Source organism: Mustela erminea, chromosome 9, assembly GCF_009829155.1.
Source record: "Mustela erminea isolate mMusErm1 chromosome 9, mMusErm1.Pri, whole genome shotgun sequence".
Classification (NCBI taxonomy): domain Eukaryota; kingdom Metazoa; phylum Chordata; class Mammalia; order Carnivora; family Mustelidae; genus Mustela; species Mustela erminea.
Window position 1 is genome coordinate 10,857,065 of NC_045622.1, and position 144,179 is coordinate 11,001,243.

The window sequence follows — 144,179 nt, forward strand, 5'->3', positions numbered from 1 at the left end:
GCTGATCTTTTCTTTCTCCTAAGGTCAGTTTCGAAGCACCTTTCAATAACAAGTATAAGATAGGCGAAACACAACCTTCCTAAGGTCCTGCATTTTAAAGTATCAGAAGAAAATCTCGGAAGTTTTTAAGAAAAAAAAAAAAAGGAAATATCACTGTTGCTGACTAGGAATGCCATTCGGTGTATAGAAGGATTTTCTGAAGTCAGAACGTTGCTGGTGTCACGGGAAATGATCCAGGTTATGGTCGAAGCTCTAGATAGCCACAAAGTGACCTTGATCAGTTTGTCTGGAGTTGATCAGTCTCCCAAGAAGCTGACCGGTTAGAGTCAAACCACCAACACTGCTTAGGACAGTCTTCTAGGACCCTCCTTCCTCTGACCTATTGGATCTCTCATTCTCCCCATCCATGAAGGCACGACTTAACTAGTGAACCATTCCTGCTCTGCCTGGCCTAAGCAGACGCCACTCTCCATGACTCAGCCAGCTTCTGCAGTCTGAGACGGATGCACTGGGAAAGGAACCATATTCCTCCTAGGGCCACCACCAGCGCCATTGTCTGAAGTGTTGCAGAGAGCTTTATCCAAAAAGTGGTCCTGGGAACCTGAAACTAGCTTAAGAATATTCCACGGTGCATCACAGGCATTGACTGGGACAGCCCAGGGACGTCACAAAACTACCTTGCTGGGCAGAGCGTGTTGGAGAATGTTCTGCCCGACTTGGATCTGTTAGTGGGAAAAGCACACTCCTACTCCATGCCTCCAGCAACCAACAAAGCTCAGTTGTAAACATGTCAATGCATTTTATAGCAACGGCCCAGGCCTCTTGTCGCCTTTTTCCAACTTGTTGCTCTTCCTGTCCCCTCAATAGCGATGGCTCAGACTCCACCCCAGACATGCCCATTCTAAAGCTCTTCAGGCAGAACTTCACTCTCCAGTGGTCCCTTGCGATGCGACCCACACAACCAGAAGCCGCAGGTGTCTTCCCAGAAGAGTCCCGGGGAGGGCAGATAGTTACTCCCCAGATCAGTTCTAGAGCCACACCTACATGGAGGCATGAAAGATTTAGTCCCCGAACCTGCAAAGCGGGGTGCAGGAGAGAAAGCCAGGTCTGTGCGCAGGTGACCACCTTCAGCAGGTAAGGAAGCAGAGCAAGGATGCTCGGAGCATCTGTACCTATATGTTCTGCTCCTGACGTCATCTGTAGAAGCTTCGGGACCATCTTGACTCCCCATGTATTTTAAGATAATTTAAAACAATTTCTTCTCTTCCAAACAGCTACAAATCATGACTATTTATAGCCAAGACCTATGATTCTGGGGGAAAGTGAAGAAATAGGTCATGTTATGTTTGAGATGTACCCCTGCGGGTGGGTTACTTAGGACTCCTGGCCTTCATCCGGTCCAAGAGCCCCATGAAGGAGAGGGGAGTTCACGTGTCAGCCGGTGCTCGCTCAGGGATGGGTTCAGGTAACCAGAGCCACCAGATCACCTGCAGAGAGCACCCTGACAGAGATACAGGGGGGTTCTGAGATTTGGGGGAATAGAAAACCGTGAGCGTGACAGCTCCCTTCTTAACGGGCACCACAGGCTTTCTCTGGCCCTCTTCCCAGAAACGGAGAGTTCGGCATCACAGAATGAAGTTAGATACCACTCTGTGGGGGTGACTACCCCAGGTTTGATGTCATCTATACGTGGATTACACTTGTGGAAAAGAAATACACTGTTTTGGTGATGGCCACTAATATCTGACATTACTATAGCATTTTCTAGTTAAACATTTTGCTTTGGCAACAAACAGCAATTAAAAAACAAGCCATTATCAATAACATATAAATAAATGTGACAGAATTCATGACCAGGCTGGTTTTGTTGTTTCATTTTTGTTTTTTGTTGCTGTTGTTTTTATTATCTTTTTTTTTTTAGTGACAGGTGGGAAACACAGTATTTAATTTCAAAGGGATACTCTGAATTTTTTAAAACATTTTTTTAAAAGATTTTATGTGTTTATTTGACAGAGAGAGATCACAAGTAAGCAGAGAGGCAGGCAGAGAGAGGGGGGGGAAGCAGGCTCCCTGCCGAGCAGAAATCCTGATGCGGGACTCGATCCCAGGACCCTGAGATCATGATCTGAGCCGAAGGCAGCGATGTAACCCACTGAGCCACCCAGGTGCCCGATACTCTGAATTTTTAAATGCAATTTGACAGTGTTTGGAGATTCTTCTCCAAAAAATGCTTATTTTTTTTTAAAGATTTTATTTATTTGACAAAGAGAGAGTAGGCAGAGAGGCGGGCAGACAGAGAGAGGGAAGCAGGCTCCCTGCTGAGCAGAGAGCCTGATGCGGGACTGGATCCCAGGACCCTGAGATCATGACCTGAGCCGAAGGCACAGGCTTTAACCTGCTGAGCCACCCAGGTGCCCCTAAAAATGCTTATTCTTGAAATAACCACACATCTTTCTGGATGTACTTTATGAACATGAAAAAAAAATAATGATCCCATAATTTCATGCAGAACCCAGTAAGTTTTCCTTCAGTACTTGAGTGCTATTCACTTCTGTGAACACGTGCATTCCCTCTGTAATGATATCATTTCTGCATCCTGCCTGTGGCAGCCACTGTTGGTTCCCTACTCAACCACATTGCCTTTGTTCTTCCTTGCTAACAGAATCATTCCTTTCCTTGGGTGGTTCCTTCTGAGCCTAGGAGATGAATCATGATTAGCCTATGATCTCATCTTCCTTGCCAGTGATTGGTTTAGGCGGCGTGAACATTTGGTGTGATCTGGCCAATGAGAGATGAGGAGAAATTTACATGGAGACTTCTGAGAAGGATTTCTGGGCTCTCAAAAGAAAGGGAAAGGGTGACAGCAATTTCTTTTATAACTTTGAATGTGATGCTATGAAAATGGGATGCTTGACGTTTCCATCTTGCAGCCAGTGGAGGACAGACCTGAGGACAAAAAAATAAAGACCATATGGAGGATGGCACAGGATAACCATGTCCTTTGACCATGGCTTGAACCATCTTGGAATCACTCTGATTTTGAGTTGGAGATAGTAAAGTCCTTATAATTTAAGCCAGCTGTTCCAAAATGGAAGAAAGAAGATAATAGAACGTTGATTTCAACTTAACACACAGAATTTTAGAAGTATATTTAAAATACAAATTGAAATCAGTGGCTTTACTCAGTTCATCATTTGTCAGACAGCTGTGTCTCCCAGTGGGACCCTGGAGACGGGATTGGGAGTTCTAGAAACCAGAATGGTGCTTCCCTCCATGTTTTTGTTTGCCTTCCGCACATTGTAACAGATGACAATTAACACATACCCAGTTAAGTAGATTCAAGCATTATACTATCGTAAAAGAATTTTGTCAAAACTTTGAGAGTGTATTTTTAAAATAGATGTTTGAAATGTTTTCATTGTTATTTTGTTGCTAAAAATTATGTCAGTGTGTCATCACCCATATGAACATAGAATATAAAGTTACACAACTTTTTTTTTTAAGATTTGTTTATTTATCTTAGAGGGAGAGAGAATGTGGGTATGTGAGTAGAGGGAGCAGCAGCAGGAGAGAATAAGCAGACTCCCTGCTGGGAATGTATTTACAAATTATACAGGCTATATTGATACAACACTATATATACTTTATATATGAATAAATATATTATGTAAATTGTTGAGTGCATTCTCAAACATCCTTACTAGTAGGCATGTACAGTGCAAAAATCTGTAAAGCCACTGGTTTAAGCTACTTTTACTGAGTCCTTTGTTACTTGCAATCAAAATATCCTCCAGTAGTGCTTTACTTAGAAATGGCTTTCACATATACTTTTTTTTTAAATCAATGGACTATTTTTTTTTAAGATTTTATTTATTTGACAGAGATCACCAGTAGGCAGAGGGGCAGGCAGAGAGAGGAGGAAGCAGGCTCCCTGCTGAGCAGAAAGCCCAATGTGGGGCTCGATCCCAGGACCCTGAGATCATGACCTGAGCTGAAGGCAGAGGCTTTAACCCACTGAGCCATCCAGGCGCCCAGGCGCCCCTCAATGGACTATTTTTGAGAGCAGTTTTAGGTTTACAGAAAATTGAACTGAAAGCAGGGAGTTCCTGTATGCCCCCCGCCCCTACCGCCTTCGTATCCCCCATCCCCACCACCACAGTTTTCCCTGTTACCACACCTTCCACAGTGTGGTATATTTGTTACACTTAATGATCCAATATTGATACATTATTGTTAAACTAAAGGCCAGAGTTTACATGACATCTACTCTTTGCGCAGTGCATTTGTAATGGAAAAACGCACTCTTCTGTTCCTCTTCCCACATGCCTGCTTTACTCCTTTACATAGGACCCTTCATTACTGACGTTTCTGGTCACCAAATGGGTTGGAGTTTCTCCCTGCACCAAGCGATTCTCCATGATACCAGCTGGATATCCTACAATTTCACTCAGTTCTGATGCTTATCTTCCTGGAGACTGCATCAGATCCCCGGGGTCAAGGGCTCAGTTCCACAAAATGCACTGCTTCAGATGCCCCCACCTGCAAGCAGTAGGTCCCCAGGTTATTCAAAACTTCTGTCTGACTTGGCTGCAAATTGGAGGTTCCCATGACTCCTTTCTTTCTTTCCTTTTTTTTTTTTTTTAAGATTTTATTTATTTATTTGACAGAGATCACAAGTAGGCAGAGAGGCAGGCAGAGAGAGAGGAGGAAGCAGGCTCCCCGCTGAGCAGAGAGCCCAATGCAGGACTCGATCCCAGGACCCAAGGATCTTGACCTGAGCCGAAGGCATCGGCTCAACCCACTGAGCCACCCAGGCGCCCCACCATGACCCCGTTCTTATATGCAATGATTTCCTAGAGCAGCCCACAGAACTCAGGGAAACACTTAAGTTTACCAGTTTATTCAAGGATATGATAAAGGATACAGATAGACAGTCAGATGAAGGGGCAAGGTCTGGGAGGGTCTTGAGCACAGGAGTTTCTGTCTCTGTGGAGCTGGGGTGCCTCACCCTCCTGGGGTATGGACGGTTCACCCACCTGGAATTTCCTCGAATCCAGCATTGCGATTTATATGGAAGCTTCCTCATAGAGTCAAGATCAATAGCAACTTCATTTTGCAGCTCCTGTCCCCTCTCTGGAGGGTGGGGGTAGAGGTGGGGCTGGAAGCTCCAAGCTTCTAATCATGGCTTGGTCTTTCTGAAGATATGCCACCATCCAGGAGCCATCCAGGAGCCCACTCAGAGTTGTCTCAATAGGACAAAAGATGTTTCTAGGGCTCTAGAAAGGTTTGGGGAGTTCTATGTCAGGAACAGGCAGCAGAGACCAAGATGTATTTTTCTATTATGTCATACTAGTCTATGGATTTTGACAAATATATAATCACATATATCCACCATTATAGTATCATACACAATAGTTTCACTGGCCTAAACATCCCCTGTGCCCTACCTATAAATCTCTCTCTTCCTCCTAATTACTGACGACCACTGATCTTTTTACTTTCCTTTTGGCCTTTTCCAGAATGCCATATAGTTGGAATTAAAAAGTGTGCAACCTTTTCAGACTAGCGTCTTCCACTTAGCAAAGTGCATGTAGGTTTCTCCATGTCTTTTCATAGCTTGATAGCTCATTTTTTAAAAAAAAACTAATTTCTTTTCATCACTGAATAATATTCCATTATCTGGACATACCACAGTTTGCTTATCCACCCACCTAATGGAAGACACTTTAGTTGCTTTCCAGTTTGATAATTATAAATAAAGCTGCTTTAAACATTTAGCTGTAAGTTTTGGAGTGGACATCTATTGTCAACTTTGTTGAAGGAGCATGATTGCTGGGTCGTATGATAGGAATATGTTGAGTTTTGTAAGAAGCTGCCAAAATGTCTTCCAGGATGGCGGCGCCATTTTGCCTTCCCGCCAGCAGTGAACAAGAGTTTCTGTTGCTCCACATCCTCACCAGCATTTGCTGTTTTCAGTGTTTTGGATTTTGGCCATTCTAATAAGTATGATGTGGTATCTCCTTGTTGTTTTAATTTGCACTTAATGAAACATGATGTTGAGCACCTTTTCATATGCTCATGGCCATTTCCTGCATCTTCCTTGGTGAGGTGTCTGTTTAGATCTTTTGTCCTTTTTAAAATTGTGTTGATTGTTTTGTTATTATTGAGTTTCAGCCGTTCTTTGTACATTTTTTTTTAAAGATTTTATTTATTTATTTGACAGAGAGAGATCACAAGTAGGCAGAGAGGCAGGCAGAGAGAGAGGAGGAAGCAGGCTCCCTGCTGAGCAGAGAGCCCGATGTGGGACTTGATCCCAGGACCTGAGATCATGACCTGAGCTGAAGGCAGCGGCTTAACCCACTGAGCCACCCAGGCGCCCCTTTCTTCGTACATTTTAGATTAGATTATGGTCCTTCATCAGATTTGTGTTTTGCAAATACTTTCTCCCAGCCTGAAGCTTGTTCTTTCGTTTTCTTGGCAGTTTTAAATTTTCACAGAGCAGAAGTTTTAAATTTTAATGATGTATAACTTATCAATTTATTTTCATGGGGTTTGCTTTTGTTGTCGTATGTAAAAAGTCATTGCCAAACCCAAGATCACCTAGATTTTCTCCTAAGGTATCTTCTAGGAGCTTTATGGTTTCGCATTTTGTATTGACATTTATGATCCATTCTGAGTTAAGTTTTGTGAAAGACATGAGGTCTGGGTTAGGATTCTTTTCCTGCACGTGGATGTCCAGTGGTTCCAGCACCATTTGTTGAAAATACTGTCCTTTTTTCTCCATTTATAACCTTTGTTCTTTGTCAAAGAACAGTTGACTATATTGTATGGATCTCTATCCTGTTCCATTGATTTGTCTGTTCTCTTGCCAATATGACCCTGTCTTGATCACTTAGTTTTATAGTAAGCCTTGAACTCCTCCAACTGTGTTCTTCTCTTTCAATATTGTGTTGACTATTCTGAGTTTTGTTGCTGTTGTTGTTGTTGTTTTGCTTTTGCGTTTCTTTATAAAATTTGGAGTTTATTGATTACACACATACACTTTTTGACATTCACAATAGTTCTGATGCACAGGTATGGAAACGCCATTTACCCATTCACTGATGAAACTGAGTGAGCTTGGGCAGTTCGAGAGTTGCCCGGTGTCATGCAAAGACATGAATCCAAGGCTTCTCTGGCCAAGAATCCCCCCTGTGTTTTTCTCACTACTCTGTGTCTGGATAGCAGGATCCATTCTGTATATTTGCTGGTTTCAAAATGAGTCAATTGTCTAGTGCCTACTTGGCCCATGTGCAAATCAGTACCCAGCATTCATCAGGGACACGGGTCTGCCGCACAGCAGCCTGCTCACAAAGCTACCAACACTGGGGCATGGCTGGGAACCTGACAGCTCGTGGTGTCCAGAGGACCGGAAGTGAGGAAGCCGGCAGCCTGGTGTGCCAGAAATGAGAGTGGTGAAGCCGTTAGGATGTGGCTGCCCAAACCTGCCTTCAAGAGCCAAACTCGGCTCATGGGAACTACCACCAAAATACTAAGAGACCAGGTAAATTGTCTGTGGTGAGACACAGTTTTCCTTTGATTTAAATCCCTGGCTATTTCGCAAGAACACCTCTAAAGCTGAGTGGAAAACCATTCTCTTGTATCCTATATGATATGTGACACACTTCCCAAACCAAGTCTTAAAAACTCTATTTTTCTATATTTGTTCTGATTAGAAAATAACATAGGTGTTAAAGAATTCAAAATTGCCTATGTTCTTCTCACCCTGAGATCATCCTATTGACAGTTTAGTAACTTTCCTCCAGCGATTATTCTGTGCATTTATTAATTTTTTAAACATTTAATTACTAGAGAGCACACATGAGAGAGAGAGAGAGACCACAAGCAGGGGGAAGGGCAGATGGAGAAGCAGACCCCCTCCCCCCATCCCTCCGAGCAGGAAGCCCCAATGTGGGACTCAATCCCAGAACCCTGGGATCATGACCTGAGCCAAAGGCAGATGTTCAACCAACAGCCACCCAGGCGTCTGTTCTGTGCATTTATCTAGGATCTGAAGTTTGTTCTCTTTCAACACTTTTAATTAATTGTTTTACAGTGAGCCCACCATAATCAAGGGTGTGTGTGTCTGCGTGTTTTGATTACATCTTACCATGGGTGTTTCCTATGATAGGTACCTTATAGGACCACCTATACCTGTAGGACCTTCAGTGGTTGCCTGGTATCCCATCACACGGCTCTGTGCCTGTGCAAAATTCTGCTGCAGGTGGGCAATCTCCAAATATAATTATACTCTCAAAGCATGGCCTTGTGTGTATGTATTCCTCCATAACTTTGATTTAAAAATTGTCCTTCCTAAGTAAGGACAAGGATGCTTTTTGTCATATAAGGCAGCCCTCAGCAAAGGTTTTGTGTCAGTTTTGTCAAAATGTGTCTGTTTTTTTAAATACATTACTGCCATATTCTTCCCCCTGTGTGCACATCTGAAAACAATGTGAGACACTTAACTTGTCTCTTTTCCATTTGTTAGTTTTTATCCTTCCGGTAGTTCAAGCAGATGTAAGTATTCATCCCCAGCTAAAAAAGCAGTGTGGGATAGTGACTTCTAAAAGGGTGTCCTCAAATGAAAACGAATCCAAGGAACTGTCAAAAAACAAAACAAAACAAAACAAAAACAAAAACCCAAAACAAAACAAAAAAACCCCCAAACTCCATCCAAACTTGTCATTAGTAAGGACCTGCCAGCCAGAATTTGCCAATAGTTTTGATGCTTCTCGGTGTAAGGACTAAAAAAGATGACCCAAACACTTACTTTCTCTTATAAACTGGATTTCCTCATTTTGAAATTTACAAATCTAAATGCAAGAAAATAATAATGAAATGGGGGGGGAACCCCAAGCCTCCCTCATCTGTATATATATATATATATATATAATATATATATATTTAAATATGTAGGTGGGTGAATCCTTTCTTTTGTCAATTTAGTGACATTTTTACACCCAGTTTATCAAATCTGTGCAGTCAGTTGCACTGAGTCATTGAAATAACCTAAGACACTGCACCAGCTATATTTTTATGGCAATGTTTAAACAAACACACATATAAATCTTGTCTTTGAACAGAGCAGGTGATTGATCTCGTAGTATAATTTCAGAGTCACCAAAAAGCATGCCATACTCAATATACTTCCTCACAGGCCCAGTCACTCCCATATTACTGATTCATAAAAACATAGCCCTTACTATAAGACAACTATAGACTAAAATTCTTCATACATAAATGCAAAGGTGTTTAAAAAAATTAACACACCAAATCCAGCAATATAAATAAAAAATACTATATAATGACGAAGTGGGGTTTATTCTAGGAATACAGGTTAGTTTACCATTTGAAATCAGTCACTGTGCTCCATCATGCTAACAGAATAAAAGAGAAACACAAATGTTTTCTCAGGAGATGAGGAAAAAGCAGTTAGCAAAATTCAACATCATCTGTGATGAAAAATTCCCCCAAAACTGGGAATAGAAAGGAACTTCATCAATCTGATGACTAGTGTCTTTGAAAAACCTACACCTAACATCAAAGCAGCTGAACTCTGAACACTTTGTCACTAAGGTGGAACAAGGCAAGGACGTCTGCTCCTGCTCCTTGAATTCAGCATTGTACCAGAGGTCCTAACCAGAGCAAAAAAGACAAGAAGAAAGAAAAGACACAATCGCCAGAAAAGGACAAGTAAAACATTCTCTGTTTGTAGGCAACGTAATTGTTTATGGAGAAAACCTTAAGGAATGAAAATAAACAAAAAAACCCTGCTAGAGCTAAAACACAAGTTTAGCAAAGTCTCAATATACAAGGTCAACATGGTAAAAAAAAATAAATAAATTCTATTTCTATATGCTAGCAGCAAATAATTGGGAAGATTTTCAATCTGTTTATAATCATGTCAAAAATAAATAAAATACTCCGGAATAAATGGAATAAAAGATGTTCAGAATTTCCACACTGAGAGTTCTAAAACATGACTTGGAGAAGTTAAAGAAATCCTAAACGATGGAGAGATATATCATGTTCATGGAGCAGAAATTCAATAGCAGTAAGATGTCATTTCTTCCCATACTGATTTATAGAACCAGTGCAGACTCAGTGATAATACCAGCAGGTTGTTTTTTAAAAACAGAAAATGATAGGTCCACTCTAGAATTTATGGGAGAATGCAAGAGATCTGGAGTGCTAAAATAATCTTAGAAAAGAACAAATCTAGACTTGTACTACCCGACTTCAAGACGTATAAAGCCACACTAATCACAACCAAGCACAGACAAAGAGATCAGTGGGGCATGGTCCACAAAGAGACCTGTGTTTACATATTCAGTTGATTTTAAACAAAGATGCCAAATAAATTTAGCCGAAAAAGGAAAGTTTGTTCAGCAAATGGTGCTGAAACAATTGGATACCTATATAGAAGAAAGACGAACTTTGAATTATGCCTGATGCTCTACACAAAAATGAAATTGAGTTTGGTTGTAAATCTAAGTGTAAGAACTAAAACAATGATACTTTTAATAAGAAACACAGGATAACATCTTCATGACCAGGAAGTAAGTATGTAGACAGGACATAGACAGCAATAAGCATTAAAGAAAAAATACCGGTGACTAAGACTTCATCAAACTGAAACAATTATGTTCATCAAAAGGTTAAGAAAACAAAAAGGCAAGCTACAGACTGGGGAATATGTTTTCAAAGGACTTCTATCATGTACCTACAGTGGAATAAAAAAGTGTCAAACAAGAAAGACAAAGACTGGGTAATGTCCCTAAAACAAAAACAAAAACAAAAGTCAAACATCAAAATCAGAAAAAGGGGGTGCCTGGGTGGCTCAGTTGGTTGGACGACTGCCTTCGGCTCAGGTCATGATCCCGGAGTCCCGGGATCGAGTCCCGCATCAGGCTCCCAGCTCCATGGGGAGTCTGCTTCTCCCTCTGACCTTCTCCTCGCTCATGTTCTCTCTCACTGTCTCTCTCTCTCAAATAAATAAATAAAATCTTTAAAAAAAATCAGAAAAAGGTCAGATTTGTGGCTACTGGAGGCAGAGGGTAGGGAGGAAGGGGAATTGGAGGAAGGTGGACCAAAGGCACAAACTTCCAGTTATGCGGATAATAGAAGACAAGTAAATCCTGGGGATGGAATTACAGGATTTCTGTAGTTCACTACTGCTGTATGGCATATTTGAAAGTTGCTAAGAGAGTACGTCCTAAGAGTTCTCATCACAAGTAAAAACCTTTTTTTTTTCTGTTTTCTTTTTAATCTGTGTAAGGTGGTGGGTGCTGACTAAACTTATTGTGGTCATCATTTCACAGTTATCTAAGCAAAGTCACGATGGTGTCCACTTTAAACTTAGACCGTGGTGTATGCCGATTGTATCTCAATAAAACTGGGCAGGGGAGGAGCAAGCGACCCAATTTTTGAAACGGACCAAAGAGTAAGACAAACACTTGGCAAAGAAAGACATATGGACCAATAAACACATGAAGAATTACCTAACATCATGTGTCATGTGGGATTAAAACCATAATTAGATAAGCCTACATACCTGTTAGAAGGCTATGTAAGAGAATGACAATACCAAATGTGGGGGAGAAATGGCCTTGTCACACATGGCTATGGGAATGGACAATGGTACAACTACTTTGGAAAAGTGTTGATATATATAAATATAAATATATATTATTTTTAAAAATATGTATATATATGTATGCAAACTTAAATATACATCTTCACCCAGCATTCCTTCTCCTATTTATTCAAGAGAAATGAAATATGTGTGTTCAAATTGCGTAGTTCATAGCAACCTAATTTACAGTAGTCAGTCAGTGGAAACAACCCAGATGCCCACCAGCAGTGAATGGATAAACAAGTTGGGCTATCTTCTACAATGGAGTCCCATTTAGTAATAAAATGGGGTGAGCTGATAAGCACAACTGTGTGGATAAATCTCATGGACACTAAGCTGAGTGAAAGACACCAGTCACAAAAGAGGCCATATTGTAGGACTCCATTTATAGAATATTCTAGAACAGGCAAAATAAATTGGGCTAAGGAGAAAAAAAAAACATGGTAGTGGTTCTCTGGAGGACAGTGAGTGCCTCAGGAGGGACACAAGTAGAACTGGAGAGACAGAGATCATGATAGAGATGTGGATTACAGATGTGTATCCTCCTGTCAAAATGACAGACTTAAGATCTGTCCATTTCAAGGTATGTAAATTTTTCTAAAAAAAAACAACAACAACAACTATAGGGGCGCATGGGTAGCTCAGTGGGTTAAGCGTCTAACTCTTCATTTCGGCTCAGGTCATGATCTCAGGGTCCTGAGATTAAACCCTGAGTCAGGCTCCAAGCTCAGTGAGAAGTCTGTTTGAGAGTTTCTCCTTTTGCCTCTGCCCTTCCCTGTGCTTGCTCTCTCTCTCTCAAAATAAATAAATAAAATCTTAGGAAGAACTGTAAAATAATCATTATTTAACTGGGAATGGGGAATATTTGGCAATATATATACAATAAGAGTGGCAAACTGTTAGTAGTTGCTGAGTCTGGGTGATGGGCATATCACTCTTACACTCCTTTGTTTAGAATGGCTGTGTTTTATACTTCCCATAATTAAAAAAAATTAAAAGTTGTAGCCCTTGCTTTCCCAGACTATGGTAATGTAATGAGGCTAGCCAAAGAAATTGAATTATTGGAATAGTTTTTGTCCAGAGCTACCTGTGCCCATGTAGGCAAGTCCGTCTACTTCTGGAATTCAGTTTTTGGAGCTCCACTCCCCCCAGATAAAACGCACATTCGTCAAATGTCAACTTCATCGGCAGTAAAGGTGGTCATTGGCTCTTCATCTTCCTCCCTCTTCTTTTTTTCCAGTTGGTTCAGAAATTCACTGAGAGGAAAGAATGCAGTCTATTGGACCTGTTTGGTTTTTCCTTTTTAAAAGATTTTACTTATTTATTTGATAGAGATCACAAGCAGGCAGAGAGGTAGACAGAGAGAGAGGGAAGCCAGCTCCCTGCTGAGCAGACAGCCTGATGTGGGGCTCAACCCCAGGACCCTGGGATCATGACCGGAGCCGAAGGCAGAAGCTTTAACCCACCGAGCCACCCAGGTGCCCCTGGACCTGTTTGGTTCTGTAATAATCCTATGTCTTTTGCCTTGAGGTTTGGCCTTGGTGTTGCAGGGCAGGGCCTTGCCTTGTCAATATCAGCCTCTGGAGGAGGGGGAGGGCTGTCTTCTTGGGGTGTGGCTTTATGTAGGAGGCTTCCCTAGAGAGTAGCTTTGTTTTCCCATTTTCCTGCAGCTCACTCCCTCAAGAAACTGATCAAAGGACTTCTGTGAGAAGCTACACAGCTTCACATTCAAAAAGCATCTTTCTCCCTGGCCCATCAACCATCCAGAGTCCCCGGGCCTTACCTTACCTTGATAAACCCTGACCTGCAGCATAGGTTCTCGCTCTCCTGGGCCCTCTTTAGAGGCAGACATTTTGGTGTCTAATCCAGGTGTCCTAAGACGTATCTGTCTCTGGGTAACCTTGATAACTTCTGCCAAGGGACTACAGTGGGTCCTTATCCAAAGAGGCCTCCAAGCAGCCCATCCTGCAATGTCAGCCTTTCTTAACAAACTATGTAGATAAGGCTTCCCCAGGACAGAATCACAGATCTGGAAGAAAGAGAGCCAACAGACTTTGCAAGACAGGTTGGACTTGTAAGAATCTCCAACAGGAAAGGAGCTCGCCAGAATTAGGATTTGGACATCCTAACCCCCCTTCAGAATCAACCGGCTTATCTACAAAGACGTTTGATTAAAAGGCTTATCTGTGTATTGTTTAATTGATTAAAAGGCTTATCTGTGTATTGTTTAAAAGACCGGAAAGAAACCCAACGCAAAGTAGTTTAAACCCCGAATGGCATTTCTTGGAAGGCTACTGAGTAGGAATCAAGGAAAGATCTCTGGAATCAAGCTGATTCCTGGAATCAACCACAGGGACTGGCGCTCTGGGCTCAAATACCCTTGACAGGCTATGTCTCTTCTCTCATTTCTCCCCTTTTCTTTCAGGGATCAGTCCCCAGAAATTCAATGCTAGTTATGAAGTTCTTGAGATGGCAGATGTGTTTGAAAACTAGAGGGGGTGGGACTCCTGGGTGGCTCAGTGGGTTAAGCAGCTGCCTTTGGCTCAGGTTATGATCCCAGTGTCCTGGGATCGAGTCCCACATCAGGCTCCTTGCTCAGCGGGGAGCCTGCTTCTCCCTCTGCCTCTGCCTACCATTCTGTCTGCCCCTCTCTCTCTCTGATAAATAAATAAAATCTTTTAAAAAAAAAAACTAGAGGGGGTTTACAGTTATTCTTATAAACTCATCAGGATTCTTTATATTTTAGTGCACAGATGTTTTTCCTTATGAGTATGATCATTGGAAAATTGGCTACTAGAAACCATCATTAAAGGCCACTTCTTGATAATCGTCCATCTTTCCTGATAGCAGTGATGGCACTGATCTCGATCTGCCTTGCATTGATTTATTTATTAGATGACTGCATGAGACGGTCTCTCTCCCAGCTTTGGACAGACCAGCACCCTTGAGCGTCACTGCATTTTGTTTATGTCCTCACCAGCTAAGGAGCTTAAATTGATTTTCACTTTCTGTCGTTCGTACTAGGAACACAACAGGTCATTTTTCACATATATCCCCCTCCAGCAACCTAGCGCTCCGCCGTGTGGGGGATGTTGGGAAGGCAGCCACACACAGCTTTCCTGACCCTTGCTGGCTGTGGAAGGATGCTGGGACCTGGAACATTCCCTTACATGGAGATAAGGAGACTGCCCAGACTCTTCTGGGCTTACTATCTTGTTTGGGAGACTCTTATCCTCTTCTGGGGCTGGATGTGTACTCCTTTGTTCCATGTAACTGTGTGCACTGCACGGCAGCGTGCCAAGCCCGCGGCTCACATCTATTCCTGGGGGGAAAAAACGAGGTCCTCTGCTTGCAGCACAGGAAAGGTGTGTGAACATCATCTCCCTGCGTTGGCTTTCTGATGAGACTCGGGTAGGGGGACCCGTGATCACGACTGAACCTCATCTTGGTCTGTTGTCTGCGTAGGCAACTGCTGAAAACAATTACATATTTAATGTCATCTGTGTAAACCCCGGTGTGAGTCACATCTTCCTTGGTGTCCCCAAAAGCTGCAAACCATGCAGTGGGCTGCCATCAGGACTGCTGTTCCTGGTGGCAGGCATCGTGATACTCTTTGCTCTGCTCTGCTCAGTGGGACACCTCCCCTAACAGGTGTCACTTGTTCAGTAGGGTTGCATGTTGGCAGTGTGTGGGATATGACATCCCTCCCTTTAGAGAAGCATTATCTTAAGAACACACTTACTGTTTTCATGCTTTGCCAGCCCTGGCCCGTTACAGACGCTCATGCCTGTTTGTCGAACTGAATTGGCCCTTAATGAACACGACCTCTGAGGTCCTGCTGTGCAAGACTGAAGGGTGGCAGCTGCCCTCCTGGAGGGGTTTCCATGGTACCTTCTGTAGGGACAGAGGAGGTTTATCTCCAACCACAGCCCTGCATCCCCAGGAGCATGGGTGTCACCTTGTTCCTAGCCCATAACCTGACCACCACTGAGGCTCCTGGAGATGGAGCCACTGACCTACAGAGGACAAGAGCTGAGGCTCCCCAACCCCTCACTTCCACTGCATTTTCCATGACAAATGCGACTGGATTTTGTTCCGTTCTAACCAAGCTCCAATCTAGCAGCCCATCCAGAAACTGGGCACAATGGGGCCTCTGTAATTCAGATGATAACGAAATCGATCAACGACCAGCTTTTCAGCACAATTCTTGCTTGCTTGTCCAGTACATTAAAATGAGAGGGGCTGAAACACCTGGGGACAGACTGGAGCCCACATTCTTTGAGAGTTCCAGACTGTCTCGTGCATGGAGTGTCGCACAGAGAGAAGGCATCTGACTTCCCCTTCTTAACTCCTTAGTTTTTGTTACAGAGGCAGCTACGTCTCTGCCCATATACCCCCATTTCTAGCTCCAAGGTGTCTTCCTCCTCCCTAGCACACACACATGACTTACTCGCTAGAACAGATCACGGAGTCCATACATAAAGACACTGCTAGAAGTTTCCACAGGAAGACCCAAAAAGCTGTTTTCCCTGCTCGGTGCCGGTGTCAGTCAGCACCCAAGCATCCGGAGGATGTGGTGGGAATTGCATATACACAGAAGTATGCTGTTAGCCTATTAGCTGGGGTGACCCATTCCGTGAGGCTATTCAGAAAAAGAACTGTTGTTTGCAGTGGTTTCAGTCAAATGCTCCCTCTATCATTTTGTGTCATTAGGGACAGCCATTTTCTTGAGGGTGACAAAACATGCAGAGACTTGGGCCGTCCTCCCCCGGCCATTGCCTGTCCCCCTATAGAGCGGCTCCATTTCCGTAGCCCTCGGAACGTTAATGGTCTTTGGGCAGAGTCGGGCACCAAAGCAGAAGCGGCAGTGGGCTGTGAGGGTACCCAAGCGGAGAGACAGACACAGATGACAGTTGCAATCAGCTCCATGGACGGAGGGAAGATGAGTGACAGAGCTGTTTGCTGAACGTCCTACCTGTCCATCACCTGGTACCAGATGCCCCGTGGATATCTGGCCTCTTCTTTTTTTCAACACGAGAACAGAGGCCCTAATGACCTGAAAGCTTATGTATTTTGACATGTCAGAGGAGAAAGTGATAAAATAAAATTTTCCTGCCCCATGGGGTGAAGGGATTCTTAAATATGTAATTGTTTTCAGCAGTTGCCTTGTTCTAGCACTACCCTTTCATCTCCTGCTCCTGGAAATGACTTCATTTAGCCGACTCTCCCCCCCCCCCAACCCTCCGCACCCCACCACAGGCTTCTTCAAAGCAGGAGCCACATGGCTTCGCTTCATTAGCATCTTTGTCTGTGCAGAGCATCGCTGATGGTATCCGTTATAGCTCTGGGAGTTCAGTTTGTTCATACATTAACCATCATTAGGAACAAACAGCAAACAGCTTTTCTCAGGAGCGAAGCCCATTTCTGCACTGAGAGAGCCTAAGAAATGGAACTCCTTCTAGGTACCCAACCCCTGGCCTTTCTCTTACACTAGCTCTGGTACATTCTCCTGAGCTGAGACGGCGAATCCCTACACCAGTGGACAAAGGTTGTTTATAAGATTCACAAGCAGTATCCTTCTCACTCCCAGGACCTAGGGAGTCCCAGAGTTGTCTTTTGTGAATCTGAGCTCTATCAGGTTGTTGTTAGCCTCATCTGTGGCATTCTGAGGCTATGTGAAGTCTTGCTTTCAATTTATATAGTTAATTTTTTAAAGTATATTTGGAGAAAACTCTGTAGTAGAGCTGCAGTCTAATCCATCAAGGATGGATTTTGACCATAAAGATCAAACTGGGGTGGGGGACGCCTCGGGGGCTCAGTCAGTTCAGAGTCTGCCTTCGGCTCAGGGCATGATCTCAAGGTCCTGGGATGGAGCCCACGTCCAGCCCTGGGTTGGGCTCTGTGTTCAGTGGGGTGCCTGCTTGTCCCTCCCCGCCCCCCACTGCCCACACTCATAAAAATAAAATCTCAAAAGAAAATGATCAAACCGCGCTACTGCTAACATTTGAGGGATGTCATTGGGAACAGTTCCAAGTAGTGGTTACTTTCTCCAGTACATTTCCTGTGGTTTGATTTGAAAGAGCAACTTCCAAGGAGCAGGCTGTAGATACAGCATCGCTGAGTGAAGTCCAGCAACTCCTCCATTTCCCAGTCACCTAAGTGTCACATGGCCAAGCCATCCATCGATGACCTAACTGCCAATCCCTTCTTACCAGCTAACTCATATTTGCTTTGTGTTTGATTGGTTTCTCAGGCTAACTAAGATCATTAAGAAACCAAAAATGGCTCTAAAACAGTGGCTTCCATAAAACACCCAGAGACACGGCCAAACAACTACCCCCGTCCTTCCAGTTTATCTTGGATCACCTGTAAACGGTGATGGAACACTTGATCTGTGATCTGCATTGTCCTATTCATAAGTGGCCCAAAGGACTGGCCATGTTTTTCTAGTCTGATGCCTCCCACACTATGAAAATGACAGGTACAAGTCTTCCTTTGGCCAACGGACCACATCTGTTTTGAACCCTTCCTTGTACGTGGTTCAAGCACGTCACCCCCACTGTGACTGAAAGCTTTCAGGCCAAATGTGAAAGCATTCCTTGGGGAGGAGCCACATTTCCAGCCCCAGGAGAGAGCCTGGTGCAGTGCAGAGCTCTCCTAGGCAATTTACCAGTTGCCGGAGTAGCTCTCCTCCCCGTGGAGAAGCTGGTGCCTGGGGACAAACGATGTTTGTGTTCTCTGCCACAGTATCACAGCTTAACCTCTGGTGGGTGTAATGTCTGCCACAAATTTGCAGATTTGTCCTGGCAAGGCTTGATTTTCCGAGGCTATCTGATGCACCCTTAGATTTGAGGTCTGCAATTCAGCTAAGTAACCAACAAGCAGAAGTGGTCCAGGCAAGCACTTACCTAACTAGTTCTGCAAAGAGGGTTAGTAAATATGTTCAGCTTTGTGAGCTGTATGGTTTCCGTTGCAACTACTGAGTTCTGCCACTGTAGAGAAAGGTGTCTATAATTAAGGAGCATGGCTGTGTTGCTTAATTTTATGTATTAAAATAGGCATCGGGCTGAATTTAGCCCATGGGATATATTGTGTCAACACTTTCCTGCTCTTACAGGAGCTGTCTGTTAGTTTTTTGATTGTGTATACACAATCAGTTACAACAAAACACTTTTAGGGACACCTGAGTGGCTCAGTGGGTTAAGCCTCTGTCTTGGGCTCAGGTCATGATCCTGGGGTCCTGGGATTGAGCCCCACATGGGGCTCTCTGCTCAGCAGGGATCCTGCTTCCTCCTCTCTCTCTGCCTGCCTCTCTGCCTACTTGTGATCTCTGTCTGTCAAATAAATAAATAATTTTTTTAAAAAAATGAGATATAGGGCACCTGGATGGCTCCATTGGATGAGCATCTGACTCTTGATCTCAGCTCAGGTTGTGATCTCAGGGTTGTGAATTCAGGGCCTGCACTGGACTCCATGCTGGGCATGGAGCCTACCTTAAAAGAAAGAGAGAGAGAAGGGGTCGCCTGGGGAGCTCAGTCATTACTCATCTGCTTTTGGCTCAGGTCACGATCCGAGGGTCCTGGAATGGGCCAGCGTCAGGCTCCCTGCTCTGCAGGAAGTCTGCTTCTCCCTCTCCCAATCCCCCTTCTTGTGTTCCCCCTCTCTCTCTCTCTGCCAAATAAATGAATAAATTAAATTTAAAAAGAGAGAGAGAGATGCAATAACACTTCAATTGTAATTTTAATAGGAATAACTTCTTACTGTCATTACCTAAGATTTAAGAAATAAAAGATTTAAGATTTAGAAATGCAGTATGTACTGAGGTCTAGGTTCACAGTTAATGACCGTGGAATTAAATCCGTAATTCAAATGGTCTTCTTAATTATTTCAAAGTTTTTTGGCTAACTCACTAGACCCAAATACATCTTAGTTTTATTTTGTAATATTACGGGCAAAGAATTAAAACTCTTTTTTTTTTACTTTAACAAATTCATATTGTTTGCTCAGTGGTAGGCACTATCCAAAGTGTTTAAAAAATATTAATGTAAAAAAAATAAACACAAATATTAATGTATTTAATTTTCATAAAACCCCTGTGAGGTGGGTACTATTATTATCCCCTTTTTACATGTTTGAAAATAGTACCATCAAGAGGTTAGGTAGCTTGCTCAAAGTTACACAGTTGCTAGGTGAATGGTTCCAGAATCTTTATTCCTATCTACTGAGCTAAGCTGCCCCTCCCACTTTCTGCTCTTCCCTTCTACATTTACTATTGCAATTAAAGTTCAGTGCACACTTTCTTTTCAGGAACATTTTAAGTTACTTGTCTACTTAGGGTGCAGTGGCTTTAGGGAAAACTAGGTAATAGAGTCAGCATTATGGGTTACACTGAGTTCCCTCAAACTCAGTTTGGTTGAAGTCCTAACCCCCAGTCTGTGTCAATGTAAACGTCTGTGGAAATAGGATCATTGAAGATGTAATTAGTTAAGATCAGGTCATACTGGAGTACGGTGGAAAATAATGACAGCAATGTTAGCACATCTTTGCTAGGCATTAATACTCAACAGTTTCAGTAATAATTGAAAGAACAGAGTTTTTAAAATTAAAAACACCGGGACGGTTTTTCTTTTCCCATGACTGAAATTTCTTAATCTCTAATGGAACCTGAGAAGCTTCCCTTGAAATTCCTATCCATTTCTATTCAGTTTGATGCTCTGTGTGATAGATAGATTCATTCATTATGTGGTAACATCAAAATCTGTCCAGTATCCTGCAGAAATAAAATGCTCCCGAAGGTGAGAGGAAGGAGGATGGATATCCATTTTGTTTCCTACTCTCCAGAAGATACTCCCTTTGTTCCTGGATCTTGAAGCAGATCTGCTCTGTGAGTGATTATAGGTTATGTCCCAGCTGGTTTGGACCTCACCTAGGACTCAGTTACATTTCGTGATAGGGGATAAGACTCCGTTGGAAACAGAACGTACACCTCCCTGCCTTCACCATCCTGGCAGCCTAAACCCGGCCCTCAATTATTTTGGAATCTCAGAGAACGGACATAAGATCACATTCCATGCCTCTGGGCAAGCGCAAGGAACCTAAGGAAGAAAACAGAGAAGAAACTAAATGAGCCCCATGGGAACTCAAGCCAGCGTGGGCATTCTGGCCAAGTGGCAGAATAACTTTCTGCTTAAATAAGAAACTACTTAGAAGTCAGCTACGTGTAAATGATTAACCAAAATGGTTGTCAGTGTGGACGACTTCATAAAGAACAGACTGAAGAAAATGATTAGGAAGTAATTAAAACAGCATATCGCACAGAGAAACGGGATGCACGATAAAGTGATCATTCTTCCCTCTTGGGCTTTTTAATTTTTTTCCAAGCTGGAAAAAAATATCCCTGTTTCTGCCCATAATTTGAAATACCTAGAATGTTGAATTTATTGACAGAAAGTGTACTTACCATCTAATCAGAGAAATCTTAAAGGGAAAAGAGCGCTGTACTTATCAGAGGTCCCCTAGAGACACTACTGCACATAACACTGCATGAATGGGGGGGAAAGTGCCATATTCCCATTAAAGAGCAACACAGTTGGTTAAAGAATGAACAAAAAGCAGCATTTCTTCATTAGTGTCATTGCAGGAAGCTGATGCTGTGAAAGCTGGAGGCCATCAAATGGGATATTGCAGCAATAAAACAGAATGAAAAAATGAAATGCTCCATATTCTTGTCAATCTCATATGCTTGTCTCTTTCTTTTTAATATACCAGACTCTATACCCTGGTAAGCTAATGCATATTTGTGGTTTCGTTTTGTGCTTGGTAATTGTGCTATGGGCACTTATTCATTTGACAGAATGTGCTTTAAATGAAGGAAACTGGCAGGTTGGAAGAAAAAAACCCAGTGTTGCCAAATCACCAATTAAGGAAACTGCCAGAGGGCAAACTGGTCTTGAGATTCGTATCTGTAAGAATGCTATAATGATGCTTCACTTCAAAAGACATCATGAAAAGATACATAATGAAGGACAGAAGAAAGGTGGATTACAGGTTGGCTAAGATGCATGACAGCCAAATTTAAACCACAAAGATAGATACAATGGGGTACATTTTTGCAAGATTGTGGACATCGAAACAATAAACATATCCGATCCTGATGTGTTTGACAGGAAGCCTGATTGTTCCTCTGTAAAAGGAGGATGGGGAGTCAGCCTCATAATCACTTCGGCTCAAAACTCTTTATTCTGAAGGTATATCACCTGGGTGGGCAGTAGGGATATGAAAACAAAGAAGCCACCATTCTGGCCCACCCTCCCGCGTCTCAGTCTGGCAAAGGAAGCAGCACACAGGCTAACTGAATGAAGCCCTAAAGGACAAAGCGAAATCTTCCTCTAGTTTTCCATAGAGTCACCCATCAGGTGTATACCGGTATTGGGGTGACCTTCCTGTCTCTGTCTCCCTCACTCTTCTTCCCTATAGTATCCTGGATTTGGTTCCATTTCTCTGATTTCTCCCCAGGACCCAGATCCATCTGCATCCAATCCGGAATGTTTGGAATTGCTAAGAGGCTTTCTTTCCTTCACATCCATATATATATATATATATATATTTTGCTATTGTGATCATTTCTCAGGAGTAAATTTCAATGAATTATTATATTAGCCATGTCCTTGTTTCTTTACTCTGTTTTATTGAAGACCCCTTCCCAAGAATGCATGCAGAAGGAGGGAGCCTGGGTGGCTCCGTCAGTTAAGCGTCCGGCTCTTGGTTTTGGATCAGAGCATGATCTCATGGGTCCTGGGATTGAGTCCTGTGTGGGGCTCCATGCTCAGCAGGGAGTCTGCTTGAGATCCTTTCCCTCTGTCCCCACCTGTCTGAAATAAATAAATCTTTAAAAAAAAAAAAAAAGCGTACTGTAGGAAAAGATGAGGGAATAAAACCCCATCTTGATGTGCATCAAAATGGTGGTATGAACAAAGTCCTGTGAAATTCCTGAGAACTGGGGGTGATTTCTGAGGAATTACTGAGAACCCTTGCTTGGTGTGGCCAGCAGTCCAAACCTCTTGTGTCATTAACTCTGCTCTACCTTTCTTCCAAGACCTGCCCTAAATCACCTGGCGCAGGCCCTAAACTACCAAAAATATCCTTCCCTGATGTCTTTCCTTAGAGATACCGCAAAGACCATCAAAATTGTACTCTCCCTAATTTCATAAACTTAGCTTTGCATGGTTAAAAGTTTTTTTCCGGTGGTCTTTTTGGGGATTGAAGAAACAATTCAATAATTTTCCATAGAGACAGATGTCTTGGGTACCTGGTGATTTCTGTAGTCTTATAGTCTTGTAGTCTTATAGTCTATGCAATGTTCTTTTTCTCTTAATGTATCTGAAGATAGGACCCAGAAATATGGCAATAGCCATGACTGAAAGGTCATGTATCTTTATACTAATACAGCATTAGATTAAAGGAGATCATTCATCTGGACAGTGCCTGGGGACCCGTGGGGTTGGCACTGATATTATACAGACCGGAGTTGAGATTTGGATATAGCTTGGAATAAGGTTTTGTGATCTCACTTTCATTCCTGGGCTCTGGAAGCCAAGGTTCTTCCTAGAAAAAGAGCTTAAATCATGTCAGTGCCTGAGGATCAGATACACACTGAATTGTCTGCCAAACTGGGAGCAGAAGGACACTCTTAAGGGAGCCAAACTGCAGAGAAGGGCACAAAAGTTCACTGTGAGGTGTGAAGACATAGGGAATGAGCATCTGTGTCTAGGGTCAACGTCCGTGCAGGGGTGCTCAGCCCTTGGTTTTGGACTTATCCATGCCCAGTCATCCTGGGGGCACAGCACGCTCTGGGAGGTATGCATGACTGAAGGAGCCATCTCACTGGACTTAGCAACACATTGGGGTTCAAGAAACCCTGGTATCATTGTTCCCCAAGTGAGAGAAACACATGACAAGATGTTTCTCTTGTCCAACTCTTGGCAGATCAGGGGGTTGAGACAAAGAAGACTGATCAGTGGGAGCCAAGTATCTTTACCCTGCAAGGCAGAGGCCCCCAGAGGGGGTGACCTGAAATGTGAACATAAGTCAACCCTTCCCTCACCCCCAGAGACTCCCAGAAGGGCTTTGGGGCTGCAATTTTATAAGGAACCTGAATTACTTTTCTGAGTCATCAAAACCAAGAATTAACAGGATTTGGGGGTGCAGCTTAAGGAACCCTAAGCTTGAGCTCACAGGCTAGGGGTTCTCGGAGAGATCTGAGTCACAACACTCAAAATCATGGATTTCCTGTAGGAGTCTTGGTGGGAGGGCGGGAGCTGGGCTGGTGACTGTGCCTGCCAATGGAGGAGATGACCCAACACAGCTGTCTCAATCTGGATCTCCTTTGCCTGTTGAATCCTTACTGTCCATGAACTGGGCATACTGCAAAAGCAAGCAGTCAAAAGCATAAGGAAGTCTAGACTAACAGAAGCCAGTGGGACCTGGAATGGGCACAGAGACACGTTAGTGGCAGAGATCTATAACCTGAAAGGTTGGTTAAAAGAGTGTGATCACTGTCTTGGAGTCTATATGTCTGGGCACATCCACTCTCCATGGGCTAGCACTGCAGCAGCCAGAGGAGGTCTGACCTCTGTCTTTGTGCCGGGGAGCATAGGGAAGTGGAGTTGAACACAGCTCTGTCCTATCCAGCACTTACCTCTGTGGCTCCACATACCAAGGTTAATAATGCCTCCTCACTCTTCCAGGACAGTGCTCATTTCAAGTGATCTGTCCCACAGTCCTGGTAGGATGGGGTGGATGAAGAACCGAGAAGCTGTCCGCTAGCCCGCTGTGTGTCTTAGAAGGAGTCCATTTATCCCCCTTATCTTCTTCCTCCTCTGTAGAAAGAGGCGCTAGTCCTGGCCCTCCGTAAGTGTGACACACTGCTGGCTTTCACTCTGCCCTTCTTCTGTAGGAATGGACATGGACACAGGGCCGACAGGCTGTCCTACCTTTCACCACCTTCTCTAAAGAAGAGGTGACAAAGTTCTCTCCAGTGAAGTATGACAGAAGCAATGTGCCCCAGGTTGGGCATGGAGCTTACAGAAGGAAGGAAGGAAGGAAGAAAGGAGAGAGAGAAAGAAGGAAAGGAAAAGAAAGAAAGAAAGAGGGAGGAAGAAGGAGGGAAGGATGGTAGGAAGGAAAGAGGGAGGGAAAAAGAAAAAAGAAAGAAAAAAAGAGAAAGGAACAGGAAGAAAGGAGTAGAGAGGACCCAGGTCCATGAGTAATTGTGGGGAGAACTGCGTGCTGAGCCAGCCAGTCTACATGGGGACACGATAAAATACTTTGCGTGAGCTATTGCATTTTGGAAGTCCCTAAACTTTAACCTTATCCAAATTGGGTGTATTTCACTAAACTGTTAGAAGCCCAAGAAAATAGAGAATGTGAGATCCCCTTACAAGCTAAAGTGTTTTACAAATAGATTATGACCGCCACACAATTGAATGAGCCATCAGTGGAAGCAACAACTCTAAAAAACGAAATGCACCCTCCTGCCAGGCGGGATTACTCAGCCCTCTTTCACTGCAGCGAGGAAATCGAGCAAAGGCGCTGGACACGCATAGCTGTTGGCGAGTGTGTCAACCCTCTCTTCCTGTTAACAGCCCTTCTGCTCTTTGGAGAGTCTTGGGAGGTAGTGGACACGAAGGCTGAGGGGTCACATCCCTTCTCCCCACTTCTGCATGTAACCAGCTTAAAATGAGGATGGCTGCAGTTCATGTCCGTCACACTGCAGAGTGCCAAGGTAGACAGGACTGCGCCTGGGGCCTGCCCTTTGCTGCCAAGAACCTTGGCTAATGTCTCAGGCAATTGTCAGCTCGCCACATCTGAGCTTCCTCACAGATGAAACTTAAGCAATTAAACAATATCTGTCTCCAGAATCTCCCTGTTCCCTTCATGATAGCCCTACACTAGTCCTCTCAACATCCCTGAGAAAGGGGAAAGCAGGTGCATCTTTCTTAACTTGACAGCAAGCAGATGTTTGGGAAAGGAACCAGCCCACCCACAAGGGCCTCCAGAAACACAGCAGAACCTGGCACAGCTGCCCTGGGCACCTGCATCTGTCCGGGGCCGTTCTGCCCACCCTCCACTGAAAAGGAATGTCCCTCCTGCCCCTGCTTGGCCAAGGGTCCTTGGCATTCCCACTATTGGAGATTAGAGACTCATTCCTTTGCACTTCCTAGGAATTACCTTCTTTCAAGATGGAGAAGGTCTGCGGGGAGAGGCTCACTTGTTTATTACCTAAGCCGCTGAGTCACAATGCAGGCTTGGGGCTTCAGATGACAGAAGCCATTTCTGTCTCACCCTAAAGCCCAGGCTTGCGGTTTCCACTTGCCGCACTTGGTCCCAGAGCTGAGCAAGACCCAAATCAAAAACATGAATTGGGTCCAGTTTCTCCCATCCATGGCCTCTTGTTTACTATAATTTAACCTCCCCCAGACACACATTTTTGCTCCAAGTGTTCTGCTGGTCTCATTTTCCCCATTTTATGGTCTCCTCCTCTGAAGGTCCTGTTTGTCCTTGAGCAGTGCCAGGGCCAGAATCTTTCCCAGTAGCCCCAGAGCCGTGGAGTGGGAAGGGGAAAAGAGAGGCCACACCCGGCGTGCCGTACACGACAGCAAGTTTCTGATCTGGGCGCTCCGCCCTCGGTGCTCCCTGCAGAAAAGCTGGAGGCGAGCTTTACCCTGGATTTGCTCACACCCCACAAACTGACAAGCTTATACCAGACAAGGCACAGTCTGGATGCTTTCGACCAGTTTCTGAAGCAGAGATCTTTTCCGTTTCCCCCAGCTTGCGACAGGCTTCGGTCAGCTTGTGATCCTTCAACTCTCCTCGTGCCTTCAGCCCTGATTCTCCGAAAGCCCAGCCTCTCCTCCCAGCCTGGAATTACCCGACCTTTCTTTGAGGGGAATGTCATGTACTTCTCCGGACAGGAAAGGAAGATCTAAGCACTTGCTCCGGACTCCTACTTTCCCTTTATTCTACACCAAGACAGAAACCTGCCTTATCAAAGGACCACACTGAGCAGACACAGCGCTGCTGAAGGAGGGATTCTGGAAAGGCAGAATCTGAACAGAGCCAGCAGGAGAAAGCCCTGGATCCGGGGCCCAGGTTAGCTGATCCCTGCCTGTGACAGTATGGACCGATGGCTTCATGACTCAGTTTTCTGCTCTGTAAATGGAGATCAAAACGGCTTACTCGTGGACTTGTTGAAGCTACTGTCCTAGCCCTCTGGCCAACTTTGTATCATTTTCAGCAAGCACCCCCCGTGAATGATGAACTAAACCTTTCTTTGTATATTTACAGATCATGCAGTGTTTCCTAGAAAGACTCAGAACCAAACCCTCTGGGGCAACCTGCCCCCTCCCCGCTTCCCCAACTCTTTCCCCACCCCCGGCACCAATACACAATCTCCAAGCACTGAGATATAACAAAGAAATATTATAGACCGCAGCGCTTCCCTTTTACTGGTTAACTGCCCTGAAGTTCCTTTAAAAAAATCTTCGGGCCAGGCAGAAACCTTGAACTTGGTTTTTGGGCAAGAGTCTGCCTTCTCCCCAGGTGGCCAGTCTCCTGCATAAAGCCCACGTTCTTTTCCAATCAAAACTCCATCTCTTGAGGCTTTTCGAGCCACAGGTAGCCGAGCTTGGGTTGATCGGTAACATCGGGGGCGGAATGAAGAGCTATAGCGTGTGTTAGGCCCGTGGCATGTGAGTACCTGATGTCACACCGATTGGTTTCCCTCATTTTCCAACACCCTGACGATGAAGAATTTGGAGGAGGTAGTAACATTCTGATAAATAACACAACGGCTTCTTGAGCTGTGGTCCAAGGCTGCTTCCACTGCAAAGGATACCAGAGCGATCACACACTTGTCTCCAGTGCTTGGCTGCGTGCGATGAGATGCTGCTGTTGTCCGAGCAGGATCTCAGCAATGAGAACATCAGAGGGACAGCCCACTGGCCATGAAGTTACCCCCACACTTACTGGGCACTCCAACACACCAACCTAGAGAAGAGAATGGAATGTGATAATTCGTTTATTTAGAAAATAAGATAAAAAATAACTACATTGGAAAAAATTTTTAAAGATTTTATTTGTTTGACAGAGACACCACGAGAGAGGGAACACAAGCAGGGGAGTCAGAGAGGGAGAAGCAGGCTTCCCGCTGAGCAGGGAGCCCGAAGCAGGGCTCTATCCTAGGGTCCTGGGATGATGACCTGAGCTGAAGACACGCTTAACAACTGAGCCACCCAAGCGCCCCTAAAATTTTTTTTTGAACTTCTAAATAACTCTATTGGAACTTTCTTAAATCTGAGTGCACTTGAGTTTTCACTGGGTCTCATCTTTAAGATACAGGCCAATATTTGATATGAATTTGGGCCACTTCACTCAATTTTTTGACTAAAGATGATATCCACGGCAAAAGGAGGGACACAGTAAGAACAGGAGTACATGAGTGAGATGGAATGTGTCTTAGTCTGTAAGCTCAACTATGCCTTCAAAATATATAAACTTTTGAAAGAGAAAGTTTTATTAACTTTTCTAAATAAAGTTTTAATTAAGGTTTATGAACTGTAGAGAAAAACCTGAAATAGTCCTACGTGTCATGTGGTAATTCTCTCTCTGACATCTGTATGTTATAAAGCAGCCTTTGAATTTGCTTGCTAGGGAAGGGGGCACTGTGTTTGAACCAGGAACTCTGGTAGGACTCCAGCCTCTGTGAAATGACTTAACAAATTTTGCATGCATACCACTATGTGGTGTTTTTTGTTTTTTTTTTTTTTTTTTCCCCCTCTGGGTAGATGGTCAATCTCTTTCAGCAGATTCTCTATGGGGTTCTTGATACCTGTAAATCTTAAAGCCTAAGGTTTAGAGACTGTACACTGCCATGAGATTTTTTAAGTGTCTCGTTCCCGCAGTTATAACAGGCCATCAACTCCACGTGTTCCCACGGCTACGTTCTCATTTCTGCTTTGTTACCTGTCCCAGGAGACAGTGACTGAGAATCCCATGACACTTCTCTTTTACTAGAGAAGGTACAGGTCACCACACCTCCCCAAGGCATTCAGCTAGCCCCTGCCTCCCAGAAAGACATCTCCTCCAGATGCCATTGAAGCAGGACAGAGGGCATCTACAGAGGCACTGGATTTGTCAACGGACTAAGCACTGGTTCTCTCTCAGGCACTTTTCTCCTGTCACAGACTTTGTCTCATTTGGTCTTCACTGTAACTCCTTGGGGTGTCTATTTTTATAACCATTTTACAGAGGAAGCAACTCAGTCTCGACATGGTTGTTAACATCACCAGATTTATTAAGTCGGAGAGTTATATAACGAGATTTATATTCTTAAAAGATGGCTGCTCTCTGTGTGAAAATGGGCTGGAGAGGCACAAGGGTAGGACCAGAGAGGACAGGTTAGAGGCTCCTGTAGTGTAGTCAAGAGGCTTGGACTAGATTGATCACCGGAGACAAAGTCCGAGCAGAGATGAAGATAACTAGACTTGATATTGACTAAAGATGAGAGAGAGAAGGTGTCCAAGATGACTCTTGGGTTTCTGATCTGAGGAACTGGACAGACGGTGGTGGTAACCAGCTACCAAGGTGGCCCCAGTGATCTTGTCTCCTGACATTCACGCCCTTGTGGAATGCCCTCCTATAATGAATCGTGGCTAGCCTGGATGACCAATAGAATACCAAAAAAGCTCCAGTGTTTGCCTTATGAGACTGAGTCAGGAAAGGTATTACAGCATCCTCCTTTTGGGTCACTGGCTCTGGAGGGAGCCAGCCGTTATGTCATGAGGACACTCAACCAGCTCTCTAGAACCCTGTGTAGTGGTCCATGTAAGGAGGAACTGAGGTCTCCCACCAACAGACAGCACCAACTTGCACGCCATAGGCGTGAACCATCCCGGAAGTGGGATCTTCCGTCCCCATTCAAGCCCTCAAGCAACTGCAGCCCTGGTCAACATCTTGCCTGCGAACTCAGGAGACACTTTGAAGCAGCAGCCAGCTAGCTGAGCTAATGCCAAATTCTTGACCCACAGAAACTCTGAGTTAATAAATACTTCTTATTGTTTAAAGCCACTAGATTGTACCATAATTTGTTTCACAGCAATAGATAAGTAATTCCACATTAGTACTAGGTTTGGGTTCTTTGAAGGAGGGGTAATGAGTTTGGTTTGGGCATGTTTAGCTTGAGATGCCATCCAAAGGAGGCTATTGAGCAAACAATTATACACACATGTCTGAGGCTCAGAAGAAAGCTGGGCTGGAGATTTAGATTTGGGAGTCCGTAGCATATGGATGGTATTTGAAACCAAGAAAGACTGTGAAGCTGAAGAGAAGAGAGCAAGAGAGGCTTCTAGGAGGAAGTGATAGATCAGCTGAATGTGGACACAGGACCAGGAGTCAGCCTGGAAAAGGGACTGAGAGTCTGACCTGGGAGAGGGCTGGCAGGGAACTCCGGAGCCTGTAGGAAGTTAGGGTGTAGATAACTTCTTGTGGACATTTGATTTGAGGCCACGTGCATTTCTAAGTATCTCCTGAGTAAATGGTGAAGACCATTCCCTGGTAGGCTGTTAAAGGATGCTGAAACATACACAAAATATCCGTGATCAAAAAAAGACACACGTACCGCAAAAGGGTCTGTTTTGCAGATGGATAAATTCGCGTTAGCAGTAACCAAGGAGTTGGTAATATGTTCTGTGCCTCCTCGAGCCCTCTTTTTCACAAGGCAAACGGCTTGAGCAATAGCAGTCTACCCAACTGACTCTTTTATGTCTGTGTCCTGGTGGCTATGTTGAGTTTGTGGGATAAATAAAGTTTTGATATTTATATATGGGCTGATGTATAAAAAGTGGCACCAAAAATACCGGGAAAGATTTCAGATATGAGTTATGTTACAAGAATCAAATAAGAAGTACAGAGGTGGCAATCAGGAAAAAAAAAAAACCAACCATGTATAGATATTTACAGGCACTCCCTATTATTAGATTAGCCCAGATGGCAAGGGCTATAAACACAGTCCCTGCGTTCAGCAGAAAGGAGGGATATGTTTTCTTCTCTGGCCACAGACATGTGAGAAAAGATTAACTCAGCTACCTGACTTTTGAAATTTAATGGATGTATTTATGGAAGAATATTAGAGCTGACTGGTCTTGGTTCAAAAATGCTAAATTTCCTGAACCTGGACTATGTTTTCAAAAATTCAAGATGCATTTAGCAAAGCAAGGAAAAATAAATTCAGGCTGCTAGCTTGGCAGCTGGTCTGGATACAGTATTTTGCTCTGTTTACTCTGTCAGGAAGCCAGTTCCATTTGATTAAATTCTGAAATTAGAATGCATGCACTCTGGAAGATACCAAGCAGTTTCATGCTTTCACCCGTATGGAAAATGTGATTAAGGAAATGAACTCAACGGCGGTAGCATCAGAAGAGATCAATGCAAGAGCTGTATTCAACGAGGCTCAATGGGCTAGACCTTTACTTTATTAAAATGGATGGCTTTAGCACAGAAACTGTGTCCACATCACAGAACTGCCATATTGCTCTGAACTCAGGCCGAGAAAGGAGCCAAGTGGAACTGCCATCCAATGTGATGGCAGCAGTGCCAGATGCAGAGCCACTCTCACATCGTACAGCTAAAATTTAGCCAAAAGGAGAGATAATTAAAGAATTCATATGCACAGTCTTCCCACATCAACATATTGGATTATTTTCAAAAGCGCCGGTATGTCCTAATTTGGCAAGTTCTACAGAATTCCCCTACAACAATCTTGAAATCCTCTGTGGGGTGGCAATATCTTTTGCTTTGCCTAAAATGAAGTAAACTATGAAAATAATTTATATGTGATATACTGTCCAATGTAACCAGATAATCCAGGCCAACCCCCCCCCCAAAAAACCTGTATATTGTGTTCATTTACCAGGTAATGGAGAGAAAGTTAGGATTCTATTGGAAAATACTTAAATTGGCAACTGTGATGGCCAACTCTTCACTTTGGCCATAGAGGCTTTGTGAGTCAGTTGAAAAAACTGAAATGGAATTAACGTATTATCAGTGCACCTGTGAAGCCCAGGGGATGTGAAGGGAATGTGAACTAAGAGATGCTGAGCCAGAGGACTGTCTAGATAAGACTTTCTAGAGTAGCAGTATGTTGATATGGACACTGCGTTCCAGGATCTAATCTTCAGGCTTCACACGCCAAGGAGTTGTTTGTAGGGGCCTCCCAATGTAATCAGATTCTCTGGGATGCTTTTCCTTGCTAACCAAACTCACAAGAAGCTACACATACAGCCAAATGCCAACAATCATTGGGCTTTGAATGCTCTGGTGAGCCGACGGTGTACTCTTTCCCTTGTGACAAGCTAGATAGATGTTTGCTTGGTCAGCTTGGAGCCAGAGCCAGGAGGACTGATGGACCTCCCTTGTCAGTTTTATCTGACTATGTACCCGTCTCTACAGATTACCTGTTGGTGTTCTCACACTGGAACGAACTCTTCTTTCAACAGGAGAGAATTCTTACCTATTGGATGCCTTTCTTAGGAATAGCACGTAAGTTATGCCTTCTGTTCCTGTAGTCTTCCTTTGATAGCATCTAAGACAAATGATTCAGCAGAGCGAATATATTTGTTTTTTAATCTACACTATATCTTGGGCCTATAGAGGCTAGCACCTCCTCCATATGTCATCTACGATTATTGCGATATTGTGAGATGATCTACCAAAAGGACAGTGCAAGAACTGATTGATTGACGTTAAGTAGTGAGCAATGTCAATAGCAATGTCAATGTCAATGTCAATGTCAATAGCTGCGTGCCTGGGTGGCTCAGTTGGTTAAGCATTGGACGCTTGGTTTCTGCTCAAGTCATGATCTCAGGGTCAAGAGATTGAACTGCACACTGGCTCTGTGCTCTATGTGGAGTTTCCTGGAGATTCCTTCCCCTCCTTCTTCCTGCTCTGCTCCTCCCCCTGCTCAAGTTCATGCGTGCACGCTCTCCCGATCTCCTGCTCTGTCTTGCAAATAAAGAAATAAATAAAATCTCTTAAAAAAATCAACATAGGGGCACCTGGGTGGCTCAGTGGGTTAAAGCCTCTGCCTTCAGCTCAGGTCATGATCTCAGGGTCCTGGGATCGAGCCCCGCATCGGGCTCTCTGCTCAGCGGAGAGCCTGCTTCCTCCTTTCTCTCTGCCTGCATCTCCGCGTACTTGTGATCTCTGCCTGTCAAATAAATAAATAAAATCTCTAAAGTTGGAAAAGAGAAGGAGGATTCTTCTAAAAAAAAATCAACATAACCTAATTGAAGCTAATATGATTGAAGAATAAAGAAAAGCAATAATGACATTATTAAATATCTTACAAATGATTTACATTTAAAAATTTTTAATAAAAATGAACTATTTAAAAAATTATCTTGTGGGGCGCCTGGGTGGCTCAGTGGGTTAAAACGCTGCCTTCGGCTCAGGTCATGATCTCAGGGTCCTGGGATCGAGTCCTGCATCGGGCTCTCTGCTCAGCAGGGAGCCTGCTTCCCTCTCTCTCTCTCTGCCTGCCTCTCCGACTACTTGTGATTTCTCTCTGTCAAATAAATAAATAAAATCTTTAAAAAAAATTATCTTGTAAGTTCAGAAAAACATAATAAGCACATATTACAAATCACACAAAATGCCACCACCCAAATGTAACATTTTGGCAAAATGACTTGTAGACTTTTCTATGCATATTTTGTTCATATAAGTTAGAGCATATAATATATACAATTTTACATCATTTTTGCCAGGTATAACATAAATGTCATTATAACACAATTTAAGATAAATAAATTTCTATGTTATTAAAACTTTCTTTTGGAGCGCCTGGGTGGCTCAGTGGGTTAAGCCTCTGCCTTCGGCTCAGGTCATGATCTCAGGGTCCTGGGATTGAGCTCCGCATTGGGCTCTCTGCTCAGCAGGGAGCCTGCTTCCCTTCCTCTCTCTGCCTGCCTCTCTGCCTACTGTGATCTCTCTCTCTCTGTCAAATAAATAAATAAAATCTTTTAAAAAAAAGAAAATATTAAAAAAAAACCAAAAAACTTTCTTTTGAATAACTACATGAGATGCCTTCCTAAGTCAGGCATAACAAACTCAAATGACCTCTGCCTGGTGGGTTATTAAAATACGTGAAATGCATGGTATAAGACATAGGGGGGTGATGGAAACTGAAAATGTAGATTCACCAAAAGCCTTTCAAATCTAATTTTATTTTTATTTTTATTTTTATTTATTTTTTAAAAGATTTTATTTATTTATTTGACAGACAGAGATCACAAGCAGGCAGAGAGGCAGGCAGAGAGAGAGAGAGGGAAGCAGGCTCCCTGCTGAGCAGAGAGCCCGATGCGGGGCTCGATCCCAGGACCCTGAGATCATGACCTGAGCCGAAGGCAGCGGCTTAACCCACTGAGCCACCCAGGCGCCCTTATTGTTATTTTTAAAATTTTTTTCTTAAGATTTTATTTTGAGAGCGAGGGAGAGAGAGTGTGTGAGAGCAGGGAGAGGTGCAGACAGGGAGGGACCAGCAGACTCCATGCTGAGCATGGAAGCCGGACAATGCAGGGCTCCCGCCCAGGACCTGGAGATCGTGACTCGAGCTGAAATTAAGAGTCAGATGCTGAGCCAGCTGAGCCACCCAGGTGCCCCAGTTTTATTTTTAAACATGCTGGCAAAATCAAGTGGAGAAAATAAGCCGCAGAACATGTTTCATATAATACCATTGTAAAACAATTCTGTGTACCACTCAGAGATACACGAGGGGTAGGTGTGCAATAAAAGTCATTTTTGAAAATAAAGGAGGGAATGCAAAATACCAAATTTAGGACAGTGATTCCCTAGGAAGTGGTATGAACACAAGGTTATCAAATGAGGTAAGCAGTAGGTATTTTAAACGTGGGGCAATATCTTATTTAAGTTGGATGGTAAATACATGGGCATTGGTTGCATTTTACTTATTCTGTTTTGTACATATTGAATATTGTATAATCCATCTTGTTAAGAAGAAAACCTCAACTGTTAGCCAAAGAAAACCCCATGCTGGATTTGCCCACTGGCTGCCAGTTGGGCTACCCTAGCATGGTAAGTAGTGTAGCATAGTTACCAGGTGAGGCCAGGTTGCCTGATCAAATTTGAATCCCTATTCCACCACTAGATAGTTCTGTGCTCTTGAGCAGATACTAAAATTCTCTGCAAACTAAGGCACGCAGATCAAACCAGACTTTTGCCAATTTTTTGCATAGCCTTCTAGCTACGAATGGTTTGCACATTTAAAAAAACGATTTATTTATTTGAGAGGAAGAGGTTGTGGGGGATGGGGAGGTGTAGATGGAGAAGGAGAGAGAATTTGAAGCAGACTCCCAGTGGAGCTTGGGGCTGGAAGCAAGGGTCAATCTCAGGACCCTGAGATCAAGAGCTGGACAGTTAACCCACTGAGCCACCCAGGTGGCCCATGTACATTTTTAAGTGGTTGGAAGACCTGCCCCCAGTGACAGAACGTGGAATGGCTTTGGAAATTAGCTTTTGCGGCAGGCTTGATAATGTTTCTCAATGAATTAAGTCTAAAGCTATAAGGCAAAACAGCACTTACGCACCAAATTTATACTGTGGAAATCTCTACAGCTAGCATTGTTTTTGAATCACAAGCGATTTCAAGCTGTTTTATATACTTCCTGTGCTGTTAAAAAGTTAAGAAGCGAGATCTCCATACCCAGATGAATTTGTAGTAGATACATTTTCTGAGTTCAAACCACAGTTCCAACAGTGTCTTTTGGACCTGGATGTGAGTGCAAAAAAATTTCCATACTTGAAAATCCATTCAACTGTGCAATTGCACAGCTTCCACCTTCAATTGGAAGCAATTAATCTGCAACATAATGACATACTAAAAGGCAAATATCGAGAGAAGAATTTAACAGAATTGCATAAATGCCTTCCAAGCAGTGAATATGTTCAATCAAAACCATATACTCATGGACTGACACCAGGATTTGGCAGTACCTATGAAAAGAAAATTTCAAAGACATTTTCAAAGATGGAATATATAAAATCATGCTAAAAATCAGCATTAACAAATGAGGATTTGCTAATGATTTTGATGATAGGGAACACGAACTTTGAACTCCAGTGCAATGAAATGTTTCCCCTCCCCAGCCAAAAAGAATTCCATCTTCGCCTTAATTGTATAAGCATCACCAAAAGAATGTACTGACTATTAGATTTTGAAAATCAATACAAATTTTGTGGAAATTTTTTTGTCTTGTTATATAAATGCCTACATAATAGCCTCAGTTTTGCCCCTTGGTCTGCAAAGTCTAAGATATTTACTACCTGGGTCTTGACAGAAAAAAGTTTGCCACCTCCTGGCATTAGAAGGATTGTAAGGATTAAATAAAACAATCCTTGGGAAAGTAGTTAGTGGCAACTTGGTATACACTAAACACCCACTCTTTTTTCTTTACTCATCTATTTTGGACATAGAAGCCATTTCCACATTTTTATTTTTCTTTTAAAGATTTATTTATTTGACAGAGAGAGAGAGAGCACATGTAAGGCAGAGAGGCAGGCAGAGGGAGAGGGAGAAGCAGGTTCTCTGCTGAGCAAGGAGCCTGATGTGGGGCTCAATCCCAGGACCCTGAGATCATGACCTGAGCCGAAGGCAGACACTTAATGACTGAACCACCCAGGCGCCCCTTTTTCCACATTTTAAAATTGTGAATAGGGGCATTTTAAAGTACATAAATTTTTATGTGCATAAATATTTGTGCACATCTTGGATTAGGATTTATCTTTACATTATTTTCTTAGAGGCAGATTGATTCTAAACTGAATAAAACCTTTAAACAAAACTTACCTTGTATTACCATATTACTCTTATCTGCCCAGATAGCTAGATGATTTTAGACTGAAGGGTCTACAATTTCTGCCCTTGCCTTCTTCGAATGCTCCACTTTTGGATTTTGATTCCAAGAAGAGATAGCTTACCTGAAGTTCATTCATTCATGTAACAGGCATTCACTGAATATCTACTCTTTGGGTAATAAGTACTAGTAAATATAAAAATAAATTTAAAGGGGCACCTGGGTGGCTCAGTCAGCTTAGTGTCTGCCTTCAGCTCAGGTCATGATCCCAGGGTCCTGGGATCGAGCTCTACATCGGGCTCCCTGCTCAGCAGGGAGCCTGCCTCTCCCCCAAGCTTGTATTCTCTCTTTCAAATAAATTAATAAAGTCTTAAAAAATAAACTTAGACATGTGTTCTGCTCTCGGGGAGCTTCAATGTAGTAGAGGAGGTAAGACACGGATTATGACTCTGTCCCTGGAGGTATGTGTGAAGCTTCTCCCCAAATACATGAATGGAGGGTGAGGGAGGGGGCTCCACAGAAAAGAAAAACCAAGGAGCTGTTTGATGGAGGATAAATAGTAGCTAAACAGACAGAACATCCAATATTCACCACACTTTTCCAGCTCTTGGCATTAGTCCAGTCCATTTTTTGCTTAACCTGGTTAAAATAGGTGTGTCCTTTGTAAAGTAAAGAAACTGGACCATTCTGGAAAGATAAAAGCTTAATTGGCAGACAAAGAGACATATAATTTTTATTGATTTTTTTAATTTATTTGACAGAAAGAGCACAAGAGAGCCCAAGCAGGGGGAAGGGATGAGGGAGGAGAAGCAGACACCCCGCTGAGCAGGGAGCCTGAGATGGGTCTCAATCCCAGAACCCCGAGATCACGACCCCGGCCGAAGGCAGCTTCTTGACCAAGTGAGGCACCCAGGTGCCCCGAGATGTACAAGCAATTTGATTAAGGGGACTACGATAGGTATGGGCACAGCGGCAGGAAAAAAAGCACCTACCTGGGCATGTTATGAACAAGAATGCTGGCGATGTAGTGTGGCCAGACTATGGAAAGTCTTAGGAGGCTGTTTATGGAGTCTGCAATTTTTAAGAGTTGCATTGCTTCATTTACTCTTAGGTCTTTGGGAAGCTGAAGGCAGTATTTTCCTCCTCTGATTTAGAATTGTATCCTGAAAAAGGGCTGCCTTCAGATATTCCACTGAAGGTAACAACTAAGCAAATCATTACATGAAAAAAATATTACGTTATTAGCATACTTAAGACATAATCCCTCCTACCTGTTTTCATCAGGGGATGTGCCTAATGCTTTCCCTTAGTGATTAGGCCAGTCTTGATCCTCAGTGGCTGGGGAATCTGCAGGCGCATGCTTGCCTCCCTCCTCCCCCCCACTCGTCAAAGACAGTGACAGGTACCAGTCATCATGTAGAATAAAGATGGGATTGAATCTGATCAAACCACAAGTGAGGAAAGCAACCAATTTGCCTAATAACATTCTGGAAACTTCCCAAATTCTGCCACATTTCTATACCTGACATGGGAAGCCCAAGAAACTTCTTAGGTAAAGCAGCATATAGAATTATGTTTCTGTAGAACTGAGGCTCCTTGGGAAGAGAGATAGTATGCAAAAATTTTAAACTTATGGATGAATAAATCTATGAAACTCTGGTGAAAATGAAGTTAAACAGTTTTCTTTTTCTAAAAGAACTATCAGAACATTTAACATACATATATATATATATATATATATATATATTTTAAAGATTTTATTTATTTATTTGACAGAGATCACTAGACAGAGAGGGAGGCAGAGAGAGAGAGGGAAGCAGGCTCCCTGCCGAGCAGAGAGCCCGATGCGGGACTCGATCCCAAGACCCTGAGATCATGACCCCAGTCGAAGGCAGCAGTTTAATCCACTGAGCCACCCAGGCACCCATCAGAACATTTAACATATTATTATACATCATGACTCCCTAATAAGGTGATAAAACAGGCACCACTTGTCAAATTTATTTCTCTCTTGTCTTTTTACAAAGTAGTTTTTTATTTTTTAAAAACAAATTTATTTAAATTCAGTTTAATTAACATATACTGTATTGCTAGTTTCAGAGGTAGAATCTAGTGATTCATCAGTTGCATACAACGCGCAGTGCTCATTCCACCAAGGGCCCTCCTTGATGCTCCTCACCCCGTGACCCCACCCTCCCACCACGCTCCCTCCCAGCAACCCTGTTTGTTTCCTGTAAGAAATAGCTTCTATTTCTAGTGGAGGTTTTGTGGAGTAGACTATGGGGAACACTGAAGTAGTAACTGTGCGATCAGAGATATGCTTTAGGCTCATCGGTCTGGAGACTATATACATTTAGGATGAAGAAGGGAGACAGAGGCAAAGAAAATAGGTTAAATATCCAGGTAAATAAAATCCAGGTGATGAAAGTGAATGTAGAAACATCCCTGTGAAGATAAAATGGACAGGACTATGAATGAGCATAGGTAATAAGGACAAGAAATTGGTGGTATGAAGTCATAGGTGTTCAGGCATACATTTGGTTGATAGGAAAATGAGAGTACTTTTCATGGAAATCAGTAGACAAAGCTGTACTTTAGGGACATATGGGTAGATTCACTAAACGAATGAAAGAAAACCAATTTAGCTCACAAGGTAGCCGAGCCTCTGACCATCAGAGGTTCATTTACTCATCCTTCCTATAGGATTTTCCTCCCTCTTTTCCTTCCCGTCCAAGTTACCCCTCTTAGAGGTAAGGCTTATTGGATACTGAGGGAAAGTCTCCATGGCCTCTTTTTTCTATACTCCTAATGCGCATTCTTTTTAAGAGTTTTAGTGTTGATGAATAGAGGAAGTAAATATTCTAATAGGTCTCCACTTCAACATATGCTAGTCCGTTACTTAGTATGATATGGTAAGTAAGAGACAATAAAAAACAAACAGGAATTTACAATGTCTTTAAAAAAAAAACTGATATTAAGTATTGACTTTTTTGGACTATTTTTTGTATTACCCTTAGAAAATGCATCTGTTTTAGAATGACAACATGCTATACTTAACTGCTGATATTAAACAAAAATTTGTTTTGTACACTAACATTTTTAATGACATGGGTTGCTCTTGGGAAAACTTTGTCCCTGCTTCAAGCTAATTTCATTGACAGAGGTTTATGTTGGTTCTTGCTTCCATGATAACGGTCTTTGTAAAGAACACACTGTTACTTGAACATTAGCACAGATGCTAACAATAAGGGAAATTTAGATATTCATTGGCTCAGATTTAAAATGATGGAACATTTATGTGAACAAGCGTCTCCTCCTGTCAAACAAGGCACAATAAACCACAGTATTTTCTTTCTTCCCTTCTTGCACATGTACACTATTAGTCAATCAAAACCCCACTCCTGAAAATCTCACATCTAAACAAACAGAAATGAAGTCATTCCCTTTGGGTCTTCCTTTTCTCACATGCACTTTTTTTTTTCCGTAAGATTTTATTTATTTATTTGACAGGCAGAGATCACAAGTAGGCAGAAAGGCAGGCAGAGAGGGGAAAGCAGGCTCCCTGCTGAGCAGAGAGCCCGATGCGGGGCTCTATCCCAGAACCCTGAGATCATGACCTGAGCCAAAGGCAGAGGCTTTAACCCACTGAGCCACACAGGTGCTCCTCTCACGTACACTTTTATGCCAGACTTTTGTTTCTTGCTTACAAATCTCAGCCTTTCCCTGAAGCTAGGAAATACGTTTTAAAGGCATATTTAATGCTGTATCATCTCCAAGGGTTAGATGGCCTGAACAGCCTCTAGTTATGCCTGTTGCCTCAGCAGAGTTAATAGCACCCTCTCTCACCCTCGAGTGTTCTGGTTTGTACAGGAAACATGGTCATCCTGTATATCATACCTCATTTTCCTCTTCTCATCCCGTTCTCCACTTCCAATTTTAACAAGTTTAATTTTTAAGGCACAGAATTATAGGTTAAATGGGGGAAGATCTAATTAGACCTCTAACCCGATTTCATACTTGGTAGTATTCAGCCTCCCTCTGAATTTTTTGGCTGAACGTTATCATACCTTATGAGGTGTTATTTTTCACTATTAGGCATCTCTAACTTTTATGAAAATACTTCTTACCTTCAGCCTTAATTTTATTATCCTTCCCAGTCTGAAACTCAACATGTAGATGTGGGATTCCTTTGTCAATGGCAGGTTTTTATAACACCCAGTCTAAGGCATCCATTGTGCATTATGCATTAACCTTTTAGATATATAGAAGAGTATTAGATATATACTATCCTTGGGAGAATTGAGAAAATATTTACTCAAATAACTTTTTGTATGACATGGTTCAAATGAAACTAGATTTCAAGGCTGCAAGGCTCTATCATTGACTAGCTGTATGACCTTGGAAAGTTTACTTCATCTCTTTGTCCCTCGGTTTCTGGGCAATAAAATGAAGTATGACCTCTGTCTTATGGGCCATTGTGAGAATTCAATGACATATATAAAGCTCCACCAAAGCAGAGACATTATTGATCTTGCTCGACACTATTCCAACTGCTTAATACAGGTCCTATCAGGCACAGAATAAGTTCTCAGTAAATATCTGAGTAAATAATGAATAAAAGCCTCTATGACATTGCCTTATGCCTAGCACTCAGTAAAACATAGTTGTGTCCTTTCAACCATTTTTCCCATGATCTGATTTCCAGATCACTCACCATATTAATCACTCTCTTATGGAAATTCTCTGATTTACCAACATTCCTCTTCAGATGTGGTTCTAACAATTCAATACTGTGTGGCGTGTGGTAACTCTGCTTTATCTGATCATAATTAGACACAAGAGTCCACTGGGAAAAAACTAGTCTACCTGCTTACACAGAATTGGCACTTTAAAAATCCACTAATTTTCTCCCAATACCATCCTGTAAACTTTAGGAAATATATGGTTAAGAGAATAAAAATATCAGAAAATAAGGAGTGATCAGCCAGGTAAGAGAAGAAGCAGGACAGTCCATTACGGAAAGCCATTGCAACCAATGCTACTGTTATCACGGTACCTAATGAAAGGGTGTGGTGATTTCCTATTTATTAGCCTACCTACAACACTCCTTGTCTGTAGTTTATCTACAGTGCTCACCACTGGGAAGATCTTTAAATAGTTTAACTGTTGAATGAGTAAAAATCAAGTTTTAGGAAGACGCTACAGTGTATTGATGAACAGCTTCCTAACAGGAGAGTGTGAGCCTAAATTATCCTTGTATTTCAGGACAACAGACTCAGATTAAGGAAACCGGGACTGAATGCTAGTAATAAAATGACAAACAGAAATGTAAAAACTCATTGGGAGACTTTGGCATAAAAAAAAAAAAAAAAAAGAAATGAAACTGGTTTAACCATGTGAAGAAACAGCAAATTTTAGGTTTGGTTTTTAGTACGACTGAGATTGGAGTTTGTTAGGTATTCATGAAGAAAAAGTGGACGGAGATGTTAAAGAGTTAAAGACAAAATAACAGGGGCGCCTGGGTGGCTCAGGCCATGATCCCAAAGTCCTGGGATCGAGCCCCGCCTTGGACTCTCTGCTCAGCAGGGAGCCTGCTTCCTCCTCTCTCTCTGCCTGCCTCTCTGCCTGCTTGTGATCTCTCGTCTGTCAAATAAATAAAATCTTAAAAAAAAAAATGACAGAATAAGCCTTGGGCCCTATGGAAAAAGAAACACTTCCTTTTCACCAACTAAAGTAAGTGTAATGGCAACAGTCTGGGGTAGAGAGGTAGGCAGTCTAGCCTATCTTACTGGCTTACAAGTCTCAAAGTGAGAGAATCTGCCAGGGTGGGAGAAAAGATTTGTGGGAAGCAGAGGAATTGGGGTCCGTTGTCGGGATGGAGTGCACCAGGCGTGAAAAAATGCTGACCTCTGGGAAGGGTGGTTCAATTTTATAACTTAAGCGCCAAGTCCCTTCTACCCCCTTCCTGATCTAACCACTCTGGCCGCCTCAAACCCTGGGAATTCGGAAGGTCAAGGCTCCTCCGAAGGAGGCCGTTTTCGCAGCCCCCCCGACGTGTTTTACATGACAATGAGCATACATCCCCCCTGAAAATAAGACTGCCGAGGCGCCAAGGATGTTAGAGAGGCCTTGTTTACGAGCGAACCGAGGGGCCGGGGAGGTGTTAGGCCGAGAGGCGGGCTGCGATCACACTTCCAATGGCAACCAGCCGCTGCTGCAGCAAGCTCCTCAGGAGATCCAGCTTCACCCCGGGGGCCGGGTACGGCGAGAATCTGGCCTGGCGGCTCCGGTTCCGCCCGTCGGGTTCCCTTCCTTTTATCAAGCGGGTCGGGCTCCGGCCGCCCGCGCTCGCCCGCCGGCTCTCGGTTCGAACGCTCGGCCGCACGGCCTGCCGAGGAGCGAGTCCTGGAAGAACATCGTCGGGCCTGGCGACGAGGAAGCTGTCTCCGGAGACCATCGCCAGCTCTAAGGCCGACGAGCTGAGGGCGCCGAGGGACGCGCGGTAGGCCCGCCGGGTCCTTTGATCGCCGGCGGACAGGGACACGTTGTTCAGCGCCATCTTCAAACACTGCCCGCAATGTCTGTTACGTCCCTTGGTCAAGGTGGGCCCTTCGCGGCTCCACAGATCACTCTCTACATGTTAGGCCATAACTACAGCCGCGGCCGACCGAAGAACCGCCTCTCACCGGTGCGCTCCTCGCGAGCATGCGCAACGCGACCGCGCACGGCGACGCGGGGCGGCGCGAGCGAGATTGACGTTTACGTCCGTGACGCCGCGGAGGAGAGGACGTGGGGTTTCCGAGCGTGCGCAGTGAGTGCGACGGTGACGACCCTTCGGCCTTTTTAGGGAGGGGGCTCCGCTGAGATGGGGGCGGCGGCAGCGGAAGCGGATCGTACCCTCTTTGTCGGCAACCTTGAAACTAAAGTGACCGAGGAGCTCCTTTTCGAGCTTTTCCACCAGGTCAGCGGCCGAGAGCGGGCTTTTCCTTTCGCTGTGCGGCTCCCGTAGGGCTCGGCCCGACGGCCGTGCCCACCTTCCTGGGGAAAGCGGGGCTCTGGGTCGGGACGCCCGACGGGTGGGCCGCTTGGGGCTGGAGGTCCATCGGGAAAGCGAGGCTCTTGCTGGGTGTCGCTTGAAGGGAAGAACCCTAGTCAGTTCGCTCCAGGTTGGTGGGGGCTTCCTCAGTGAAGCGTTCCCGAGGTAAAGATTCAGGGATCCTAAGGGGCACAGTATGTGTGGGTTCTTCGTGGAGCCGGACTTTTTCCTATCCCTTTGCTCGTCTTCGGTTTATCTGGCTAATTAGATTTCAGTTGCTTGGTCAGTGTATGTTTTCCACTTACGGGTTTTTTTTTTAATTAATTGAAACATTAAGATTTTTAAAGTACACTAAATACTCCGCAGAAAAGCAGGCTTGTAGTGTTTCGGTATTCACGTCTGCATTGAAATATGTTAAAGATTCAGAGTATCTGGTTCTCTCCAGTTCTAGTCTCTAACAACTGGTAATACTTGGTTAGTCAGTACAAAAGTGAATTTTTAGTACAAGGAAGCCACTTTCTCTAGCTATTGATAAACGTTACCCCGAGTGGGAAAGTGATGGATGTTGGTCACCTTGTTAAAAAGTCATAAAGCATCATGAAACGTAACTGAGTAACTGTTTCCAGTTCCTTATGGGCTTCCTTCCCCCAAATAAATTAATCAGGTGTTGAGTCGTATGACAGAATCTTTAACTGAGGTGGAAATCCCTGTTTGTCCATTTTTTAGATTTTTCTTGGTTATGTTTCTGTTGTTGTTGTTGTTGTTTTTAATTAATTTTTTACTATTCATTAACATATAATATGTTATTAGCCTCAGGGGTACAGGTCTGTGAATCGCCAGGTTTACACACTCCACAGCACTCACCATAGCACATACCTTCCCCAATGTCCAACATTTCTGTTGTTTTTAAACGTCGTAAAATTTGAGTATTTCCTTGAAATTGCCTCATTTAAATTCCGAAGACTTTTTTTTCTTCTTCTTCTTCTTCTTCTTCTTCTTCTTCTTCTTCTTTTTTTTTTTTTTTTGTCTTGTTTGTAGGCGGGGCCGGTAGTAAAAGTGAAAATTCCAAAAGATAAGGATGGTAAACCAAAACAGTTTGCATTTGTGAATTTCAAACATGAAGTGTCTGTTCCTTATGCGATGAATCTACTTAATGGAATCAAACTTTTCGGGAGGCCCATCAAAATTCAATTTAGATCAGGTAACTGTTCAGTGTTATTGTTTGGGGAGAGGTTTTCTTTTCTGCTTTGTTCGTTTTTAATTTTATTCAGTTTTAAAGAGCTTCTTGTTGGATGAAAATACCTTAAGCTTTGTGGATAGTAAGCTTTACATATCCCAGTTTAGTACTGATAACGTCGACAATACGGATTTTGAAAGTCGTCATTTTAAAATTAAGTTTGGGTTACCGAAAAGAGCATAAACTTTGTTTTTAGAAAGACTTGGGTTTGGGTTCGTGCTCTGAAAGGAGCGAGGATTGTTTTTTTAAAATACTTTTCCTGACTGCTTTGTGATTGGCATTTACAAATTTTGATTCTGGGTGATGTGAGGATGAAACTTCCCATGTATCCAGTTAAAATTTAGTGTGGGCATCAGAATATTATGGCCAGATTGGATGTTTGTACGTTACATAGTACTTATTTGGAACCCTCTGTTTTGGACACTTAAAATTTTCACTCTGATGAAACTATGAAGCGGTCTTCTGAAATTTGAGCTTTTCTCTTGTAGCTTCTGTCTACCATTTGACATAATTTAGGGGAGGGATAAAATTTAACTTGAGTTTTCTATCAAGGATAATTTCTCAAATTACTTCATTTTAGGAAGTAGCCATGCCTCACAGGATGTCAGTTTGTCATATCCCCAGCATCATGTTGGAAACTCAAGCCCCACCTCTACATCTCCTAGCAGGTAACATTTTGGACCTATTAAAATCATTTATTGGAAATTTTTTTTAGGTATTATCTCAAAACATACTGAGGGATTTGTTTCCTTTTTTAAGCTCCCACCTCTTTATTTTTCTGCTGTATTATTCATATTTTGGATTATAAATAGATATCTATATAAGGGGACTATAAACTTATATAGTACCTCTAAAATTGATACATATGTACCTATAATTAGGTTCATTTATGAAGATGTATACCCACAGCCACATATTTAATATGTAACTGAAAATTTCCCAGAACATTACTATCTCTACTCTCAGTTTACTCTATTTTCTATTTTACTTTCTTTTAAAAATTCAAATTAGTTTTCACCACTGATTGGTTTTTATTTGCATTTTAAAAATAGCTATCAGTAAACAGACTAGTGGACTAAGAGTTTATAGAGTTGAATTCTAGGTCTGCCTCTCCGATTGTGGAATTTTGAAGTAGTCTCATTTCTCTGGTCTTGTCTTCCCATTTGTAAGGAAAAGCTGAATTGAATGCTCTCCAGAGTCTCTTCTAGCTACTGAGGGTTAGAAAAGGTACCACATTTATACTAAATAATTTTATTTGCTTTGGGAAGTGCGATCTTTTACCAGAGACGTTTTTTTCTTGGTTTATCAGTGGAGCTATTTATCAGTTATAATGGGCTTCATTCAAGAAAGAAATATCTGTCCTGTGTCAGGTTCTTCACCGAGTCGTTTGCATTTATGGTCTTGTTTCTCACAGCGCTCTTAGGAGGTAGGGATTATTGTTAGTTCTGCCTCGCCTGTGAAGAAAGTGAGGATTGGATATTAACTTGCTTGAGTTTGAATTGCTTGTGAGCAGTGGGCTGGGACAGAAACCCAGGCATTGTGACTGAGCCCCAGCCACTGTGATAGGCTGCCTACTGAAGGTGTAAAGTCTGCAGGAAGACACATGGATTTTGTGACTACCTTTAATAAGTTCTGTAAAGAGAGCATAGAATGTGGTTGTAGAAAGGATATAAATGAATGAGGAACTAAAAGAGGCCAATGTATCTAGATCATAATGAAGGAAAAATAGAGTAGTAGGTCATGTTGGTGAAGTAGAATGGGGGTGTGTTTTTTTTATTTTTTTGGATTTTATTTATTTATTTGACAGAGAGATCACAAGTAGGCAGAGAGAGGAAGGGAAGCAGGCTTCCTGCCGAGCAGAGAGCCTGATGCATGGCTCGATCCCAGGACCCTGGGATCATGACCTGAGCCAAAGGCAGAGGCTTTAACCCACTGAGCCACCCAGGTGCCCCGGGTCTTTTTTTTTTTTTTAAGTTTTTTTATTTTTTATTAATTTATAATGTATTATTAGCCCCAGGGGTACAGGTCTGTGAATTGCCAGGTTTATACACTTCACAGCACTCACCATAGCACATACCCTCCCCAGTGTCCATCACCAAACCACCCTCTCCCAAACCCCTCCCCCCAGCAACCCTCAGTTTGTTTTGTGAGATTAAGAGTCTCTTAATGTTTGTCTCCCTCCCAGTCCCATTTTGTTTCATTTTTTCCTTCCTTACTCCCCAAACCCCCATGTTGCCTCTCAAATTTCTCGTATCAGGGAGATCATATGATAATTGTTTCTCTCGATGGACTTCTTTCGCTCAGCATAATACCCTCTAGTTCCATCCACGTCGTTGCAAAAGGCAAGATTTCATTTCTTTTGATGGCTGCATAGTATTTCATTGTATGTATGTATATATGTATACATATGTATACACACATACATACACACACACACCCACATCTTTATCCATTCATCTGTTGATGGACATCTAGACTGAAAGAGGGTCTTTCTTATAGGCCATAGTTACAATTTGGGAATTTTCTCCTAAAAACAGAAGAAAGACACCAAAATGTTTTCAGTAGGATAGTAATAGGAACACGTTTATATTTTAACAAGTTGTTTGCTGTGGGAGAATGGATTGGAGGGGACAAGGCTGAAAATAGACCAGTTGAGAAGCTATTGGTAGCAGAGTATTGGTATTAGTAGCAAGGAAGTTATTAGGGTGAGGTTGTGGGTTTGGATAAGGGTGGTGCCAAGAGCTGCAGTGAAGTGGCTTTGGTATGAGAAGATAACTGGCAAGTAAAATTGCAAGAAAGAATAGTGTAAGAAGGGTATCCTCTTAGCATCCTTTCTTGCCAACTGAAATTGTGTTTAAATGCTTCTCAGCACATTTGGAACTTGAAGCATTTCCAACCCCCTTTTTTTTTTTGGAAATTTTTTTTTTCTTTTCTTTTCAGGGTAACATCCGACCACTTTTGTAGACTCTTCAAAGATATCTCAGGTGGAAGAAAAAAGTTTACCTCACTGAGAATTTCTTTGGAAAAATATATGGAAGTAAATAAGTTGTTTTTAGTTTAAGGTTAGAGTGCCCATCATTTTTGTAAAGAAATTTATACTTTTACCCCTTTAATATATACAGGTCTAACCTGATTTAAGAAAACCCAAAATGAAAAGATCTAAACTATGAGACAAATCAGTTAGTGATTTGATTCTAAGTATTATAAAATTTAAGGCATTTGATAAAGTGGCTTTCTGCAGAGCAAGCTACTTTTTTAGGAATTGAGGAATAAGGTATAATTTCTTAAAACTAATATCTAGTTTATGTTAAAGAACTCTTCATTCCTTGCTCCCCCAGACCTGTTCTTCCTCCCTATCACAGTAAATATGTAATTGCTCAAGGCCCAAATCTAGATTTTATCCTTTATTTTTCTTTTCCCCCTCATCTGTCATATCTAGTAGAACAAATCTTTTCATCTCAGTTTTCAACCTAGGCCTCTGCACTAGCCCTGGGATTGATGGTTTTTTTTTTTTTTTTTGTCTGTGAAGGGCCATATAGTTAATGTTTCAGACTTTGCAGGCCCAGCCACTGTAATAGGCTGCCTAGTGAAGGTGTAAAGTCTACAGGAAGACAAATGTGTGTTGTGTTGTCCGTTTGGGGTCAGGGTGGGGAGGTTGCAGGTCCTTGTAACATTACATAGATAAAATAGACACAGGAGTGTTAAAGAAATGGGATTTGGACCACAGGCTATATAGCTTGCTCCCCCCGTGATAATTCTTCCCTCAGCTGCAATGTTTAGCTTCCAAGTAATCTTGTTGCTCCATTTTTACTTCAAATGTGCCTCCTTTTTAGAAAGACAATCCCTGACCAGCCGAGCTAAAACAGAACATCAATTATTATATCACTGTTACAAGGTGAAGTTGTTTTACTATCTGAATCCTTCCTCTTATCCATGAGAGCAAATAGATATGTGGTCTTTCTTGTTCATTCCTACCTTTGACACGGTCTTGCTCATGATTGGTATATCGTAAGTATTTGTTAAATGGATGATTATATGTTGGTTTTTTTTACTCTTCACAGATATGAAAGGAGTGTGGATAGCATGAGTCCATCAGTACAGATAATTCAGAGATCTTTCTCTTCTCCAGAAAATTTTCAGAGACAAGCAGTGGTAGGTTGATTTTCTTCTTTTCTCTTCTTTTCTTTTCTTCTCTACTTTTTTTTAAAAAAATATTTCATTTATTCATTTGAGAGAGAGAGAGAGAATATAAGGAGGGGCAAGGGCAGAGGGAGAAGGAGAAGCACAGACTCCCTGCTGAGTTGGGAGCCCAATGTGGTGCTTGATCCCAGGACCTGGAGATCGTGACCTGAGCTGAAAGCAGATGCTTAACCAACTGAGCCACCCAGGTGCCCCTTCTTTCCTTTCCCTTTCCTCTTCTTTTTCTTAATAAAGTAGTAATTCCTTTTATTTAAAAAAAACTAGCACACACCCACAGACACAAAACTAGCACATATCTTTGTTTTACTCTTTACTTACAGGTACAAACTGTTCTCTTAGTAGCCATGAAAAATACCAAGCAGTTTTCTACAAATAGAGTAATTTCTAAGATATTACCTAAAATGTTAGTTTCATGAGGAGTAAATTATCAAATTCTTGAGTTTAAAACAAATTAGACCTTGATTAGCATCTACTCGTGCTAGAATTGGGGTTACTCAAATGTCTAGACTAAGCCTTTAAGTAGCTTACACATACACACACTCTCATACTCACACACACACAAATGAAACCCCTAGAAAAATAAAAATAGTTACAATGTATTGATTATGTAATATGTGTCAGGCAGTATCACCCAAAAGTGTTACATATTAATACATATTCTTTAGGGTAACTGAGATATATCCTATTGTAATACATAGGAAAATTAAGGGTGAGGAAGGTCATAAATTAGCAAGTAGCAGGAATGAGATTACAATTGTAGCCTGCTAAAATTTGAAACCATGTTTTGAAGTGCTACCCAGAAAATTTAATGAGGAAGAGCAACACAATAAAAATAATTAAAGTAGAAAACCCAGAAAATCATGATTAAGTTACTGAATAAAATATCACATTTCAAAAATAAAATAGATTTGATCACTGTTTAGTGCAACAGACTGTGATGTACACTTGCAAATACAGTTTAGTTTATGAAGTTTTGAAAATTGTCAGAGGTCTTTCATCTTAAAAAGACAAAAGCAGAAGTTCATAATTGCTTTTACCAGTAATTTGTGGACCTGGAGTGTTTTAAACTCAGCTTCTCAAAAATAGTCACATTTGATATATTGAATGCTTGCTGAAACATTCATTCTTTCAACATGCAGTCTAGATTTTTACCAGCCTATTAACATCTACGAACTTTCATCTCTCTCACGGCTGAAAAATAAAATTTATGCCTCATTTACTTTCCACTACAAATAAACTAAAATGTACTTCTTGAGACATGCATTTTTGGCCTAAATGTGACTTATAACTGAAGTTAAATAATGTTTCTAGAGGTTGCGCAGAAATAAAACTCAGACATCTTCAACTTGAACTTCTAAAACCCCCCAAAACTTAGAATGTTCAAAGAGGGGTGCCTGGGTGGCTCACTTGGTTAAGCATCTGACTTTTAATTTCAGCTCAGATCAGGATCTCCGGGTCATGAGATCAAGCCCCATGTTCGGCTCTGCACTCAGTGGGGAGTCTGCATGAGATTCTCTCTCTCCTGCCCTGTCCTTACTGGCACATGTGTGCACTCACACATGCATGTTTGCTCGGCTCATGCTCTCTTTCTCTAAAATAAATGTTTAAAGAATTGTTTAGGGGCGCCTGGGTGGCTCAGTGGGTTAAAGCCTCTGCCTTCGGCTTGGATTCTGGTCTTAGGGTCCTGGGATCGAGCCATGCATCAGGCTTTCTGCTCGGCGGAGAGCCTGCTTCCCCCCCCGCCTGCCTCTCTGCTTACTTGTGATCTCTCTCTGTCAAATAAATAAGTAAAATCTTTAACAAAAAAAAAATGTTCAAATGATTCTTGGGTAATTTCCTAAGTTTTAGTTAGACTAGCGTGATCTCCGTAGGTTGATCACCCATTTTGATTTTCACTGAGCTGAAGAACATATTTAACAGATTGAAGATAAGTAGAACAACTGCATTTCACATTTGTATTTTTCTTGAGCCGTTATGGAGGGTTGTATGTGTGTGTTTCAGGGAATGGAGATGTATTCCCTGATATTCTTGGAAGCTGTGCTCAAAGGCTTCTTACAATATATTGTCCTTAATGCTTAAAAACAGTACTTAAATACATTGATTGGAGTCTTTGACCAGTTTCCTGTTGATTTCCATTTTTTTTTTTGCAATAATGAGACTGTGTGACTAGGCTTAAAATCTTTGGTGTGTTTTACGATTCCATCTTTGTCTCCAGTCTTTCAGTTTTTTTCATTTTGTCATGAAGTCCTTTATTTTTTTCTTTTTCTTGAGTTCATTTCTTCTTTTCTCTTTGCCCAAATCACAGTGTTGGCTTGTGACCCCTCAACCTTTTGCAGGTCTGCAAAATATAAATATAAGTAAAGTAAACTTGAGGAACCAATATAAAGGGATGTCAACTTCTATGTACATACCACATATTGTGGTGTAGGCTTTTAAAAAAAAAAAAAAAAATCGCTGGCTAATACTTACCGTGGGCAGAATTTGGGGACCACTGGTCTGGTCAGTTTGTACTTGTCTCCATTTTCTTCTTGCTAGCCCATCTCACACACTGTTTCTAAATGAATGTTAATAACCCTGTTTTGCTTATCTTCCTGGTAATTTGATTTTCCCTCGTTTGCAAGATAAAGTCTGAATTCCCTAGCCTAGTTATGAGGCACTGCCATCATCTGGGGCCAGTAAAGCTTTCCAGCCTAACTGTCCATTATTCACTGCATATGAGATCTCTAATCAGTCAGAATTCTTGCTATTCTACAAACTCAATTTTCTTCGTGCAATTTCCCTTCCTTGGTATACTTCCCCCTTAAAATACTCAATCCATACTTTATTATTATTTTTTAATTTTATTTATTTATTTGACAGACCGAGATTACAAGTAGGCAGAGAGGCAGTCGGAGAGAGGAAGCAGGCTCCCTGCTGAGCAGAGAGCCCGATGTGGGGCTCGATCCCAGGACCCTGGGATCACGACCTGAGCCGAAGGCAGAGGCTTTAACCCACTGAGCCACCCAGGCGCCCCTCCATCCATACTTTAATCCTTAGATAATATGCCACCTTCATGAAGCCTTTCCTAATGATCCTGAGCTCTTGGCTCTTTATATGTCCACCAGACAGTGATTCACATTATAATCATTTGTATGGCCTCTTCTAAGTTGTATTCTTGAGGGCAAGGAGTAGTTAGGTACAGATATCATGCAGGTATACATTGGAGCAAACAAAGCCATCATGTGTTTTTTTACTTCAAGTTCTGTTTAACCTAAGATCCTTCTGGGCAGGAATAATTTTGCTTTCCCATCATTGCCTGTTTGGTTCACTGTGGCCAAGTATATATATTGCTTTGATACTTAGAAATACTTGGCAGTTAACATTTCTTTTTCTCTTCTCTTAGATGAACAATGTTCTGAGACAGATGTCCTATGGTGGGAAATTTGGTTCTCCACATCTGGATCCATCAGGATTTTCCCCATCACATAGTCACAGTTTTAATCAGTCTTCAAGCTCCCAGTGGCGCCAAGATACGCCATCATCACAGCGTAAAGTCAGACAGAATTCTCATCCTTACATACCGGATAGACATCATAGCCGTGAACAGCGATACACTGATCATGGGTCTGACCATCATTACCGAGGAAACAGGGATGACTACTTCTATGAAGATAGGAATCCTGATGGCTGGAGCCATGACTATGATAACAGAAGAGACAGTAGTCGAGATGGAAAATGGCGTTCATCTCGACATTAACAAGTACTAAAAGGACGATGTTATAGGGTCATTCTAGGTCCCTTTGGCTAAATTGACCTGGAAATGTTTTGTTAAACTGTACAGAGCAGCTTTACAAGTTGCCACGTTTCTTTATAAAATTTTTAAAACCTATAGCTACAGTCTAATACAGAAATAAGAGTTGTGGTTCCCGTTTTATTACATTTTAGTAACCTTTCACCTCAGGGTTTTATGAAGAGGAAAGGGTTTTTTGCAAAAGAAAGTGCCACAATTCCTAATCATTTTAGATAAATGAGGAAGGGATGTATTATATGGGTTGGTTGTATTATAAAGCAAATATTTTAATTATCTGTTAATCTTTTTGTATTGCAAGAAGTTTCTTGTTAGTCAGATTTTGGTGTGTATAATAGAAAACATTCAAGTTCTGATAGTCTGAATTGACTAGCAGTATTTTGTTAAATGAGAAAATGTAATTACAGTGATTCATTTTACTACCATTTTACATAGAAAGCATATTGGTAAAGTTTGGGGATAAATCATTTGACTTCGTAAGAGAATTTTTAGTGTAAGTTCTGTGACATGATCTTTTGAGTTTTACTCTAATTAAACATAAAATTGTAAATTTATACATGCTATCTCATTCTAAAATTTTAGAATTTGCTCATTAAATCAAGTTTGATGTATAACTGAAGTCACTCAGGAAGTTAAATATTTCTAAATGTATTTTTTTACATTAAAATACAGTGTTAATATAACGCCCCCTTTTCAGGAAGAACACAAATTAAATGCATAGTCAGATAAAAATGGTGAAATGTTTTACTGAAAGTATGCTTTTTTGGGGGAAAAAAAAAAAAAGTTCCTGAAGCCTTTAAGAGCTGCCTCTGTCACTCAAATTTTAAAAATTTTAACATTTTCAAAGTGCCCAGGACATGTTATAAGGATATGCTTTATTATGGAGATTGTACAGCTTGCTTTTTTGTTTGCACATTTGAAAGAATTTAGTCTTAAACATTTTCTGATTTAAAAATTTTAAAAATCTTGTTTAGCAGAACTGTTGTGTATCAAGATGCTGTTTCCCCTTTGTTGTAGAACTTGTTTATAAAAATGTTATTCCTTGAAAATTTTTGATCCTTTTTAGTATTAACCACAGCATTTGTACTCTGTTGCTTTTTAATATATTGAAAACATAAAAAGGAGTGTGCCTTATTTTTTTTGACATCACTAACTTTGAAGACACTGTATACAACATTAGCAGGATGCTTCAGTTCAGTGATTGCCTAATGTTAAGAACGTCTGTTCTTAGAGCACCCTGAAATACTCCTTTTGTACATATAGAACTTAATGTTTTACAATCAGATCTTCAGTGACATGATTATAGAGCATTATGAACTGTTACCCTCCTTGAGAGTTCACATACTCTCAGGTCTTGTAAATAAAATGCATGGAGTTTTAGGTAAATGGAGCCATTTACTCAACCTAGAGAGTGTTAGGATCAAAAATTTCTCTTTGCGGGGCGCCTGGGTGGCTCAGTGGGTTAAGCCGCTGCCTTCGGCTCAGGTCATGATCTCAGGGTCCTGGGATCGAGTCCCGTATCGGGCTCTCTGCTTGGCAGGGAGCCTGCTTCCCTCTCTCTCTCTCTCTCTGCCTGCCTCTCCATCTACTTGTGATTTCTCCCTGTCAAATAAATAAATAAAATCTTAAAAAAAAAAAAAAATTTCTCTTTGCTTTAGCATTTTAATAGAAGGATTTGTTTCAAATGAGCTTATTCTCAGGTATTTTACCTTTATGAATATTCAGTAGCTTTTACAGAGATTCACAAAGATTAGTTCTGGTTTATTGTAGTTTATCTGTGAGTCAGATCTTTTCATATTGATTCATAGGTAATCCTGCTTCAGAATGATCCCTTTATGTTTTAATGACTTGGGTCGCACCCCTTTTGAGGTTCCAGTGAATCTTTGTCACTTCAACCTCAGCCAGTTGAGGGTAATCAAACTAATAAATCTCCTGTGTAAGAGGATCAAACAAGACAGCCTCAACAAACTGAGTATGTTAGATGATTCATGCGAGTTTGGGAGCTGCAGTAGAAAGGAGTGGTTTTTGTGGGAGCAGTTTCTCCCCAGATGTTCACGAGCAACTGTTCTTACAATGTTCTGTAGAATAAGTAATTAAGTGTTTTGGTAAATGTTGGGGACTATAACTTTGGGTGGCTTTCTTTAGTGACAACACCATAAAGCTGCTGACAAGTACTGCAGTAAAGAAATCCTTAGGCTTAACCGTAGTATTTTCCAAACTTACTTGACCCTTATTTGACCCTTTTGTACCTAATACATATTAAGGTACTAAAGACTTCCAAAGAATCTGACTCAACCCTTCTCCATCCAATCAACCAACATTTTTTATACTACTTTGTAATCATGCCATGTAGGTCCATATTCCTCACACCAGTTGCCATGATCCGAGAAGGAGTATCCTCAATAGGATTATTCCAACAGCATCCAGTGTGCCAGTTTATGTATTACAATAGTACCCTGTGTTTCTCTTGTCATAGCCTTATACTGTGTTACAATTTTCTTTTTATCTGTATCTCTTTAGGTAACTCCATGAAGGCAGAGAGCTATCTTACCACTGAATTCTCAGTATCCAGTGCCTGGCACTACAGTAATACTTGGTAAATTTTTGATGAATAAATGAACATATGTCAAATAATTGAATAAAAAAGGGAGGCTTCAGCATAGTAGTGTTTTTGTAATCAGTTCCCTAATCCTGAACCATCGTTGTGTCCTGTTATAAATATATTATGCCTTTAATATACTCTAGAATTCTATCTTTCAAAAATGTTAAGATTTAGATAAGATTTTCTTTTAAAAATTGTTTATTAGTTTGGTTTGGGAATTATAGTTCTGCTAGTTTTATGGAATGAGTTGGTAAGCTTATCTTTTTCTATGCCCTGGTGAGAAAATTGAATAATATAGGAATTGTGTTAATTTAAGACTTGAACTCCTAAAACAGTCTTAGAAGTAAATGATTTTCCCCCACCCCATTTTCCTTTATTAACCATGGGGGAAACTGTTTGTTTCCTCCTTTCTCAGAAATCAATTTGAATAATTTCTACCTTTCTAAAAAAAAAAAAAATCAACCATTATCTTTCCAAATTAATTGATAGACAGTTGTACATGGTATTTCTTACAATTTTTGTTAAACACTTCCTCCAGTTAGAGTCCAGTTTTAGTTCCTGATCTATTTTACTTTCCCTCCTACAACCTGGTCAGACTTATTAGAGGCTGTGCTGTTACACAGTTTACATAGTTTACATTTATATATATATAAAAGCCCCTCACTGCATTTTTTCTTTCTTTCTTTTTTTTTTTTTTAAGATTTATATATTTGTTTGACAGAGAGAGAGAGCAGGGGGAGGGGCAGGCAGAGGGAGAGCCCAGCAGGGGCTTGATCCCAGGACCCTGGGATCATGACCTGAGCTAAAGGCAGACACTTAACTGATGGAGCCAAGCAGGTGCCCTGTTTTTGTTTTTGAAACATTCTCTTTTAAAGATATTTAAATAAAAATCATAGATATTATTCCAATACTTACCATTTCTGGAGCTCTTTGTTCCTCTGTGTGCATCCGTTTATCCGTCTGCTACTCTACCTGAAGTGTTCTGGATATCTCTTACAGTGCGGGCTTGCTGGTGATGAATTCTTTTAGCTTTCATGTCCGAAGAAGTATTTTTCACCCTTGTTTCTGAAATATCTTTTTGTTGGGTACAGAACTCTAACTTGACAGGCTTTTTTTTTTTTTTTTTTTTTATTCCTTTCAGTACTTTAAAAATGTGGCTCCAATGTCGTCCTGCTTTTATTTTTTCCTGTAAGAAATATGCTGTCAGGTATATAATGTGTCATTTTTCTCTGACTGGCTTTGAGCAATTGGATGAAAAATGTGTCTTAATACAGTTTTTTTTTTTTCATGTCCCTTTTGCTTGGAGTTCATTGAGCTTCATGAATCTGCAGGTTTATAGTTTTCATCAAAATTGGAAACATTTTGGCCATTATTAGAAAAAATGTTTTGTCCTCACTTTCCTCTTGGGAAACTCCAGCTACAGTTATATGAGACCGTTTGATGTGATCCCATAGCTCATGGATACACTGTTTATTTTTTAAATCATTTTTCCTCTGTTTCGTTTTGGACAGTTGTATTACTAGGTCTTCAAGTTTCCTTGTCTTTTTTTTCCCTGCAGTGTCTAGTCAGCAATTACTTCCAATAGAATCTTCATCTTAGACATTGTAGTTTTTCTCTCTGCAAGTTTGATTGACATCACTTCTGATTGCTCCTCATTTTTTCTTCAGCTCTAGTGAGGTACAATTGACAAAACTGTAAGCTATTTAAAGTATACAACATGATTCACTGTGCTTGTGAGAGGGTTCTCACCCCCCAACCCTGCCCCGAGTTAATTAACAGATGACTTGGACTATTTTTTATATCTTCACTATCTTTACTTAAATTTTCTTTTTTTTTAAAGATTTTATTGATTTGACAGAGAGAAAGAGATCACAAGTAGGCAGAGAGGGAGAAGCAGGCTCCCTGCTGAGCAGAGAGCCCTATGTGGGGCTCAATTCCAGGACCTTGAGATCGGAACCTGAGCTGAACACAGAGGCTCAACCCGCTGAGCCACCCAGACGCCCCCCCCCAACCCCGACTATCTTCATTTAAATTTTCAACAAATGGAATAAAGTTACAGTGATTTTTAATGTTCTTGCCTGCTAATTCTAATATTTTCGTCAGTTCTCAGTTGGTCTCTGTTGGTTCACTGTCATTATTAGGTGTACTTTCCTGCTTCTTTGCATGCCTTGTCATTTTGATTGATTGCTAGGCCATATGAATTTTACCTTATTGGATACTTGATAGTTTGTACTTCTGTAAATATTCTTGAGCTTTGTTCTGGGACACACATATGTTACTTGTAAACCATTGGATCCAGGACATGATTAAAGATTTGTTAGGCAGAATTTGAGAACTAGTTAGGATTAACTAACCCCATTACGGAGGCAAAAGTCTTGAATACTGTAACAGGTGGCTCATGAATTACCAAGACTTTCAGTCTGACTAGTGGGAACAGATACTGTTCCTGGTCCTATGTCAGTGCTGAGTAGTATCCCTCTGATTCTTGGGAGCACTTCTTTTCTCCACCTTAGATCATTTCTTCAAACCTATATGCCGCTCATTACTCTCATGGATACTGGAAGAAACTTGCGGATCTCAGAGAGTTCTCTCCTGGGCAACTTAACCTTCTTCAGTCCTGTGTCCTGGACGTTCTAGCTGGCTTGATTTCCCTAGATTCTCAGTTTTAGCTCCTCACCCACAAGTTTGCCAGACTCTGCCTCCCCTGCCTCAACCACACGGCAGCCTGGAAATCTCGAGGCAGCAAGCTGAGGCAACCGTAAAGCTCACCTCATTTGTCTCCTGCTTCTCGGGATCCCTGCCCTTTCTGCCTGGTGTCCATTGTCTTGTTTTGTGCTTTTTTTAATGTGTATCAGTTGTTTCGGGCAGGAGGGTAAATCCAGTCCTTGTTACTCCTCTTGACTGGAGGTTGAAGGTGATTCCTGGGTTTTGACATGTAATGTACTCACCATCCTTCCTTTAAAGGGTCTGTATTTTTATGTTTGATTTTTCTAAGTTGAGTTATTTTATATCTTTTTTTATTTCTAAGTGACTGTTTTTTCTTCTACTGTGACTTGTAGTTTTATAGCCTATGGACAGAGAATGTGGCCAAGGTGATGTAAACTTGGAGAGATACAAACCAGATGACTGGCTGGATGATCACAGGCTTTCTCTAGGTTTCCTGGCCGTCAGCTACCTGTGCTGACCCATGGCCTGCACACCTGCTCCGGGACTGCCTGGGAGAACCTGGAGCCACACCTATCCTTCTCGCCTGGCCCTCCTGCCTGTGAGTTCCATCCTGCACTGTGTGATGCCTGCAGGGTGTTTGCCTAAAGGTTTCTTTTCCCAATTTTTATAATGGTTCCATCCACATTTAAAAAACATTTATTTTCTCTGTTTCAAAATTACGTCCTTACAAAATTATCTCTTAGAGGGCAAGATTTGTAAGTCAAAAATGTCAGAATGAGGAGTCATTTTAAAAAAATGAAAATGTGTGCATTTTAATTTAATACACATAAATATCCATTCATTTGCCAATCTTTTGATGTGGGGCCAAGTCCTTTCCCTTACATCTAGCTACACCAGTTGGAGTTTAGTTGGCCTTTCTTGTATAAATCACTGCCAGACTGCATTGCCTATAATTTCCATTTTGGGTTTCTTTATAGTGAAATGCAAATGTAGAGAAACTTGTGAAGGATTCAAGTTTTCTAGGATTCATATCTTTTTTTTTATAGTCATATTGCTTACATTTAATCTGACAGCAAGTTCTTAGAATGATTTATCTTTACTGAATATTTGCAGAGCATTCAACTAGTTTTCCAGAAATTATTATTTTTCAAATTCGCATTCATATTTCACATTCACATTCTTATTCGCTTGCTTACATAATATTTAAGTTAAAAACTTGGATTAATGAGAACTAGCATACGCAGGTTTGGAACCACTTACCTGGTGAGACCAGGAGCTGGTGAACTAGAGGAGGGTTTGACCAGCACCTAGCCGCAGTGTTTCAAGGACAAAGGCATTTATTACAGAAAGAATAGCGAACGTCAGTTAATCCAACAAATCAGTTATGTGGCATTCAGGTAGTTAAATGTGCTAATATGGTAGATAAGTTCTATTATGTTTTAAGTTCTATATGTTTTTCTCTTCTTGATCTCTTAGTTCTGAAAGAGATGATTTTGATTTATCCTTTTCTTTGAGTAATAAATACATCTTGCAGTTAGTGTATATCCCAAAGCTCTGCTGGACGCAAAAAAACACATGACGCTCCTTCCATGTGTCCTGTGGTGGGTTATCAATGGAAATATCCTTGACCCAACTACTAACTTTGGTCTCTATTCTGTTTTATATTGCTGTTTCACACACTATTTTTGTTATTGTTAATATTGGCCTGATTTATCTTTGTCTATTTGTTTATTTTTAAAACCGTTATGTTGCTTGATTTTAGGAATACCTCTTATAGGAAGGTATATTTTAATTTATTGCTGCTTTACTTCCTTGCACATGTAGGCTTTTAGGGTTGATCACCTTTTCTTTGTTTTGTTTTGTTTTTCTCCTTTCTTCTAGGGCAGCATTTAATCACCCTGGGAGCAGACTGGAATCACTTTTCAAAAATCAGCGTAATGCCTAAACTTTACCCCAGAATCTCAGGGGAGGACAATGGTATCAGTATTTTTTAAAAGAGTCTGGTATGCAGTCAGGATCAAAAACCCCAGCGTCATACTGTTTCTGTTCCTATAGTGTATTCCTTTAAATTCTCATCCATCATACTAAAGTTAATAGTTTTTTATCAGACAGACTGAAACAGTTGTAGCAGTCAAGGTAGAATGAGAGTGAGAACATATAAGGGACTTATTATGGGGATTTAACCTTACGTAGTTGTGATTGCAGGTGAAAAAATCTGCTGCCCTACATCTGGTGTATGGCCTGAAGTCATGATAAGTTCGCCAGATCCACAGCTGGGAAGAAAAGCTGAACAAGAACAGGAGCAGGGACAAACCGGAAACTGCTAGAAAACAAACCGAGAGCTTGCATCTGTCTCTCATCACTCGGCCTTGGATGACTCCGACGATGCCTGCAGGTGTAACCGGCACTCCTGGCTACAGAACTGCACGGATCATTGGCTCAGGACTGGAGGACATGTGGCAGGACCTGGAGGAGCCACAGGCTGGTTGCTGCCCCTCACCAGCAGGAGAGCCCGGGGCTCAGCAACATGCATGAGGTACCACAGTGCTTGGCACCCCTGCTGATCTGCCGTGAAAAAACCGTGACCACTGCTTCCCTCGTGAGGTCCAGATCTGAAGGGCATTTCTGTTGTGGTCAAGATTGCCTTGTGATCTGAACACTAACTACCTGGAGTTGGGCCAAATGTCACACTCCAGGGCTTACCCCGGTAGATGCTGCCCTCACTTCAGACACCAGCTGCAAGGTCAGTGGTTCTTAGGCCACCCACACTTCTGACCAATTGGCTACAAATTCAGGGGTTCCCACTACTCCCTCGGGTTTGATAATTCACTAGAATGACTCACAGAACTCAGCTAAGAGCTCTATTTGTGACCACATTTAATTACAGCAAAAGGATACAACTCCAGTGAGACAAAAGAGGAGACGCACAGGGTGAGGTCTGGGAGGGTCTCAAATGCAAGGCTTCTGTGTCCTCTTCCCCGTGGAGTCAGGATGCCTCACCCACCTGGCACATCAGTGTGTGTTCCCAGGCAGGAAGCTTATCCAAGCTTTGTGTCCAGAGTTTTTACTGGGGTTTCATTATAGAGATATGATTGATTGAACCTTAGCCATGAGATTGAACTCTCCCAGGAGTTTGGACGGCTATCAAGTGGCTCAAAGCCTCAACTCTAATCACGTGGCTGATCTTCCCAGCACAGCCAGCCCCAATCCTGAAACGATCTAGGATATCTAAGAATCTCAAAGACACTCCTCTCACCTGGGAAATTCCAAGGATTTAGAGAGGGAGCAGGAACAAAGGCCAGTCAAAACCTTTACTATAGAACACCAACTGTAAATGGAAGTAGGTGGGGAAGGGGACGGGCTGGAAGTCTGGGGACCAAAGTTCCAGCTTAGCTAAGCTGACGCAGTGCGAAACCAGCCCAGCGGTATTATGTCTGACACCCTTGCTCCACCAAGAAAATCCCTTCAGCATGTCTCACTCTCCTTGCCGCTCCTCTCCCACAAGCACACAGCCCCCCTTCAATGCTTTATCACAATTACTGGGATTTTAGTTTCAGATTGCCATTAATATTTAAACATTTTATCTCCTTGGGGTACCAGAGTGGTTCAGTTGGTTAGTAAGCATATGACTCTAGATTTTGGCTCAGGACATGATCTCAGGGTCATGAGCTAGAGCCCCATGTTGGGCTCCATGCTGAGTTGGCAGCGTGCGTGAGATTCTCTCTCTCTCCCTCTCCTAACCCCTAACCTCTAACCCTAATCCCTAACCCTAACACACCCTAAAGCTCTGTGTTAAAAAAAACAAAAACCAGAAAACAAAACAGTCATTTGGCTGGGTCTCAACAGGAGTTTCTCTTCTCTGCTTCACCTCACTCAGTGGCCCAGCTTGTGGCTGGCTGGCTGGTCCCTTGTTAAGATGGATTACTCAGGTGACTGTCAAGTAGATTCTGGCTCGCTCAGAGGTGGGAGTACAGGCATTTTCTAATCAGCCCAGGAAGTTACTTCCGCTGTATTCTTCTGGTCAAACAAGTCACAGTGGTCCACCCCAGTTCATGGAGAGGGGACACAGAGTCCAATGATCAATGAGAGGAGTTTTAAGAGAATGTGGGACAGGAGCTATGGTTATGACCATTCTTCCAGGACCTAGATTCTGCAGACAGCACAGCTAAAAACAATTCCTGTTGTTTTCTTCTAGCAATTTCATTTTTAATTGTTCCCACTTAAATGCTTAATCCATTTAGATTTTATTTTGGTGTAAATTTTGAAGTCAGGAGCCAATTTAATTTTTTTCTCCAGATAACTTCCTAGTTGCTAACAAAATTTTTTATCAATCCATCTTTCTTCACTTGCGTGAGGTGGTGTCTAAATCTGCCCCCCCTTTGTATTGTCTATATCTGAGCTTTGTAATTTATAAATGTCTGTCTATTCCTGCCCCAGAACCTAATTATTCCAGGAGTAGTTTCTCTCTCACCCACCCCATTGGTCGTCTTTTTCAAGAAATTCTTGCATGCTTATTTTTCTATGTGAATTTTTCTGTGTCAATTTAGCCTGTCCACTTTTCAACCAGTCTGTTGGTATTTCCATCAAAATAGTGGTTATTAATTCAAATCACTTTTATCATTAATGAAATTGGGGGCTTTGGCTGCTTTATATCAGCCAATTCCATTTTCTCATGAATCATTAATAATCTTTGGCTATTTTTCTGCTAGGGTTTTGATTCTTATTCATCTGTGAAAGCTCTTTGTATTTGGAGATATCAGACTTTGTTTGAAATGTTTCTTGTAAAAATTTTCCCCAGTTAAGGAGTCCTCCCCTATCTTTGGTTTTGCTTTTTGTGCTTTGAGTTACCCATTGTCAGTCAGCTGTGTTCAGAAAGCAGATGCTCCTCCAATGATAGTTTGTCAGTGGTAGCCTCATTCTATGCCTACTCATTCCCCTCCCTTCTTCTCGGCACTAGATCGCTTATCATTTTACATCATCACAAGAAGGGTGAATATAGTTACAATACGATATTTTGAGAGGGAGAGAGACCACCACATGCACATAACCTTTATTACAGTATATATTGTTATTATAGTTCTCTTTTATTAATGTTGTTAATCTCTTACTGTGCCTAATTTATAAATTAAACTATCATAGGTATGTATGTATGTATAAGAAAAAACATGGGGGGTGCATCCACTGGGGGTCTTGGAACTATCTTGCAGATAAGGGGGACTGCTGTAGTTTCTTTTGGTTCTGATTTTTTTTTTTTTTAAGTATTGAGATAAATAGTAAATGCCTATGTGTGCGCATGTGTAAGCAGGGGATGAAAGCTATCTTTTCTTGGGTGATTTCTTCTGCTACTTTGAGATTTATGCATTCTTTCCCAATCCCAAAATAAATTAGTCATATATTTTCAGGATTTTTTATGACCTTGTGTTTATATTTAAGTGTTTAATCCATTTAAAATTTATTTCAGTGTATTGTGTGAAGCTCTGATCGAAACAGTTTTTTTGCCAGTCTATTTCTCCCAAAAGTATTCAACAAATACCTTTATTTAACTGTTTTTTTCAGAATTCAAAACATAATCAAGAAAATGTTATTTTTTCAGGTTGAAAGAAAAATCCCAATTGTGATTTTGACTGTAACTGTATGAAGCCTATAGACTTAACAGGTGTACAGGCCTGATTGTGAAAATGACTCATTGCTAGAGTATAAATACACCAAGTCACAGATTTGAGGTCCTCTAGTTTCTATTTTACGATGGGCCTCCTCCCAAATTTTGTGATGTGTAAATTTTAAATTAAAAATTTTAATTCCTATTCATAAAGAAATAATTTCTATTAAAAATTTTTATTGAGAGGGCGCCTGGGTGGCTCAGTGGGTTAAGCCGCTGCCTTCGGCTCAGGTCATGATCTCAGGGTCCTGGGATCGAGTCCCGCATCGGGTTCTCTGCTCCGCGGGGAACCTGCTTCCTCCTCTCTCTCTCTCTGCCTGCCTCTCTGCCTACTTGTGATCTCTCTGTGTCAAATGAATAAATAAAATCTTAAAAAAAAAATTTATTGAGATAAAATATACAAAATTTGGCATTTTAACCATCTTAAATTGTATAGTTCAGTGGCATTTAGTACATTCACACTGTGCAACCATCACTCTGTATTTCCAAAGTTTTCTTGTCACCCCCAAACATACCCAGTACCCGTTACATAGTAACTTCCCGTTCTACTGCTCTTCTCACCCCCAACATTTCAGCCCACAGACTTTCTGCCTCAATGAATTTACCTTTTCTAGATAGATAGATATATATCTTATATGGGTGAAAGCATGAATTATTTGACCTTCTGTGTCTGGCTTATTTCATTTATCGTAATGAAAAGAGTAATTGTAGGAGGTGGTTACTATTGCTATTTTATGAATGAAGGATAAGAGATTTAGACGGTTTCCATTACTAGCCCAAGGTCACACAGGTAGCATCAGAATTTGAATGTAGGTCTTTCTGACTCCCAGACTCACACTCCTGAATACCCTAGTACCACATGTTACCCCCATTCACCTGCTCTCCCAAGATGAAGTGTTTTGCTTGGGAAACAACTGTAGAGATGGGGCAAAAAAAGTGAAAATAATTTATTAGATTTTTTTTATGTCTGTAAAATTTTTTTAAAAGATTTTATTTATTTATTTGACAGAGAGAAAGATCACAAATAGGCAGAGAGGCAGGGAGAGAAAGAGGGGAAAGCAGGCTCCCCGCTGAGCAGAGAGCCCAACATGGGGCTCCATCCCAGGACCCTGAGATCATGACTTGAGCCGAAGGCAGAGGTTTAACCCACTGAGCCACCCAGGTGCCCCATGTCTGTAAATTTTTAGATCCACACCTTTTCCTCTCAACATGGAATTCAAAGGCTACTTTGAGGTCAGTGCAGAATCAGAAGATAGGAAGCGGATGTCTTCCTATTTGAATAGTTATGATTAGTCATCCAAGTGTTCTCTAAAGTGAGATACATATTTCTTACTGCTTTTTACAGGAAGCAAAATAGAGGCAATAAATTCCAAGAATGAAGTAATACTAAGGAGTTTGTAGAGTTTGCCTTTAAAGCAAGGCTTTTACGTTGGGCTATATCAGTGATAAGTTTTGTGAAATAAAATGAAGATATATACAATGAGATGAAAAAGAAACAGATCATTAAAATTTCGGTTGTGGCACAGGATGACTAAAATTCAAAGGTAAACGATAAGCTCTGAAGAGGGTCTGATTTCATGAACATACTTCTGATGTGTTAGTTTACTCTTAGTCTATTTGCAGTTAATGACAATTTAAAAAATATGGAAAGGTAATTATGAGATTTTCCCAACAATTACTTTGCTTCGTATTTTGTTGTTGGTGTTGCAAGATTTTTCCCCTTTCAGAATTACATTCTGAGTGCTCTTTTGCTCATTTAAAATTTAATGCAAGTGTTTGAAGGTGGCACTTAATTTACTGTGTAGAAATAGAATTTCTGCTGTCAGCACTTACATTTGGAATATTATGTCAGGACAATACAATTATTTTAAAAAACAGCGTTCATTCAAAGGAGAAGATTTCATTTGCGCAAGTTATCATTCTAAGGCTTATCCCAGCAGCTGTGCTTCCGTGATTTGTTCTCCCAGAATCTTTTGCAGATGCCTTTTCTCAATTTCATTCTTCTCTACCTGTTTCCCTTTATTTCTTGAGCTATTCTTATCAGTGGCATTGCAATTCTTACTTTTAACAAGCTTGTTTACCCCGTGCAGCTTCTCTTCATTTTCTCCAAAGTGCCAAGAAAGAACCTTTATTACTCACTTTGTCAACATGCAATTCTCAGATTTATTTCTCAAGCTGCTGCAAAATTTTGTTTTTCTTTTAAAGACTTTTGTTCATTTATTTATTTGAGAGAGAGAGAGTGTGTGTGTATGTGAGTGGAAAGGGAGTGGGGAGAAAAGGGAAGGGAGAGGGACAAGCAGACTCCATACTCCGTGTGGGGCTCAATCCCATAACCCCAAGATCACAACCTGAGCCAAAACCAAGAGTCGGACGCCCAACCGACTGAGCCACCCTGAATTTTAGGTTCTAATCACCAAATACAATGACATCTTTCTGAGCTCATCCTGAGTTTGATACCAACGACTTCAAACCTTCATCCAAATTTTTTTCCTCCTTTAGTTTCTGTATTTGCTCCCTTTTCTTGAAGCTTTTCCTCTTCCTACCACTTTGACCAATAGTTATCTTTCCGATTTCCTTTCTTCACTCACCACTTAAATATAGGCAGTCTCCAAAGCATGTTCTGTAGGGGGTAGGAATTGTGTTAGGTTATCAAAAACAGAGGCTCAAAATAGTCCTTCACAAAGTAGGGAGCTTTCTTTCATCTCAGCCAATTTTCTAGCTCATATGGAAGCTCCCCTAAGTCACCGTGCATAGAGAGACCAAAATCACTCCTATCTTTCTGCTTGAGCATCCTCACCACTAGTTCTGTGCTCAAGATGGTATCATGGTGCTGGATAGATACTAAGGCTTTAGCCACTGTGCCAAAATTCCAGGCACCAGGAAGGGTAAGAGAACACTTACCAGTTAAATCAATTCCTTTCAAGAAAACTTTCGGAAATCCAATAATATCATTGGCTAGAACTTAGTCATATGACCACAGCCAGCCATTGGGGTGACAAAGGATCTTGCCTAAAACTCAGAAATATATCATGCATGAAGAAAGAGGGGTATTTGGTAGGTAATGATCACTCTCTGCCGCAGTCTGCTTTCTCAGATGCTGGCTGCGTGATCAGAAATATTTGGTATTTATAAATGGTGAGTGGGGTGGGTCTATTAATAATAGTGACTATTAATAGGTGCTACTACTAATATCACCTAGTACATGCCAGGTATTGTGCTTCCTTAATGCAAAGTATCTGAAGCTCTTACAATAATTCTTTAAATGCTGTTGCATTCTCGGTATTTTGAAGATGAGGAAAGTGAGGCTCAGAGAGATTTGAGTCAACTTGTTTAAGGAGATATAGGTAGAAAGGAGCTGAGATAGTCTTTGAATTCAGCTAGTTTGTCTCTAGAGCCTTTTTTTTTTTAATACATGGCCCATATTGAATATTCATGCACATATTCTTTTGTCCAATGATTATTTAGACTGCTCTCGCCTGGTGTCATAATTTCCAGTAGCATTTTCATTGGACTATTTAGAATTATAGAATTGTCTAAACTCGTTTGCAGTGCCAATTACTAGTTGGTTCAAGGTTGTTATCAAGATACCCACAGATCACCAGGATGCTTGGTACCACAACGGAGGTGGTTAGATCTGAACAGGCTGTGGCTGCCGGTGACAGGAAGGGCTCACAGGTAGTTCTCTGGGGCCTCCACCTGAGCAACACAGGACCTCAGCTCTGCAAAGCCTCCTGCGCAAGGACTTCTAAACAAGCCCACCCCCTAGGACACTGCTTTTGGACGGGGTTGCCCTTATCTAATTTCCTGTTCCAAATCTTGAAATGTTACTCCATGTTTTCATGGAGAAATCAGAGAGGCCAAGTGTAGGAGGCCAGGACTGTTATGGCGGCGGCACCCTCCTCCACATGGAAGGTAAGTATGAGGAGTGAGAAGAACTAGCCCCCCTCATTCCCCATCTCTGCCCCTGCCTCACTTCAGTTTTGTCTTTTTTATTTTGTTGTGCTAGTGGAGAACTCAAGCAATATTGTGTGATACCATTATCATATGGGCTTTTTATTGAAAAGGCTGTTTTAGAACACCTGCGGCCTCTCTGTTCTCCAGCAACCTTAGACACACATCCAGTGGGGACTGAGCCAGGAGACAGATCTACTACATGCCAGTTGCTGTGCTGTCAGAACTGCCCTCGCCCTCCTTCTGACTTAGCTTCTATGCTGCACTGTGCGCTTTGTTTCTGGCTGCTCCTTCCTTTAGCTGATTTCTCTCTTCTTACTCCTTATTCTTCCAAGAAATTGGCTTCTCGTGGGCTTGCTTCACCATTTTGTTCAATATTTGCCAACATGTATAAATCCAGCTGCAAATCTTCTTTATGCGTGAACTGGGTTTAAAAATTAGGTGTGCAAAAAAGTCAAGTTCTTAAGGTTGGCCTGAGCCTGTACCTGTATTTTTTTTAGCCAACTTGTGATCTTCTTCTCTCCCACTGCTCCCTTTATCCTATGTACATGACTTCCAAGTTCATGTTTCCATCTGTACTCTCTTCCCAGCTGCCTGCTGGACCTCTGTGTAGTTGTCCCTCTTGAAGTGTGACTCCAACCTTCCCCAAACTGACCTCTTACCTGTTCTCCTTGGATTTGTTCTCTCCATTGGGTTTCTCTCTTAAAGATTCATCATTCTAGTTGCTTAGGTTCAAGATATTCTTTCTATCTGGGATAGGCTTACCATAATATCTGCTGTGAAAGTTACCTTTTTTAAGGATCTAATTCAATTTCCATCCTCCTGTATCTCTTCAGACAAAATGAATCCCTTTCCCCTATATTCCCACAACACTCTCTAATCATTTAAAGCATTGACACAACTTTATTTAATTTATATCTTTTGATTTGCTTACAGAAATAAATTAAATGAGCAGATATTATGCAATGTATTAAACATTTTATATGTTTTTGTTTAATCATACAACCCATTTTACAGATGGAAAAATTAAAGCTGTTTCCTTATCTGCAAAGAAAGAACTCTAAACCAAAAATGAACCATCTTATTCTTAGATGGTAAGCCCATCAATATCTTAAATACCTACAGGGTCTCATATAATAAATATTCCTAAGTGATTTTTTTACTTTGATATTCTAGCACAGTGTTTGACACACTCTGAAGAGTCAGTGTTTGTTAAACCTGAATTGAGATAAAATGCAATTGAAATTTTGTGACAGGCTTTACAGAGTGTCCATTTTGTACAAGATGCATTTTGAAGATTATGTTTGGTTTCTATTTTTACCACTTTTTTTTCACAGTGATAAAGGGAAAAGGCAAAAGATTTATCATCCTTTATCCCCCAGACCACTAGATGGAAGTAAATAGCAGTTATCAGTACTTATCAGCAGTAAACCTGACGTCAACATTTCTCAAGACTAAGTTCCACAAAGCAGTTGAAAGGAAGAGATATTACCAACAACTGGTAAGTATTCATGAGGTACCTACTGCCTATTTAAAAATGTTTTATGAATTCTAGGACAGAAATAGTTTCATTACTTTAGAGACTATTGACTAGTACTACTACCATTATTATATGGCTCTGTGTGACTCCTATGAAAGTACAAAAATAAATGTGTTTGGAAATTAAAGTCTAGTTTAGTAGGATGGAGATAAAGCATATCAGGTTAAGTTCACTAGAGCACAATTTTAACAGTGTTAGTTTTATGAACTTGCTGTCATGATCAACAGGAGGAACCAGGGCCTCTCCTAAGAGGGAGTAGTAGTAAAGGGCATTTTAAAAGGTAGCATTTGGAATGGTTCTAAAGAGGAACCAGGGAGAGTGGGGATCACCTCTGGATTGATTATCATAGTAATCTTTGCCTAGGAAGTGAGAGAGCAAAGCAGGTCTGGGGAAGTTATGGTAAGAAAGCGCAATTAAAAAATATAATAATAATAATAATATATAATATTTATTATATATTATTATATATTATTATTATTATTGTTGTTGTTATTGTTATTATTAAAAACCATGTCAGTGCACAACAGCCAAAGGGTGGAAGCAACCCAAATGTTCATCCACTGATGACTGGATAAACAAGATGCCATGTGCCATGTATATATAATGAAATATTAGCCTTTAAAAGGAAGATAATTCTGGTGCATGTTATAACATGGATGAAATCTGAGGGCATTGTGCTAAGTGAAATAGTCAGGCACAAAAGGACAAATATTAGATGATTCCACTTGTATGAGATACTTAGTGTAGTCAAATTCAGAGAGACAGAAAGTAGAGTGGTGTTTGCCAAGGGCTGGGTGAATGGGTTGGGTGGGTGGGAATGGGAAGTCCGTGTTAAATGGACGTGTATTTTCAGTTCAGGAAGATGAGAAAATTCTGGAGATGGGTGGCAGTGATGGGTGCACAACAGTGTGAATGTACTTCATGTCACTGAACTGCCCGCTTAAAAATGGCTAAAGTGGGTTGGGGGGGGTGCCTGGGTGGCTGAGTAGTTAAACATCAGCCTTCAGCTCAAGTCATGATCCCAGGGTCCTGGGATGGAACCCCACATTGGGCTTCCTGCTCAGTGGGAAGTTTGTTTCTCCCTCTCCCACTCCCCCACTTGTGTTCCCTCTTTAGCTGTTTCTCTCTGTCAAATAAATAAAATCTTTTAAAAAATGGTTAAGATAGGAAAATTTATCATAATTAAGACAATAAGATTATATTTTACCACAATTAAGAAGATAAAATTTTAAAAACGTGTAAAAAAGAATTAGTGATCTCTCAATTAGGGGAGTGTGTGGCCTTGGCCATGTTCTGTTAGAAACATTGTCATTGATTCTGTTAGAAACATCATAGTCTGACTACCCACAGTGTTGAGAAGCTGACTCAGAGCCCTGTTTATTTAGAAACAAAAAAGTCAAGATAAATGTGGAATGCTGTGTCTGAAAACCTTTTATCTGAAGCTCTGCCCCTGGGTTGACAATTGAGGCAGCTTTTCTGTGTCAGTGACTCACAAGGCTCAGATTCTTTAAGAGGAGGTGTTCTATTCTCACTAAAATGACTTCCAATAGCAAAGTTTGTCACAGTCTATGCTATTAGAGAACAAGATTTCTTAGCACTTTAACCTTGTTGTTAATTAACAAAAGCAGTTTTTATAGGATCTGAACAGAATTGAAAAAGCAAAGTCTCTGAGCAGAGTGGTGTGGAATAGACAAAGAAATGATTGAGCCCACCATCGCATGAGACTGCTTGCAGATTCTAACGTTCCACGTTCTTGTGTCTGTCCGCATTTACATGGTTGGGATTTGTGAATGTGGTGCATACATTCCTCTGCTTTGGGACATTAAACTTTAAGATCACCAATGTAGTGATATTACAACCAAAAACCAACAACTGTGAAGTCTCCTTACATTATAGCACCATTCACCTAAAATGTGTCTGTATCATTATAAAGTAGTTAATTCGAAAACCAAAGTTGCAAAAATGTCCACACAAAATGTTTACACAGTATTTTAAAATTAAGGTCATAAGTTTTCATGATATAAGTTCTTAAATCTAAATAGTATTTTCTAATTTGTAATTTCTAATAAAACTGAACAGTGTTTCAGTAGTAACTTTGAAAACAAAAGTTGTTAAAAAGCTCAACTGATAAAAGTTTCTGTATTTCAGCTGATTCTACTTTGTATGAACCAAGTTAAAAACTAAGGGAGACAAGAAGAAATGTAGACTACTTCTTATAAAGTAGGCTACAATGAATCAAAAGCAATAGCAAAACAATGTGACTCATCAGGCAATGCAGTTATATACACATTTGTGCACAGTAAAAGTCTTTGTAAGTATGCAATCTGTGCACACAATTTCAAGACCCTTCAAAGAGCTTCTGTGTGCCCTGGCAGGTGGTGGGTTGGGTACACCAAAGGAGTTAAAGTTGACATCCGGTATACTACGCTGTCCTTACAGCTCTGATTAGGCAACAAGTTTCTCTGTCACAAAACCAGCTCACCAGGTACGAATTACTACGCAATGGACCACAAGCTCTGTAATTAGTGGCAATAGGGCTTTCAAATATATATATATAGAAGGTATAATTCCAGGCTGAAGCCAATGTTTGTGACAAAGTTGCACTCTGCACACGACTTTGCTACTGAATAGCCAAGATTGAAAGAGATTGATGCAATTTGACAGTACCGGGTCGACAGGTTCTGTTGACGGCGGTCCCTACTCCTGGAAATGATGGAAACTATAGCTACGTCGGAGATTACCCATACTTCGATCAAAACCACAGCAGATTACAGAGCAGGCATAGCTGTTTTTAGTTCATTTTAATTTGCGGCATAGATTCGTTATAAAAGGACAAGATTTAAACTTTGAGGACTCGTAAGGGTTAAGCAGGAAGTCGTCACCGTTGACACCCCACAGCTGAGCTGAAACAAACCCCCTCCCTCCATAATAAAGAGCAACTGTTCGCCCGCGAACAAAGTCTTCTTGAACACCTAGTGTGTGCTAAGAGTGTCTCACACGAAATCTCAAGGATTTCTAAAGGATTTCACGATAGCCAAACCGGCCTTCTGGCCGAGAAAGAAGCACACCGCACTGCTGCCTTACGTCAAGGAGAAAAATACATGCCAGGTGGGGAGTGGAGGGGCAGGTAAGTTTAAAAAAAAAAAAGGGGGGGGCAAACAGAGGAAAGATACATTTCGAAAAAAATTATGAATAAATAACCAGGTTTTTTTTGGCTAAAGTAAGAGACTTCTTTCTCAACTAGGCGGTTTGCAACTAATCCAAACTCAGGAAATAACTCTTGTGAGACGAATAAACTTAGTTCTGAAAAACATGCGCGTCCAGTAACATCCGAAAACACGTGGCGGGGGTGGGGAAATCGGTCGGAACACCCGGCGAGACTCCAACTCCCGTCGTCCCATTCGGCAGCTAAGCCGGATTGTTCAGGGCCAGCTGGCGCACTGGTTGCTGGGACTTGTGGTTTTCACTCCTGCGCCTCCCCGCGGGTTTGCGACGTTTAGCGACCATCGCGCCTGCGCCAGCGCCGGCTGAGAGGCTGGGGCCGTGGCGGCTCGTGCCGGGTGATGCTAGGCGGCTCCCTGGGCTCCAGGCTGTTGCGAGGTGTGGGTGGGAGTCGAGGGCAGTTCAGGTCGCGGGGTGTCCGCGAAGGTGGCGCAGCCATGGCGGCAGGGGAGAGCATGGCTCAGCGGATGGTTTGGGTAGACCTGGAGGTGAGTGCGGTCGGCGAGGGTGAGGGGAGACGAGTGAGGTTCCGCGCCTAGACGGGGGAGCTGAGCCTGTCCGCGGACAGCGGCGGGTCTCTGGGTTTCAGGTGTGGCAGGTGAGCGCCGACGGCTGTAGGCTGCGCGGGCAAGTCGGCAGGCTGGAGTCCTGTAGGCGCTGGGGATTGTGCTGGGCTGTGGGGTTTCTTTTCCAGAGGGAAGAGTCATCCATATGGCTCCCCAACCCCCTCTGCCCAAGCGTGACCCTCCCTAACGCTTTGGTCCTTCTGGGTTTAGGCTCGCTTGGGGGGGAGGGGCGGGGGGGTGGTTGGGACAGCGACTGTGCTAGACGCCAGACTCTCCTTCCGCAGTCTTACAGGACCCTAGGTTGTTAGCTGGACGGGACTCCGGACGTGACTCAGCCTTACCTCTCACTCCACAAACGAGAAAACTGAGGCCCCGAGAGAGGACTGAGCTCAATGAAGGTCATGCTATTAGGTTCCGTGATGGGGCTAGAACCCGGTTCTGATCCTTTTAGGTTTTCCATACTTAACGCTGCAGACTGCCCCCTCGGTTGGGCCTCAGTTTTCTTATACATGGAATGGGGGTATGAACAGTGCTTTATACGTTAGGTTGTAAGGAAGATCAAGAGGCGTAATTAATAGGAAAACTTTGTAAACTGCGGAGACGTAGTGATGTGAGTTGTATCTTACCAAATTGAATGCTGTCAGCACTCAATTTTGCTGACTTTGCATCTGTCCTACAGTAGAACTAGGGTGCCTGACATACAGCAGGCCCTTGGCAAATATTCACCGAATAAGTTACTCATGTTCAGTGTCTTGGGGGCTTGCCAGAGAAGCATTATTGTCTCTTTTATCCAGGCTATGGGATAGAAATGGAATATGCTTGAGGGAATTACTGTCACATAAAAATTGGGTAAAATAGACCAGAAAGATGATTTTGTGTGTTACCTATTTATTTTTGATTGCAGATGACAGGATTGGACATTGAGAAGGACCAGATTATTGAGATGGCCTGTCTGATAACTGACTCTGATCTCAACATTTTGGCTGAAGTAGGTGATACCACGTAATACAGTCATACTCTTTAGAGCATATTAGAAATCTAAATCATTTTTCAAACTGAGGTCCATATAGGTTAAGTTCCAAAGGAATATGCTAGGTCATGGTAGGGTTGGTTCTGGAACCAAAGTAGTCTGTCTCACAGTCTAGTTATTTTTCAGTTATCCATGCCAAAAATTACAGAAGCATACGTGCCCTTGTTTATGGAGCCCTTACTGTGTGCCTCGCACAATTCTAAGTGCTTTACGTGTATCTACTTTTAGTCCTTACAACAACTATGAGGTAGGTAGTTGCACACATAGAGGAGGACATTTTGGCTCAGACATACTGGGTAATTTGCCCAAGGCCACCTGGCTTGTTACTGGGGAAGTCAGAAATTTAACCCACCTGGTTTGAGTGAAGTACTTCTAGCCAATAAGAGAACCAGCTATTGTCTCTTCAGGATTAGTGACTCAGGCCAAAGTTAATCTCTCTATCACCACCTTAATTTTTTTTTTTTTTAAAGATTTTATTTGTTTATTTGACAGAGAGAGACAGGTCACAAGTAGGCAGAGAGGCAGGCAGAGAGAGAGAGGGAGAAGCAGGCTTCCCGCCAAGGAGAGAGCCCGATGTGGGGCTCGATCCCAGGACTCTGGGATCATGACCTGGGCCGAAGGCAGAGGCTTCACTGAGCCACCCAGGCGCCCCTGTCACCACCTTAATTTTAACTCTACTCTCTGTATGCCCAATTTCTGTCTTCTCAATTAGGGTATGTGCTTGTCTAGATCTGTTTTAAGATTTTAGAATTCTGTTGATGCAGAATCAGAATACTCTCTTGTTGATATATTGGGCATGATTAAGGTTTTAACATGCTGCTTTTAGCTGAAATATTAAAGCAACACACCTGTTGCCTTTCGGCCACTTATGAAGCATTTGAGAAGTGTGTGAGGGCATCTGATTGGTAGAGGGTGAAAGCCCTAGTCTGGAATTGGTCCCTGGTCTCATACTGTTAGCCGTTTCAGAGGCTATAAGAAATTCTAGAATAGGAACACGGTAGGGATGTTTGTGGAAAAGGTGGTCCTATTAAAATCAGTTCCCAGAGAGCAGGAGTGATGTGCTACTGTCATTGGTAGGTTTCATTAATGCGCAGTAAGACTTCTACTTAGTAGAAGTAGGTAAGGGATGGGAGGAGGCATTTATAGATGATTTGTGACTTTTGTGGAGTACCGCTGGATACGTCAGCTGGAGGAGAGTCCTGAGACTTTGTGTTTCTCGTCATAACAACTAGCTCTTTTTTTTAAATTTTTTTTAAACATTATATAAATAAACCTCTATGTTTTAGCTTTGGTTGTTTTTTCCGTGTCACTTGGAATTTAGTGCGGATGAATAGCGAAGTGTCTTTATTTTGTGAGCCCTACGTACCCTTGGCTGAAGAAGAGTTTTTCCTTTAGACTGTTGATATAATGTGAAATACTGACAGTTTAATGGACCAGTTAGTTAATATGTACCCTGGAGGAAATTTGGGTCTGTATTCACACAGCTGCAGATGAGTGTGGCATTTGTGAATAGACCCAGTCAGATGAGGATAAGAATGTTAAAAGAAAAAAAAAAAAAAAGGCACTCTTAAGTGTCCTTTCTGTGGAAAATATGTTTTATTCTTGTGTATGAGTCTGAGGAAGATGTTTTATACTGGTAGAAAAGCAAATATCCTACCCTGAACATTTTTCTGTAGGTAGCTTCGTGTGCCAAACTGGGACCTAAAATAAATTAGATGGCCTTAGATTAATAGTTTGCTTTTTCCACAGTGAATTCTGGAACACTGAAAAGAAATTAAAAAAATAAATAAATAAAAATAGTTTGCTTTTTTCATCATGGTTTGTTAAAATTTTTTTTTTAAACAGGATGAGGTTTTTTTGGTTTTTTAAAAAAAATGTGTAATCAGAACAAATTTTTTGCGTCTTAGAGATTGCCTTTACTGGTTTTTCTTATTTGGCTAAAGCTCCTTGTTAGTTTTTAGATGTCCAGTAGTTAAATTCTAGCCATTCCTCTCAGTGATTGCGAACTATTTTTATTACTTAGTAGCAATAATACCTTGGATTCATAGAATACTTTTCTTCCAAGAATTCAAAGAACTTTGATATCTATAATTTCTTTTATCCTATGTTAAACATTCCACTGAGGGAAAGGAGCAGTCTGTTATCGCCATCGTTCAGGAGATACTATGCCCACGATGACTTGACAGCTGGGACTCATCTGAGACACTTAGTGTTCTGTTAAATGGAGCAGAGAATTTGACAGCCACATGTTACTTTTTCTTGTTTTCCTCAAGTGTTACCAGTTACCTTTTTAACCTTTTGATATAAAAATATTGTTAAAATTAAACCGTATAACTTTATCCAACATGTATGTGTAGTAAGCTGTTTTTTGCCCTGTTCTGCTGCTGCATCCTACTCCCCAAAGTTTGTATATTTTCTTGGTATTTTGCATGCATATATAAAAGTGTGTGTGTGTTTTTTTAAACACATGTACACAAGATCACATGCACATATATACTGTCCTGCAATTTGTTTTTTTCACTTGGCAATATAGACACTTTCCAAAATGAACTCATAATTAGAGGTTGGCAAGCTCTTGGTTAAAAAAAGACTGAATAGTAAATATTTTAGGCTTGGAGTGCTACATACCTGTCACATGTTAGTTTTATAACTCTTGACAAATGTAAAAATCGTTCTTAGCTTGCTGGTAATAGAGAGGGGAAAAAAAGCCAAAGACTCCGGCTATAGATTGCTGACCCTTGACAGACAACCAATGTTCTCTATTAATAGGCATTTCACTTTTCAGAGGTAGGTGTGTGCGTGTGTGCACATGCATTCCTCTTTGCTGTTGCAAACAGCACTAGAATGAATAAGAATCACTTACAGAGATAACAAAGGGCCATCATCTCTTTCTCCTGCTATCTGTGTATTGAATCCTGACAGCAGCATAAACTTTAACACAGAAACCACGGTTATCCCTGTCAATTCTGGATGACTAATGGCTTTTCCTATCCACAGGGTCCTAACCTGATTATAAAACAGCCAGATGAGTTACTGGACAGCATGTCAGATTGGTGTAAGGAACATCATGGGAAGGTAACATTACCAAATAACAGGAGTGCTGCTTTGGGGATCAGTAACAAGCGTGTTGCTCCCACATCTGAATCCTATACCATTGTTGGATGGGATTTTAAAAAGGGTTAGAGGAAGATTGCTTGGCGAGCCTGGGAGACTGCTTGCTTGTTTACCTGTCATCTTTGGAACCTCTCGAGATCATCTTCTGAATGTTCTCTTTTTTCCTCTCCTGCACTCAGTCTATCGCGAACGCATTACGGATTGTCAAGTATTGCTCAAATCAGGCTTTTGGATAAGGTTAGACATCAACTTTCAGAAAAGGGGGAATGCTGCTCTCCTGTTAATAGTGGTTTCTTCCCAGAGCTTGGACTTTGAGCACCATCTTTTTCTGACTGTGTGGAAATGCTATTAACAATCAGGAACATAGCGTATTTGACCTGGATTCTTTAAGAAAAAAAATCAGTGCAAAGATGGCAGTTTCAGTTGAACTTGAGCTTTATAAATGGTCCATGTATGGTTATATTTGCCCATTTTAGCAGTGAAGTTTCATTTCTGGATGCCTTTGAAAACTGACTTGATGTGTTTCTGGTGGGGGCTGGGGATTCTCTCTTGCAGTCTGGTCTAACCAAGGCAGTGAAGGAGAGTACAATGACATTGCAGCAGGCAGAGTATGAATTTCTGTCCTTTGTACGACAGCAGACTCCTCCGGGGCTCTGTCCACTTGCAGGTAAAATCCAATCCTATGTATACCTTGTAGATAGTGTTCCATTGTAGTGGTTCAAGAGACTGCAGTTCCAGAAAGATCAACTAAGACCATCATGCCTTCCACTTGCCCTCACTTGGATTATACATCTTAATTTTGCGTTCAAGTTTCCTTGTGTAATTTATAACAGGAGTATTGGGAAACTGCCCTGAAACCCGACATGGGATCTGGGGTACATAGACTCACTCAATGAAATTTTCCTTTATATTTTTATTATGGAAAAAATTCACATGTACAGGAAAGTTGGATTTGGTAATGGTTTAACCTTGCGCCATATTTGTTTTACTTGTCTGTTTTTTTTTGTCGGACATTTAAAAGTAAATTGTAGACATTTTGACACCTCATTTCTAAGTACTTCATTGTGTATTTCTTAAGAATAAGGACATTTTCTCATGTAGCCACAGTATCATTATCACATTTAAGGTAATTAAAAATAATTCACTAATACCGTTTGACATCTAGTCCACGTGCCAAATGTCTACTTGTTTTTGAACCAGTACTCCGTCAAGTCCCATCCATTTCATTTGGTTATTTTGTCTCTTGAGTCTCAATCTAAAATGTCCACCTGTTTTTTTTTTTTTCCCTTCTTTTCTTTCCTGTTTGACAGTGACTGCTTAAACTGGGCCAGTTCTACTAGGATTTTGAAAGTACAGCCATTGTCAGAGAAAAGTTAATGGTCTCTGGAGGTGTATTTGCATTTGTATATGTAAACTGATACAATAACTTACACTTTTCTTAAATTTCATTTTAAAAGTTTTGACTTTAAGTACTAGAGTATATGTTGTATGTGTATTTTCCCTCTAGCTAGTTTGGCTGCTGTTTATTTTAAAGTAGTTATTTAAAATTTAGTGTTTTTAATATAAATTACTGTATGGAAACATGAATATGGATACAGTTTGTTAAAATTGGAATGTGAATAAAGTTTTATTTACTTAATGTGGTTAAGTCTTTAGTGTTAATAGTGTGGCTTTCATGACACTGGGAGAAAATGTGCACATCTGGTATGATCTGAAAAAGTAACAAATGGATTTGTGCATTATTTTAAGTATGTGGAATTTATCCTTTTTGTCCATTGAGGCTATTTATAAAATTATTATGAGCTAGACTGAGTAAATACTCAGAAGTCTGTATTTGTAGCCTAATCAAATGCACTCAAACCTGATTTAGAAATTCCGAGATGTTTTTAGAAATTGTTTGAATTTAAAAAAAAAAAAAATCCCCTCCATTTCAGTACCAGTTAATAATTTTGATATCCTGTTGTATACTGCTAGAAATACACAGATGCGGTATGCTTCGTGTCTTTCTAGGAAATTCAGTTCATGCAGATAAGAAGTTTCTTGACAAATACATGCCCCAGTTCATGAAACATCTTCATTATAGAATAATTGATGTGAGCACTGTTAAAGAACTGTGCAGGTAAGGGCTATATTTAGGATCCATTAAATTGCCTCATTTAGCATGTTTTAATTGAGAATTTGTGGAAAGTAATTGAATAGAATGCTAGAACTGAGGGTGCCAAGTGGGTGTGTAACTTCCTCCCTTTCTAACTTGGACAGGTCCTTAGTTGATTCTGGACTGGTGAGAAATGGGGAAAACAATGTCGAAAATCTTATGTATAAATTTCATTAGTTCACAAAATTTATTGAACACCATTCTGTGCTAGGCATTGGCCTATGCGCTGGGAACGTAACAAATGAAAAGCCTTGAAATAGCCTAGAACTGGTGCTGCACATACACTGTGTGATGACTTCTGTAATGGAAATGTGCATACTGACTGTTGGGGGCACCGGGGGGAAGGAGCCCCGAGATGTTGGAGTAAGGAATGAGAAGCCGGGGAAAGCTCCACATAGGAAGTTTAAGTTGAGATTGGAAGAGGAGTTGGATGTTTTCCTGGCATTTAAATGAGGCGGGAGGATTCCAGAGAACGGGCCGAAGTATGAAGAAAGGAGGGCTCAGGGAGATAGGGGGGATTACAAATGGTCCATCAGTGCCAAAGTGCCAGGCATGCGGCTTGGAAAAGGTGGGAAGTAAGACCAAATTGTGAAGGGCTTGTATGGCGGGCTGAGATGGTTAACATGAGAGCCGGTTTCCCTTAAAGTGTAAGTAGAAGAATCCGTGATACGATTAGGTCATTCTGATCATAAGGTGGCAGAAAAGAGGGCGATAAGAAGGGACACTTTTGCCTTGTCTTGGAGACAGAAGAATGAGCTAGGGACGTGGTGTTTGGGTGGCAGAGAAGGGTGTGGAGAATGTCACATCTTGAGATGTCACTTGGCACGGTATGCCGTGTTCGAATGGGGGAGTGAGGGAAAGGAAGAGCTCTAAGCATTCTGCAGTTCCTGGTTTCCGCAGTTAGGCAGAGGATGGTATTGTTCAAAGATAAAGGGGAAAATAGGAACAAAAGCAGATGGGGTGGGTGGGAGAAGGGAGGTCTTGAGGATAAGTGTAGGTTTACATGTGTTCATTAGAAGTGTCTGATGGATTCGTAGGTGGAGATGCAGGTGGTTGGCCATCCGTGACAAGGTAGGAGAGGGCTGGAGTGGAGTGAATTTAGGAATCGTGGATGAGCATGAGCTTGCTTACCGGGAAGAGCTAGGGTGAAGACACAGTCCCAGGCAAGGAGGCTTCTGGAGTCACAACCCAAAATGCCTTTTTCAGTGTTAATAAATGACTTGAAGGAGGTAATTATCCAGTATATTTGAGACAGTTTCCTTTGAGAGTTCCATTTTTGCTGTGTATAGACGCTGGTATCCAGAAGAATATGAATTTGCACCAAAGAAGGCTGCTTCTCACAGGTAAGTTTGGGTCCTTCTAAGCGCTTGGCAATCTGACATACACAGAACCCTCCAGTTCCTGACTGCTTAAAATAGTGTCTGTCCTCCACTGTTTTTTTCTTGGGGGAACAAGTAAAAGCCAGCTAGCATAAAGTTAACTTTCTTTTGCTATGATTATTAGAAATTCTGGTCAGGATTCTGATATTCCATTCTGAGATATGTAGCATCTTATGTCTTCACTCCAGTTTTAACACTAAAAGATAGCTTAGTTTGTAGGTGTGTTGAAGCAGTCTTTAATCTTTCTAGTAATGAGCAGTATTAATATTCTTCCCAGCAAGGATATGAATACTTGTAGCCACTTAAAATTAGAATACTTTGTCAACAGTTGGGTTAACATAGTTAGCCTAACTTTGGCACTTTTGAGTGTTTCAGATCCTTTCTATTAAGTCTGCAGACTTAGCCACAGGTACACAAGAAATTTGAAGATTTTGTTTATCTAGTGTCCTGTACTGGCTCTTTTACTTTAAAAAAAAGTGTTTTTTTGTTTTGTTTTGTTTTGTTTTTTTAATTTTGTCATCTTTCAGGAGGAACGTAAGACTTAATTGGGGATTTACTGCTGGCTTCTAAGGGCAGCATTTAGTGCATCCGTTTACTGAGTGCCTACGTGCACAGTCTAGGCAAACAGAGACTGAGTCCCTGCTATAAAGAACCCGGCCTGCTAGTGTTTCTTTGTGGGGTCGGGGGAGGGGAATTGCATGGACCCCAGTGCAGGAATGCAGGTTTCGAATACCTCATCTGAAACAATTAGGGTTTGATGCCTTTTGGATTTCGGCATTTTTCAATCTTTAGAAAGGTCACAGTGTATCTATGGTATTTACCATTCTGTAACATGCCTTACAAGTTCTGTAAACGCATCCCATGATCAACCACATGGATGTTTCTGCTGCGGAACATAAGGATAGAGGCCCTTGACTTCTCATTCAGAGCTTACTGATGGACCTGCACACGGTTCTCATAATCTAGCTTACCTGATTTCTCAGACTCGACAGATGAGAGAGCATGTTAGAGAAGAGTGTGTTGTAGCTGATGGTAGCACACATCTCCCTCAGAGTGGAGGCACAACCTCCGTGTTGGCCAGGTACTGGCTGATGATTGATGCTTATTATGACTGAGTCACGAGTCACGTTTGAGCAGGTCAGTGTATTTTGTACAGGGATGTCATTAAATCTTGCACAGTGTTCCCCAAACTCTGTTCCAAGAGCTGTTAATGATTATTCCACACCCACACACGTGGTTGATTACATTTTAGACACACTGTGTGTGTAGTAGATCCTCCCCGTGGACACTCACAGCCCACATTAGCACAGTGTAAATGCTTTGCACAGAAGTTCAGAAAAGGAGTGCTGGACCTAGTTTTTCCCGAACTCACTTGAACCTAGAATTCTTTTTTCCATGGAACCCTTCACCATCTTATAGGACAGTCTAGGAGACTTTATCATCTGATATATTTTAGGGAAAAAAATTTTTTTAATACAGTTTTTTCTTTTTTTTAACAAAGCACTTACATTTGCTTGATTGAAACGTTCCTCTTCTAGACTGTGTCAGCAGCATTTACAGTAGTACCTGTTGTTACTCCTAAGTTACGTTGTCGATGGCTTCCTTCCTCCGTGGGCATTTCACTTCAGTGTGATGTGTTTGCTTGTAGGGCGCTCGATGACATTAGTGAAAGCATCAAAGAACTTCAGTTTTACCGAAATAACATCTTCAAGAAGAAAACAGATGAAAAGAAGAGGAAAATTATAGAAAACGGGGAAAATGAGAAGACTGTGAGTTGATGGCAGGGCTCATGCTGTCAGCGCATAGTTCTTGGGAAGCAGCTGCTGGTGGTTGCGTTTGGTTTTGTTTTTTGTTCCCGCTGATTGCTTGGCACAGCACCTTCTTTCAGTTAACTTGCGTCTCCAGATTATTCAAGCAGACAGCACCTGAAATACCATTTTTCTCCTAACATTCTGTTTTCATTTATGATACAGCAGCTCCTCTGTAAGTACCAGGTCATGTCCATCCCTCGGTACATATCTGCATTTGCTTTTAGACCATTTCTTTTGTTTAAAATAATAATAATAATATAATAATAAAGCTAGTTCTATTGAAATGCAAACGTTTTTGTTCCATCTATTCTTTAGTAGTTTGAAATGGTGGCTTTTTTCTCAGCGGTACGGTTGATGTTGAAATTCTCATGATGACACAGGGATGGGTTAACTCTTCGTATGTTAAACAGCCGGTGAACTTGTTCTGTTCTGCTCCATAAGTCAAGCACAGAATAACTGAAGCAAACTTGGGCTCATTGTTGTGGTTATCGAACTGGCAGAGCTCCGGAATGGCTACTTCTCACGTCCGTCATCAGAGAGGGATTCTGTAAGTAAGAAGGTTTATTAAAGAGATACTCTGTCTTACGCTGTCATGTGCTAGTTTTATAAAACATTGGCTGCCCCAGGTGTAATGCTCTGTAAGTATCTGAGAAAGGTTTTCAGTCTATCTTAACTCCTAATTTGTGTACTTTACAGCACAGTGTTAAGGTGAATCCTTAGCCAGAATCCCTTGTCTGTAGAACACAACTCACTCTGACATATGTCTTCTTAAGGCAAGAAATCAGGATTGGGAAGGCCCATAGGTGGCTTCTGCCTATCCTAGAGAACCACTGGATCTCAAATTGCATTCCGCAGCCTGTTCCGGCCATTATGTGGACATAGTGGTGTGATCCCAATGCGTGAGAGTTACAGATCAGGAATCATTAGCCTGTGGATCAGGATTAGCATAATTTTATGTACTAAGTTTTTTTTAGCTTTGCAACAACCGTGTGAGTGGAGAAAGACTTGAACTTTTTCCAGATGAGTCAATCAAGGCTCAAATTTATAAGTATAGTTAGGTATAAGCTGAGAAAACGTTAGTCTGCTGACTTCTGACTGTTCTTTCTGCTGCCTGGAGTAGAATGGGTTTAGCTCATGTGCCAGCTTCAGTGGTTTGGAAGACAGGACTGTATCCCAGTTGAGGATAGTGCTCTTGAATCAAGCTCTGGGTTCAGATTTGAGCTCTGAGACCTACTGAGTGGCTCTGCCAAGTTCACTTTTCTAAGCCTCAAGTTTCTTACTTATAAGATGAGAATGATGGTATCTGACTTAAAGAATGACGTTAGAATGAAATGCTTCCCATATAGTTCTGAGCTCAGGGCTTGGTACATGGTGAGCACCTTGATGTGCTGTGAGAGTGGACTCGTTTCGTCCAGGATCCCTGGGAAATGGTGCCTTGCTCGATCAGCTCTGGTGGCTGGGGCATTATTTTTATTTATTTATTTTTTATTTTTTCAGTGTAACAGTATTCATTATTTTTGCATCACACCCAGTGCTCCATGCAATCTGTGCCCTCTCTAATACCTAGCACCTGGATCCTCCAACCTCCCACTCCCTGCCCCTTCAAAACCCTCAGATTGTTTTTCAGAGTCCATAGTCTATCATGGTTCACCTCCCCTTCCAATTTCCCTCAACTCCCTTCTCCTGTCCATCTCCCTTGTCCTCCATGCTATTTGTTATGCTCCGCAAATAAGTGAAACCATATGATAATTGACTTTCTCTGCTTGACTTATTTCACTCAGCATAATCTCTTCCAGTGCTGTTCATGTTGCTACAGCAGTTGGGTATTCATCCTTTCTGATGGAGGCATAATACTCCATAGTGTATATGGACCACATCTTCCTTATCCATTCGTCCATTGAAGGGCATCTTGGTTCTTTCCGCAATTTGGTGACCGTGGCCATTGCTGCTATAAACATTGGGGTACAGATGGCCCTTCTTTTCACTACATCTGTATCTTTGGGGTAAATACCCAGGAGTGCAATTGCAGGGTCATAGGGAAGCTCTATTTTTAATTTCTTGAGGCATCTCCACACTGTTCTCCAAAGTGGCTGCACAAACTTGCATTCCCACCAACAGTGTAAGAGGGTTTGGGGCATTATTTTAAATCCACGTTCACTTAATGGCCTATGATGGACCATGTGTTACTGAGGCTTGTCTCACTGCCAGTGTGACCTTGAGTTGACTTAGTTCTTCCAACTAAAATTTGGCAAAATAGTCTTCGTCCTTACTCAGCTCTCAGGAATGTTACAAATTCTCACACGGGAATAGATAGGGGAACACTGGGCTTGAGAAAGGTTCCAAGGAAGCAGATGCTGCTGTTAGTGGTGTAGGAGTTCTCCCCCACAGCTGGCCCACATGGTCATCAGGTTAATTGTCCTGCCTGCCCTGCCGTTTGGTTTTCTTAAGAATTTCAGCTCCACGTGTTCATTTTAAGTCTTCTGTCCCATGAACGACCTGCTCACTTATTTAATCCTCTATTCCAAGTCTTCCTAAGGGAGCAGTATCTCCTGATGGAGCACATGTTAATTTTTAGCAAGATAATTGGCAACCTGTGAAATAAGCAAATCTGGTCCAAGGCAGGTCTGTGTAAAGGCATGATGGTTCGGTGATCAGTTCATTATTTATCAGTCTGCTTAAAAAAAAAAAAAAAGGAAATTTAAATTGGTAGTTCTCGTAACGGATTTCACATGGGATTCCTGAAGCTATGAAGTAATTTCTGTGAAATGAGCTGCCATGCAAATTGGTTTAAATATAACCACGGCCTTAAGAATGATCAGTATGTTTGTTTAGCAGAACTTGCTGTTCCAGCGCTCCCGAGGGCTTTTCAGTTGGTGGTTCTCCTGGCTGAGCTGTAATTATCCTGCAAGCTCTATGCACAGGATTACCCAGGTATATTTCCCCTGAATTAAACTCGTAAGGTGAACGGATTAGTACAGTGATGATAGTCCCAGTCAGCATTCCTCGAGTGCTTTTTGTCATCTTCCCGTTACAGGGAGTGTGTGGGCCAGAAAGACCCCCTTTTTTCAGTAGCTTAGCCATAACAGATAAGGACAGAGCCTGAGACCCCTGTGTTTTATCATTGACAAAACAATAGATCTCTGTATTAATAAAGCAGTGGACAAATTCACAGGGAAATTGATCAGTTTCTTTTGGCAGAAGTGGTGTTCTTGTATGTGTAAGCCTTAAAAAAGGTAGGAATAGCTAGTTGTAATGTTCACGTGTGGTTCTGTCATTAAATACATTTTGACATACTGATTGCCTTGTGACAGTGCATGACAGTCCTAGGTACACTCAGGCATTTACATCTCGAAACATTAATAAGCAGCTGGGATGGTGGAAAATTGGTTGTTAGGATAAGCCGTCTGTAGCAGATTCATGAAAGTGAAAGCTGTTCCTTCCGTATCTTTTGATGAGGCAGAAGCTGTTAATGCTTTGTTTTTCGCTACACACTATCTGTTGTGAGTATTGAGTTTGGGTTATTTGACCAAAGCCTTTTAATTTTATGCGGCTCCTGATTATACCATAGCCATGGTACTTGCAGAAATGAAGAGTTTCTTCTTGTTGAGTCTTTTTTCTACTGAGTAGAAGGGTCCTTGAACTGTTCTCAGAGGACAGGTCTTAAATCTCCTCAACACACATGCAAAGGGTAACTACATATGGTTACTTATTTAGCTTGATGGGTTTTTTCCCTACAATATGTACATATGTATAAAAACATTATGTTGTGTCCCCTAAGTATGTAATTTCTGTATGTCCGCTATCTCAATTAAAGGCTGCTGAGAAGAAGGATTATAAATCTCCACGGCACTAACCTGTAGACCCATGTAGTCATTGCTTTCATAACTGACTTGTCGAGTCTAGTGCATCAGACCCGAGCTTTAACCTGGTTTCCGGGGGTTTAATCAGTTTCATTTTGCGCCTGGGTTGTGAGACCACTGGTATTCCAGGATACAGAAAACAGGAGTCTCTGATTCAGGAATGAGTTCTAGAAAATGGAAGGATTGGGGAGCAAAAAAATACATTCTTGTGCAAATGAAAACGTACCATAAACAGCCTGCAGAATCTTCGAGGACCCGCGAGAACTTGCATAATTTGGGGTGCATAACTATGCGAATTGTACAGCTAACCCTTGAACAACACAGAGGTTGGGGCGCCATGCCCCCCCCAGTCAAAATCTGCATATGTAAATTTTTACTGCCCCGAAACTTTACTAATAGACTCTCTAGAGATCATTTTCCCTGCAGTGCTCATGCAGGGATGATTAGTGCCACACAGCATTTTAAGTGGATATTCGCACAGATGGTGGCTCTGAAATTATTACAGTAGTATGGTTTATGCAGTTATGATTTAATATTGCGTCTTCATATTCGCTTCCATTTCTCTCAGCTGTGGATGATGCCCTGTATGGTCTATTAGTGTTTGGGTAAGTTTTGATAAATTTGTAACTTACATTCAGTTTGTGTATATTTTACGGTAGTCATGTTGAAATAGTATCTACATATATTTTATGCATATGTGACATACCTAACCTTTTCTTAATTTTTTTCCATATTTCCAGGCTGTGCAGCTCGTCTGTGACTTATTTCAAATTGTCGCATATTTCCGAAAATTTTCCAACATATTTATTGAAAAAAATCCACATATATGTGGAGTGGTGTAGTTCAAAACATGTTGTTCAGAGGTCAACTGTACTTAGTGCCACTGAACTTGCTTCACTTAAAATGGAAAAAATGGTAAACTTTAGGTATATTTTACCACCAAAAAAAAAGGGATGCATAATTTGACTCAACCCATTTTCAGAATGATCCTCTCTTAGGACGAATGTGTAAATGAAAGGTGGCCTGGATGAGCTGAGCTTGGGGACACTTGCTTGTGCCTTTGGGAAGAAGAATTCTGTTTCCCAATTTGGAGAATTTAGGGAGCTGCTTTCTGTTACGTCAGCATCCAAGTGGTGTAAGGAATGGCTGGTTTTTTGGTTTTGTTTTTTTTTTTTACAAAGGAAATTGAACAAATATCCTTTGAGAGCATTCAGCCTTCTTCCTACCTTAAAGTTCGCTCTAGGAGGTGGGGGAGACATGCTTCTGACTTCTGAATCATGTGTACTTCCTGCATAATCTAGGTTAACTGGCTCATGAAGGCTGCCTTGCCATCCAGGCCTGTTTTGCTTCTGTGGGAAAACCTCTCCATTTTCCATTCTACCTCGCCCGCTCTCTTTACCGGTTAATAGTTAGAGACCGTATGTAGTAAATACTTTCACTCTCCTTGGTTGTAGTTCCTCTGAGTCATTCATTTATTTTTCTTATACACTTATCTTTACTATTCTAGTGGTCCTAAATAATTTCATTCTACCTTGTACCTTCTTATTCTGTCCTTGGAGCACTTCGCGAAATATGTTGACATGATCGCCCCATCATTTTTATGTTCACATTTGATAACTAGCAGAAAAGAAACCATGTCAGAAGAAAAGCAGGACCAATACTAGAGACACCGTGAAGGGAATTTGTAGACGTCCCTAGAGTGGAGTAGGAGGAAAGGTGGCTCTTGTTTGACTCTATGTTCAACATAAGCTTCCAGAAATATGGGGGTTTTTATGACGTGCTCCAGGCCTGCTCTTACTAGAAAAATTGTTTCTACCCCAGATTATCACTGTTCATTTTCCACAGCTTTGCCTTTTATAAATAGTAAAAATGCTGAGTTATTTGGATAATCTCTAGAGATTACCAATGTTTATTTTACCAGAGAAGGATGTTAAAAATACCATCTTCTATCACCATTATTTCATAAAAGACATTTTTAAACATAACAAAGGGGGGTGCCAGGGTGACTCAGTCAGTTAAGCGCCTGCCTTTGGCTCAGGTCACGATCCCAGGGGCCTGGGATTGAGTCCCACATCGGTCTCCCTGCCCAGCGAGGAGTCTGCTTCTCTTTTTCCCTCTGTGATCTCTCTCTCTCTCTCTCTCTCAAGAAAATGAAATCTTAAAAGCAAAACAAAAACTTATACAGAGGTATGTAGTTTCAGAATAAGGGATAGGTACTTGAAGTGGAATACATTTAGCGTTGTGAGAAAATTGTGTCCTTATTTTCATTGCACTTCACATTGAAAAAAAACACATCATCTTCGTCCTGGGCCTGTGTCAGTCCCCAGACTGGAGTTTGGGAATCATTGTGGTATATTTATGCTTGGGGTGGGACAGCTCTCCAGTACACTCCTGGAAGAGGAGAGAAAGAAGATACATTCTCTCCTACCCAAGTAATTCTTCTTGACAGTTACTCAATGAGAGGAGCTGGCGGATAAGCAATGAAAGCTTTGTGGTTCTAGTTGAGGTGAAATTGTGTGATGTGCGAATGACCAGAGTGTCAAAGCTACATGCTTTGTCCATGTGTTTCTCACTATTGTTGACCCTGTACAGTCTTTCCAGAGTTCTTTCTAAGAATGCTGTGGGTTCCTAGGTTATTTGAAGCTCTCTTTTTCCAGTTTGGACATTCCGAAATTGGTTTTGCGTGACCTTTAGGTATGAAGTCGTCGATGTTCCAACACCAGCTTTCTGAGGATGGGTGGGGAAAGAGGACAGGCACGAGTTTTAAAATTATTTTAGAGTTTCAGATAAAGTCTGAAAATTGGAAAAAAAATAATTTCACTTGAATTAAATCCCAAATCTAGTTTAAGTTTGAAGGTTATAGGTACGTTTCCTACAATTAATACTGGTTTTTAGGGGAAAGAATGACATACTTTTAAATGCTGAGCTCCTGAAAGACCCTGGAAATGCAGTGTTAGAGATCATGATAAAAAAGGTTCTAAAATTAAGTGGGAGAATGTTTGTGCTTTGGGATTTTCTTCTTTGAAAATAGATAAATTACTTAAATGTGATGGCTAATGTCCATAGTTCTGAAGAATTAAGTTAGATAGTATTTAGTTGATAGAAAATAACAGTGTTATGACTAAAACTTTATTTTCACTTATTTTGATACATTTTTTGAAGATTCTGATCATGCTGGTTGCTTATGAAGTAGAGTTGACATACAGTGTTACGTACAACATAAGTGTTTCCACAATACATTTCTCAGTGCTCACCACAAGTACAGTTGTCATCTGTGACCACATAGTAGTATTATCATATTACTGACTATGTTCCCTATGGGGTACATTCATCTCCCAGACTTACTGGAAATTTGTACCTCTTGATCCCTTTTATCTCTTTTGCCCTTCTCCCTACCCAAGTCACCTGACAACCATTACTTTGTTCCCTGTATTTGAGTCTGTTTTGGGGGGTTATTTTGTTGTTTAGATTGCACATATAAGAGAAATCACATGGTATTTATCTTTCTCTGACTTGTTTCACTTAGCATAATGCCCTCTAGGTCCATCTTTGTTTTTGCAGATGGCAAGATCTCATTCTTTTTTATAATTAGTTTTCCATTGTATAAACATACCACAGCTTCTTTATCCATTCATCAGTCAGTGAACACTTGGGCTGCTTCCATATCTTAGCTATTGTAAATAATGTTGCAATAAACATAAGGGTGCCTGTATCTTTTCAGATTAGTATTTTCTTTTTCCGGGGGGGGGGGGGGTGGGTATTTCCCTTGGGATCCAGTAGAATTACTGGATCATGTGGTATTTTTATTTGTAATTTTTTGAGGAACTTCTGTTTTGTTTTACACAGTGGTTGTACCAATTCTCATTCCCACCAACACAGCACAAGGGTTCCCTTTTCTCTACATCTTTGCTGATACTTGTTATTTCTTGTCTTTCTGATGCTAGACATTCTGACAGATGTAAGGTGATGTCTCATTGTGGTTTTGGTTTACGTTTCCTTTATTAGTGATGTTGAGTATCTTTTTGTGCCTTGGCCACCAGTATGTCTTTGGGAAAATGTCTGTTGAGGTGCTCTGTTCGTATTTTAATTGGATTGTTCCCTTTTTTGGTGTTGAGTTGTACATGTATATAAAGTCTATATATTTTGGATGGTAACCCGTAATTGGATATCTTTTTTGCAAATACCTCCTCCCATTCAGTAGTTTGCCTTTTTGTTTGTTGTTGGTTTCCTTTGCTATGCAAAAGCTTTTTATTTTGGTGTAGTCCTAATAATTTTTGCTTTCGGTCCACTTGCTGAAGAGACATTCATAAATAAGTTGCTAAGGCCGTTAATTCCTACCTGTGCTTTCTTTTAGGAGTTTTATGGTTACAGATCTCACATTTAGGTCTTGAATTCACTTTGAGTTTACTTTTGTGCATGTTGTAAGAAAGTGGTCTAGTTTCATTCTTTTGTATGTAGCTGTCCAATTTTCCCAACATCAGTTTTTGAAGACTGTCTTTTGCCCATTGTCTGTTCTTGACTCATTTAACTATACGATTGTGAGTTTATCTCTAGGTTCTCTGTCCTATTCCATTGATCTGTTTATTTTTTATGCCAGTACTATACTATCTTTATTTTTACAGCTTTGCAGTATATCTTTAAATCTGGGATTGTGCTGTCTTCAGCACTTTGTTCTTTTTGATTGCTTTGGCTGTTCAAGGTCTTCTGTGGTTTCATACCAATTTTAGGATTATTCTAGTTCTGTGAAAAATGCTATTGATATTTTGGTAGGGGTTGCATTTCATCTTTGGATTGCTTTTGGGGTATGGACATTTTAGTGACATTCTTCCAACCCATGAGCATGGTATATCTTTCCATTTATTTGTTGTATTCAACATCATTGTCTTGGACTTTTCAGAGTATAGATCTTTGACCTTCTTAGTTAAATTTATTCCTATGACTTTTTTTTTTTTTTGGTGCAGTTGTAAATGGGATTGTTTTCTTAATTTCTATCTCTCTTTTACTTTGTGGTGAGTATATAGAATGCAAGAGATTTCTGTATATTAATTTTGTATCCTGGAACTTTACTGTACTTATTTATTTTAATAGTTCTTCTTTGGTGAGGTCTTTAGGGTGTTCTGTGAGTAATATGTCATCTGCCCTCAATAGTGACAGTTTTACTTTTTGCTTACCAAGTTGGATTCCTTTTACTTTTTTACTTGTCTAATTGCCGCAGCTACGTCTTACAGTACTATGTTGAATAAAAGTGGTGAGAGTGGGCATCCTTTCTTGTTCCTGATCTTAGAGAATTATCTTTCACTTTTTCACCATTGAGTATGATGGTACCTCTGGGTTTTTCATATGTAGCCTTTATTATTTTGAGTTATGTTCCCTCTAAGCCCACCTGGTTGAGCGTTTTGTCATGAATGGATTTGTATTTTGTCAAAAGCTTTTTCTGCATCTGTTGAGACGATCCTGTGGTTTTTGTCCTTCTACTCATTAGTGTGATACATCATATCGATTTGCAAAATTGAAGCCGCCCATGCATCCCTGGGATAAATCCAGCTAGGTCGGGATGAGTGAATCTTTTAACATGTTGTTGAATGTGGTTTGCTGATATTTTGTTGAAGATTTTTGTGTCCATTTACATCAGGGATATTGACCTGTAGTCTTTCTTTTTATAGTATCTTTGTCTGGTTTTGGTATCAGGATAATGCTGGCCTTATGAAATGAATGTGGAAGTTTTCCTTTTCTTTTTCTTTTTCTTTCTTTTTTTTGGGAGGGGGTAGTTTGAGAAGAATAAGCATGAAGTCTTCTTTAAAAGTTTGCTAGAATTCACCTGTGCAGCCATCTTGTCCCGCTCCCAACATGTTTATTGGAAGTTTTATTTTTGTTACTAGTAACCAGTTTGTGCAGATTTTCTGTTTCTTCCTGATTTAGTTTTGGAAGATTATGTGTTTCCGGAAATTGATTTCTTCTAGGTTGACCAACTGGTTGGCATAGAATTTTTTTGTTGTAACCCCTTATAATTCTTTGTATTTCTGTGCTGTCAGTTGTTTTTCTTCTTTTGCTTCTGATTTTGAGTCCTCTTTTTTTCTTGATGAGACTGAGTTAAGGTTTATCACATTTGTTTCTCTTTCAAAGAACTAGCTCATAATTTCACTGATTTTTAAAAACATTTTATTGTCTCTATTTCATTTATTTCTGCTCTACATTATTTTCTCTGTTTACTAACTTTGGGCTGTTTCTTCATTTTCTGGTTCCTTTAGGTGTAAGATTAACTGGTAATTCGAGCTTTTTCTTGTTTCTGGAGGTGGGTTTGTATTCTTCTATATTTCCCTTTTAGAACTACTCTCCCAGTGTCCCAAGGAGTGTTTCATTTTGATTTGTCTTCGTGTGTTAATTTCTTTTTTCAATTCTTCATTGACCCGCTGGTTGTTTAGGGTCATGTTGTTTAGCCTCCACCTGTTTGTTTTTTCCATTTTTTTCCCTTTTAACCATTTTCTAGTTTCATACTATTTTCACTGAAAAAGATGCTTGATATGATTTCAATCTTAAATTTATTGAGACTTGTGGTATAACATATGATCTTTTCTGGAGAATGTTTCATGTGCATTTGAAAAGTGTATATTCTGTTTTGGATGGAATTTTCTGTATGTATCTCTTAAGTCTATCTAGTCTGATATGTTCTTCAAAGCCACAGTTTTCTTGTTAATTTTCTGTCTGGATGATCTGTACACTAATGAAGATTGGGTGTTAAAGTTCCATATTATAGTTGCATTACTCTCAATTTCTCCCTTTATGTCTACTAATATCTGCTTTATATATTTAGGTGGTCCTGTGTAGGGTGCATAGATAATTATAATTGCTATTTTCTTATTTGATTGATTGCTTTAACATGTAATGCCCTTCTTTGTCTCTTGTTACAGTCGTTGTTGCTTTTGTTTTTGTTTTTTTTATTTTTTTGTTTTGTTTTTTTTACAGTGGTTGTTTTAAAGTCTGCTTTGTCTAGGGTGGGGTGCTGGCATAGTCCAGTTGAGTGACTGACTTGTGGTTTCGGTTCAGGTTGTGATCTCAGGGTCATGAGATTGAGCCCTACAATGGGCTCCACACTCAGTGTGCAGTCTGCTTGAAATTCTCTCTCTCTCTCTCTCTCTCTCTCTCCTTCCCCCTTCTATCCCTCCCACTTATACTTTCTTTGTCTCTAAAACAAATAGGTCTTGAGAAAAAAATAGTCTGTCTGATATAATTATTACTACTCTGGTCTTTTTCTTTCTTTCTTTCTTTCTTTCTTTTAAATTTATTTTTTATTTATTTTCAGCATAACATTATTCATTGTTTTTGCATCACACCCAGTGCTCCATGCAATCCGTGCCCTCTATAATACCCACCACCTGGTACCCCAACCTCCCACCCCCCGCCCCTTCAAAACCCTCAGATTGTTTTTCATACTCTGGTCTTTTTCTTAATTTTTCCTTCCATTTGCCTGGGATATCTTTTTCCATCCATTTACTTGCAGTCAGTATGTGTCTGTAGGAGTAAAATCAGTCTCTTTTATGGAACTTATAAATCAGTCATTTTAAAAGTCCATTCAGTCATTTTATGTCTTTTGATAGTAGCATTTAGCCCATTTACATTTAAGGTAATTATTAACAGGAGTGTGAACTCTGCCTTTTTGTTACTTGTTTTTTGGTTATTTTTATAGTTCTTCTCTGTTCCTTTCTTCATTTGCTCTCTTCCTTTCTGGTTTGATGCCTATCATTAGTGTTGTGCTTGGATTTCTTTCACTTTTGTCCATCTATTACAGGTTTTTGATTTGTGGTTACCATTGGGCTCATTTGTGACATCCCGTGTAAGGTTGCTGGTTGCTTAAGTGCATACATACTCTAAAAACACTGAATTTTTACTTCCCCTCCAATGTTTTATGTGTATGATGTAATGTTTTATAGCTTTTTATTTTGTGTATCCCTTCATTGATTTTTGTAGATATAATTGCTTTTACTACTTTTGTTTTTTAATCTGGCTTTACTTGTGATTAGTGATTAAGATACTATCTTTATGTTTGCTCTTTCTTGTGGAATTTTTTTTTCATCATAGTTTCTTCTACTTGTCCTTTTTTGTTTGTTTGTTTACCATTTAAAGACTTCCCTTTGACTTTTCTTGTAAGGCTGGTTTGGTGGTGATAAGCTCCTTGAAGTTTTGTTTGTCTGGGAAACTCTGTTATCTCTGACTTCTGAATGATAATGTTGCCATGCAGAGTACTCTTGGTTGTAGGGTTTTTTTCTCCCAACACTTAAAATATATCCTGCCACTCCCTTTAGCCTGCAAAGTTTTTCCTGAAAGATCAGCCGATAAACCTATGGGAATTCCCTTGAATATAGCTGTTTTGCTACTTCTGCTCCTTTTAAGATTCTCTAATTTTTGCCATTTAAATGATTAGGTGTCTTAGTGTTCATCTTGTTAGGGGCTCTCTGTGCTTCGTGGACCTGGATGTCTCCTTTTTTCCCCAGATTAGGTAAGTTCTAAGCTATTACATCCCCACACAAGTTGTTTCCCCCTTCTTTCTCGGATCCCTATAATGCATACTGTGCTTGATGGTGTCACAGAGTTCCCTTAACTTATTCACAGTTCTTTAAATCCTTCTTTTTTCTTTTTGCTGTTCAGCATGGTTGCTCTTCTTTACCCTGTCTTCCAGATTGCTGATCTGTTCTTCTGCCTCTAATCTGCTTTTGATTCCCTTTAGTGCATTTTTCTTTTTAGTTATTGTATTCTTCAAGTCTCACTTCAGGTCTGACTGGTTATTTTATATATTTTCTAGCTCTTGGTTGAAGTTCTTACTGAGCTTATCTGCTCCTTTCTCAAATCTGTTATTGTTGTGACCATTACTTTGACCTGTTTATCAGACTTAATTGCTTATTCTCTGTTGATCTGATTTTTGTCCTTTCATTTGGGACATACTCCTCTGTCTTCTCATTTTGTCCAGTGCTGTATATGTTTCTACGTATTAGGTTGGTCAGCTCCATCTCCTGCTTTGGAAAGTAGTGGCCTTGTGTAAAGAGGTCCTGTGTTGCCCTGTAGCCCAATCCCCTCCTTGGTCACCAGAACCAGGCACTCCAGAGGTATCCCCTGTGTGGGCTGCCCGCACAAGTTCTGTTTTGACTGAGATACTTGTGCCGTGGGCATGTTTGTTGGTGGGCTGGCCTTTAGCTCAGCTGACAGTAATGACCCCCTTCACCTGCTGGGGGTGCACACTTCAGGGTTTGCTCCTTGTGCTCCAGAGAAGCCCAGCTGTGGCTGCTCTGGGCTCACTGGTTGCTGGGGCTGGTACTCAGCCGAGTAGCCTGCAGTCCACCAGTGCTACCATTCAGGCACACAGATGACAAACCTTGCCCCTTCCACAGCCAACTAAAAGGCACAGCTGGAGGGACTGTAGGCACGCTGGGTTATCTCTCCCCCAGCCCCAGGACAGGAGTCACTTTGGAGGGGTAATGGCTCTGGCCAGGCCCCCCTGAAGAGTATGGCAGGGCAGGCGCTGCTTTAGAGGGGCACCTGCCAAGATGTGTTTGGGTGGGGCAGGTGTGCAGGGGAGCAGGACAGGTGGGGTGAGTGCAAGAAAAATGGCACCCACCAGCACTTTTGTTCCCAGAGAGAGCCACTGTGGACCCCTGCCCGTCGGCACACGCGCTGCGATTGGGTAATCTTCACCTGCATCCCGGGCACCTTTCAGACTGCTGCCTCTGTGCTGTGTCTGGGGCTGATTAATTTAGTATACCAGCTCTTTAAGGGTGGCGTCCGTTTCCTCTCACCTGCCCCTTTCCCAAGTTAAGCCCCTGGATTTTGAAATCTTCTGAAGTTTAGCCCTGCTGGTTTTCAAAACCAGACATAAGGGAGACTCCTTTTCTCAGTTTGGGTCCCCAGGGTTGGAGGTGCCCTGTGTGGAGTCTGTCCCCTTTAGTTGCACCAGGGCTCTGCTTCCTAACTGTGTCTTCAGCCTTTCTACCCTCTTGCATTGGGCCTTCTCTCTACAACTAGCTGTGGAAGATCTGTTCTGCCGATCCTCAGATCACGTTCGGATGTAGTTGTGTCCGTGGGGTGACTGACATGAGTCTGGTCCTCCTCCGCCATCTTCTCCCAGCATCCTGTGTGCCGAGTATTTTTAAAAATTGAACATCTAGCCAAGACTTACACAGTTCCGTCTCCTCATGTTCTAGTGAGCAAGACAAACACAATAGAAATAAAACAATAATTGTGCTATTGAATAAGAAGGTGCCATGGTGAAGACCAAGGGGGGGTCGTGTTGAGGGAGGAGAAAGGGCTACTTTAAATAAGATGATTAGTGTACGTTGTCTTGATTAGACATTTTAGTCTGGCCCAGAAAGTTGGGAAGGAGGCTGGAAGAGGCATAGAAAACTATGGACTTGAGGTAGCAAAGAATTTAGTTGTATTCTTGGAACTGTCAGTGTCAACTTGGATAGTGAGCTGAAGGAGAAGGGAGCACCCCAGGTTCTTTGAATGGGGCCGTACTAAGTATCTGCTTAACGAATGCGTGAATGAGTCGTAAGATTTTTATAGCCTCAATTCTGGCAAATCATTATTGCATACTAAAATGCCTTATTGCAGAGTAAAAAGTGATCTTGAATAAGCTGGTTATCACTGTGGATGATGGTCGACCGGTCAACCCAGAGACTTGAGAGCAATAGCTTGATGGGGTGCACAGATTTAGGTTCCTCTGGGTTACAGACCCAGAAATCTGGTTTCATTCGTGCACCAACAGTAGCCCAGTCCCTTAAGGAGGAACTTACTCCAGGCAAACACACAAGGGCCTGGTGGGATTCTGAATGCTGGTCAGTTTACATCAGGATCTTTTTCTCTAGTAAGCAAGATACTGTATTAATGTGTACTATATGGGGCATTGCTTTTTCTAGCATCGAAGCTTTGGGAAAATGGGTTTGTAATCAGAAGGCCAGCTAAGTAAATTTAGAAGAAAACTTTAATGTTTTACAAGTGTTCTCTGGATTTGCTATCTTTTTAAGATAGGACTTGATTTATGGGAAATTCTAGGTCACTGGTTTGCTTTTACTAGGGCTGCTTTTCCCCTTGTCTTTTGACATAGCCTTTGTTTTTTATGTATTTTGTATGTCATTTTTTTCCTGATTTTAAAATAACGGGTGAATATTTTAGAGAATCACTGCACTGTATAGAAAAGACCGCTGATAATACATTGATGCCTATTTCTTTTCTATGTGAATCTGAATATATAGTAGGCTGCCCAGTGACGGTGGCTTCAAAATGTAGTTCTCTTACCATAAAATTTTTAAAGCAGGTGAGTCACAGGTGACACCAAATCATCTTTGAACAGACTTATGTTTTAGTAAGGTTGTCAAAATGCCTCTTGGATTATGATTATAATACAAATACTCTTGTATATATATTTTTAATGTGGATAAAGCAATCAGAATATAAATACATGATTAAGAGTCACTTTTGTTTCCCTCTCCTTTTTTTCTTATCCCCCTTCCCATATGTTCATCTGTTTTCTTTCTTAAATTCCACCAATGAGTGAAAGCATATGGTATTTGTCTTTCTCTGACTTAATTTCACCTAGCATTCTTCTCTGGCTCCATCCATGTTGTTGCAGACGGCAAGATTTCATTCTCTGTGGCTGAGGAACATTCTGTTGTATGTAGATACACCACTTTTTCTTTACCCATCAGTCGATGGACACTTGGGCTTCTTCCTTAATTTGGCGATTATAAGTAATGCTACTGTAAACCCAGAGGTGCATGTAATCCTTTTGTTTTTTGTTTTATTTTTAATTCTCCAGGTTTTTATATTCTTTGGGTAAATACCAAGTAGTGTGATGACTGGATCATAGGTAGTCCTATTTTAAAATTTGAGGAACCCCTATACTGTTTTTCACAGTGGTTGCACCAGTTTGCATTCCCACCAACAGTGCAAGAGTTCCTTTTTCCCCCACATCCTTGGCAACACACGATGTTTCTCGTGTTGTTGATTTTAGCCATTCTGACAGATGTGAGGTGATTCCTCGTTGTGGTTTTGATTTGGATTTCTCGATGGTAAGTGATGAACATCTTTTCATGTGCGTGTTGGCCATCCGTAGGTCATCTTTGGAGAAAAGTCTGTACGTGTCTTCCACCCAATTTTTGTTGAATTATTTATTTTGTGGCTTGTTGAGTTTTATAAGTTCTTCATAGATTTTAGGTGCTAACTCTCCATCAGAAATGCCATTTGCAGTTATCTTCTCCCATTCCGTCGGTTGCCTTTTAATTTTGTTTCCTTTGCTGTGCAGACGCTTTTTATTTTGATGAAATCCCAACAGTTTATTTTTGCTTTTGTTTCTCTTGATTCAAAAGACATACCTAGTAAGAAGTTGCTGTGGGCAATGAGTCAAGAGATTGCTGCCTGTGTTCTCTAGGATTTTATTGGTTTCATGCTAACATTTAGGTCTTTCATCTATTTTGAATTAATTTTTGTGTATGGTATAAGAAAGTGGCCCAGTTTCATTCTTTCATATGTTGCTGTTCAGTTTCCCCAACACCATTTGTTGAAGAGACTGTCCTTTTTTCCATTGGATATTCTTTCCTCTATTGAAGTTTAGTTGACCATACAGTTGTAGGTCCACTTCTGAGTTTTCTGTTCCGTTGACCTAAGTATCTGTTTTTTGAGCCAGTACCATGCTGTTTTGACTACAGCTTTGTAATATAATTTGAATCTGGAATTGTGATGCTTCCTGCTTTGCTCCCCTCTCCCCTACCCCAAGAGTGCTTTGGTATTTGGTACATGTAAGTTTTAGGATTATTTGTTCTAGTTCTGTGAAAATGCTGTTGATACTTTGATAGGGATTGTATTAAATCTGTATAATGTTTTGGATACAAAGACATTTTAACAATATTTGTTCTTCCATTCCATGAGCATGGAAGAACACATAGCTCTTTATTTGAATGGCTGGCTGCTTGTTTTTTTTTTTTTTTTTTAAGTTAACTTTTTTATTGTTATTTTGTTTATTTTTAGCAGTAGTGAACTGCTACCAAAATTGCTAGTTCAAGGCCAGCCATAATAGAATTTTAATAAGCTCACAAGTATATGCATTCAAAGGCTTATGAGGTTTGTTTTTATCTCAGATTTTTATGAAGATATTTTTCTTTTCAGTTTCCACATTTACTGAATTATACCTCTCAGTTTATTCATGGCCCATTATTATTGGTTAATGCAAAACCCTTTGTTTTATATTAAGGCATTTCCCATCTGTACTGCTGTGTCCAACTCTTTACTCTCTGTTATAACAATATATGTTCCTCCATTCTGTCTTTTTAATTCTTAATGTGTATGGTGCTGCATGTTTGTTTTAACTTGATATGGATGGTATTTGAACTTTGTGTGTGGTAGCTTTCTTTAGAATTTTCTCTAAAGTATGTATTTAGGAGTAGGCTTTCTGGGCCATTGGCTATCTCTATATTTAATTTTTTTTAAGTACTGACAACAGTTTCTTATAATGGCTATAGAAGTTTTTAGCTATGACCAGAAATACAGTATTATCATTTTGTTTTTTTAATCTTTTTTTTTTTTAAGATTTTATTTATTTGAGAGAGAGAGAGAGCATGAGAAGGGGGAGGGTCAGAGGGAGAAGCAGACTCCCCGCTGAGCAGGGAGCTCTATATGGGACTCGATCCCAGGACTCCAGGATCATGACCTGAGCCGAAGGCAGTCACTTAACCAACTAAGTCACCCAGGTGCCCCCAGTATTATCATTTTCTGAGATCTTTGTCAGTACTTGAGTTTGTAGGAGTTTAAAATTTTTGCCATTTTATGGACAAAATAATATTTCCTTATGAAATTTGCATTTCTCCAAATATGAGTTTAAGCATGTCTTTGTTTCTTACAGTATTGTTTCTTTTTTTATTTTTTTAAGTTTTATTAATATCTTTTTTCCACTTACCTGAGATTTTCGGTCTTTTCCTTAATGATTTTTTTTTAAAAGCTTTTGTTTATTTATTTGACAGAGAAAGATACAGTGAGAGAGGGAACACAGGAAGGGAGAGGGAGAAGCAGGTTTCCTGTCAAGCAGGGAGCTCGTTGTATAGGGAGCCCTATGCGGGGCTGCATCCCAGGACTCTGGGATCATGACGGAGCTGAAGGCAGACGCTTAATGACTGAACCACCCAAGGCATCCAATGATTTTCATTCAATTATCTCCTCCCCATTTGCTATCCATGTGTTGACTTTGCGTGTTGCTGACTTTCTTTAAACAGAGAACTTTAATTTTGTTATTGTAATGTCTTTCACTTTTCTTCTTTAAGGTTTGTTCTTTGAGAATGTTGTATAAGATAGAGAAATAGTTCTCTATCTTAAGATCATGAAGGTATTCTATAAAGATATCCTTTTATTAACTTTATACCTTAATTTTGCTTTTCATGTTTTGGTGTCTAATAAATCTGTAGTCCACATATGAAGATTAAGGGACGTAAGGATTCAACCTTATTTTTTCTATGGAGTGCACCAATGTTCCATCATTATTTGCTAAATAACCCATCATATCTCACTGGCTTGTGATATGACTTCTATCACACACCAACTTTTTATATATAGAAGGATTTGTTTCTGGGTTTTTAATTCTATTATATTGGTTTTATTCTATGTCACTGTTCTTTTGTTTTGTTTTGATCCCAGTATTATACTAGGTCTTAATTTCTTATAAGGTCTTTTAATGGAATGATGATTATCCTGGGTTTTCTATGTGGATTATAAAGTCAGCTTCAAATAATAATAATCTCTTGCATATTTCTTTTTCTTATTACATTGCCAGAATATTCTTTGCCATGTTGAACTGCACCTGTGGTGGTGGCTTTTATCTTGTTATTGACCTTAAAATAAATGCATCAAATGTTTTTCCATTAATTATGATGTTTTCTATAGGTCATTAATACATAGCTATCAAAAAGTTAAATTCAGTTCTTTTTTATTTCCTTAGAAAAAAAAGTGAGAGTTAAATATTGAACTTTATCAAATGTCTTTTCTACATCTTCTGAAATAATCATGTATTTCTTTCTTGACTTTTTCTCTGGTAAAATCCATTTATGGGTTTTCTGATATTAAACCATCTTTATATTGATAGAATAAACTCTTAATAACATAAATACTTAATGAAAGTATTTTTAGGGTTATTTTTCAAACTTCCAGCTAGATTCTGTTCACTGATATTTTATGTTTGCTTCTAACTTTGTTAGTGAAATTGGCCCATAATTTTCTGTGTTGTCTTCATCAGTTTTTTTTAAGTTTTTTTTTACCCTGAAAAATGGACATCTATCATGATTTTCTAATTTTGGATAATTAGAGCTTATCTGTTTCAGTGCAACAGAACTCTCCTGTCAGACCTTCTGGGAAAAGTTTTTCCAAGAGATTGTTTTTCAGATTACTAATTCCGTTTCTTTTAATTGGTGTATTTAGTTTTTCCACTTCATAGAGTACTAACGTTGTCATTACCATATTTTGTCAATTCTGTCTTGTACGCTTTCAGTTGGAGTATAATTACGTATAGTTTTTCTTACAGTAGAATGTTTAAATCTTTATGATGAGTATGATTTGTCCCTAGATTTAAGTATATTCTGTTTACTTGTGTTTTATTATTGTTCTGTTGAACAGACTTTCCTGAAGTTGTCTATAATAGACTTCTTAAAGAAGGGGCTTCTGGCACCATGACTGCTTTTCTATACAAATTTCTGTATAATTTTATTGTTTTATATTGGGTCCTACCCTTATTATTTTCTCACTTTTAGTTTCTTTGGGTGTGTTTTCTTGCTTACACTTTCAGTTCTGCTTAGTTCTTTTTCATTTTTACTTGTCCATATTTGGCGCCATGAATTTTCCTCTAACAATCTTCTCTCAATGAGTTGAATATATATACATATACATATATATGTATATATATATATTTTTTAATTTATTTTTATTTCATTTCATTCATTCATTTTACCTTAGAGAATGCCTCACCCACCTATGGCCCTGCCCTGTGCAATAGGAATTAGTCTTCATGAAATTTTGTTGGGTATAAATGTAGTAAAAGTCACTCCATCTTATGACATACATACACAAGACCCTTGAACAACATGGGTTTGAACTTCATGGGTCTACTTCATGTGGATTTTTTTCCAATAAATATATTGAAAATTGTTTTGGAGATTTGTGACAATTTGAAAAAACCTGTATAGGAACCATATAGCCTAGAAATACAGAAAAAAAAAAAATTAAGAAAAAAGATAGGTCATAAATGCCTAAAATGTATGTTGATATTAGTCTGTTCTTTCATTTACTGCCACAAAATAGGCACAAATCTACTATAAAAAGTTAAAATTTATCAGAATTTGTGCACACATTTAGAGACTATACATCGTGCCATTCGCCGTTGAGAAATGTTAAATGAAAAGATGCAGTATTGTCATAATTACAGAAAATTAACTGCCATACGTGCTGTCCTACTGTAGTAATTTTGTGACCACCTCCTGTTGCTCTTGGGGGAGGTTCAAGGGTTGCAAGTATCTGCTTTAAATGCCACATAATACTAATCCCCTCTCTGCAATTTCCATTAAATTGCATAGCACAATAAAAAGTGATCTTTTTGGTTCTTACATATTTTTCTGCATGTTTAGTGCACTACCATAAACCTTGAATAACACCATGGGACTCATACAGAGTGCCTTAGCGATGCTGGAAGTGTTCCCAAGAAGCAGAGAATAGTCATGACATTATAAGGGAAAGTTGAATTGCTCGATATGTACCGTAGATTGAGGTCTGCAGCTGTGGTTTCTTGTTATTTCAAGATAAATGAGTGCACTATAAAGATGACTCCAAAAAAAAAAAAAAAAAAAGGGAAATTTGTGAAGCCATCTTGGCCGGGTACACCAGGAGGCACAAAAATATTTCTCTTTTTGTGAAATAACTTTTTGTCTCATAATGAAAGTCCAGCTTTCATATGGGTGTAGGATCGTTGTAAGAAAATCGTATCTGTAGATTCTAATATGATTCGAGAAAAAGGGAAGTCATGATGTGACAACTTTTTTTTTTTTTTTAAGTAGTTTCCATGCCCAGCGTGGGGCTTGAACTCACGACCCTGAGATTGAGAGTTGGATGCTTTACCAACCAAGCTAGCCAGGTGCCCCCATTATATGACAATGTAAAAGGAAAATGAAGGATCTAAAGCTGAAGAATTTAATGTGAGCAAAGGATGGTTTGATAATATTAGAGGTTTTGGCTTAAAAAAATGTCACACTAAAAGGAGAAGCAGGTTTTACCCAACCAAAAGGCAGCAGTTGGGTTCCAGACACTTGTAAGAAAATCACTAAGGGGAAAGGATATCTTCCTGAGCAGGTGTGGTTTTTTCTGCTTGTTTGTTTTTAATGCCACAAAGGGCATTTATGGGTAATGAAGAGAACTGAGCACCAGCATTTAAGGCAGGAAGGGATAGGTTAACTTTACTGTTTTGTGCACATCCCATTGGGTTTGTGATCAGGATTGCCCTTACCTATAAAGCTGCTAACCTTTAAAGGGAGCATTAAAGAGAAAAGGTATAAACCAGCTGCCAGTCTTCTAGTTACACAATAAGAATGTCTGGACAATAACAGCTTTCGACATTTAGTCTGGATTTGTTCCCTCGATGCATTGTCCCTGAAGTCAGGAAGTACTTTGCCAGTGAGACACAGTCTTTTAAAATCCTTTCAATATTGGACATTGCTTTGGGTCACCCAGAACCCCATGAGTTTAACAGTGGAGGCATTGGAGTGGTCTGCTTGCCTGCAAACAGTGTCTCTAATTCAACTCTAGATCAGGAGGTTATAAGGACCTTTAAAACTCATTACACATGGTACTCTATGGGAAGGATTGTCAACCTGGCAGAACATCATAAAGTCTGGAAGGATTATGCCTTTGAAGATGCTGTTGTTGTTATAGAGAAAACCATGAAAGCCATCAAGCCCAAAACAATACATTGCTGCTGGAGAAAACTATCTAGATGTTGTGCATGACTTCATAGGACTTAAGACAGAGAGCCACTGAAGAAGGTTATGAGAGAGATTGTGGATATGGTGGAAAAAAAAAATATCTGTGTGTGAGAGAGAAAGGTTTCAAGATTTTCAAGATAAGGGATCTTGGAGAAATTCAAGAGCTAATAGACACCACACCAGAGAATTAACAGAAGAGGACTTGATGGATATGAGTGTTTCTGAACCAGTGCTAGACGTTAAGAAAGAAGACGTGGCAGAAACAGTGCCAGAAAAAAAAAAATTGGTATTAGACTATCTGGCAGAGGTGTTCTGATCATTGAGGATTGCTTTTGACTTCTTTTATGGTACGGACCCTTTTTTGACATGAGTGCTGAAACTAAAGCAGATGCTGGAAGGATTGGTACTGAGGGAAGCGTTTTTAGAGAAATGAAAAAAGTCAGCAAGGGGCTCCTGGGCGGCTTAGTCAGTTGAGCGTCCCTACTCTTGATTTCGACTCAGGTCAGGAGATTGTGAGATCGAGCTCTGCCTCGGGCTCTGTGCTCAGCGGGGAGTCTGATGATTCTGTGTCCCTCTGTCCCTCCGCCACACACTGTCTTCCAAATAATAAATAAATATTTCTTAAAGTCAGAATTTATGATGTATTTATGTAATGTTACATCATGACGTGTCTGCCTCCACTTTCATCTCTACCTGTTCCACGTTTGCCACCCGTGAGACACCCCAAGACCAACCCCTCCTCTGCTTCAGTCTACTCAGTGTGAAGATGATGAGGTTGAAGACTTTGATGACCCACTTCCTCCACTTAATGACTAGTAAATCCTCATGCTGTTACTACGCCGATTTGTTAATAAACCTATCTGTTCTGTGTGTGTGTGTGTGTGTCTGTGTGTGAAATCAAGAACTGTAGGTGTTTTGGGGTCATCATCGCCCAAGTATTCGTCGTGTAGACTCACGTGCAAGACTTGTGTGGAAGTGGATAGCTTATCCTTAGATAGGCATCAGGTGAGTGATGTTTAATATATAATTGCTAGTGTGTTCCTTTTCTTACTGTTTTATAACTTATCTTTCAAAGAATTGTATTGCCGTACAATATCTCTCATAATTGGGGAAATTGTGTTTTAGCCTTTCATTCCAGGTAAGTGGGGTTTTTTTTTTTTTAAATGTAGTAGTGTTTCCAATACTGTTTCATGAATATGACTGTAATACTGTAATATTGTATGCCATGAAATTTTATAAGGATTCATTCATTAGTGTATAGGCAAGGCTACTGTGAAGTGATTGTATCAAGTATTAGTCTACCATAAAGCAATCATATTCTTATCATTGCATGAATCGTTCTACTTGTAAATAACTATGAATTTCTTTTCACTTTTTATATCTAGTATTAGTAATATGTATAACATCTACAGTGTTACATCATGTAAGACAGCATTGATGTGATGACAGATGATTCATCTTATAAACAGGTGACATAAATTTATAGTATCGATAGAGCATAGTGCTGTAAATTTTTTTAATGATTTTCTTTTTTTTGTCTAGCTTATTTTATTGTAGAATACAGTATATAATACATATACAAAATACGCATTGTTTATGTTATTGGTAAGTCTTCTGGTCCACAGTAGGCTGTTAGTAGTTGAGTTTTGGGATAATTAAATGTTATACAAGGATTTTCAACTACCTGGGAGGGGGTAGGTGCCCCTAACCCCACATTGTTCAGTAGTCAACTGTATGTGTGTGTGTGTGTGTGTGTGTGTGTGTGTTCACACACACATGTTTATGTATATATAATCCATATATAATAAGATTCAGGAAATACTCTGGGTTGGGGTTTTAGAATGGAGGAGGATCACATAGGTGTATAAAAATGTTTTCTAGTTCTTTGTTGAGTTCACAGGTATTTACTATATTTAAAATACAAGATGGCTCATATAAACCACTGGCCTGAGTGTTACGAAGCAAGGGTTGTTAAGCTTATAACTTAACAAACGTTAAAATATCAAGCAATTTGGCATAATGACATACTAAGGGAGAAAAATCATCTTATTTTAGTAGGTACACAAAATCCTTTAAAAAATGAAACAAGACCCCTACTTCACAACATACACAAATAAATTCTAGGAAAATATCTCCATATTTTTCACATAGGGAAGAGTTTTAAACAAGACTACACTCACATACGCTTGCCAAAAGCAGAACAAAGTGCATGCGTGCATAAAGACACGCATAAGCATAGTATAACAGGAAAGATTGTTAAATTCAATTACATTAAAGATGAATTTCTTTTCTCAAAAGCTACCATAAAGACAATAAAGACACAAGTCACAAACTGAATGAAGGTAATCGCAAATCCTATAATTGACAAAAACGGATATCCAGTAAAGAGAGAAAATTCCTACCAGATAACTGAATTTTAGGGCTGCCGGGTGGCTCAGTTGGTTAAGCGACTGTCTACCTTCGGCTCTGGTCATGATCCTGGAGTTCCAGGATCAAGTCAAAGGACTTAGCAGGGCGTCTGCTTCTCCCTCTGATCCTAACCCCTCTCATGCACTCTCTCTCTCAAACAAAATCTTTAAAAAAAAAAAATTATAAAAAATGGGGAAAACATGAGAAAAGGCATTTCACAGAAGAGGAAACTTGAAAATGTCAATAAATATTAAAAGTTTGGTCAACTTCTTTATTAGGGAAATTTAAACTATATTAAAAAGCATTCCTACCAGACTGATAGGTGATATTATAAAGTCTGGTAATTCTTGGTATTAAGAACTTGGTGCAGTTGGAAATCCTGAGATACAGTGATTCTACCTCTCAGAGAAAATCTTAGACATATGCACCAGAAGACAAGTATAAGTACCTTCATAGTAGCCCTAAAATACAAATGACCCAATTATTTATCATTGGTAGACTGTATCATTTTGCTTTGTCTAGATGATACTACAACAGAAGCAAGGTTCCACACAGCACCAATGAACTAAAAATGTTAAAATAATCAGGCTGCAAAAGGATACATGTAGTATGATTCCATTTAAGTAAAGGGGAGGCCCAAATTAGGCAGTGTATTCTTAAAAAATGTATCCATAGTTGGAACAGTTACAAAGTCAGGGAATCAGGCAGTGGGTTACCCTTGCAGGGGAGAGAGAGGATGTGACCCTTTGGAAAGGAGCAGCCAGGACGCTTCTAGGGTTTTGGCAATATTTTCTTTATTAAAAAGTGTTGGTGTTTACCTAGGTGTTTACTTTTTGAAAAATGATGGTTCTTGGAAAATGTGTATTTTACCTTCAGGTGTATATATTATAGAAAGAAAACCACAGGGGACGCCTAGGTGCCTCAGTTGGTTAAGCATCTGCTTTTTGCTCAAGTCATGATCCAGGGTCCTGTGATCGAGCCCTGCATTAGGCTCCTTGCTCAGCAGGACGCCTGTTTCTCCCTCTGCCTGCCACTCCCCCTGCTTGTGCTCTCTCTGTCTCTGACAAATAAATAAATAAAATCTTAAACACCCCCCCCCCACACACACACACACAGGCCCAGGATGGTGTCACTTAGACCAAGTCACCCAGCAAGGGCTTAATACTTAACCCGATTGCAGTTTCCGTCTTCCCCAGAGATGTAACCTTAACCTGTGCGCTCAGGCATTTTCTGGTCCGCACTAGTGAGGTAATCTGTCACAGGGGTCCTCTCTGTCCCCAAAAGGAGAATGAGATAATCCACCTAATAAGACCCTCTGCTCTTCCCTCAAAGGGAAAGTGGCCTTGCCTAAAAAACCCTTTGTTTTGCTAGAACTTTCTTGTCCCACCCTCCTTCCTATGAAAACCATCCATTTCATACAACTCCGAGCCCCCTCTACTTGCTAGATGGGATGCTGCCAGGTTCATGTCTCCCTTAATAATGGCAATTAGACCTTCAGATTTTACTGTTAAATTTCTGTTGTCTTGCAATATTTTGTAATAAAATACAATAAAGTTTAAGCGTAATAATGTATTAAAACTTTAACAATGCTTCATTATTATTAAAATCTTTCCTTCTAAATATAGTTGTAGCTGTATGTCACAAATTTTTCATGTAGTGCTTTTATTTAGGTTGAAGTCTTTTTAAAACTCCCTCATAATTTTCTCCTTAAAACAAATATTATTTAGTAGACTCTATTATAGTTTTCAGGCACGTAAGATTGCTCAATCTCCTTTCCTCTGTTTTATAATAGTGTTGCATTATACTCAGAAAAACATAGTCTCTGTGGAGGTCGTGTTTTTTTAATCTATTTATTTTTAAGATGTTAGATACGTTTGTTATATGTACCTTGAAATAACAAAATGTACTTAGGTGAATAAAAATACCTTTATTGAAATTCCTGCAGTGCAAATAATCTTGGTATCGCAGTCCTGAAACTCTCTACACCATTCCCTCTTTCCCCATAATGGCCTTGACTTTTGATATTTCCAGTTTTGATAATCTGAGATTTCTTAGTCCTGTAGCCACAGTGATACTGCAGGATAGCCTATGATTTTCTCTGTTTATATGCATCGTTTAGTGTTAATTTAGGAGACCCCCAGCCCATTTCTTTGTCCCAGAGAGAGAGAGAGAGAGAGAGAGAGAGTGTGTGTGTGTGTGTGTGTGTGTGTGTCTAGTTATATAAGTAAAATTTAACTTTTTTGTCTTTTATCCAGTTGTCATTCTATGTGAGTTCTTCATGTTGTCTACTAATTTTGTACTGTGGAAACAATGTTTTTTCGAAATTAAGTTTTAAGACCTGTTCATGTATTCAGGATTATAGCATCCCTTGTTGAAAATTTCCCCCTCAATTTGAGATTTTAATTCCAACTTACTTTTCTGTTTAAGGAACAAATATCCCTCCTCCCCTTCTTTCATCTAGAGTAGTTTAGTCATCTTTTATAGCAGAGAGATGATGATCATTTGGCAGACATTGACTATACCGTGGACTGCAGGATCGAGTTGGAGGTTGAAGTATGTGAGATCCGAGTTTTGCCAGTTCCATAAGTCAGTGAATATCATATCTATTCAGACAGCTTCCAAATAATAGATAACTTTGCAGTATAGTGACCCCACATCTAAGCATGTCAAGATAATATAACCTTCTGACTCCTGGGCAGAATTTTATCTTTTAAGTGACTTCATAAATACACTGTGCACACTTTATCAAGCAATCCAAGGTAAAACATTTCTTCTGTCTCTAGTGAGAGAATAACGTTGACATTTGTCAAAGGTCAGGGCATCAGAAATTTAACATGAATAAATCTGGGACCTGCTAGTATTTTTATATTGTGGTAGTAAAAAGAAAATAACTTTTTTTTTCTTTTTTAAAAAAACATGTTTTAGTTCTACTAAGAGTTTGTAAGCACATTGTTTTTGTACTAAAATCTAATCTGCTCCCTATTTTTGACTCAAAAAAGGTATATGTTTTCTTTTTGGAAAAAAAGTAGTAGTCTCTTTTTAAGGATTATTCATGTAGAAGAAAAGTCTAGGAACTATGTAAGCCTCAGTACGGGCTTTCCCACCTGCCCTGACCTGACTTAAAATGACTCCATGATAGGACAAATCTCTTTCTTTCTTTTTTTTTTTTTAAGGATTTTATTTGTCAGAATGAGAGAGAGACGGAGGGAGAGAAAAGAAGGGGATCGGAGGCACAGGGATAAGCAGGCTCTGATGCTGGCCTTGATCCCAGGACCCTGGGATCATGACCTGAGCTGAAGACAGACACTTAAGCAAGTGAGCCACCTGGGCATCCCTTTTTTTTTTTTTTTTTTAAAGATTTTATTTGTTTATTTGACAGAGATCACACGTAGGCAGAGAGGCAGTTAGAGAGAGAGAGAGAAGGGGAAGCAGGCTGTCCTTAGAGCCTGAGCAGAGAGTCCGACATTGGGCCTGATCCCAGGACCCTGAGATCATGACCTGAGCTGAAGGCAGAAGTTTAACCCACTGAGCCACCCAGGCACCCCTGATAGGAGAAATCTTTATCTTAAATGGGCCCTGGATATAAATATATATTCATGCATATGGCTACATTATATACATATGTATTATATATTATGCAAATAATATATATATTAATAATATATATATTATATATTATAGATGAATGGATAAAGACGTGATACATACATGTATGTATATGTATGTATATACATACATATATATATGTATGTATCACGTCTTTATCCATTCATCTATAATATATAATATATATATTATTAATATATATACATATATATATGTATGTATCACGTCTTTATCCATTCATCTATCAAAAGAGACTTGGTTTGGGGCACCTGGGTGGCTCAGCGGGTTAAAGCCTCTGACTTTTGCTCAGGTCATGATCCCAGGGTCCTGGGATCGAGCCCCGCATCGGGCTCTCCGCTCAGCAGGGAGCCTGCTTCCTCCTCTCTCTCTGCCTGCCTCTCTACTTGTGACCTCTCTCTCTGTCAAATAAATAAAAAATATCTTAAAAAGACACTTGGGTTACATACATATCTTCACTATTAGAAATAATACTTCAGTAAACACAGAGGTGCATATATCTTTTCAAATTCGCATTTTCATTTCCTTTGGGTAAATAACCAGTGGTGGAATTACTGGGTTGTATGGTATTTCTATTTTTAATTTTTGAGAAACCCCATATTGTTTTCCCGAGTGGCTGCACCTTACATCCCTGCCAACACTGCATGAAGAAACTCTTTCCTCCACATCCTAATCAGCCCTTGTTTCTTGATACTAGCCATTCTAACAGGTGTAAGGTGATAATCCATTGTGGTTTAGATTCACATTTCCCTGATAATTAGTGATGTGGAACATGTTTTCATGTGTCTTTTGGTCATCTGGATGTTGTCTTTGGAAAAAATGTCTATTGAGGTTCTCTGCTCATTTTGTATTATTTTTGTAGAGAGCAAAAGGAAAGAGAGAGAAAGAGTATGCAAGTTGGGGGGCAGAGGGAAAAGAGAGAGACTTTCAAGCAGGTTCCCTGCTGAGCACAGAGCCCAATGTGGGGCTCAATCTCAGGAACCTGAGATCACGACCTGAACGGAAATTAAGAGTCAGACACTCAATTAACTGAGCCACCCTGGCACCCCTATCTTTCATTTGGTTAATGTGGTGTATCACATTGATTGTTTTGTAGGATCTGAGTCCTCCTGCATCCCACTTTATCGTGATGAATGATCCTTTTCATGTATTGTTGAATATGGTTTGCTGATAGTTTGGTGAGGATTTTTGCATCTGTGCTCCTTGGGGGACATTGGCTTGTAGCTCTGTGTGTGTGTGTGTGTGTGTGTGTGTGTGTGTGTGTGTGTGCGCGTGTGCGTGTGTGTATGGTGTTTTTGGTTTTAGTGTTAGGGTAATGTTGGCCTTGTACAGCGTATATGGAAGCTGTCCTTCCTGTTCGGTTTTCTGGAATAATTTGTGGAAAGTCGATATCAGCTCTTCTTTAAATGTTTGGTAGTATTTACCTGGGAATTAAGCTTGTCCTGGACTTTTGTTTGTTGGGAGTTTGTGTTTACTCACTCAGTTTCTTTACTAGTAATTGGTCTGTTCAAATTTCCTATTTCTTCCTGATTCAGTTTTGGAAGATTTGACATTTATAGAAACTAGTCCACTTCCTCTATGTTGTCTGATTTTTTGGCATGTAATTGTTTGAGGTGGTTTCTTGTAATCCTACAAGAATCCTGTGGTGTTGGTTATTCTCCTCTTCCCTCTCAGATTTTGTTTATTTAGGTCTTCTCTCATTTTTTTCTTCTTTTTTAAAGACTTATTTACTTATTTTAGTGAGACGGTGCACATGTACATGACTGGGGGAAGGGGCAGAGGGAGAGAGAGAGGGAGAAAATCTCAAGTAGACTCCCTGCGGAGCATGGATTTCCCCACTTGGGCCTCGATCCCACGACCCATGAGATCACAACCTGAGTTGAAACCAGGACTTGGACGCTTAACCTACCCAGGAGCCGCTTCTCTTGTTTTTTTCTTGATGCATTTGGCTAAAGGTTTCTTTTTTGAAAAGAACCAGCTCTTCATTTTATTGATCTTTTCTATTGCTTTTGTCTCTATTTCATTTCTTTCTTTAACTCTGATCTTTGTTATTTCCTTCCTCCTACCAACTTTGAGCCTTGTTTGTTCTTTTTCTTGTTCCTTAGGTACAAAGTTAGATTATTTATTTGAGACTTTTCATGTTTGTTGAGGTAGGCAGATATTGCTCTAAAACCTCTTAGAACTGCTTTTGCTACTTCCCACATATTTTAGGGATTGTGTCTTTATTTGTCTCCTGGTGTTTTTTGATTTTCTCATTGATTTCTTCATTGACCCGTTGATTTTTTAGTAACCTGTTCCTAGCCTCCATGTATTTGTGTTCTTCCAGCTTTATTCTTATAATTGATTCCTTTAGTTTCATATAATTTTAGTTGGAAGATGCTTGATTCCGATTTCAGTCTTCTTAAATTTATTGAAACTTGTTTTGTGGTCTAACATGATCTATCCTGGGGAATGTTCCATGTGCACATGAAAAGAACAGGGATTCTGCTATTTTTTTTTTTAAAGATTTTATTTATTTATTTGACAGAGAGAAATCACAAGTAGATGGAGAGGCAGGCAGAGAGAGAGGGAAGCAGGCTCCCTGCTGAGCAGAGAGCCCGATGCGGGACTCGATCCCAGGACCCTGAGATCATGACCTGAGCCGAAGGCAGCGGCTTAACCCACTGAGCCACCCAGGCGCCCCGGATTCTGCTATTTTGGATGGAATGCTATGTATATATCTGGTTAAGTCTGTCTGGTCTAATTTGTCCTTCAAAGACAGTTTCTTTATTGATTATCTGCCTGGATGATTTAATCATTGATTTAAGTGGTGTGTTAGAGTTCTCTAGTGATACTGTATTACTGTCAGTCAGATTCTCCCTCTCTGTTAATATTTGCTTTATGTATTTAAGTGATACAATTTTATGTGCATAGTTATTTACAATCATTATATTCTCTTGTTGGATTGATTTTATCGTTATGCAATGCCTTTTTTGTCTTTTGTTACAGTCTTTGTTTTAATGTTTATTTTGTCTGATAAAATTATTGTTACCCTGGCTTCCCCCCCCCCTTTCCATTTGCATGGAATACCTTTCTCTATCCCTTCACTTTTGGAGCTCTTCGGAGCTTTTTAATTGTTCTGGGTCTTCTAAATAGTAGTGGTACTTGATACAGAGGGATTGGCTAACAGCAAATTTCTAAGGGCAGCCCACTCAAGTGAAGCAAATAAAAACTATTTTGTACTCCTAAGACAGACATAATGGGTCCAGGAGTCATCTTCTCATAATTGGTTTTCCTTTTTTGGGAAACGAGGAGAAACTTAAAGCAAAACGACTTTGCTAAAAACAAAACAAAACAAAACTCTGGTACCGTCCTCAAAGAAATTTTTGAGTAAGTGATTTTGAGGTGCTACTTTCCCTCATATTTAAGTGTAGAATATCATTTGGGAAAGAAATGTACAGTTATTGGTATAATGGAAGAACAGTGGGCAATAATCATGATCTGTTAATCTGATCTTTTTGTCTTACAAAAGAAATAATATTAAATGATGAAGGGCATCATGATTTTTCTCAAGGTCTTTCAAAATACTGCTTTCCTCACGTCAGTCTTGGGATGGTGGTTGAGTTAGATTAGATGAGGTATATTCAGTTTTCCCACCTCCTTCCTGAGTATTTCTTTTTTCAGAATAGGATCTTTGCTTCTTTGCAGAACCAAAGAGCATTTTTGCCCAATCGGTGAGTTAAAGGTGGTGATGAAGAGTAGCAGAATGTGACACCCCAATACATGTGTCTTTGGCATAAGGACTATTTTGAGCTGATTATTTTGAGAAACTGCAGACACCCAAGAAACTGTGATTACAGAGAGAAGTTTAGGGAAGGGAAATTGGAAAGGGGGCCTGTAAAGGAAGGGGGACTCTGGCCAGAGATCACTCTTTAACCTGAGAGATGTCCCTGCCTGGCAAGGCTAATTTTGTTTACTCAGCATTTCCTCCTTTCCCCTTCTTATGGTCTACCGTCCCTTACCTTTGCAGTCTCAGATGCTTATTCCTTTTCTTAGCTCAGGATGGTATGTAAGCCACAATTGCTTGGTTGCCTTTTGTTCCTCTTACCTTTGTGGGGTTCTCATACATAATTAAAATAGTTTTTTTTTCTCTTGTTTTGTCTTTTTATTGTGTGGGGAGTGGGGATCTCAGCCAGAAACCGAGAAGGATAGAGGGAAATTCTTTTTCTTCTCTTTTCTTTCTTTTTTTTCTTTTAAGATTCTATTTATTTGTTTATTTTATGAGAGAGCTAGCACCAGTGAGGTGGTCACGGCGGGGAGAGGAGGAAACAGAGGGAGAAGCAGACTCCCCGCTGAGCAGGGAGCCCAATGTAGGACTCGATCCCAGGACCCCAGGGTCATAACCTAAACCTAATGTGGATGCTTAACCAACTGAGCCCAGAAAATTATTTTCTTTTCTTTTCAACCCAGGCACTCAGAAAATTATCTTTCCCCACAGTGAATTCAAGCCTCTGTTTCTAGAGAATTAGGAAAATTGCTTACAGTTTTAAAATGGTAAATTTTCTTCTAGTCCTCAGGTTTTCCAAAAAAATTGAAGTGTAATTTTAGTAAGGGTACTCTGTTATAATGGATACATGTTAGAATATATGCTAGGTTAAAAAAAAAAAAAAGACAGAAAAAAGCATTCCAATTTTAAAAATATATACATAGAAACACAAAGATTATAAAAACTTGAGTGGGAAATTTTCTTATTAACTTATTAACACTAATTAGTCCAATCATTGTTATCTGAGCCCTTTCTTTTCTTGGTCTGTACACTTTATCAACAAGTTCTGTTATGGGGGACACCTGGGTGGCTCAGTTAAGTGTGTGACTTGATTTTGGCTGGGGTGGTGATCCTAGGGTCTTGAGATCAAGCCCTCCCTCCTGGGGCTCTACACTCAGCAGGGAGTCTGCCTCTCCCCCACCAGCGTGTAGATATGTGCGCTCTCTCCCAAAACAAACAAACAACCTAAAAAAAACTGTTTTGGTTTATAATGTTATGTTTTATATTAGGTGTATCTTGTTTTCTGTTTGGAAGAAACTTAGAAATTGTGTATTTTTTGTCTTTATCAAAAGTATTCTTGAAATTACACCTTTTTTTTTTTTTTTTTTAATCTTGGCCAGAATTGAGGGGATTTGCCACTTTAAACCTCTAAAGTTCACCTGCCCAGGCACAGATCCCAGTTCTGTCCCAGATCACTTGTGTGACCTTGGTAAAGTACGTAACTTTTTCTGTGGCTCAGTTTTCTCATCTCTAAAATGGGGACTTCTAAAGACTAGAAGGTACTAGGTTGACAGAATATGCTGATGGCTTTGATAAGGGGTATATGTGTGTGTGAATACAATGCTGTGGGAGAGGAGAGAGGGAGAGAGGCTGGGGGAGAGAGGCAGTTGAGAACCTTTGGATCGCTAACATTTGGATTGGTTACTGTAAAGGAGATTGAAAAGGATCCATTTATAGGGCAGGAGGAAACCAGCAAGGAGAGTGTGGTGTTTAGAAACCAAGGTGATTAATTGAATTAAATGTTGCTGTCAAGTCCATTAAGTAAGATTTACAGCTGCCATTGGATTTAGCTATTCCAAAGTGATCGGTGACTTTGAGAAGAGCAGTTGTGGTGGGGGGCGGTGTGTGTGGACAAAGGCTGACGGGAATGGTTTCGAGAGAGTAGGAGGAGAGAAACAGGAGCAGCAAGGAGAGACATTAAAAACAACAACTTTTGCATTAAAGCTGAAAAACCGTAATGTCTTTGAAATAATTGGTGACCTTTATTGAGCATTTGCTGGGTGACAGACATTGTTTTAGGCATTTGTCTTAACAACTTGTTTATGAGGAATGGGGATATAGGCAGTCCTTGCTTTTCACAGTAGTGCAAGACCACACAAGCTAAAACCAGGCCAAGCCATCATCAACATTAGCAGGAAAGATGACAGATGTTCTGTGAACTTTAAAATTGTTTGTGAAAACTTTGAACATTTTAAGCAGCTCTTACTGTTGGTGATTAATGTATTAGGAAGTGAAAAATGGTAAAACTAATGTTTACTTAAAGTGCACTGTAACTTAAAATACTAGAAACACTGGAAAGTAAAGTTTTATTTCACTGTAAAAAAACTTGCAAAGATTAGTTTCAACAGTGCCCACCTTCTCATCATGAACTTGGGCGAAGCATCTTTTCTGCTTGTAGTCCTCCTTTCCGTGGTTAGATCAGTTGCCCACATTTTATCCTTTCCTCTTTCAATGTGCAATCTAGTGGAGAGTTCATCTAATGGGAAGTTGTTGCCAGTTTCATTCCCTATGGGAGGGACATCTCATCCTTTTTATCCCAACCACTTCCTCACTTATGTTTATAAATTTGCCTTCGCAAATTTCCTTGGGCTCCACGCACGCCCCTCTGTGGGTCTGGGTATGAGCTTGTCCTGCCTGAGCTTTCCCTTGCTAATATGCCAAATATGCCAGTTTTTTTGTTTTTGTTTTTGCTTTTGATTCTTTGTTTTTGTTTTACGTGAAGAAGTCAGTGGAGACCGGAGTGCAATGGGCAGAAGTAACCCACTAGAGGAAAGACTGTATTTTCAGGGCAGGTTGTGCCCTACTCCCAACCCAGCTGTGCAGGGCCCTCTAATTATACTAGCTTTGGTGAAACGCTCAGCGGCTTCAGCTTGCCTGTACTGCTGGTAAATGAGTTTTTAGTTATGAATTCACCACCTTCATTCGGTCAGTCTGGCTTGTGGTTGGTACTGTTAGGGAAATAAAATGGAAAACAAAACCTCCTGCCAACCCAGAAAACCTCTCCGCAAAGATGGAGGAACAGTTGTATTATTGTATAAGCATACAACCATGTGCATCCCAGACAATCAGGTAAAGAGAAAAGACAGAGGAATCTCACCTTTGCATATAGCCAGGCACATAGAACCTCTCCTCTCCATGTGCTCAAGATAAATCATAACTAGTCCTTGGGTCAGAGGCCCTGACAGCACCATTTGTCACACACAGCTCATCCTGAATTCACTGGGTAATTGGGCTGACCATCTGGGTTTGCGAAGTCTCTTTATCCGGAAGAATAATAAAGCTCCTCAAATCTCTATGACAGGTAGATAGTTAGAATTTGAGGCCAGATGTCCAAGTTAAATGCTCAGGAAGGCTGAGATACAGGTGCCATCTTCGTTTATGTTTGCATTTTAAAGAGATGGCTGCTAGGTCCTTGAGAAAGACATTCTTGGGTTGTAAAGCTGTCAAGAGGCTTATTTAGCTTTTTGAAAAGATCTACATACACTTCAAAAGTGCAGAGAAAGAATGTGATTGCAAGTTTGCTAAAGGAAATTGCTCAAGGAAAAGCGGGATGGAAGGGAGCGGTCTCTTATGCCAGAGAAAATTCAACCTCTTTTTTTTTTTTTTTTTAAAGATTTGTATTTACGCATATAGTACGTATGATCAGAAACGCTCTGAATGCTATCCAAAGCTTATTTCTGTTCATTTGATCTCGCTGGAGACTGGAGGAGAGCTTGTTATCAACCTCTAAATAATTACTTTGATTTTGAAGATTAAACTTTCTCCTTCAGGCCACTAATTAATTAGTCCATTCATTGTTATCTGAGCCCTTTCTTTTCTTGGTCTGTACACTTTATCAACAAATGAAGACATTTTCAGTCATGTTTAACCAACCATGCTGTGAAGAAAATCTATATTCTCTTTGGTTCTGCCTGGTAATGAATATTAAACAGATGTTGTGCCCCACTGTCCTGGGCAGGAGGGGTAGATGCAGGCGTAGTGTCTTCCCTCCTGGGACTTGGCTCCTGGCAGGGAATACTGCATTGAACACATCCTAACCAGTGCCGCGAGTGCTTCTTCTGGTGGGGTACGTACGCTTGGGGACGGAATCATGAATCAGATGCCCTAACCTTGCCTGGAACTGCAGGAGGTCAGATTGTGAAGGTTCTGTAAACACAAGAAAGGATTTGGGGTTAAAAATTAGTGCCTCGGGCCTATCCCTAGAGACTTGGATTCTTTGGGTTTGACGTAACTCAACAGGCAACATTTTAACAAGATCCACTCCAGGACTTGGTGCAGTTAGTCCCCACACATCCCCTTGAGACACTCTGGGCTTTTTACAGCTTTTGAAAAAAATTCAAAGGCAGAGATTGGTTGTATTTGGATTTAAATGGATTGGTGGAGGGAGGGCCAAGAACGGACCTAGGTGGCCAGGTGGCCCCAGTAGTATTTAAGGACAGAATGAAGGTAGTTTGGAGTAGGAGGCAGATAGAGAAGTGGACAGTTTTGAGAGAGTGAGGAAGTACAATAGGGTTTTGTGATTGTGTAAATATGTAAGGAGATGTTGAGGGACAGGGAGGTCTCAAGGATGACTCCTAGATTTCAAATTAGAGTAACAGATTGGATGGTGGTATCATTTCCTGAAATCATACGTGTCGGAAGAAGGGCACGTTGGGGTTGAGGGGTAGGAAGGTGGAGTGAATTTTTGGACACAGAAACAACCACATGTAACTGTTCAGTAGGCAGTGAGATACAGCACTTAAAGGTCAGTAACTCTGGACTGGCGTATGGTAGAGTCGTGGACTAGAGATGGTAATTGAATGGGAATGGACCACCCAAAGAGAGGCTATAGTTGAGAAGGGAAGAAGACCTAACACAAAACATGAGCAATGTCAGGATATATTCTGGTAGGAGGGGTAAGAGGAGCCAGCAGTAGATATCTAAAAGGAGTGGCTAGAAACATGGATGGAAAAGTAGGGTTGGCTACCCACGTGGGTATCTATGGAGAGTGGTCCTTGGTGGTTTTCTGTATCTGTAATTGAGCAAAATCAGGTCGATGACATTTCCGTGTCATTTCCAATGGAGGGTGGATTAGTCCACATGTGTGGGTTTTGTCCCAGGCCTCAATCACACTGTGAGATCTTAAAACAGCCCCTTGAGGGTAAGTGGGTTAATAGAGCCACAAAAATCACCCAACCTCTCTCCTTCCATATGCACATTATTAATGTTTTCCATCTCACTTTGGTGTCTCGACTTCTCAGGGGCAGACACTCAATGGCTCTTTGACCCTATGAACAAAAGCATTGACAGGAAAGGGTCTGAAGTGCTGGCCAAGGGTGATGGCAGTGATTGTGTCATTTGCCACTACAGGGCGGGTTTCTCGGTTGATGTGTTTATCTTTCACTGAGAAATGCTGCAGACTTAAACGGGAGTCCGTGTCTTTTCCACTGAAAGTGAATGTTTTTTCTGCACATAGAAATACATCTTCTCTCTTTCTCCCCCTGCCTCACCCTCACTCTTTTCTCTTTCTTTTTAAAATAAGCCTGTCTACCCCTCAACTACTAACCAGAGTTTAGCAATATGTCCCATCGCCTGATTTTGTACAGCCCACCACCCAGGAATGGTTTTTACATATTTAAATGGTTGTGTTTTAAGGGATTACATGTTTATATAACCTTGATTTTGCCTCTTGGTCCACAAAGCCCAAGATGTTTACAATTTAGCCTTTTATGGAAATACTTTGCAATCCTGGATCTCAAGTATTATCTCTTAACTACCTAAGGCTGAAAAAAAATCTGTTCACTTGAGTGGGAATGCGGAAACATCAGCTAGGCCAATGATGCTCAAACTTTGCATGGGTTAGAATCCCCTGTAGGGTTTCCCTATGGATTGCTGGGCCCCACCCCCAATGTCTGGAGTAGTACCAGAGAAGTGGCATTTCTTTTCTTGAATTCATTTTCAAAATTGAGGTTATATTTGACATAGAACATTATATTAGCACCAGTGTACAGTGTAATGATTTGGTAATTTGAGTGTACTGTGAATTGATCACTGCAGTAACATCCGCATACATAGTTAAAGATTGTTTTCTTATACTGAGAACTTTTAAAAAAAATTTTATGTATTTATTTGACAGTGAGAGAAATCACAAGTAGGCAGAGAGGCAGGCAGAGGGGGAGGGGGAAGCAGGCTCCCTGCCGAGCAGGGAGCCCGATGTGGGGCTCGATCCCAGGACCCAGAGATCATGACCTGAGCCGAAGGCAGAGGCTTAACCAACTGAGCCACCCAGGCGCTCCTGTGCTGAGAACTTTTAAGATCTGCTCTCTTAGCAACTTTCAAATATGCAACACAGTACTATTAACTGAGTTGCCATGCTGCACATTACATCCCCAAGACTTACAAGTGTAAGTTGGTACCTTTCGACCCCCTTCACCCATTTGCCTACTTTCCACCACCCACCTCTGGCAGCCACCCGTTGGTGCTCTGTATTTATAAGCATGTTTTTTCCTTTTTTAAAGATTCTACATATATGTAAGATCGTATAGTATTTTTATAGGCTTTTTTTTTAGTTGTTTGGGGAAAAAAACGAGATTTGTCACTTTGAAACGCCTGACTCTAGTAGCAATCTATCTGCCAAAGCTCTCCCTCTCAGGCAATCAGTCCCCCCCTTATTCCACCCAGCAAGCTGTCGGGCTGTAAACCTTTCCAGGCTGGTGCCCTGTCTTTCTGTTGTGTGGGCTGTGAACACGTGACCTTGTGTCTCAGGCTAAGGATTGGTTTAGGGATGGGCACATGGCCCAGTGCTCCCCTCCTGGGAAAGACGCATGGATGTCAGGGGAGGAAAATTTCTTTCTCCTATGGTGGTTGCTCAGCTGGAAAGATGTGAATGTGGGTCTATGGGCAGCTGCCTTTCATGCTGCATCAGGAGAGCTTCTTGGATGAAGAAAGCTGGCTCCTGACCGGAAGTTGAGAGATGGAGAGAGGTGAGCTCTGGTGATGCTATGTGAGTGGTAGGTCCAGCTGTCATTTTGAATCCCCATGTTTACTGGTTAGGTAGTAATGCCCCTTCTCACTAAGCCTGACTGGAGGTGGACTTTTGTCAAGAGCAACCTGGAGAGTCCTAATTAATCCTGTTATCCGGTGGTCAAAGTATTCACTCTAATGTTGTAGGAAGTATTTATCCAACGACTGCATCCTTCTATACTTAGCATGATGAAACAGGGAAGGAGTCATCAAATTGTGATGTTTTAATTTTAGGTCACTTAAGAGTATGTGGTTCTTCAGGGAAATAAATGGTATTTATTACAGCAGGGGAAGAGAATACATAACATTTGTAGATTCCTTTGAGAAATCTGTCTCTAGAAGTTGTGCTTGCTTGCTGTTTTAATGCTTAATTAGCATACAGAGGCTGCCCATTGAACTTGCCTCAAATGATATTCAGGAGTTATGACTGGATTCATCGGAGACCAATTATTTCTCTCTGGACAGATGAGCAAAGGGAGTGAGAACCCTTGCTCTGTCGTGTCCACAGAACATGGGTGTCTAACCCTTGGTACCAGGTGAGTTTCTAGCTTAGTGTGGCTGAAGGTATCCCATTGTGACACGAGGTTGGAAACTGGGATGTAATATCTTAATCTCGCATAGTGTTGCCTTCGAAAAGAGTGCACAGAGATCTTTGATTGATGTCCTGAAATTTCCATCTTATTGCTTAACAAATTTCACAGAGAAGAAACTCATCCCACATTTTGGTAAGGATTTAAAACACATGCTGAGATAGTCAGATTAGATCATAGTTGTCTAAAAAGGGCAGAACCCTAGCTCTGCATGAATTAGAACTGCAACAGCACAGCTTTTTATTAGAACATGTTAAGAGGACTGATCCTTTTAAATTTTATTTTTAGTTTGTTTTATTATTGAAATAAATTGGTATACAATGTTATATCAGTTTTAGGTGTACAAAAGTGACTCAGCAATTCTATGCATTACTCAATGCTCACCATAATAGCTGTAGTCACTACACAATGTTATTAAGATATTATTGACTGTATTCCATATGCTGTACCTTGTATCTCCCTGACTTATTTTATAATTGGAAATTTGTACCTCTTAATCCCCTTTATCTGTTTTGCTCACCCCTCGCCACCTCCCCTCTAGTAGCCACCAGTTTGTTGTCTATTTTTTAAGAGCCTGTTTTTTTGTTTGTTTGTTTATTTTGCTTTTTAGATTCCACATATAAGTGAAATCATGGTATTGGTTTTTCTCAATGACTTACTTTACTTATAATAATATCCTCGAGGTCCATCTATGGTTCTATTGTCGCAAATGGCAAGGTCTCATTCTTTTATACTGCTTACTAATGTGTGTGTGTGTGTGTATACATACTATATCTTTTTTTTTTTTTAAGATTTTATTTATTTATTTGACAGACGAAGATCACAAGTAGGCAGAGAGGAGGAAGTAGGCTCCCTGCTGAGCAGAGAGCCTGATGCGGGACTCAATGCCAGGACCCTGAGATCATGACCCGAGCCGAAGGCAGAGGCTTTAACCCACTGAGCCACCCAGGCACCCCTATATACTATATCTTTATCCATTCATCTGTTGGTGGATGCTTAGGTTGCTTCCTCTCTTGGGTATTGTAAATAATGCTGCAATAAACATAGGGGTGCATATGTTTTTTTTGAATTTGTGTTTTCATTTTCTTTGGGTAAATACCCAATAGTGGAATGACTGGATTATATGGTATTTCTTTTCTTCTTCTTCTTCTTCTTCTTCTTTTTTTTTTAAAGGTTTTATTTGAGAGATAGCAAGAGAGGGAATGGCATGGGAAGGGGTAAAGGGAAAGGGAGCCCAGTGCGGGACTGGATCCTAGGACTCTGGGATCGTGATCCGAGCCAAAGACAGATGCCACCCAGGCGTCCCTGGATCATATGGTATTTCTATTTTTAATTTTTTGAGGAGTCAGTCTACTGTTTCCCACAATGGTTGCACCAATTTACATCCCACCAACATTGCATGACAATTCCCTTTTTTCCATGTTTTTGACAATACTTGTCATTTCTTATCTTTTTGATACTAGGCGTTCTGACAACAAGGTGATAGCTTGTTGTGGTTTTGATTTGCGTTTCCCCGATGATTAGTGATTTTTGAGCATCTTTTCATGTGTCTGTTGGTGATCTATATATCTTCTTTGGAAGAATATCTGTTCAGGTCCTCTGTCCATTTTTTAATCAAATTGTGGCGGGTTGTTGTTTTGTTTTGTTTTGGTTTTTTGTATTGTGTTGCATACACTCTATGTATTTTAGATATTAACCCCTTTTTGGATAAATCATTTGCAAATATCTTCTCCCAGTCAGTCGTTTGCCTTTTTGTTCTGTTGATGGTTTCCTTTGCTGCGTGCAAAGCCTTTTTATTTTGGTGTAGTCCTAATAGTTCATTTTTGCTTTTGTTTCCCTCTCCTGAGGAGACTTAGCTAGAAAAATGTTGCTAAGGCTGATGTCAGAGCAATTACTGCCTGTGTTTTCCTCTAGGAGTTTTATGGTTTCAGGTGTCACATTTAGGTCTTTAATTCATGTTGAGTTTATTTTTCGTGTATGGTGTAAGAAAGTGGCCCAGTCTCATTATTTGGCATGTAGCTGAGAGGATGAATAGTTTTAATATTTCTTGTAAAAGCAGAGATGAAATTATGAAAAAATAAAAACTCACAAGTCAAAAAGGTAAATAAATCCAGGTAAGATCAAGGGCATAGAAAGATTGCCTTTAAAGAAATTTAAAAAACCTAACCTATTTTTTTTTAAGATTTTATTTATTTATTTGACAGACAGCACAAGTAGGCAGAGAGGCAGGCAGAGAGAGAGGGGGAAGCAGACTCCCCACAGAGCAGAGAGCCTGATGTGGGGCTCAATCCCAGGACCTTGAGATCATGACCTGAGCTGAAGGCAGAGACTTTAATCCACTGAGCCACCTAGGCACCCCAAGATAGATTTTTTTTTGGAAAAGATTTTTATTGTTTAGTAATCTCCATAGCCAACATGGGGCTCGAACCCACAACCCTGAGATCAAGAGATCCATCCCTAAGGTTGAATTTTAAAATGATAGTTCAACTTTTGTTTGTTTGGTTGGCTGTTTTTTGTTTTGTTTTGTTCTTTTTGGCTTTACAGTGGTTTGAAAACAATATACATTTGGTAAACACCATACTGTGAATTTTTAATTTTGATCTTTTTCTCAGGAGAGCAGTGTGTGATACGACCTTCTTAGGATGCTGGGCAGTACCAGTGAGCTACAATTCCCCATCATCCACACAATTATGAGGGCAGACGATTGACACAACCATTCTACATCTATATCACTTTCAGTATAGTATCTGATCGATTATAGGAGCTATTCAACACTAGTATAATATAGGCTTTGTGTTAGATGGTTTTGCCCAAGTGTAGGCTGATGTAAGTGAGCACATTTAAGTTGAGCTAGGTAGGCTAAGCTATGATATTCTGTAGGTTAGGTGTGTTCAGGGCATTTTTGACCTAAGATATTTTCAAGTTACAGCGGGTTTATTGGGACATTGCCCCGGCATAAATGAAGGAAGATCTGTGATTTTAGAAACTTCTGGGAAGTAGTAAATACACAGCTGTAGAATCTTCCGTGAGGTAAATAAGTGTTCTTTTCAAAAGGTCACTGATGGCTTTAAATTCAGTCTGCAAATTTCTGAAATTTATCTCTCTTCCAAAAGGTGACTAACCAATGGGAGCAGAGAGTTTATCTCAATTTTTGTTTCACTTTTTAATACTGTTAAATCAAACACCCCCCCCCCCCCAATAGGCAATATTTAGCACCATTGCTCTTGTTGGAGACCTTCCTGGACACTTGCAGGTTTCAGATGAATCAGTCATTTTTTCATATTTTTCTCCAACCTTGGCATAGAGGAGTGTAGTACAAGAACTGAGTTAAGTGCTTTCATGCATAGGTTTCAGCTGAAAAATTCATTAATCTCTCAGTTTGTGCTCCTTACCAAGTGGTGGTTGTGTGCCTGCTTTCTCCTCATCCACCAAGTGCCTCCCCTGTAGCCATACAAGTTTCAGGGGACACAGAGATGAACAATTTCCCGTTCTTAAGTAGCCCAGAACCTACTGTAGGTTCAAATATGAAACACAACAGTATAAAGACTCTTCACCATCGACTGCAGTTAGGAGTGTACCTGTTGGCCCCAGAACAAGGCAGTTAGCTGACCTGGAACACTCAAGACACTGGCCTCATCAAAACTGTGATTAACAAACTGAGGTAAGCAACTAGAGCTGTCTGTGAAGTCCCCGTGTTACTGAAGTGCTCATGAAAGTGTTTCAGAAAATGACTCCCAAGAAATCGCTTTATTAGCAAAGGGATCAACACATCTTGATGACTTGAATTTGAATCATTAGCTGTATTTTTAGTATTTACGTATTTTCTTTCTCCCTTCTTCTCTTCCTACAAAATATATTCCTTCAGTTATGCACCCCTGTTATTAAAGCAGGTGCAGCATACCTTAGCTAACTATCTTCAACTGCTGAGGTCTGGCCCATACTTTCGCCTCGTAAGGCACACCCAATACTGTCACACTGTCCAAGATGTCGTTCCCATGCCTTCCGCCATTGTTTCTTGAATGTTAGACTTCGGTTGTCCCACACCACTCGTCTTGTATGTCATTTATTGAGTTGTTTTTTCCGGTAAGAGGTATGGTTCTCTTACAAGATCTAAGCATGTAAAATTCACAAGGTTTTCTCAGCGTTATTTCTTAGACTCCATATAAGTTCCTTCCGTCATACCCATTCAGGGGGATTCGTGGTAATCCCTCATTGCTACGTTACCATGATCGTGTTCTCTCACTGTTCCCTTTCGGCTACCAATAATTTTACTCCTTTTTACAACTTGTCGGTCTCTCAAAAAGTTTCAAAAAACATTTTTTTTTTAGGATTTTATTTAGTTATTTGAGACAGAACACAAGCAGGGGGAGGGGCAGAGGGAGAGGGAGAAACAGACTTCCTGCTGAGCAGGGAGCCCACAAAGGCTGTTCTCAGGACCCCAAGATCATGACCCAAGTCAAAAGCAGACACTTAACTGACTGAGCCACCCAGGTGTCCCACAAAGTTTCTATTTATAAAGCTTTACTGAACTTTATATTCTGTTACCTTTTAATTTTTTTCATTTCTCACTTCTATCTTAATTGAGTTTACATATTCTGTATGTTTTCCATAGTTATGGGAGCAACAATAAGCTGTAAAATTTTAATAAGTTGATTTGTTAAGATACTTACACATTATTCAAGATATAGAAACTAGCATATCTTGAGCCAGACCCAGCTCTCTGCTTGCTGGTTGGGTTCGTCATTTAACCTCTTTGAACACCGGAAGAGTGAGCGTAACAGCAGCACGTAGGTGGCATTCGGTAGTGCTTCGGGTGAGAGATTCTGCCACTGGGTTCAGGTCTTTGCTCCGTCACTTATTTGCTCTCTAATCTTGGTAAAAATTTACTTACTCTTTCAAATCGCTGTTTGCTCTTCTGTGGTTCAAGGATTATGCTACCACCTGCCTCTTGTGGTTGTTGTATGGAATAGGATACGAGGGTAAAACATTGAGCACAGCGCCTGGCACACCACAAGTGGTAAACACACGATAGATATCACAGCGGGGGCAAAGTCAATCCACAAGAACTCAGAAATCTAAAACACTGTAGCTTTCCCATCTTTCTATGACTGAATTAATACTGTTCCTGCTGGTGAGGGAACAAAAGTCAACTTTCCCATCACCAGCCAATCAATGTCTCTCATAGTTTAAAACTGTATTATTCCGATCACTTCCCATTTCTTTCTTTCTTTTCTGTTAGCAGGCTGGAGGGTTCCTCCTCCTCCCCTATCTCCCTTGCTCACCCTTCCTTTCTTCTTTTTGTCTAGGTGCTATCTAGGTGCTATCTGGGTACAGAGAGATGGTTGCATGAGCTTTCAGTAGCAGAATTTCCGTCCTAAGAAACCACTTTCTCTGCTGGTCCCCACGCTCTGATTGAAGTGTGATTCATGTTACCTCATCTCTGAGTGTCTGCTGCTGTCCAGTCAAAGGAAATGCAGGATGGTTGCTCTTAGGGGAAGTTATCATGTCCCACTGATGACCTTATGTGACCCAGGATCATTGGTCCTCTCTCCCTTCCCCTTATCCCTTGGCAGTGTTTACCTATGTCATTGTTTTCACTCTAGTATACGGTTGGCACAACGTGCCTGCAAGCCATCTTATCAGTTCCAAATGGGAAGTGAAATCCAAGTCCCTCCCTGGGTATGACTTCAAACTATGTGAGGCATTTTTATTGTACCTTCCCCAAAGTTTGTGGGAATTGTGGGGGCAGAATTGAGAACTTGCCTTGATGGCTTCTCTCCCTCCCCTCTCCCAGCTGCTTTTCCCATTGGGTAACGGGCTATACTCTTTTCCTCTCTAGGTATTGGGAGTCCCCTACCTTCTTTCTTGCCTACCCTATAGATTTTGTAAAAACTCTGATTAAGTTGACCAGACTTGACTCTCTTGATATATGAAGGGTATTAAATACCCTTTTGAGGGTATTGTACCCTCAAGAACCAAACCAACAACCAACCGACCAAACCCAGCTTTCATTTTTCTCTTTCTGTTTGCTGGAATACCAGTTTGGAGATCAAAACTGAGCAATTCTTCTTTTTCTCCTCAAAATGATGAATGTGGCTGATTAGGCAAAAATAACACAACATGCAGAAAATGAAATTTGTATTTATTATAGAAAGTGGATGCCTGGGTGGCTCGTAGGTTGAGTGTCTGTCTTTGGCTCAGGTCATGGTCCTGAGGTTCTGGGATGGAGTCCCACATCTGGCTCCCTGCTGATCAGGAAGTCTGCTTTTCTGTCTGCCTCTGCCCACCCTGCCCATTCTCTCTCTTGCTCTCTCTCAAAAATAAATAAATACATAAAATAAAAGTAATAACTTTAATCCCGTCTCTAAGAAATAATCGTTAATAATGTTTTCCAGCTGGGGGGTGCCTGGGTGGCTCAGTGAATAAAGTGCCCACTAAGTTCATGGTCCTGGAGTTCCAGGATCGAGTCCTGCTCAGTGCAGTGTCTGCTGCTCCCCCTGACTCTTCCCCCACCCCCCGCCATTATCTGGTTCTCAGTTCCTCCTCTGCTAAGTGAGATCAACTCCTCTCTCTCTCCTATAGAGAGAACTTCTGATTCCAGGAGACATTTTTATCATAGAAGAAATGATTTTATGTAGTTGGTTCTTTTTCTATCTACTCTTGTTGCAACACTCTTATTTTTATTTCTGTATCTTTATAGTACATTTTAACATTTGGCAAAACAAATATTCTATGCCTTTTATTGCTGACTTATAACCCATCTTTTAAAATTTGATGTCTGCCATTTATAACTTGTTTATTCTTTCAAATGAACATTGGAATTACTGTGTTAACTTTTTAGGCATTTCATTGGTATTTTCACTAACAAGTACAAGATATTAAACATTCTAAAAAAGAGGTTTTCTTTTCTGGTCCTCAGTAAAGTTTGACAGTTTTCATATAAGCTGTTACACATTTCTTTATTAAGTTGTCTCGTAGTCATTTTATGTTTCTGGTGGTTGTTTAAAATGGATCGCTTTTTTCCCCTATTAAATTTCTTAATTACTTGTATATAGAAAAACACTTAATTTTGTATATTTCTAATGTAGTTACTTTACTAGTGGTTTTCATTTAATTTGCTTGCTTTTTCTATTTGGAGAAGCATCCTCTGAAATTTGTTCCTAGGTTTCTAAAAGTTATCACTTAAACAAATTCTTCTACACTTTATTGATTTGGCTAGAGTTTCCAGAAAAGTGCAAGACAATAAGCACACTGCTTTTGTTCTTGAATTTAATGTGAATGGACATTAATAATGGACTAATAATAATTAGTCCATTATCCATATGTGAGAAATATTCTCTAATAGATTAAGGAGGTTTGCTTCTACTATCGGGAAGCTTTTGTATTTACTTTAATACTGCATTTATTTTAATTATTTTTCATCTTTTCATTTATTAAAATAATTACTTTTCAATATTCTGAGGTATTGAAGTGATTAATTAATTGGCATATTTAACATGCTACCGGATTAGTATATTGTTTATATTAATAGGGAGATTAGTCTGTGATTTCCTTTTTTTGTGCTCCATTTGTTGGACTTTGGAATTAGAGTATTGCTGGTTTGGGAAAATGAACTGGGAAGCATGCCATCTTTTCCTGTGCTCCGGAACAGTCTCAATTACTTGTGAGTTATCTTTCCTTGAAGCTCTGTTAGAATTCACTAGATAAACTGTTTAGACGTGGTACAGCATTTGGAGTTACTCCCTAGGCAAAAATTTTTATTTCTTCCATGGTTATTGGTATCCAGATGGACTTCTTTCTCAAGGCATTTCTGAAAGTTTATGTGTTCTTAGAAAATTGTGCATTTCATCTGTATTTTCAGAATTTGTAGCTTAGAGTGGCGCATTAAAATTTCCCATACCAATATAAAGTACTTCTGTATCTGTGAATAAAGACTAATTCCCACTTTTAATGATTTGAATGTGTTTTCTATTTAAATCTGCTTGGTAGTTTACTGTCTTATTGATATTTTCAAAGAAATTACTCTAGAATTTATTTTTATCTATATTTGTTTATTTTTCAATATTGTCTAGTTTTATGTTATTTCTCCTCAACCCATAGATGTTATTTCTTTTTGACAATTTTTATATTTATTTATTTATTAAAGATTTTATTTATTTGACAGACAGCCAGAGAGGGAACACTAACCAGGGGAAGTGGGAGAGGGAGAAGCAGGCTTCCCGCAGAGGTGGGAGCCCAACGCCCGGCTAGGGTCCCAGGACCCTAGGATCATGACCTGAGCTGAAGGCAGATGCTTAACAACTGAGCCACCCAGGTACCCTATATTTCTTTTCTTTTTTTTTTTTTAAGTTTTTTATCTATTTATTTGACACAGAGAGAGATCACAAGTAGGCAGAGAGGCGGGCAGAGAGAAGAGGAAGCAGGCAGAGCAGAGCAGAGAGTCAGATGTGGGGCTTGATCCCAGGACCCTGGGATCATGACCTGAGCTAAAGGCAGAGGCTTTAACCCACTGAGCCACCCAGGTGCCGCTTTAGTTTCATTTAAAAAATATATATATATATATCTCAATCAAAGGATATATATATATCCCAATCAAAGGCTTTGAGACTTCTGAATATAGTTTTCCTCATCATATCAAATTTTCATTTATAGATTTTGTAGTTTTTGTAGGTTTAATGTAACTGCATTGTTTTTAGCTTTTGTAAAAATTGAGTATATCTTAGAAACAATAAAATGCACATATCTTAGTTGTGCAACTTAACAAGTTTTTTTTAAAGATTTATTTATTATTTATTTGTCAGAGAGAGAGAGAGCACAAGCAGGCAGAGGCAGAGAGAGAAGCAGGCTCCCTGCTGAGCAAGGAGCCCTATGCGGGGCTCAATCCCAGGACGCTGGGATCATGATCTGAGCCTAAGGCAGTGGCCAAACCCACTGAGCCACCCATGCATCCCCTACAGTCAGTCTTCCCTCCCCACTCACCCCCCAGCAACCCCAATTACCTTTTCTATCAACGGAGTCATTTTGTTGATTCTTGAACTTCCTACAAATGAAATCATGCAGTATGTGTTCTTTTTTGTGAATTTTTTTCCCCTCAGCATAATGATTTTTAGATTAATTCATATAGTTTGTATCAGGAGTTGAAATTTTAAAAAAATTTGAATATAGTTTATATAGAATGTTACATTAGTTTCAGGTGTACAAAAGAGTGACCCAGCATCTCTATATGGCGGTCTCTGTTGCCATCTGTCACCATACAACACTATTATAGCAGTTCACTTTTAAAAAATTGCTCAATTAAAAGAATTCCCTTGTTTGCCTGTACCACAATTTGTTAATCCTTATCTCCTCTGAATGGATTTTGGGATGTTTCCAGTTTTCAGCTATTATGAATGAAACTGCTTTGACATTCCTGTAGAAGTCTTTCTGTGGATATGTTTTCATTTCTCTTGGTTAATCCTTAGTCACATTGCTGGGTCAAGGGGTTGATGTATGCCTAGTTTTATAAGAATTTTCTAAACTCTTTTTTTTAAAGGCTCTACCACTATATACTCTATAGCAATGCATGAGACTTTAGTTCTACAATTTTTCTAATAACTGGCACTCTCAGTCTTTTTAATTTTAGCCATTGTATTGGGTATAAAGTAGGATCTCATTGGGTTTTACTTTTAATTTGTATTTCTCTTATGGATATTGAGAATCTCTTTGCATGCTTTTTGGCCATTTCTATAACTTTTTTTGTGAAATGTCTGTTCAAAGCTTTTGTCTAATTTTTAATGGGGCTCACTCTCTTTTTGTTATATGTTCTAGTTCTTTATATATTCTGGATATAAGTTTTTTTGTCAGATTTCTAAGTGTAAATATTTTCTGAAGAACAGAATATTTTCATTTTAATTAAGTCCCATTTTATATGTTTTTCTTATCTGGTTTTTGCTTTTTGTGTTTCATTTAAGGAATCTTTACCTATCTGAATATTGCAAACATATTCCATGTTGTTGCTGTTGTTTGTAATTAAGTTTCTAAATTTAATTCCAGCACAGTTAACATACAGTGTTACATAAGTTTCAGGTGTAAAATAGAGTGATTCAATAATTTTATACATGACTTAGTACTCATCAAGATAAGTGTACTCTCGGGTGCCTAGGTGTCTCAGTGGATTAAAGCCTCTGCTTTTGGCTCAGGTCATGATCTCAGGGTCCTGGGATCGAGCCCCTCATCAGGATCTCTGCTCAGCAGGAAGCTTGTTTCCTTGTCTCTCTCTCTCTCTCCCTCTTTCTGCCTGCCTCTCTGCCTACTTTTGATCTCTGGCTGTCAAATAAATAAACAAAATCTTGAAGAAAAAAAAAAAAACCAACAACAACAGCAACTAAGTGTACTCTTTAATTCCTGTCTCTATTTCACTCATTTCCACTACCCACCCCCGCCTCCCACCCAACTCCCAGTTCCTTCCTGGTAACCATCACTTTGTATCTATAGTTAAGTGTCTGTTTCTTGCTTGTTTGTCTCTCTCTCTCTCTCTCTTTATTTCCTTTGCTCATTTGTTTTGTTTCTTAAATTCCAGATAGTGAGTGAGATCCTGTGGTACTGGTCTTTCTCTGACTGACTGATTTTGCTTAGCTCTATATTCTCTAGATCCATCCATATTGTTGCAAATGACAAGATTTCACTCTTTTTTTTGGGGGGGGGGCTGAATAATATTCCTCTTTATATATGCCCCATCTTCTTTATCCATGAATTTATCCATTCATCGATTGGTGGGCACTTGGGTTGCTTCCATAATTTGGCTGTTGTTGATAATGCTGCTATAAACTATAGGGGTGCTTGGACCCCTTTGAACTGGTGTTTTTGCATTTCTCAGGTAAATAATGAGATTGCTGGGTCATAAGGTAGTTCTGTTTTTAAATTTTGAGGAGCCTCGGTACTGTTTTCCCCAATGGTTGCACCAGTTTGCCTTCCCACCGGCAGTGCATGAGTGTTGCTTTTTTTCCACATGCTTGCCAGCACTTGTTGTTTCTTGTGTTCTTTATTTTAGCTGTTTTGACAGATGTGAGGTGGTATCATTGTATGTACCTGTGATGTTTTCATGGCTTTGTTGCCCATCTGTATGTCTGTTCGTGTCTTCTGCCCATTTTTATTAAAGATATTTATTTATTTATTTATTTATTTATTTGACACAGAGAAAGAGAGATCACAAGTAGGCAGAGGGTCAGGCAGAGAGAGAGAGGGGGAAGCAGACTCCCCACTGAGCAGAGAGCCCAATGAGGGGCTAGATCCCAGGACCCCGAGATCAAGACCTGAGCGGAAGGCAGAGGCTTAACCCACTGAGCCACCCAGGTGCCCCTGCCCATTTTTAAAATCGGATTATTTGTTTTTTCCATATTGACTTCTATAAGCTCTGTATTGATTTTGGATACTAACCCTTTATCATATATATCATTTGCAAATATCCTCTGTCATTCACTATGACAGAAGACTGTTTGTTGACTGTTTTTAGTTTGTTGACTGTTTTTTCACTGTGCAGAAGCTTCTTATTTTGATAAAATCTCAATTGTTTATTTTTGCTTTTGTTTCCCTAGCCTCAGGGGACCTGTCTAGGAAAATGTTGCTATTCCTGATATCAAAGACATTACTGCCTGTGTTCTTGTCTAGGATTTTTATGGTTTCAGGCCTCACATTTAGGTCTTTAATCCAGTCTGAGTTTATTTTGTGTATGGTATAAAAAAAGTGGACCAGTTTCATTCTTTTGCATATAGCTGCCCATTTGTTGAGGAGACTTTTTCCCATTTCATATTCTTTCCTCCTTTGTTGAAGATGAATTGATCTTGTAATTGTGAGTTTATTTCTGGGTTTTCTGTTCTCTTCCATTGATCTATGTTTCTATTTTTGTGCCAGTACCATGCTCTTTTGGTAACTTCATCTTTATAATATAACTATGAAGCCTGGAATTGGGATACCTCCAGTTCTGTTTTGTTTTCCTCAGGATTGCTTTGGCTATTTGAAATCTTTTTTGGCATACACATTTTAGGATTGTTTGTTCCAGTTCTGTGAAAAATACTGTTGTTATTTTGATAAAGATTGCATTAAATGTGTAGGTTGCTTTGGGTAGTATAGACATTTTAACAATATTCTTTGAATCCATAAGCATGCAGTGTCTTTCCATTTCTTTGGTTGTCTTCGATTTCTTTCATCACTGTTTAGAGTTTTCTGAGTATAGTTGTTATACGTCTGTGGTTAAATCTATTTCTAGGTATTTTATTATTTTTGGTGCATTTGTAAATGAGATTGTTTTATTTTTCTTTCTGCTTCATTATTGGTACAGAAATGCAACATATTTCTGTACATCAATTTTGTATCCTGTGACTTTACTAGATTTATTTATCAGTTCTAGTAATATTTTGGTGGGGTCTTTTGGGTTTTCTGTAGAGTATCATGTCATCTGCAAATAGTGGAAGTTCTACTTGTTTCTTACCAATTTGGATGCCTTTATTTCTTTTTGTTGTCGATTGCCGTGGCTAAGACTTTCAGTGCTGTATTGAATAAACATGCTGAGAGGAGACGAAACTTTCTTGTTCTTAATCTCAGGGGAAGAGCTTCAATTTTTTCCCCATTGAGTATGATGTTTGCTGTGGGTTTTTCAAATAAGGCCTTTATTATGTTGAGGTATGTTCCCTCAAAACCTATTTTGTTGAGGGTTTTTATCATGAATGAATGTTGTACTTCATCAAATGGTTTTTCTGTGTCCTTTACAATGACACAGTTCTTATCCTTTCTTTTATTGATATGATGTATTGTGTTGATTCATTTGTGAATATTGAACCGTACTTGCATCCCAGGAATAAATCCCACTTGATTGTGGTGAATGATTTTTTTAGTGTATTGTTGGATTCGGTTTGCTAGTACCTTGTTGAGGATTTTTATATCCATGCACATCAGAGATACTGGTTTGCAGTTCTCTTTTTGAGTGGTGTTTTTTGTCTAGGTTTGGTATCAGGGTAATGCCGGCTTCATAGAGTAAATTTGGAAGTTTTCCTTCCTTTTCAATTTTTTGGAATAGTTTGAGAAGGATAGTATTAACTCTTCTTTAAATGTTTGTTAGAATTTGCCTGTGAAGCCATCTGGTCCTGGACTTTTGATGTTGGAAGTTGTTCGATTACTGATTCGAGTTCATTGCTAGTAATCAGTCTGTTCAAATTTTCTGTTTCGGGGCACCTGGGTGGCTCAGTGGGTTAAAGCCTCTGCCTTCAGCTCAGGTCATGATCCCGGGGTCCTGGGATCAAGCTCCGCATTGGGCTCTCTGCTCAGCAGGGAGCCTGCTTCCTCCTCTCTCTCTGCCTGCCTCTCTGCCTACTTGTGATCTCTCTCTGTCAAATAAATAAATAAAATCTTAAAAAAATTTTTTTCCGTTTCTTCCTTCTTCAGTTTTGGTAGGTTATGTGTTTCTAAAAATTTATCCATTCTATGTTGTCCAATTGGTTGGCATATAATTTTTTTACAATATTCTCTTATAAAGTTATATTTTTGTGGTGGTGTTATTTTTCCTCTTTCATTTGCGATTTTATTTATTTGAGTTTCTCTCTTGATGAGTCTGGCTAGAGGTTTATCAATTTTATTGATGTTTTAATGAGTTTCTTGTTTCATTTATCTGTTCCATTTAAAAAATTTCTATATAATTTAGTTTGGCTTTAACCTTTTTAAAATTTAAATTCAATTAGCCAACATATAGTACACCTTTAGTTTCAGATGTAGAATTTAGTAATTTACCAGTTGCATATAACACCCCACACATCACATGCCCTCCTTAATGCCCATCCCCCAGTTACCCCATTCCCCAACCACCTCCCTTCCAGCAACCCTCAGTTTGTTTCCTACAGGTAAGAGTCTCTCATGGTTTTCCTCCCTCTTTGCTTTCTTCCCATTCAGTTTTCCCTCCCTTCACCTATGATCCTCTGCACTGTTTCCTATATTCCACATATGAGTGAAACCATATAATTGTCTTTCTCAGACTGACTGAATTTGCTCAGCATGATACATTCCACTTCCATCCATGTTGATGTAAATTGTAAGATTTCATCCTTTCTGGTGGCTGAGTAATATTCCACTGTGTATATATGTGTGCGCATGTGTGTGTGTGTACATATATATACATACATATGTGTGTAAATATACACACACACACACAAACACACACACCCCACATCTTCTTTATCCATTCATCTGTTGATAGACATCTGGGCTCCCTCCACAGTTTGGCTATCATGGGACATTGCTGCTATAAACATTGGGGTGCAGGTGCCCTTTTGGATCACTACCTTTGTATCTTTGCAGTAAATACCCAGTACTGTAATTGCTGGGTCATAGGATAGCTCTATTTTTAACTTCTTGAGGAAATGCCATACTGTTTTCCAGAGTGGCTGTGCCAATTTGCATTCCCAATAGCATAGGAGGGTTCCCCTTTCTCCACATCATCACTAATGTTTGTTGTTTCCTGGCTTGTTAATTATATCCATTCTGACTGGTGTGAGATGGTATCTCATTGTGGGCTTTTTTTTTTTTAATTTTATTTGTTTATTTGACAGAGAGATCACAAGTAGGCAGAGAGGTAGGCAGAGAGAGGAGGAAGAGAGAGGAGGAAGCAGGCTCCCTGCTGAGCAGAGAGCCCAATGCGGGGCTCGATCCTAGGACCCTGGGATCATGACCTGAGCTGAAGGCAGAGGCTATAGGCCACTGAGCCACCCAGGCGCCCCTCTCATTGTGGTTTTGATTCCCTGATGTTGAGTGATGTAGAACATTTTTTTCATGTGTCTGTTGGCGATTTGTATGTCTTCTTTGGAGAAATGTCTCTTCATATCTTCTGTCCATTTCTTGACTGGATTGTTTATTTCTTGGGTGTTGAGATTGGTAAGTTCTTTATAGATCTTGGATACCAGCCCTTTATCTCTTATGTCGTATGCAAATATCTTCTCCCATTCCATAGGCTGCCTTTTAGGTTTGTTGACGGTTTCCTTTAATCTTTATTATTTCCTTCCTTCTACTAGTTTTGGGTTTTGTTTGTTCTTTTTATAGCTGCTTTAGGTGTTTATTTGAGATTTTTCTTGCTTCTTGAGGTTGGCCATTATTGCTATTAAATTCCCACTTTTAACCACTTTTGCTACATCCCAAAGCTTGTACCACTGTGTTTGCATTTTGTTTGTTTCCATGTAATATCTTATTCCTTCTTTCATTTCTTGGTAGACCCATTCATTGTTGAGTAGCATGATCTTTAACCTCTGTGTATTTATTGAGGACTTTTTCTTGTGGTTGATTTCTAGTTTCATAGCATTGTGGTCAGAAAAGATGCATGGTATGAATTCATTCTTTCTGAATTTCTTGAGACTTGTTTTGTGACCTAATATGTGATCTATTCTGGAGAATGTTCTATGTGCACCTGAAAAGAAAGTGTATTCTGCTGTTTTAGGATAGAATGTCCTGAATATATCTGTTAAATCCGTCTGTTCCAGTGTGTCATTCAAAGCCACTCTTTCCTCGTTGACTTTCTGTTTGGATTATCTGTGCGTTGGTGTAAGTGGGTGTTACTGTCCCCTACTGTTACTGTATTACTTTCAGTTATTTCCTTTGTGGTTGTTATTAACGATTCTGTGTATTTAGGTGCTCCCATGTTGGATGCGTAAATATTTATAATTGTTATATCTTCTTTTTGGATTGTCCCCTTTGTCCTTACATAGTCTCTTTCTTTGTCTCTTATTACAATCTTTGTTCCAGTCTATTTTTTCTGCTCTGAGTATTTATTGCTATCTCAGCTTTCTCTTGATATTCATCTGCATGATAAATGTTCCTCCATCACCTCACTTTCCATCTGCAAGTGCCTTTAGGTTTGAAGTGATATGTACTGATTGCCATTTTGTTACTTGTTTTGTGGTTATTTTTGTAGTTTTTCTCTGATTCTGTCTTCTCTTGCCTTCTTCCATGGTCTGTTGTCTTTCTCTTTAGTAATAAACTTGGATTTCTTTCTCTTTATTTTTACATATCTATTACTGGTTTTCGATTTGTGGTCACCAGTAGGTTTGTATAGGACATCTAATGCATCCTTTAATCTAAATGAAGTTGATGGCCTCTTAACTTTGAATCCATTCTTTACTCCTTCCCTGCCCCTGACGTTTTAAGTATACGGTGTCATATTTTACAGCCTTTTATTTTGTGAATCCCTTAACTGAGTTTTACAGGTACACTCACTTTTACTGCTTTTGTGTTTTTTGCTTTTCAGAGTCTCACACTTATTCCTTTTCACACGAAGTGTCTCCTTTAATATTTCTTATAAGGCTGGTTTATTGGTCACAAACTTCTTTAATTTCATTTGTCTCAGAGAGTCTTTATCGCTTTCTATTTTGAATGATAGCCTTTCTGGATAGAGTTTTCTTGGTTGTAGACTTTTTGCCTTTCAGTTCTTCAAATATATTATGCCACTCCCTTTTGCCCTGCAAAGTTTCTGTTGAAAAATTGGATAGCTTTATGGAGTTTCCCTTGTACATCACTTTTCCCCCCTTTCTTGCTGCTTTTAAAACTTTTCTTTGTGACTACTCTTCCAATTTAATTACTATGTGCCTTCGTGTGGACCACATTGGGTTTATTTGGGGGGGCGGTGTTCCCTGTGCTTTCTGGATCTGGATATGTTTCCCTCTCCAGATCTGGGAAGTTTTCAGCTATTATTTCTTTTTTAAATTTAAGTTAAAATTATTTTTCATTTTTTATTTTTTAAATTAATTTTTTTTCTGTTCCAAAATTCATTGTTTATGCACCACACCCAGTATTATTTCTTTAAATAAATTTTCTCTCTTCTCCTGGGATCCCTCTCTCTTCTTCTTTCTTCTCCTGGGATCCCTATTACACAAATGTTATTATGTTTGATGGAATCACTGAGTTTCCTAAGTCCATTTTCATTTTGTGTATTTTCTCTTGCTTGCTCAGATTGATTCCTTTCCATTACTCTATCTTCTAGGTCATTAATTTATACCTCTGCTTCCTCTAGTCTACTGTTCCATCAACTTTATTTTTAATTTCAATTATTGTGTTCATCATCTCTGTTTTTTTTTTTTTTTACCTTTTTTGTGATAGGGTCTTACTGATGTTTTCCACTCTTCTCAAGTCCAGTGAGTATTTTTTTAATCCTTTTATTTATTTATTTATTATTTTTTATTTTTATTTTTTTTATTTCTTTTCAGCATAACAGAATTCATTGTTTTTCACCACACCTTGTGCTCCATGCAATACGTGCCCTTCTTAATACCCACCACCTGGCTCCCCCAACCTCCCACCCCTGCCCCTTCAAAACCTGCCAGATTGTTTTTCAGGGTCCATAGTCTCTCATGGTTCATCTTCCCTCCAGTGAGTATTTTTATGATCATTACTTTAATTTCTCTGTCAGGCATATGATCTCAGTTTCACTTAAATCTCTTGCTATAATTTTTTGTTCTCTTCTTTGGTTTGTGACATATTTCTCCATGTCCTCATTTTGCTTAACTCTGTGTATCTTTGTGTTAGCAAAGTCACCTGCATTTCTTGCTCTTAAAAGTAATGGGTGATGTGTGCACTTTTAACAAGACTGTGCTGGTGCTCTTCCACAGGGGGCACAGGTGCTGAGTCCAGGCTGGGGCCTCCCCACAAAGTGTGTATGTATGGGTGCAGTGCTGTAAGCTCTGCTTGCTGGTGCTCTTCCACAGGGGATGTGCAGCCACTGCAGAGACCAGGGCCAGCCAGGGCTGCTCTGCAAAGTGACCATGGATGGGGGTACAGTTTTAACAAGGTGCATGTGTCCTCCACAGGAGGTCAAGACTGAGACAGGCCCAGCTGGTGGGGGCAGGGCATGGCGTAAGCAAGTTAGGTAGTGGATATCTGTTTCCTTCCCCAAGTTAAGGATGTTTTCAGCTATTATTTCTTCAAATAAATTTTCTGCTCCCTTTTCTCTCTTCTTCTGGCACTCCCACAATATGAATATTGTTATAATATTACATTATATTGTAATACAATATAATTTACATTGTAAATTTACAATGTATTACATGTAATATGTTACATATACATATAATGTATTACATATACATATAATGTAATATATATTACATAGATTTGACAATATATTACGTAGATATTACAATATAATGTAAATATTATAATAATATTCATATGATGTTTGATAAAGAGTTCCCTAAGTTTATTTTCATTTTGCGTAATTCTTTTCTCTCTCTTTTGTTCAGCTTGGTTACTTTCCATTACTCTGTCTTCTAGGTCACTAATTTGTTCTTCTGCTTCTTTCATCCTGTTATCCCTTCCATCCAGCATGTGTGAGGGCACATGGCTGGGTGAGATGCAGTAGATCTGCACTGTGTGCATTGGCAACTGTGCACCCATCTGGTGGGCAGGACACACAGGTGGCTTTAACAAAATTTGCCCTGAGGCTTGGGCTGAGATTAGCAGGCTTGGAGTAGGTGAGTCCTCAGGAGAACTCATGGGCATGGTGCATTGCTAGTGGGTTAGGGAGCAAGTGTCTATGTAGTCCTTCTTCCCACAGTGTCTCTGTGTTTATTCTGGTAGGGTAGTTTGGAAAATGTTACCTGCCAGCTCCCTTATTTTCAGACAGATGCCCCCAAACACTCCAAAATCAGTATGAACAGATCTGTCTCCTATTTCCCTTTAGCATCATCTGAACTGTTTTTATGTTACCTCTCCATGGAGGCTGCTGTCCCTTTAAGGGCAGTGACCAGTTATCACTCATCCTCCTGGGTCACCTAATGCTGAGTCGCCAACTTTTAAAGCTCTAGGCTCCAAGTGCCACTGGTTTTACAAACCCACAGAATTCAGTCTGTCTGATTTTTAAAGCCAAACCTTACGGGGTTTAGTCTTCCCCTTGTGAACTCCTGGTGCAAGGGCTGTGCCTCTACCCTGAGTGCACAACTCTGTCCCTCCTGTGGGCAGCCTCCTCCACCTTTCTGACCTTCCTAACCTTGCAGATTCAATTTCTTCTCTGTATTTAGTTGTGGAGTTTGTGCTGCCAGTGTTCAGATCACCCTCTGGTTTATTGACTTGGATGTAGATTATAGGTGAGAACATAGGACAGGATGAACTCAGAGTCTTCCTCCTCCACTTCCTAAGCCCCTCCTCTTCCTTTAATAACTTTAAATAATTATATTCTTTAATGATAACTCTCATCTAAAGTTATTGGAGGTCTACTTGCCAGATATCTTCTATTCTTATGTAGGATGGTTGTCTTGTGTAATTCTAGATAGTGATTTTATGATTGGTGAAATTTATCCATGGTAATCCTGTGTGCTTTGTTTAGAGCGTATGAATCCAGAAACGGTTTCCATGTGTTTGTGTTAAGTTACCCTAAGGCATTATCCCCAGTTTACTTGTTTACTTTCTTAGTTATTGGGTTGGGGTTTCCTGAATTGGACAGATAGTATTATACATCAGAATTTCTTTATCAAGGCAGGACACAGGTGAGATTTTGCCTTCTTTATAAGAGATTAGGACCAAACTGAGGAGCTTCTTTGTTATCTTTCATTATCAGTGGATATATTTTTTCTAGTCTACCCCTTTGGAGATTTAGGCTTACGCAGGGATTTCAGGCCCCAAACCTTATATCCTGTTGAGTTAAAGCCAAGAAAGTAGTGAGACTGGAAGGTAATAAATAAGGGGCAAAGATGGTTATATATTAAGCCACAGGGGTAACGAGAGACCAGAACATGTAGGGTCTTGTGAGTCAGGATGAAATCTTTTGCTCTTACTCTGAGTAAGATGAAAAAATCATTGAAGTGTTTTGAGCAAAGGTATGACAAATAAGAATGTGACCCAATTTCTATTTTAAATGGATTTTTCTGGATATAGTTGAAAAATGAACCATAGGGCCCAAGATTGAAAACAGGGAGACAAAATTGAATGTCATTGCAATAGTGTGGGTGAAGGGTGATGATGAGGTAGACGCAGTTACAATGAAGGTGCTGAAAAGTCATGAGATTCTGGATATTGTTTGAAGGTGAAGAAAATAGGGTTGGATGATGGAATTAATACCAAAAATATGTGAGAGACTTCATAGTTTACAGGCCTGCATAACTGGCAAGAAATGCATTGCTATTTATTGAGATGAGGAAAACAGGATAGAACAGATTTATGGAGGAAAATCAAGAATTTGGTTTCGGACACTTAGGTCTTAAGCTGGAGATGTATGTTACACCACTCAAATTCAGATGTTGATTGACAGTTGGACATGTCAGTCTTGAAGAATTCAGAGGAAATTGCCCACATTATATGTGTAAATTTGGGGCTTGTCAGGTTATATATGATAGGAGATTTCATGGGACTTTGTAAGATTTTCCATGCACTTAAAAAAAGGTGTTTGTTATAGATCATCAAGAATTTCTAAGTATTTTGTAACAGATGTAATTTAGATTTTATTTGTCTATATTAGGAGAAAAACAGGTGTGTTCTTTTTTTAAAAATTTAAAAAATTTTTTTTTAAAGATTTTATTTATTTATTTGAGAGAGAGACAGTGAGAGAGAGCACGAGTGAAGAGAAGGTCAAAGAGAGAAGCAGATTCCCCATGGAGCTGGGAGCCCGATGCGGGGCTCGATCCCGGGACTCCGGGATCATGACCTGAGCCAAAGGCAGTCGTCCAACCAACTGAGCCACCCAGGTGTCCCAGGTATGTTCTTTTTAAAAATTGTGGTAAAATACACATAACATAAATTTTACCATTTTAACCATTTTTAAGTGTACAGTTCAGTTTTCAGTACATTCACATTGCTGTGCAACCAATTTCCAGAACTTTTTCATCTTGCAAAACTGAAACTCTCTATGCATTAAATAACAACTTGTCATTCCCCTTTTCCTCTGACAACCACCATTCCACTTTCTGTTTGGATGAGTTTGACTAGTCTAGATACCTCATATAAAATGAAATCCTAGGGCATTTTTGCCTTTTTATGATGAGCTTATTTTACTTGGCATAATGTCCTGAAGTTTCAAACATGTTATAGCATGTGTGAGAATTTCCTTCCTTTTTAAGACTGAATAACACTCCACTGCATGTATATATCACATTTTGTTTATCTATTCGTCTGTCAATTGACCTTTGAATTGCTTTCGCCTCTTGGGTATTGTGAATAATGTGATTATGACTGTGAGTATGCAAATATATTTTTGAGACCTTGCTATCAATTCTTCTGGATTTATACCTAGAAGAGTTATTGCTAGGCATTAGGGTAATTCTATTTTTATTTTTTTGAGGAACTGCTGTACTGTCTTCTGTAATGCCTACACCATTATACATTTTCACCAGCAGTACACAGGAGTTCTAATTTCTCCACATCCTTGTGAACACTTGTTGTTTTCTGTTTTTGTTTTTGTTTTTTTAAGAGTATTTTAGAGAAAGCATGTGAGTGGGGAGGGGCAGAGAGTGCCAGAGCAAGTGAGAGCGAGAACCTCAAGCAGACTCTGCACTGAGCATGGAGCCCAATGTGGGGCTCGAAATGACAACCCCTGAGATCATGAACTGAGTGAAAACCAGAGGTGGATGCTTAACTGACTGAGCTATCCAAGAGCCCCTCTGTTTCTTTTTTTAAAATAACATCCATCCTAATGGGTGTTAAATGATATCTCATTGTGGTTTTGATTTATAGTTCTCTAATAATTAATGATATCAAGCATCTTTTTTATGCTTATTGACCTCTGTATATCTTCTTTGGAGAAATGTCTTTTTAAGTTCTTTGCCCATTTTAAAATCAGATTATTTGAATTTTTGTTATTGTTGACTTGTAGGAGTTCCTTATATATTCCGGATTTTGGCTCCTTATCCAGATATATGATTTGTAATTATTTTCTCCCATTCCGTAAGTTGCCTTTTCACCCTAGTGATTGTGTCTTTGAGGCACAGAGGTTTTAAAATTCGATGTAGTCAAAATTTATCTACTTTTGCTTTTGTTGCTTATGTTGTTGGTGTTATATCCAAGAAGTCATCACCAAATTCAATATTATAAGGCTTTCTCCATTTTCTTTTAAGAGTTTGGTAGTTTTAGGTCTTGTGTTTAGGACCCTGATGCATTTTGAGTTATTTTTTCCTATGGTATAAGTAAGGTAAGGATTGAACTTCATTCTTTTTGCATATGGATATTTTTTTTTCAACATGATTTGTTGAAAAGACTTTTCTTTCCCCATTAAATAGTCTTGGCACCCTTATGAAAGACCATTTGATCATATATGTGAGAGTTAAGAATATATTCTTTTTTAAAAAAATTTATTTTTTCAGTGTTCCAAGATCCATTGTTTATGCACCATGCCCAGTGCTCCATGCAATACG

At 40.2% G+C, this 144,179-nt stretch overlaps 3 protein-coding genes and 1 long non-coding RNA gene across 5 annotated transcripts; 3 read left to right on the forward strand and 1 right to left on the reverse strand.

Annotated features, from left to right (window-relative positions):
• Positions 1–42,713: 42,713 nt before the first annotated feature.
• Positions 42,714–43,342, reverse strand: C9H11orf71 (chromosome 9 C11orf71 homolog). Its single transcript, XM_032357808.1, has one exon. The coding sequence runs from the start codon at positions 43,157–43,159 to the stop codon at positions 42,764–42,766; it is 396 nt and encodes a 131-aa protein (XP_032213699.1). The 5' UTR covers positions 43,160–43,342; the 3' UTR covers positions 42,714–42,763.
• Positions 43,343–43,371: 29 nt separating this feature from the next.
• On the forward strand, positions 43,372–53,981 carry RBM7 (RNA binding motif protein 7). Its single transcript, XM_032357806.1, has 5 exons — positions 43,372–43,561; positions 44,675–44,837; positions 45,454–45,541; positions 48,935–49,025; positions 52,456–53,981. The coding sequence occupies exons 1-5, from the start codon at positions 43,466–43,468 to the stop codon at positions 52,807–52,809; spliced, it is 792 nt and encodes a 263-aa protein (XP_032213697.1). The 5' UTR covers positions 43,372–43,465; the 3' UTR covers positions 52,810–53,981.
• Positions 53,982–58,623: 4,642 nt separating this feature from the next.
• LOC116598653 lies at positions 58,624–69,684 on the forward strand. 2 transcript variants are annotated; one of them, XR_004289128.1, is made up of 4 exons: positions 58,624–58,727; positions 60,335–60,872; positions 68,757–68,833; positions 69,077–69,684. It is a non-coding gene; the product is annotated as an uncharacterized LOC116598653 (long non-coding RNA). The 2 variants fall into 2 exon arrangements; XR_004289127.1 differs by lacking the exon at positions 58,624–58,727 and having other exon boundaries at positions 60,080–60,872.
• A 3,079-nt stretch (positions 69,685–72,763) lies between these two features.
• On the forward strand, positions 72,764–82,846 carry REXO2 (RNA exonuclease 2). Its single transcript, XM_032357807.1, has 7 exons — positions 72,764–72,989; positions 73,972–74,055; positions 77,095–77,172; positions 77,767–77,878; positions 79,222–79,330; positions 80,656–80,709; positions 82,394–82,846. The coding sequence occupies exons 1-7, from the start codon at positions 72,843–72,845 to the stop codon at positions 82,521–82,523; spliced, it is 714 nt and encodes a 237-aa protein (XP_032213698.1). The 5' UTR covers positions 72,764–72,842; the 3' UTR covers positions 82,524–82,846.
• The last annotated feature ends 61,333 nt before the right edge of the window (positions 82,847–144,179 follow it).

Coding starts and splice junctions, on each gene's coding strand:
- C9H11orf71 (XM_032357808.1), bottom strand. CDS start 43,159: ATGGCGCTGAACAACGTGTCCCTGTCCGCCGGCGATCAAAGGACCCGG.
- RBM7 (XM_032357806.1), top strand. CDS start 43,466: ATGGGGGCGGCGGCAGCGGAAGCGGATCGTACCCTCTTTGTCGGCAAC. Junction 43,562..44,674: donor TTTTCGAGCTTTTCCACCAG/GTCAGCGGCCGA, acceptor TCTTGTTTGTAG/GCGGGGCCGGTAGTAAAAGT. Junction 49,026..52,455: donor ATTTTCAGAGACAAGCAGTG/GTAGGTTGATTT, acceptor CTCTTCTCTTAG/ATGAACAATGTTCTGAGACA.
- REXO2 (XM_032357807.1), top strand. CDS start 72,843: ATGCTAGGCGGCTCCCTGGGCTCCAGGCTGTTGCGAGGTGTGGGTGGG. Junction 72,990..73,971: donor TGGTTTGGGTAGACCTGGAG/GTGAGTGCGGTC, acceptor TTTTGATTGCAG/ATGACAGGATTGGACATTGA. Junction 77,173..77,766: donor GTAAGGAACATCATGGGAAG/GTAACATTACCA, acceptor TCTCTCTTGCAG/TCTGGTCTAACCAAGGCAGT.